The sequence below is a fragment of the Solanum stenotomum genome, chromosome 6, assembly GCF_019186545.1.
Source record: "Solanum stenotomum isolate F172 chromosome 6, ASM1918654v1, whole genome shotgun sequence".
NCBI lineage: Eukaryota > Viridiplantae > Streptophyta > Magnoliopsida > Solanales > Solanaceae > Solanum > Solanum stenotomum.
Window position 1 is genome coordinate 50,696,310 of NC_064287.1, and position 133,776 is coordinate 50,830,085.

The 133,776-nt window shown below is 35.3% G+C and overlaps 6 protein-coding genes, 1 long non-coding RNA gene and 6 pseudogenes across 7 annotated transcripts; 6 read left to right on the top strand and 7 right to left on the bottom strand.

Moving 5' to 3' along the window:
- Nucleotides 1-8,324: 8,324 nt before the first annotated feature.
- On the top strand, nucleotides 8,325-11,262 carry LOC125868859 (putative late blight resistance protein homolog R1B-14; annotated as a pseudogene).
- Nucleotides 11,263-30,415: 19,153 nt separating this feature from the next.
- LOC125868860 (uncharacterized) lies at nucleotides 30,416-32,244 on the bottom strand. Its single transcript, XM_049549431.1, has 2 exons — nucleotides 30,954-32,244; nucleotides 30,416-30,870 (listed from the first exon to the last, which is right to left on the bottom strand). The coding sequence occupies exons 1-2, from the start codon at nucleotides 32,242-32,244 to the stop codon at nucleotides 30,416-30,418; spliced, it is 1,746 nt and encodes a 581-aa protein (XP_049405388.1).
- A 2,103-nt stretch (nucleotides 32,245-34,347) lies between these two features.
- On the top strand, nucleotides 34,348-38,728 carry LOC125869431 (late blight resistance protein R1-A). The gene is made up of 4 exons (XM_049550016.1): nucleotides 34,348-36,995; nucleotides 37,091-38,222; nucleotides 38,359-38,434; nucleotides 38,519-38,728. The coding sequence occupies exons 1-4, from the start codon at nucleotides 34,348-34,350 to the stop codon at nucleotides 38,626-38,628; spliced, it is 3,966 nt and encodes a 1,321-aa protein (XP_049405973.1). The 3' UTR covers nucleotides 38,629-38,728.
- LOC125869434 (uncharacterized) lies at nucleotides 37,718-79,627 on the bottom strand. Its single transcript, XR_007446816.1, has 2 exons — nucleotides 79,565-79,627; nucleotides 37,718-37,841 (listed from the first exon to the last, which is right to left on the bottom strand). It is a non-coding gene; the product is annotated as an uncharacterized LOC125869434 (long non-coding RNA).
- On the bottom strand, nucleotides 39,256-43,149 carry LOC125869425 (sphinganine C4-monooxygenase 1-like). The gene is made up of 2 exons (XM_049550012.1): nucleotides 42,476-43,149; nucleotides 39,256-40,119 (listed from the first exon to the last, which is right to left on the bottom strand). The coding sequence occupies exons 1-2, from the start codon at nucleotides 42,602-42,604 to the stop codon at nucleotides 39,565-39,567; spliced, it is 684 nt and encodes a 227-aa protein (XP_049405969.1). The 5' UTR covers nucleotides 42,605-43,149; the 3' UTR covers nucleotides 39,256-39,564.
- On the top strand, nucleotides 52,142-56,065 carry LOC125869400 (putative late blight resistance protein homolog R1A-10). The gene is made up of 2 exons (XM_049549983.1): nucleotides 52,142-54,826; nucleotides 54,922-56,065. The coding sequence occupies exons 1-2, from the start codon at nucleotides 52,227-52,229 to the stop codon at nucleotides 56,063-56,065; spliced, it is 3,744 nt and encodes a 1,247-aa protein (XP_049405940.1). The 5' UTR covers nucleotides 52,142-52,226.
- On the bottom strand, nucleotides 56,573-61,507 carry LOC125869427 (AAA-ATPase ASD, mitochondrial-like; annotated as a pseudogene).
- LOC125869398 (putative late blight resistance protein homolog R1A-4) lies at nucleotides 76,013-100,598 on the top strand. The gene is given in 7 exon segments (XM_049549980.1): nucleotides 76,013-76,591; nucleotides 76,594-78,748; nucleotides 78,835-79,945; nucleotides 80,033-80,120; nucleotides 80,205-80,320; nucleotides 100,018-100,062; nucleotides 100,147-100,598. Coding segments are annotated over 6 exon segments (3,885 nt in total). The 5' UTR covers nucleotides 76,013-76,209; the 3' UTR covers nucleotides 100,051-100,062; nucleotides 100,147-100,598.
- Nucleotides 90,258-94,218, top strand: LOC125869399 (putative late blight resistance protein homolog R1B-8). Its single transcript, XM_049549982.1, has 2 exons — nucleotides 90,258-92,923; nucleotides 93,015-94,218. The coding sequence occupies exons 1-2, from the start codon at nucleotides 90,258-90,260 to the stop codon at nucleotides 94,216-94,218; spliced, it is 3,870 nt and encodes a 1,289-aa protein (XP_049405939.1).
- Nucleotides 100,599-101,184: 586 nt separating the features above from the next.
- Nucleotides 101,185-103,465, bottom strand: LOC125869432 (AAA-ATPase ASD, mitochondrial-like; annotated as a pseudogene).
- Nucleotides 103,466-115,831: 12,366 nt separating this feature from the next.
- On the top strand, nucleotides 115,832-130,599 carry LOC125868861 (putative late blight resistance protein homolog R1C-3; annotated as a pseudogene).
- On the bottom strand, nucleotides 123,798-124,807 carry LOC125867118 (sphinganine C4-monooxygenase 1-like; annotated as a pseudogene).
- Nucleotides 130,600-131,798: 1,199 nt separating the features above from the next.
- Nucleotides 131,799-133,776, bottom strand: part of LOC125868862 (sphinganine C4-monooxygenase 1-like) — a 5,553-nt pseudogene continuing 3,575 nt past the window's right edge.

The following is a 133,776-nucleotide window of genomic DNA, read 5'->3' on the forward strand; positions in this document are numbered from 1 at the left end:
TTACTTATTAAATTAGATATTTTAATTAGGAATTAATCTAAGGAAGTGCAAAAGTCATTAACATTTTTATTAAAATGATACAATTTAACATTTAAATTAAATAGTGAAATGCTTTTCTAACATTTTAATTTATAGTAGGGGTAAAATCGTAATTCAATTTTTAACATTTTTTATTCCCACTTATAGTAATACTAGTCCTGGGAATGTGCGTTGCACATTTGTCCTCTAATTGACATTAAAAAAATTAATTTATATAAGTAAATATATCATAGTGGAGCGTACATAAATTAATCGTTAAGTTCAAAGCTAAGTCCTTTTGTATGTAAGTTTAACATAAGAATATATCTCTTCATTAAATATAGCATGAAAATCTTGTGTCAGGTTTAATATTTTTAATGTTTCATGAAAATAAAACCTTCTATTATATGAGAGATTAATATATTTTAATTACTAAACGTAAGTTATAATAATAAAAAAAGTTGATCTATAATTAATACTTTTCCACATAAAAAAATTAAAAACCTAGATATTAAACTCATTATTGACCAATAAAAAGCTTTTTGTAACCCATAAAGCAAGTCATCTATGATAGAAACTTCTATTTTGTATATTTATGGTTTGCAAGTTTTCAACAAGATTGTTGAATTTTCTTATAGATGAATATTATCATTCTTTACTACGAAAAGAAAAGAGAATATTATTACTCAATTCATTGAAGTATTGTGTTGACAAATTTGTCCGGTCACATTTGTATCTTTTAAACAAACCTTTTGCAATTTATGGGCAAATAATACCCGAAATTTTTTAAAAAAAATCACTTAAAAGAAGTTCAAAATATTAAAAGACACATGACGTCAAAATATACAAGCAAAAGAAGAAGAATGACATATTTGATTTCATATGTACTATCCCAAAGGCTCACGATGAAAACTAAATTTAAAGTCTACAATTATATTATACCGAATTGATGAAAATCGAAAACAAATGAATTATAAAAGATAAAAATCTTGTAATGGAAAAAAGAAAGCAAGTTTGAGGAGTTGAGGATATATATTGCAAAGCAAGTTCCCACATTCTGATGAATAAATAATAAATAGTAACTTTCTTATTCTTGGCGTCAAACATATTAACATAAAAAACTGAATTCAATCTACTTTTCTTTTTTCCGCTGCTTTTGTTTCTTCTCTTGATTAGCAGCTTCCAACTTTTTTTTGTTATCCCTTATTTGCACTTTCCAACTCTCTTTTCTTCTCATGTTGAATTGTGTGATTTCCTTCATCCAATCTCATGTGATTAGCATCCATCTTAATAAGTTAGTTTTTAAATAGTATTGGCCAAACAAATAAACAACCCCTCAAACTGCTCTCATTTTTCATTTTGGCACTCCAACTTAGCCTTGTTCCATTTTAACCCTTAAACTCCATTTTTCTTGTACCAGTTAAACACTAATACTAATTTTTATGATTTTTTATTTATTTATGTTCTTCAATTTCAATTTCTTATTTTAAAAAATAAACGTGTGTCTGTTAATTTTCATAAAAAAATTAAACATTCGCGAACGAACATAAATTTTTTCAAACAATAATTTTATTTTTTGAGATTTCTCTGTATTTTTGCATGAAAGTAAATTGACGAAAGTTTTTTGATTTTCTTTCTTAAACATTTAATTAAATTAAATAACACTACTTATTTATTTTTTCTTATCATCTAGGCAATCTAAATTTAACGCAAATACTCACTTTTTATTTTTAATATAAATCAATATGAATAAAAAAACTCATCTTCAATACGAGTAAAAAAGACTCTTGTTCATTGCTAATAACACTACTAAAAAATGTTAAAACTCGACTGACTTTGTTAGATTGTCGGTGATTTTTAAGAAAGAAAACCAACACAATTTCGTCGGTTATTTTTCACACAAAAATACATAAAACTCTTAAAAAGAAATTATTATTTTTTAAAAAGAATTATTTTTTGTTAATTTTTATTTTTTTAAACTAAAATTAATTGATGCATGTCGATGTAAAATAAGAAGTTGCAATTGAAGAATATATATAAAAATAGTATTTCGTGTTAAAATGGTACAGAAAAAATGGAGTTTAAGGGTTAAAATAGAACAAGGCCAAGTTGGAGTGCCAAAATGAAAAATGAGGGCACGTTTGAGGGGTTGTATATGTGTTTGGCCAATAGTATTAGATAATGACCTTTTAAATTCAACTTTAATTTCGATATTGATTCCTATGTAATAGTGGGAATTGACCCTTCATATTCAATCTTTAATTTTGTATAGTAGTGCCTATTCAAAACGCAAACATTTATTTAGTAAGTCTTGGTAACGTTTTAATTCCCAAAGAATTATGATTATTTAATTTATATAATCCAATGAATTTGGTCTACATTAAATTACTTTTTCCAACTTTCCATCTTCTTCACATTCTGGACATAATGATTAATTGATGATGTGGAGAATTAATGTTATTTTTGAATGGAAAAAGTTTTTAAACTAATGATTACTATTTACTATTTAAGTAACTAGATATTTAATTAAATTGTATTTTATTTTAAAGGCAAAATGGTAACCCAACTTTGAGGTTAGGAGCTTTCCATATATATATATATATATATATATAAAAGATGTTATTATATATGGAAGAGCTAATAACAACCCCATATATATCATTTAAGATAAGATGTTTTAAACCATCTGGTATTCGATATACAAATTTACACTTAAAAGACCAAATTGGGAGGAAAGTCGAACGAAAAGCCTTAGAACAAACTAATTAAAGTATACTCTTTGCTGAACCAAGTCTTTCAACAAATTAATTTATTAAGCCATCCCTTTGTTGGTACCAGCTTGCATAAAGTAATTGTCTTTGTTTATTAGTAATACATATATACTTTCTCCGTCCACTTTTATTTGTCATGTTGCGTATTTTAAAAGTTAATTTGATTAATTTTCAAAGTTAAATTAGATTACATCAATTCAATATTTTAAATAAAATATATAGATATTCAAAAAATATACAAAAAGTGCAATAAATTGCAATTTTTTGCATATCAATATGATGAAAAAATACATCTTAAAATATTAGTCAAAGTTTTTATAGCTTAACTATAAAAAAAAAGAAATTATGACAATTAAAAGTGGATAATATAATGACACTTTGTGTTTCGGTAAAGCAATTAGCAAGTGCAGTTTCCTGGAAAATGCACTATCATCAATGTGTTAAGTATCTTGACTTACAATGGTCTTTGAAAATGTAAAATACCTTGACTTACATCGGTCTTTGAAAACAATAGTATATATTACTCTCTACTCCCTCCGTCCACAATTAATTGTCATAGTTTCCTTTTTTAGAGTCAAATAATAAGAACTTTGATCAACATTTTACGATGTATATTTTCATCATATTGATATGCAAAAGATTGCAACTTATAGTACTTTTCGTATAGTTTTTGAATATCTAATTTTTTTAAAAAAAATATCGAATTAACGTAATCTAATTTAACTTTAAAAATTAGTCAAATTGACTTTCGAAAAGCGCAACATGACAAATAAAAGTGGACAGAGTGAGTATATTTTAGTTTGTTTGTCTTACTTTTTTTTTGGTCTTTTTCAAAAAAAATGTATCTTTCATTCTTTTTGTAACTCTTTTATTTTAACTTTTCACCTAACATATTTAAGACCACAAGATTAAAGAATATTTTAGGTACATTCTACATAATTTTAGTTAAGGACTACAAGATTCAAAAGTTTCTCATTACTTTCTTAAACTACGTACCAAATCAAAATTAGAAAAAATAAAGGAAAAAATACACAAATTGGACTCATTAGGCAAAGTATTTACGTAATTTAGACTCAACTCAATATATTTATCCTGATTGAATTCACATCCCAAACTATTTACCTGACTGCCCCATTGCTCTATTCACTGAACCACTGTTGATACCATCGGAGTATATATATACTTTGATGGTATCTATATACTCTGAAAGTATCAAGCAGTAATTGAACAGTTTTTTACTGAAACACCGTCTCTTTCTTGTTGATGCCATCACAGTAATATATATATATATACTCTAATGGTAGCAAGTAGTAAGTGTAACTGAGTAGTGTTTTTACTGCAGCACTGCTTCTTACTCTTTGATATCATCAAAGTATATAGTATATTTATACTCTGATGATATCAAGCAGTAAACATGAATTAATAGTTAATTGAAGTTGGAAATTTGGGAGTTCTTGATCTTCTTCAAGTGTTTTTGGTGTTCTTGAGGAGCAAGAAACAAAAAGAGTACATTTGATCCAAAATCTCAATTGAAAAGTGTTAAAAGTTGTTTGGCATGATTGTGAGTCTTTTCTCAAACAACAATGCATAAATAAGCCAAACTTTTAATGAATGTCATAAATGAGTCTTTTCTCAAAATTTAGTGACATATTTGAGTCTTTTTCCAGAAATAAATAAAAATTTAAATAGACAAAACACGTTTTAGACTTCTTGACAAATACTTTTAAATATTCTTTGGCACTGTATCTTAGTATGCCAGCAATGACTTTGTATTTTGTTTGGCTGCCTCTCACTTTATTTGTCTGTCTTCCTAAAATACTTTTGAATATTCTATGAACTTTATCATAGTATGCCAACAATGACTTTGTATTGTATAAAGAAACTATACCATACTCTGAGATGAGAAAGTGAAGAAAGAAACTACAGTACTCTGTATTGCTCTTCTTTCCCAGTCCACAACAGTGTGATTCTTGTGTCACAAGGATGTTTTTCAACAATGAATTGTCTGGTCTGAAAGATCGCTTCCTTAGATCACTGCGAGCCAAAAAATACTCGGATCGAATAAATTTCTTTCTTTGGGAATTAAAATTCCTTGATTGTTTTCTCCATTTACAGAACTTTGCTTTTGCAAGTGAATGTGGTATGCTACATGTCTCACAAAAAATGCTAAAAAATTTCAAGAGGATGTGTGCTACATTAAGAAGCATCCTGTTGATACCCAATTTCGGACATCCACGATAGGAATTAATTTTTGAGCTTCATTAATTTCAAACAATTTGGAATAATTAATTTTATAAAGAATTCAAATATATTTCAAGTCACTTTTAGGTAATTTTAGTCATTTTATGATTTCTAAATATTATATATGTTTTTATATAATTATTATATTTTATAAGTATTCGAAAATCGCGTCAATAAAGATTTTACTTTTACATAAATATCCTACTAATTAGTTTAGCTATATAATAAATTACTTTTTTTAGTCAATTAGTTTATAACTAAGTTAATTATTTTATTTCGTTGAAATAAAGAAACTCGTTAATTAGTTATATTTATTCATTTTCACTTAAGCTCTAGCCAAATTAACTAATTATCTCAATTTGATCATAGTTGCAATTAATGTGGCTATGTGCTTAAATAAAAAACTGACCGACAATCAGCCCAACTCCACTTATTTTCCAGCCCAAACAATTCCTAAATAACACAATATTCACCCCACTAATAATCCCGTACCCATTCCAAACCCCCAGTCAATACATATACGTACAACGTACAATTTCAACATGACCCCACCTCCCCCAACTTCGTCTTCTCTACTGCGAAACCCAGAAAACGCGTACCAGACGCAAACCAGCAAAAAGCACTGCTGTTGCCGTGTTTGCGTCTTTCCTAGCACGAGATCGAGCCTCGTGGCATAGAGAGGACGATCGAATCATCTCAGTCGTCTATCTCCCTTTCCCCTTTCGGAATGAATCGAAACCACAAGAAAATGGTGTTTGTCCGAAATGGTGCAAGTTTTTGGATTTTGAAATTTGAATGGACCCTTGAATCCAAAAGAGGACCCGTTTCTCCCCCAAAAATAATCATACCCTAATTCCTCTTATTTAAACGACCTCTTTATTCATTGTTAGGGGCGGGAGGTTTTTGAGCAAAAAACACCTAGATCAACCCAAGAAAAAAATAGCTAATATACACTTCGAGAAAGGATAATTAGTTTCAATATTTTGGGTTTGACATTCTGCCTTGTTTTCTTGATCGCTGTCTGCATTCGAGTTCACATAGTGGTGAAAGCTCGCTGCCCTCCTTGCTCGTCCCGTCCTAGTCCGCTGCCCGGAAGAAGGTATTGTCTTCTTCATAATGTTCTTTCCATCTTGAAATAACTGTTAATGTTTGAAATGCCTTTAGTTTGTGATTAGTCGGCTGTTAGTCACTGTTTGATTCGTAATACCTCGGCATGAGGTATATGTTCTTAGTCATTTCATCGGGTTAGTTGCAATATGGAGTTAAAGTTTTTTGTAGATTTGTGCTCAATATCGTGGTCTCTCTGCTTCTCGAGTTTGAATTAGCTGCGATTTTCTGCTTTATGTGTTTTGTTTGGCTATAATGATTTTTTTTTCTCGTATCTTGCCGGCTTGAAACTCCAGAAGCCTTTTTTTTTTTTTTTTACATTGTTTTCTTTAAAGCAAATAAGGCAAAAGCTTGACAACTAATTGATATAGAAGCTCTGTGTTGTGCTATTGTCTATTTAGCTCTGGGTTCTTTTGTGCTAGGCATTGATGCCATATATTTGCTCTAAATATACGATACCTTTTCCACCTTAACATATCCATGTTTACCTTATCTCGCTGTTCCATTTCCTTTTGTCAAAACCTGTTCGTTTTAAATTTCGGTTGATATTTCTTTAGAAAATTTTGAACAACATGTTGTCATTTTTGTCTTCTTGTTGCCTACAATCCCTCTAATTAGCTTTTTTTTTTTAGGACGTTAGGAGTTCATTCAAAAAAAATTAACTAAAAAAAAAGAAAAGGAAAATTATATAGGAAGTGCACTATAATGACCAGAATGCTTAGTTTGTTTTGATTTGGTCTAAATTTATTTTTTCTTACTATGCCATCTCTCAATTTGCCAATTTTACAAGATTTGTTACTGCCCCAATATTAATTTCATATGGCTTTGTTTGTTCGTATTGTGTGCACATTCTTGACATTTCATTTAATAGCATGTTAATTTGAGGGTATGTCATGGAAATAGGGAATGGGCTGAGGTCGAAATAGAATTTGCTCATAATTTGCATGTCATATTTGCCCATGGTGTCTGGTTTATACTTTTAGTTTTGGTTTCTTGCTTGAATGACACATGTGGTATAGTTTGGTCTTTTTTAAAATAAAATAAAATAAAATAAAATAAAATAAATAAATAAATAATAAAATTAGTAGTATCTGTGTGTGAATCAAAACAATTTTTGTCCATTCTTTCATTGTAGGTAGTAACGAGTAATTGGCCAAGTCTTTCGTTTTTATTAGATTAGTCCTTAAATATTTTATTATGATTTCGTCATGCCGAATTATCAGTCAACTTAATGTTGTTCATTTTATTTTATTTCGTCATCCTGTGCTAATATGATTTTATTTGTTTTTGTATGTAAAATCTGTCCAAGTCCCCACGGACTGTATCTTCGCATTTCCAAGGGGGCCATGGAGGCCCCAAAATTCTTGTACCTAGTCAGACCCCTCGAAAATTTGGTGAACAGGGTTCGAAGCAGATATACAAGATCGTATACACTAGTATACATCTAGTGTATACGAAAGAGGGAAAATGGGCCTAAATTTTAAAAAATTGTATTATGTTATTTTGGGCCTATGCCCTTGTCATTAAATTTTGCTACTACTTTGTTAGTTTTTAGGGCAGGTGAAAAATTGGGCCCAAGGCCCAAAAGAAAGGATGATTACTTTGTGTTAGTCTAGGACAGGTGCAACTCAAAGGGGCCTTGTCCAAAACGAAAATGGGCCCAAATATTGGTTCAGACGGACAGAAACCAGATTTGGGTCCAACCCTCTTTCCTACTTTACTTTATTGCGTTTGTTTTGCATGTTAGTATTTGTCGTTAATCTTAGGGTCGAAAATTTTAAATCCCCAAAAGACACCAATTTTGAATTAATCACCTAACTAAATTAGCCGTTTCTCACTCGACTTTAAAATAAATAAATAAGTAAGTTTACAAAATACTTCATTTAAATAATATTGCGACATTTTTTTGTTTCTCCCTCAAAATGGTCCTAACTACAAAATTTGTTCAATCAAGTTAAGTTAAACTACTTTAGCCAAATAAATTAGTTGTCGGATAATCGCATTAGCGGATATTCTAGGTGTTTTAAAAACCTTCATAGAATATTAATAGGAACCCCGAACCCTCTTTAAGTATTTTCAATTGATTTTCTGTTTTAATCTATTAAAAATCGGTTTTCTTAATTTCCTTTTAAAAATTTAGTGGCGACTCTTAAAACCAATCCAAAATATATTTTCCTAATAAAACACATCCGACCAAATGCTGGCTCAGGTAATGCATTTGCATACTGGAAGGAGGTAATTTGGAAAACTAAGCAAGAATTCAGAGCTAAATACTCCTTTCCAAAAACACCACTTAAATCCAACAAGGTGGATGATGATGATATCAATATTCATAGCCCCAAATTTGTGATGGAATTCATCGATGCTGTTGTGGGGAATCTCAATGTTCTAGTCAAGATCAATGACCCAAGGAACAAATAGAACAAGTGTCGAAGGAGTTGAAGTTACTGAGATTTTTCGTCTGCTTTGTTTCAAACAAATGTATAGAGCCTCAATACGGACATACTACTTTTTATACCCGTGCTTTAATTGAGGCTAGCCACATCGCAATGGTTGTGTGGTTGCATTTGCCAGTATATGGAAACGGAAATCAAGACTTGGCTCCAAGTGAAGTCAGTCGTTTGCTTTCTGATTTCATCAGCCGCAACAGTATTTATATTGATGTCCTGAAAGCTTTGAAGTCCACCATACCACAAGCTCAATATAAGCATGCAGCTGAGAGTGGCATTGTGGAGACTCCAACAGACAATCTGATGGTTGATTTGAGTGATCAAATGGTCAACCTTCAGGAGATGCTCTGCCTTTTAAGAGACAATCTCATTCATCTGCCAATACTAGATCTGGAATTTCATCTTCAAGATATGAATTCTGTTATTCTTGATGCCAGACTTCTTATTTACTCATTATATGATATTAAGGGGGAGAAGGAAGACACAGTATTGGATGATATGAACCGAGCACTTGGTTTTGATCTTCCAAGAAACATTGAGCCTATCAAGGTGATGGTCTACCTCGTCATGCAGAAGGCATTTCAATGTAACTTGCCAAGGGTTCATGGACTAGGCTATGTCGATTTTCTATTGAAAAATCTGAATGATTTCCAAGGCCGTTATTCAGATTCACTCGCTTTCCTCAAGAATCAACTTCAAGTTATTCAAACGGAATTTGAGAGCTTGCAACCTTTCCTCAAGGTTGTCATAGAAGAGCCGCACAATAAGCTCAAGACATGAATGAAGATTGTGCTACACAGATAATTAGGAAAGCATATGAGGTGGAATATGTAGTTGATGCTTGTATAAAAAAAGACGTTCTGCAGTGGTGCCTCGAGCGTTGGCTCCTGTGTATCATAGAGGAGATTTCTTGTATCAAAGCAAAGATTCAGGAAAAGAACACAGTTGAAGATACAATGAAGACTGTCATTGCTTGTACGTCATCACAATTGACAAGGATTCCAAGGATGAATGAAGAGATTGTTGGGTTTGAGGATGTCATAGAAAATTTAAGAAAAAAACTACTGAATGGAACCAAAGGGCAAGATGTCATTTCAATTCACGGCATGCCAGGTCTAGGTAAGACGACTTTGGCCAACAGACTCTATTCTGACAGGTCAGTTGTCTCTCAATTTGATATTTGCGCACAATGTTGTGTGTCTCAAGTATATTCTTATAAGGACTTGTGGAACAATAGTGCTTGGGATAATTTAAGAGGTTGTTTTCCCGATGCCAATAACAGAAGCAGAATCATTCTAACAACAAGACATCATGAAGTTGCCAAATATGCTAGTGTTCATAGTGATCCCCTTCATCTCCGTATGTTTGACGAAGATGAAAGTTGGAAGTTGCTTGAAAAGAAAGTGTTTGATGAACAAAGCTGCTCCCCTCTCCTAAGAGATGTTGGGCAGAGAATAGCAAAAATGTGTAGACAACTCCCTCTTTCAATTGTTTTGGTGGCTGGTATTCTGTCAGAGATGGAAAAGGAAGTAGAATGTTGGGAAAAAGTAGCCAACAATTTGGGTACCCACATTCACAATGACTCAAGAGCCATTGTAGACCAAAGTTATCATGTTTTACCCTGTCATCTTAAGTCTTGCTTCCTTTATTTTGGAGCATTTTTAGAGGATAGAGTGATTGATATTTCAAGGTTAATAAGGTTATGGATATCAGAATCATTTATAAAAAGTTGTCAGGCAGGAGTTTGGAGGATATAGCAGAAGGTTACTTGGAGAATCTAATTGGAAGAAATCTAGTAATGGTTACTCAGAGGGCCAATTCAGATGGTAAGGTCAAAGCATGTCGCCTTCATGATGTATTACTCGACTTCTGCAAGGAAAGAGCAGCTGAGGAGAATTTTCTACTATGGATAAAATGGTAATATGATAAGTAATGGTACTTTTAATCAATCAAGTATTTCAAGTTATATTTGAAAATTAATGATATGATTATGCTAATTGATATATTCACAGCGTTCAGAGTACCAAAGCTGTTTACTCTCACAAGCAGCATGCTCACTTAGCCTTCACTGAAATGGATAATCTTGTAGAATGGAGTGCATCTTGCTCACTTGTTGGCTCTGTACTTTTTAAGAGTTCTGACCCATTTTATTAAATTTCAAGTTTCTAAAAGTATTGGATTTGGAACACCAGGTTGTTCTTGATTTTATTCCGACTGAGCTCCCTTACTTGAGGTATTTCTCTGAGCATATCCAATCTTTGGAACCTTGAAACTCTTATATTAAAGCGTAGATCAGCTGACAGACATAACATGGTATTACTACCTAGTACAGTTTGGGATATGGTTAATTTGAGATATCTGCATATTCCCTTCTTTAGCACAGAAAATGAAGAAGCATTACTCGAGAACTCTGCAAAACTTTATGATTTGGAAACCCTTTCCACTCCATATTTCTCTCGTGTTGAGGATGTGGAATTGATGCTGAGAAAACACCTTATCTTCGAAAACTGATACTTGTCATCGAGTGCTTAGAATACCCTCCTCAGTACCATGTGTTGAATTTTCCAATACAGCTTGAAATACTAAAACTTTATCGATCAACAGCCTTTAAAACCATCCCATTTTGCATCTCTGCACCAAATCTNAAACTCACCCTCTTAACAATTCAGATATGAAACTCAAAAAATTAAATAATTTAGGTGTATTTTTGACCCTTAACTCTTTCGTTAATAAAGGGGAAAATAAGCCCTATTATTGTTCGTCAAGAATAGGCAAATGCAATTTTTCGTTTCCCGCCATTCCAAGACCAAATTAGTCATATTTTGGAAAGTTGAACTTTGTATAGATGGATCAGACTCGATTAGGGTTGTTGGATGGGACGGGGAAGTGGATCGGGTAGGGTTAAGATAGAGGAAATGGAGGGTGGGGGTGGGGGGGGGGGAGGGGTCACAACCCGATTTAGGGTTCGGAGATGGCACCAGTGCCTTTTCTATACTCAAACCTTCCAGTCTTTCCCCTCTACCTTTGGGAGTGGAGTCATGAGGTGGAGGTGAATTTTTTTTGGAGTATAATTAATTTGTACATACAATTTTTTTTTTATGTATATATAGTAATAATTGTTATTTGCCCTCTAAAAAGGTTTACATCTCCATAATTTCATTAGGTCATTCTTTTATCGATGAATGAATTGAATAAATTGGTGGACGGCCTCAATTTATATATTTAAGTATTTTATTTTTAAAAAACATCTTAAATTAAATAAGTTTTAAAAATATTCGTAACAACCAACGGCAGGTCAATTTTTAAGTTTCTGCATTGTTTTTAATTTTAATTTTGTAGAAAATCGACGGACAATGTTGATTAGTTGATCCATTTTTTGCCCAAAAATTAAAAAAAAATGCAGAATCGTGCAATTTATGCATCTCACTTGTCAAATGTAATTAATTGCAATTCAATATTTCGTTATAAACCAACACTAATTGTTGCAAAAATCAACTTTAACTGAGCTATAATATCTGTAACAAACTGATTAAATACATACTAAATATCCATCAAACAATCTAAAAGGTCTATCAAAGTTCATTCATTTACAAAACATTCAATTACCAAATAGTATTAAAATTATCAAGTCAATAATATTCCTAATTAAGGTATCTAGGCAACAGTTAAATAAACGATGGACAATATCGGGTTTTTATTTTTTTTTAAAAAAAACTGATGACGTTGTTCGTCACTATCTAATATTTATATTTTCTCCCAAAAAAAATCGTTTGCAAAATTTATGGACCTATTTCAAAAAATTTGTCCCACGCAAAAAATCGAGAGATGTCCCTCAATTTATTATAAAAATAATTTTTTTAAAAAAATAGAAAGGAATAATGGATGGACTTTTGACCCAATCTTGCAGTACTTTTCCTTTCATAATTGTTCTTGGATTTTTATTTTTTTTGGAGCGTGGGAGCACCACATATCACAATTGAACTATTCAAACAATTATTGCCAGCTGCTACAATTATTTCAATGCCCATGAGTCATATCATCGATAGGGCTGAGCTAAAACCTATGGATTCGACGTAATTCAATAATTTTTAATTTTAATTATGTGTGTATATCAAAAATTTATTTAGTTTGTATAAATACAGTAATATATTTGAAATTCAAAAAATTAAATTAACTTTTTTAAAATTTATAAATTCAAAAGTTATCTTTGCACTTTACCTGTCTGCCTTCCTCGAATACTTTTGAATATGCATAATGCTTAACATGTCTTTTAACTTGGTCTTATTTTATATTTATGTCGTTCAATTTGTGTGGACACAAGTAGACATGTAAATTTGTATAACGTTAAACAAGTAAACACACGAGTTCACGTGACATAATACACATAGAGCAATATACTGGATGCAAATTATCATGTAAGATGTCATGTAGGGCATGTATGTTTATTTGTTTAATTTTATACAAATTTAAGTGTCTATTTATGTATAACCAAAATTAGAGAACATAAATGTAAATCGAGATCAAGTTAAAGGATATATTGTATAATACCTTTTGAATATTCTTTGGCACGTTATCTTAGTGTACCAGCAATGACTTTGTTTTTTTGTTTGTATGGCCCAACTCTTTCAAAATATCTTACGCGTAGGGGGAGAGAACTATTTATTATCTTCTATACTCCCTCTTTATGAAACTTTTTCTATATCTAGTTCTCTCTGGTTTTTATTTTTTTCATGTTTGTTAATTAATAGAGATTCACAATAGGATTAGTAAGGTAAAATCTAGCCCCCTTTGCTTGTATTTATCCCTATTGAGGATATTTATGTTAATAAAAGACAAATTGTCTAGTGGTATACATTAAAAAAAAAATACTCATGTAAATATTACTATTTATTTTAGATTATAAGTTTCAAAAAAATTTCTTTTATTCTTAAATTTTATGTCTAGTCAAACACTCTCACATAATTTGAAATTTGAGTAATATATATTCTACTCACGGATCTTCATCGTTGACAAATAATTGTTGGTCATAAAATAATGAGATAATACATATCCAACAAGTCTGTTGTTAAGTCAGCCAAGAATATAGAAGAAACACAAGTCGAAGATAATCAAAATACTAATTTCAAACTCGTCATCATCAAGGTACACTACAGAGAAATGCTTTATTCTGCATGATTTTGATGAATCAGAAATAACGACTTTAAACTTTATGAACTGTTTTCACTGTTATCTTAAACCGTGCGTGGCCTCGTGCAGAAAATGGTGTTGAAATTCGATACAACGCATTGTCTTCAAGTTGGGGTAACTCGAAGACTTGGGAATATAAGACTTGGGAATTAAGAATTAGAGTTAATTACAGAGTTAGTTATCTTAAGTTGTTGTTGGCTCATTGAGTCGAGTAAAGTTTGGGCTAAATACAAGTCATGTTTTTTTTACATCCTTATGAGTGGGGTGTTTTCCACGTAACAGTGAAGTCTTCTTTATTTTTTGCACTTACTGTCTGTTTAAGAAACACGTTAGGCGACTTGTTTCACTTGTAGGTACCTTTGAATTGCTATGTAAGCTTTGCACCGCTCAAACCACCCATCACATTCAAAATAATGTTGCATATAAGAGTAGAAATAACTCACAAGTTTATCTGTATACCTCCTAATATGACCACTGTTTTCTTGCAATGGTTGGACCCAACTGATCAGTCCAAACATCTTGCAATAAATTGGGACAGAGAGAATAATATTATATATATATAAAATTTGGGTGTGGTCCATGACCATATATATTTTGAAAGAAACTGCTTTCTACGGTCAATGTTGAAATACTATTCTTGTCCTGATTAGGAGTTATTAATTCATATATAGATAAGTCCCTTTGAGAACTAGAAAGGTTAAATTAAAGATTAAGATCCAATAATGCATATGAACATTTGTATTAAGATGTCATTGTGCTTTATGTATGGAAGAGCTAATAATGACCCCATATATATCATCTAAGATAAGATGTTTTAAACCATCTGGTATTCGGTATACAAATTTATTCTTAAAAGATCAAATTGGGAGGCGGGTCACAAACGTTAAATCAAAAATTAAGGTTAAGTGATTCGGAAATAGAGTATAGTGATGACTAACAAGAGGAACAGTATACTAATTGGGAGGAAAATGGAACGAAAAGTTAGGCTTGAACAAATTAAAGTATATTTGTTCGTTGAACCAAGTCTTTCAACAAATTATTTTATCAAGCCACCCCTTTTTTGGTACCAGCTTGCATAAAGTAATTATCTTTGTTTATATTAATAATATTAATACACGTAATACGACACTTCGTGTTTAGGTAAAGCAATTAGTAAGTACAGTTTCCTGGAAAATGCAGACTTACATCGGTTTTTGAAAACAATAATATATACTTTGTATGCTTTAATTTGTTTGCCTTATTTATTTATTTTTGGTCTGTTTAAAAAAAAATGTATCTTTCGTTTTTTTTTTTTGTAACTGTTTAATTTTAACTTTCCACCTAACATATTTAAGACCGCAAAATTAAAGAATATTTTATGTACATTCTACATAATTTTAGTTAAGGACTACAAGATTCAAAAGTTTCTCAAAACTTTCTTAAACTACGTACAAAATTAAAATCAGAAAAAATAAAGGAAAAAATACACAAATTGGACTCACTAGGCAAGGTATTTACGTAAATTAGACTCAACTCAATATCTTTATCCTGATTGGACCCAAACTATTTACCTGACTGCCCCATTGTTCTATTCGCTGAACCATTGTTGATACCATCAGAGTATATATATATATACTTTGATGGTATTTATGTACTCTAAAAGTATGAAGCAGTAATTGACCAATNTATATATATATATATATATATATATATATATATATATATCATCAAAGTATATATACTTTGATGATATTAAGCAGTAAACACGAATTAGTAGTTAATTGAAGTTGAAAATTTGGGAGTTTTGGATGTTCTTCAAGTATTCTTGAGGAGAGACACAAAAAAAGTATATTTGATCCAAAATTTCAATTGAAAAGTGTTAAAAGTTGTGTGGGGTCTTGTTTAGGTAAAAATGGTTTTGCGAAACTTGATTAAAAAATAATGACATGGATGAACCTTTTCTCAAATGGCAATGCATAGATGAGCCAAACTTTTAACGAATGTCATAGATGAGCCTTTTCTCAAAGTTTGATGACATATTTGAGTCTTTTCCCTATAATAAATAAAATTTTAAATAGACAAAACACCTTTTAGACTTCTTGACAAATACTTTTAAATATTCTTTGGCACTTTATCTTAGTATGCCAGTGTTGGAATGTATGCATCTATTGACTACGATAGGACCAGGTACCTTCAGACAATTTATGATACTCAAAAGTAAATACAGGAAATAAAGAAGCACACAATACTTTACATGGAAACCTCCTTGCTCAAGGGAGTAAAACCACGACCTGTCTCACAGTATTTTTCAAACTGTTTTACTAATCTTCTCAAGCAAAAGTAAAATACAGTTTACACCACAACTATGAGATTAACCTCCTAATCTCAACACTAAGTAATACCACATATTACTTAACCGAGCCAAAGCAATGCCTCCATTGCCCACTACACTAATCCTCAACGATTAATATAGACTTTTACAGTAAGACACAAAGTTACCTCTAACTATGTTCTTACAGTGATTCAGACAAGCTTTGAAACGTTTCTAACACAAGCGAAACGAATCCTACAATATAAGCACAAATACAACAGGTTCAGGAAGCAATCTTCAGTCGATGAGGTCCCTAGTTGTTTTGATGCTTGAATTTTCTCTCTTTGAAAGAATGAAATGAAATATTGTTTGTCATGTTGAATATATCAGCCATGAAGAATTATTAAACTTTGGACAAATAACCTCGTCCATTCTGATTGGTTCAGTACGCTGACGACCTCACCAACCTCTGACAAGACAACTTTCCAGTTGTATAGCACATTGCCTTGGACACGAACACTCTGCAGAGGACCGAGTCCCTTAATTTGTGAGGATCATCAAAACATCCGGAAACAATTAGACTTATCATTTCCCCCCTTTTTGATGATGACAAACAAACTACCTCACACGAGTTATCATTCATTCAAAGTATTAGTTCCCCCTAATTCATTAAAAAAGAACCAGTTCCCCCTGTCAAAAGAATCAGTTCCCCCTAATTCATTAAAAAAAAATCAGTTCCCTCTGTCAAAAGAATCAGTTCCCCCTGTCATGTTGCCTCTAGTTTCACATATCAGGTTCACAGAGCATTCCCCCTTTTGACATCATTGAAAAGGAATCGCAGTAAACATATACGAGCTGCATTCAAAAACATTAGGAACTCAGGGTCATGGGCCACGCAGTACATGCACAAGTAAGCAGAAAATAGAGAAGATAAAACATAACAACCAGGGCAAAAAAGATAATATCATTAGATCAATTGTGCTGGCTACATAAGTTAACGAAAACAGTACACTTTGCCACTTAGAGAAAGATAGAGAAAAATAGATAGGACATGGAAAGACTTAAGAACAAGGACATGAGACTCATTTAGGACGGAGGGGAATGAGGAGTGAAGGATTTCAACAGCAAAGTCATGCGCTCATTGGCATCGACATTAGCCTGAATGATTTGCTTGTTAAAGGCCTGAACTTCCTCATTGAGTAAGGCATTTGACTTCAGCAACTGTGAATTTTCAGCTCTTAACTTCTCTACTTCCTCCTTATCCACAAAAACTAGTACCAGGTCCATTTGAGATGGTCTGCTGCAGCTGAGCCTTAAGGCGTGTAATCTCAACCTCCTTTGCACTCAAGGTTACAGTAAAATCATTCAACTCCCGCTTGAGAGATTTTTGTTGCTCTAGAAGATCAGACACATGGGACTTGCCCTTAACCTTCCCCTCAATACATTCACACTCCAAGAGGGTTGCTTGACAGTACCAAGTACTCCTCTTCCAAGAGGTACTTCAAAGTGGTTGAACACATAGTTCAACATCCATATGGTATGCCATGTTTGGCATTTTTCCAAGTTGTCACTCTGTGCATGTGTTCAAGCATGATTGCTGGAAGATTGATGGCCTCAAGTTCATCCAATTTCTCCATGAGGAACAAATCTGCAGTAGATACGATGGTTCTCTTCTTACTCCGTGGCACCAATACCTTGTTGATGAACTCAAACATCAACTGATACTTTTCTTTTAGGTATTTCTTAGGCATGCTAGCATGTTTTATATCCCCGCACTTGGTAGCCTGTTGGGTAAACCCATTAGAAGGTTTGCAGCCCTCAATGGACCGGATCCCTGTCACAAGCACACTCAGAATGATACCCAAGTTCTCTTCATTCAAAAGGAATTTTACCCCCATATTGTTGTCTTAATGCCTCCATCACTCAGAACCTCCATCTTGTAATAGAATTCACGTACCTCTTGTTCGTTCAAATAAGGTGCAGGAGCTTCGAACATATGTTCCTAACTTTGCAAAGATATATAATCGAAAAGAGTAGTAAATACCAAGTATCCTATCCCACATGGTACACAGAGTTGTATTACCCAAAAGTCACTCATCTTTGTTGAATCTATGCAGAAGTGACATGAAATAGGTAAGTCAAGTTGGTTCAGATATACACTGTCTCAAGGAGCTGAATGCGTACATAGCGAGATCACTAATGAATAAAGACAAGTGTGCAATAATCAGAGATACTTGTGTTATTTTTTTTTACGGACTAAAATGGAAAATACATAGGACAAAGAGAATAATTTATATATATAGTAAAACCTCACTAAATTAATATAGGTGGAACCAGTGTTTTAAAAGGTGAGCGTGAGGCAAGGCGAGGCGAGGCGTAAGCCTCGAGACGTGGGGGGTAAGTCCTACATATCTTTAAATTTTTAATTATAATATAGTATAATAATATAATAACACAAAATTATAAAAGTAAATCAATAGTTTGCAATAATTAAGGGAAAAAAGACAAATATACCTCGAACTATCGTAAATGGTATACAGATACCCTCCGTCATACTTTTGGGACATTGATGCCCCTGCCGTCCAAAAATTAGAACATATTTACCCTTAAATCTAACGGAAGATTAAATGGAGACACATGGTACAATCCTACGAAGGGACCCGTTTGACCAATTAATTAAACTCAAAATTTAAATAAACACCCATATCCACCATCAACCCGGTTAACCCACTCTTAACCCATTAGTTACACTTAAACAAACCCATCCAAAAACCTAAAAAAATCCCCTGAAACTAGAACGAGCATAACTCTTTACTCGAAGGTCGGATTTTAGCAAATTAGGTGGCGTTGGAAAGAGGATTCAATTATCTATCATATCATAGGTCATGGGACACATAATTCCTTTTGTGCTAAAAGTTATAACCATCTGAAGTTGACCCATCAATAACTTTTAGCTAACTGGCTGTTGACCCTTACATACGGTCAGACCTAAGGACCGTCGATCGACTGACGGTCCGTGCTGGTTAACCGTCAATCAAAACTGAAGCTGGGCTTTAGGGGCATCGATCCACGTACATGAACCACGGTCTGTGACCTGACCTACGGACCATAGGTCCGGCCGTGGGTCAACACTTAGCTAAATTTCTGGCTGAGTTCTGGGGGATTTTCTGACACGAACCACGGACCTACAGGAAAGACCGTGGGTCCTCCTACGGTCCGTGGATGGTGCTCGTGAATGCTCCCTGCAATACCAAAAATTTGCAATTTGGTCTATTTTCGGATATGAGGTGTTACATTATTTCCCCCTTAGGACCATTCGTCTTCGAATAAAGACTAAATTAGCTGAAATGGAGGGAAAAGGGCTGCAATCCCTACTACTAAACACTGAGAACTGAATTTCTGACTGAACTGAGTTCCAAGAACATGCAAATACACTGAAAATGCAAGTACAAACTGAAGGAACATGATTCTAAGACTGAATCTGCACATGAAAGACTGAAAAACTGAAGAGGAAGTATGACCTCAAGCTGGAATAGAATCGGAAGGAAGGAGGTGAAGATACTTGGACTTCATGGCTACTTCTGATTCCCAAGTAGCTCCCTCTACGGACTGACTCCTCCACAAAACCTTGACTGAAGCGACTTCTTTATTTCTCAATCTTCTAACCTGACGATCGAGAATCTCAACTGGTACATCCACATACGAGAGACTATCTTTCACAACCACAATTTCTAATAGCACTATGGATGCTGGATCACCCACACACTTCTTCAAAAGTGAAATGTGAAAAACTGGATGCACTGCTGCCAAATCTGCTAGCAACTCTAACTCATAAGCCACTCTACCAATCATTTTTAAGATCCGGTAAGGGCCTACATATCTGGGATTGAGCTTCCCTTTTTAGCCAAATCTTATTACCCCTTTCATAGGTGACACTTTCAGGAAAACCCAATCATCAACTTGGAGCTATAGTTCCCTTCTTCTCACATCTGCATAAGATTTCTGGCGACTCTGGGCAGTCTTAAGTCTATCTCTAATGAGTTGCACTTTCTTCATAACATCAAAGGCTGAATCTGGTCCTATCAAGGTTGCTTCACTTACTTCAAACCAACCAATTGGAGATCTACATCTACGCCCATACAATGCCTCATAATGGGTTATCTGAATGCTGGAATGGTAACTATTGTTGTAGGCGAACTCAATGAGAGGAAGGTGATCATCCCAACTACCCTTGAAATCGATCACACAAGCTCTCAACATGTCCTCTAAGGTTTGAATGGTACGCTCTACTTGACCATCCGTCTGGGGATGAAATGTTGTGCTAAGATTAACCTGAGTACCAAGACCTTTCTGAAATGGCTTCTAGAAATGAGAGGTAAACTGAGGACCTCTATCTGAGATGATAGACAAATGAACCCCATGCAACCTCACAATCTCATTAATGTAAAGCTTGGCATAATCCTCCGTTGAATCTGTAGTCTTGACCGCCAAAAATCGAGAAGACTTAGTAACCCTATCAACAATCACCCAAATAGAGTTATGTTGTCTGCGAGTACGAGGTAAACCTATGATGACATTCATGTTGATCACTTCCCACTTCCAAGTAGGAATGTCAATCTCTTGAGTCATACCTCTTGGTTTCTGATGTTCCTTGACTTGCTGGCAAGTGGGGCACTTAGCCACAAAATCTGCTATATCTTTTTTCATACTATTCCACCAATAGACTTTCCGCAGATCGCGGTACATCTTAGTGGCGCTTGGATGAATGGAATATCTGGAATTGTGGGATTCTGCGAGAATATGTTGTTTTAATTCACCCACATCAGGAACACACAATCTACCTTGATAGCGAAATACACCATCTCCCCATTGGGAGAAAACCTCCACTCTCTGATTGTGGACTGCACCCTTAAGCTCAAGCAAGATTGGATCACTATCTTGCTTTTCCTTAACCCCTACTACAGAAGAAGATTCTACCCCATTTTAAACCATTACACCACCATCTGATATGTTCATAAGACGAACTCCTAGGCGAGCAAGTCTGTGAACATCCTTTGCTAGCTTTCTTCTTTCTTCCTCAACATGTGCTACACTACCCATGGATAATCTGCTAAAGGCATCTGCTACTACATTTGCCTTACCAGAATGGTAATGCACACTTATGTTATAATCTTTGAGAAACTCTGGCCATCTTCTCTGGCGAAGATTCAACTATTTCTGGGCGAACACATATTGGAGGCTCTTATGGTCTGTGAACACATCTACATGAACACCATACAAGTAGTGTCTCCAAATCTTGAGTGCAAACACCACTGCTGTAAGCTCGAGGTCATGAGTCGGATAATTCTTCTCATGTACCTTAAGCTGTCTAGAATCATAAGCTATAACCTTACCTCGCTGCATCAACACATAACTTAGGCCGACTCTGGATACATCATAATAGATCACATAACCATCTGAACCCTCTGGTAGAGTCAAGACAAGAGGTGTAGTCAACCTAGTTTTCAATTCTGCGAAGTTTTTCTCACAATCATCTGACCACTGAAACTTAACCTTTTTCTGAGTCAACCTAGTCAATGTGAGGCTATGGATGAAAATCCTTCCACGAACCTTCTGTAATAACCTGCTAGACCCAAGAAACTTCTGATATCTATAGTAGAGGTAGGTCTGGGCCATTGTTTCACTGCTTCTATCTTCTGGGAATCTACTCGAATTCCTTCACTATACACAATATGCCCAAGAAAGGCAACTGATTGTAACCAAAACTCTCACTTGTTAAATTTTGCAAATAAATGGCGATCTTTGAGAGTTTGCAGAACAACTCTCAAATGACTCGCATGTTCTTCCTCATTCCTAGAGTAAATGAGGATGTCATCAATAAAGACGATAACGAACAAGTCCAAGTACTACTTGAACACTCAGTTCATCAAATCCATGAAAGTTGCAGGAGCATTGGTTAGTCCAAATGACATGACTACAAATTCGTAATGACCATACCGAGTTCTGAAGGATGTCTTCGGAATGTCGCTATCTCTGACTTTTAGTTGATGATAACCTGATATGAGGTCTATCTTTGAGAAATGACTAGCACCCTGAAGTTGGTCGAACAAGCCATCAATCCTGGGGATGTGATACTTATTCTTGATTGTGACTTTGTTCAACTGCCTATAGTCAATGCACATTCTGAGAGAACCATCTTTCTTCTTTACGAAAACACTGGTGTACCCCATGGCGAAATACTAGGTCTGATGAAACCCTTATCTAGAAGGTCTTTCAATTGCTCTTTCAATTCCTTAAGCTCAACTGGATACATTCTGTAAGGAGGAATAGAAATAGGCTGGGTATCTGGAAGGAGATCTATTCCGAAGTCGATTTTCCTTTCGGGAGGAACTCCGGAAAGATCATCTGAAAACATGTCTGGAAACTCATTGACTATAGGGACTGACTCAAGAGTTGGGGATTCAGAACTAGAATCCTTTATCCGAACTAGATGATAGAGATAACCCTTAGAGATCATCTTTCTGTCCTTAAGGTAAGAAATGAATCGACCTATAGGAGCTAAGCTACTACCCTTCCATTCTAGGATTGGTTCATCTGGAAACTGAAAACGAACAATCCTAGTTCTACAATCAACTGAGGTATAACAAGAATGTAACCAATCCTTGCCTAGAATGACATCGAATTCTACCATTTCTAACTCTATAAGATCTGCTGAGGTGACTTTCTGAGAAATTTTGGCAGGGCAATTTCTGTATGCCCGTCTAGCTATAACTGGGTCACCGACTGGAGTAGAGACTAAGAAGGGTTTTGAGAGAGTTTCTGGACTGACATCTAAGATTACTGCTATAAATGGAGTCATAAAAGATAAAGTAGCCCCTGAATTTTTCCACTGAGTGTACTATATGTGAGCCATACTACAATTATCAGTCACTTGCATCACTCCAAAGATTTTCTTAACCTTATCAATGAAGTTTTGTGGGTCTTCACCAACTCATGACCCAAAAACTTAGGCGGATTCATCCTTAAAAAAATCTCGAACTCTAGCTGCCACTGATCCACCATTTCTATTAGTAGGAACTGAAACCTGCTGATTGTTCTTGTTGTTCATACTCTGAGCCAATAGTTGGATCGCATTCTGAAACTCTTCATTCTTAACCTCATGGTCTGGGACTAGAGGAATTGCGTTAGCATTCCTGGCATTCGCATTCCTGGCGTTAGCTCTACGAGGAGGCATGATCATTGAAATGTAGAACGTCGAGTTAGAATGGAATTTAGATCATACCTTAGATACGATAATAGTAACAAGAAAATAAAGATTTCGTAAAACACTTTGTAGCCTTCCCCTCATTAGATGTGGTGCGCACTACACATCCATGAAAATGACTCTACCTAATGCGGCTTTTCAGACATCCTAGGACACTTAAACCTAATGCTCTGATACCAAGTTTATCACCCCCGAGACATGGACACGGGACCTAAGACCACAAGTGATCCCAAGCTAATTCTGCTGGCATGATCATGAGCATACTAAAGATAATAAACTAATGTGAAAAATAAATCATAAATAAAAATGAAAAGATGGGAAATACCCATATACTATAACTAAGATATATGAAAACTGATGAGTTTAATACAAAGAAAATATTAACTCAATACTAAGTTGAATCTAACTATGTCTGAAAATAGCCTCTAACTGACTAGAAATGTTGGGACAGGCCCCAACTAAGTCTAGCAAAATTGAAACTAAAGGACTAAAAATACTGAAAAGAAACTCGTAACTATTGTCCTCAAAGAATGAGGACTCACCACTGATTCTGGTGAACTGGAGATCAGGAACCGATCTAAGCGTGATCTGGATGTTGAGAACCTGAACCTACATCACGAGAAGATGTAGCGCAGAGTATGCGTCAGTACTTGAAAGGTACTGAGCATGCAGGATAGAGTAAAGCTGAAATAACATATAACTGAACAAAGTAATAAAGCAATGAGATAATATAAACATGATATAGATACTGAAAATACTGAATACTGAGCTAACTGGTGCAATGACCAAATTTATAACATGCTGAGACTGAATACTGACTGTACTGAAATATGGTCAATGCAATAGAGTCTGACTGAACTGTGAAGCTACTAATAACCGACATAAAACCACATGAGCTAAATGTGGAGTCTGATGTATACGCCCCATCGAGAGGACCCAATATACCCTGCCAGATGTATAGAGGCATGCTGGCGTGATCACTAAACTGATGTTGCCCACATAGGGGATTTACACCTACGTGGCTCGTAGTTCTGGGACTATATGGGTACGTTGAACCCTAGTCCAACTCGATATTATGCTACTCCCAATGAATTAAGTGGTTAACTAGTTATGACTGAATTTCTGTAAAATACTGGGTAGCTCAAAACTGAACATGCAAACTGAGAATGCAACAATTAATCTGATAATGATGCATTAATAAACTGAGGCATGCATAACTGAATAACTGAGATATCTGACATAGCATGTGTAATTCAAAAACTAAAAAAGTACATAGCTAGGGTTCTAAAATTCATGCAAGAAACGATGTAATAACATGATAATCTGATTTGGAACATGTTAATAACTAATTCATGATGATTTGCTGTAATTCTAGAAACCCTAGGTCTATTCATGATACGGGAATCAAGAAACTGATTGAATTCTAGAGACCCAATGGGTGAAAGGAGCACACTAGTGAAATCCCACATACCTGGTGACGAATTCCACAGAGAAATCTTTCGATTTCGGGGCTGGCCCTGAAGGAAACTTGCTACGTTCTTGAACTAGGGTTCTTGACCTCTTTTCTCCTCTTAGCGTTCTAATTCTTCTAAGTTTGATTAATGATTTGACTTAGGTAAGTTTTAGTTATGTTTCTAGGCTTAAACAGACTAAAACGTCATGATTTAGGGTCTAAACGACGTATCTTAGGGGTTAAACAAAATAGGAAAAGACCATAACTTTTTACTCGGAGGTCGGATTTTAGCAAACTCGGTGGAGTTGGAAAGAGGATTCAATTATCTATCATATCATAGGTCATGGGACATATAATTCCTTTTGTGCTAAAAGTTATGACCATCTGAAAGTGATCCATCAACAATTTTCAGCTAACTGGTTATTGACCCTTACATACGGTCAGACCTATGGACCGTCGATCAACTGATGAATCGTGCTGGTTAACCGTCAATCAAGACTGAAGCTGGACTTTAGGGGCATCGATCCACGGACACGAACCACGGTTCGTGACTTGACCTACGGACTGTAGGTCCGGCTGTGGGTCAACACTTGGCCGAATTTCTGGCTGAGTTTTGGGGGAATTTGCTGACACGAACCACGGACCTACAGGATGGACCGTGGTCCTCTTACGATCCATGGATGGTGCTCGTGAATGCCCCCTGCAATTCCAAAAATCTACAATCTGGTCTATTTTCGGATATGAGGTGTTACATCCCCTAACAATCACAGTTCCCCTTAGTTCCCCAACAATCACAGTTCCTCCTTAGTTCAGTGCCTCTATTCCACAGCCAACTTTTGACATCATTGAAAAGGTGAAGCAGTAAACATATTCAAGTTAAATGGAAGACAATAAAGAATTCAAGGCCTTGGTCCACACAGAACATGTGTATGTAAGCATAAAGAGAAAATTAAACCACACATGAACAAGGCAGAAACATAAATAACATTAGACCATAAATACTGACCACTGTAGTCAGTCAAAACAACAAAAAGCCACAAGAGATTTTTAATTAGGATTGAAGAACAAACAAGGAAACTAGGGAAATAAGACACTTTTAGGACGAAAGGGTAAGGGGAGTGAGGGTGCGCATAAACAGAGACAGACGCTTATTTGTATCCTCATGAACCTTGATAAGCTGCATGTTGAATGCCTTTCATTTTTGTCCCTCAACACTTGGAGCACCTGCTTATGACCCTCACTGGTACCAGATCCCCTTGAGACAACCTTCTACAGTTCAGAGTTGAGTCTAGCAATTTCAACCTCCTTGTCATTCAGAATCTTGGTAAGAACAGTCATTTCCCGTTTAAGAGCAACCTGCTGCTCTAGAACATTTGCCACTTGAAATTTGCCCCTAGCTTTTCCTTCAACACACTCACATTCCAGCATAATGGCAGGGAAATTGATCTCTACAAGTTCATCAAGCTTCTTCATGAGAAAAAGATCAGCAACAGATGCCACTGTTCTCTTTCAGTTTTGGGCATTAACACCTTGTTGATAAACTAAAAAAGCAACTGATATTCCCCTTTGAGAAACCTTTTCGATACCCTGCATTCTTGACATCTCCACGTTTTGTGGCAAGTTTTATGAAGTCACTGGATGATTGACAACCTTAAATGGAGACAACATAAAAAATTTGACATTTCAGATTTGGTTAGAATGTCAGGGTCAGAGACTCTGTCATTCAAAACCTTCTAGTTCTCCATTGCCATTATCCGCTCCTCTCTTGTCATTTCCTTTTCTTCACTTTGTTTTTGCACCCTAGGACTTGGTCCTTTTATGAGTTTTAATTTTCAGCCACCGTTTTTCTAACTTTCTCCCTTTTCACAGGAGATTTCTTTGTAGCCTTCTGGAGTAGAAAAGGAGAAGTTGAATGAACTAGGGTTTTCAACTTGTTGGGAGATAGGGATCCTTGAAGAAGAATTAGAGTTAGACATTTTGAGAAAGAGAGAAAAGCTTTGGAAAGGGGATTAGTGAAATTCAACAAGAATTGTTTGAAGAGATTTTGTAATTTGATTCACTAAGAGAAGTAGTATATAAAACCAAAAAGACATCGGGTCCCCAACAGTAGCGACCTTTGGTTTAAAAGCAAAAAATGTCTGAAACTGATGCGATGAATGGGCGAGAGACGCGTGGCAGTGATGTTGACAGACAGACAGTGTAGCATAAGTGATACTAACCTCATGAGGACCAGGTCCCCTTTTCAGTTTGCGTCCCTGCCTGTATGGTTAGATCTTCCCTTCAGCTAAACACACCATGAGTGTATACCTGTATTAAGGTACTAGAAGTGAATTCTTAAGTGACAAGTATTAAACAAGTATAAATACCTGCCCTCCTTAACATAATCAAAATAGAAGTTTTTTGTACAAACTTGTCGAGGAATCAGGTAATCTTGTGCATCCCCAGCCTCATCCTGTTCTTAATGAAGGATTCTTTACTCAGTGCCTTTGTAAAGATGTCAGCCAGCTGATCTTCAGTTTTACAGAACTTCATCACCACATTCTCATTTTCAACATTGTCCCTTAAAAAATGCTGCCTCACATCTATATGCTTTGCCCTCTTATGATGGACATGATTCTTAGCCATATTCATAGCACTGATGTTATCACAAATGAGAGGAATGGTGTCTGAGAGTACACCAAAGTCTTCCAACTGCTGCTTGATCCACAATAGTTGTGCACAACATGATGCAGCAACCACGTACTTTGCCTCTATAGTAGACAATGCCCCAAAATTCTGCTTCTTTGTTCCCCATGAAATCAAAGCTGATCCCAGGAAGTGTGCCATGCCTGATGTGCTTTTTCGATCAACCAAAAAACCTGCATAATCAACATTAGCATAACCTATAAGATCGAAAGAGTCACTAGTAGGGTAGAAGAGGACCAGGTCCTGAGTTCCCTTCAAGTATCTCAGGATACGTTTGGCTTATTTCAGGTGAGACTCCTTTGGTGCTACTTGAAATCTTGCACACATCCCTACACAGAACACTATGTCTGGCTTGCTTGTAGTGAGGTACACGAGTGACCCAATAATTCCTCTATACATGGTCTGATTGACCTCCACGCCATTTTCATCTCTATCAAGTTTCACACTTGTGCTCATAGGAGTATTCAGCACCTTTGCCTCAAGAAGATTAAATTTCTTAAGCATCTCTTTGATATACTTCTCTTGGCATATTTAAAATGCCTTGAGAGGTTTGTTTGATCTGCAAGCCTAGGAAGAAAGTGAGCTCACCCATCATGCTCATTTTGAACTCACTACTCATCAAAACAGCAAACTCTTTGCAAAATAAGTTTGAAGCGGCTCCAAATATGATATCATCCACATATACCTCTCTTGAAGAAACTTTGACAGGTGTTCATACCAAGCTCTGGGAGCCTGTTTTAACCCATACAAAGCCTTATCCAATTTCAGCACATGATTGGGCATGTCTGCATCTTCATAGCCTGGAGGCTGCTTGACATATACTTCTTCCTTCAGATTCCCATTCAAGAAAGCACTCTTGACATCCATTTGAAACAGTTTGAATTCCATGTGAGCGGCAAATGCTATTAAGATTCTGATGGCTTCCATTCTGGCTACATGAGCAAATGTCTTATCATAATCAATTCCTTCTTCTTGGTTGTAACCCTGTACCACCAGTATTGACTTATTTCTAGTAATGATCCTATGCTCATCAAGTTTATTTCTGAAGACCCATCTGGTCCCTATAATGATTCTGTCAAGTGGTCTGGGGACCAGGTGCCACACCTTGCTTCTCTCAAACTGATGAGGCTCCTCCTGCATTGAAGTTACCCAATATACATCCTTCAAAGCTTCCTTGATGTTCTTGGGTTCAATGGATGATATGAATGCTGAATGTGTAACTAGATTTCTTGATTTAGACCTAGTTTGAATTCTTGAGTCAAGTGGAGAGGTGAGATTGTCTAGTGGATGTGAAGATTGATGTTTCCATCCAGACTTTCTGGTAATCTCTTCTTCTCTGTCAGCATCAGAATTACCTTCATCTTCTTCAAGATTTTGAGACACTGTTTCCTGTGATGAACCTGAGGGACCAGGTCCTCCTTAGTATTCTGCATCTTTCTCTTTTGTACCCTGATCATCCTGCTTGTTCATTAGCTCCTCAAACTCGTAGTCCTCATTGTTCTCATTTCTTGTACCCAATTCATCAAACTTGACGTGCATGCTTTCTTCAACACAAAAAGTTCGTTTGTTGAACACCGTGTACGCCTTGCTTGTAGATGAGTACCCAACAAATACTCCCTTATCACTTCTGGTATCAAACTTGCCTAAATCATCCTTTCCATTTTTTAGCACAAAACATTTACACCCAAATGGCTTGAGATGAGCAATTGAAGGTTTTATGTCATTTAACAACTCATAAGGTGTTTTCTTGATGATTGATCTGATAAGACACTTGTTTGTCACATAGCAAGCTGTATTAACTGCTTTAGCCTAAAAATTCATTGCAAGTTCTGAATCAATCAGCATAGTTCTAGCAATCTCCACCAGAGTTCTGCTCTTTCTTTCAACAACTACATTTTGTTGAGGAGTTCTTGGTGCTAAGAAGTTGTGATTGATTCCATTTTCTACACAAAACCCTTCAAGTATAGAGTTTTCAAACTCCGTACCATGATCAGATATGATAGGCTACGCTCCTTCAAGCCTTTGAAACCTTTGAAAATAGAATCTTTGTTTTCAGGCGGGTTTTCTTCTCCACCAACAACCAAGACGCATGAAAGCGGTTTCCAGTGCTGCTGGGTAGAAAGACATGATGGCATGAAACTCGATTACTGGCTATCTTGTAATTTATCTTCAGTTGGATGGCTTTGGCAAAAGTGATCAGAATTCCAGCAGTCTCATCCTTTTTCCGCAGAAACATAATCCAGGTGTACCTGGAGAAATCATCAACAATCACAAGAATATATCTTTTACCTCCTCTGCTTTGAATTCTAACAGGTCCACACAGATCCGTGTGGAGAAGTTCCAAAGGTCTGGTAGTGTTCACACCCTTTTTTGCCTTGAAAGAAGATCTTGCTTGTTTACCTTTGGCACAGGCGTCACAGACTTTGTCATTGGAGAACTTCAGCTTTGGTAGTCCGCAGACCAGGTCCCCTGCAACAAGCTTGTTAAGTAAAGAGGTACTTACATGACCCAGTCGTCTATGCCAAAGATTTGCATCATCAGTTTGAGCACTCAGACATGACAACCTGACTCCTTCAATAAAATCAAGATCAACAACATACATATTCTTGACTCTTTTTGCAGACATCACAATTTTCTTAGTTGCACAGTTTGTAACCACACACCTTTCAGACATGAACTTGACTTCATTTCCCTTATCACAGATTTGTGAAATGCTCAAAAGATTGTATTTTAAACCCTCAACATAGTATACATTATTTATCGAATTATCAGTCGATATCTCTATTCTGCCAATACCAAGGATAGAGCCCTTCTTTCCACCACCAAACGACACACCACCACCTTGGTGTGTTTTCAAAGAGAGGAAGTTTGAAGTGTCTCCAGTCATGTGCCTTGAGCATTCACTGTCCATGTACCAGCACTGACTCCTTCTTCTCTTCTACATAGAAATCACTTGTTAGATTTAGGAACCCACTTCAAACGGAGTTCCCAGTAACTATCAAGAGGCTTGATAAGAAACCTTTTTGTCCAGAGAGGCAAGGTGTTCTTACTGAAACGATAAAGGGGACCAGGTCCTTTGTGTCCCTTTTTAACATCACTTTCAGATCTAACAAATTTCACATGCCTTTTTTTAGCTTTTCTCAGACTCTCATATTTCTCTTTCAAATGACCATTTCGACCACAGTAAGTGCACAAAAGGTTGTCAGATATAGACACATATTTGCTATGAGAATTATAAGGGGGTTCTATAGGTCTGCGTCCCAACCCTTTCTTTCCATTGAAACTCTGATTAGACAGATTAGAGAGTATCTTAGATGAGTCAGTCCATTTTAGAGAGTGGCTTAACTCCTCCTTGACCTTACTCAGATCCTTTCTCAATTGAGAATTAGTTTCAAGAGAAGTAACTATCTTAGACTCAGAAATTTTAGCTTTTCTTCCAGTTTTTCCTCAAAATTGCTAAGCTTTCTTTTCCCACCTATTGAGGTACCAGGGTCCTCCTCAGGTGTTATGATACTAGTTTCTAGAGTACCTATCTTTACACTCATTTTAGAGACTTGAGACATGAGAGCAGAGTTCTCATCCTCACACAAACTTAATTTTTCATTCAACATTAAGTTTTCAGTGGTTCGTTCATTAACAAAGTCAATAAGCAATGCAACAAGTTTCCTTAAAATTTTAATGGGAAGAGTATCTAGATCATCTTTAAGATCAAAAAGAGTTACCTTATTTAGATCCTCTTCATCATTAGACTTTGCCATTAACGAGAAGATAGAGTTGAAGACATTTTCATCATCTTTAATAGCCATCATTGAAACATCCTCATGAGTTTCTGCATCTTCTTCTGATTCACTTGAGTCATTTCCCCAAACAGCAAAGTCTTTTCTCACCAACTGATCAGCATGTGCCTTCCTTCGAGCGTGGTCGGGGGCCAGGTCCCTCTTACGAGGTCTGGTGTCATAAGTTTCCTGCTTCTGACTGGGGCAGTTCCTCATGAAGTGACCAGGCTTGCCATACTTATGGCAAATATCATTTGCAGTAATAGTTCTGCTGGAAGGGGTTTTCTTTTGGAAGCCTCCATGCTTCTTTAAGATCTTCTGAAATCTTCTACTGACATATGCCATCTCATCCTCCTCTTCAGTCACCTCATTTTGAGATACTTTCAAAGCAATGTACTTCTCCTTCTTTCCTTCCTTCACAGTCGTCCCTTGTTTCTTGTTCATCTCGTAGGTCTGAAGATTCCCAATCAGTTCATCCATGGGAAGCGTCATTAGATCTTTGGCTTCTGTTATGGAATCTACCTTGCTTTCCCAAGATTTCGGAAGCACCTTGAGGATCTTGTGAATTTGCTTACGGACAGGAATAGGCTCACCCAAACCTCTCAGCTCGTTGGTGATAGAGGTGAATCTTGAGTTCATCTCAAAGATGGTTTCCCCTTCCTTCATAATGAATTTTTCATACTGAGTGGTAAGCATATCAACCTTAGACACCTTTACTCGATGAGTTCCTTCATGGGCTGTTTGAAGACAATCCCATATCTCCTTGGCAGTCTCACAAGCAGAAATCCTGTTGTACTCATATGCTCCAATTTCACACACTAGAATCTTCTTTGCTTTGTAGTTTTTTTCTATCTTTTTCATATCTGCCTCGTTGTAGTCCTTTTTGGTTTTGACAACGGTGGTGGTAAGCTCCCCATCCTTCATTTCCTTTGTAGGAATATATGGTCCATCAAGGATGATGTCCCATAACTCAATGTCCTCAGCGTTGATGTAGTCGTGCATTTGATTTTTTCACCAGCCATAGTATTGTCCATTAAAATGCGGTGGCCTGGTAGAAGATTGTCCTTCCTCCATATTGGGTGGAGCGGCCATTTTGTCAGGATCTTTCCTTTTCTTAGTGTTAACCGGAGAGAAAAGACTTGCTCTGATACCATTTGTTGGAATGTATGCTTTTACCAGTATCAATGGGACGAGGTCCGCAGCACAGTTGAAACTAAAATAGTAAAGAACAGATGCTGAAAAGTAAAGATTGACAAGAGAGTTTACGTGGAAACCTCCTTGCTCAAGGGAGTAAAACCACGACCTGGCCTGCCAGGACTTTTAGAACTACTTTTCACTAATCTTCTCCAAGCAAAAGTAAAAGCCAGTTACAAACCGAGATTAGCCTGCTAATCCCAACTCTAAGTAACACCTCCTATCACTTAGACGAGCTAGAGTAGATACCACACTACCCACTATACTAATCCTATCCTGATTAATATAGACTTTTAGAGTAAGAACCTAAGTTACCCTTAACTTAGTTCTTACAATGATTCAAACAAGTTGAAACGTTTCTTATCACAACGAAACGAATCCTACAATGTAAGCACTATTACAAGCAAACAAAATACAGCTGGTACAGAAAGCAAATCGCAACGCTTCTATCAAGTCCCTTGATGTTTTGAAGCTTGAAAAATCTCTCTTTGAATGAATGAGTAATATTGTTGTTTGTTGTTGAATATATATCATGAAGAAATATTATCCAATGTACAAGCAACCTCCTTGCTTCTGATTGGTGAAGTACTCTGCAGCTTCACCAACTTCCTGACACGGACAACTTTTATAGTTGTACAACACTTTGACAACCGGACGAGTATACATACTCTGCAGATGACAAGTCCCTACACTTGTGAGGAGATCATTAAAACATCTAGGAACATACGTACTTATCAAATACGATTTACCCGCCTAAAATGAAATAATTAATAACCTTCCTAGTATTATAATAAAAACATCACTCTATCATGAATAAAAGTAAAATTACTTTCAAATAGCTAAATAAAATATAATAATTTTGAGACATATGACAAAACCATGAAGACTAATGACCGTGAAAAAGTAAAATTTTGTGACGTATTTTTTAAAAGAAATGTTACGTAATATATAATTACTTTCACAGTGTTACCAAATAGGAAATTAAATATGCGATACTAAAACTTGTTATTTGAGTTATTCTCAATCTTCTTATCTCTATAGATTAAAAATTATTAAGTATCATTCAGTTATTCAAGATTTATGAGGGTCAACAATGTTAACTAAATATTTTAACACATAATTTGTGTAAGATATGTTAGGCGAGCCTCGAGCGTTGGGTGCTGGGCGTGCTTAGGGCGTACAGTCAGGCGCTTAGGGCGTAAGTCTTACAGAACTAAGCCCCACACTTGAGTCTCGGGGCGTTTTGGTAGAGCTCCGCCCTAGGGCGAGCCCCAAGGTGAGTCCCAACAGAGTTTTTTAAATCACTGGGTGGGACCATGAAATATTATTATATTATAGAAGTATTATTTAATCGATAAATTAATATTGCATTTATTGATTTAAAGAGTATTTTGAGATTCAATGAAGGTTAATTTTGATTACATCAAAATAATTATATTTTACTAATTTATGTATCATATTTATTGAGTTGACATAAAAAAAATTACTATACATAAAGTATAATGAATACATCAAATCATTGTATTTTACTAAATTATGTATCATTTTTTTTTAAGGCAAAGTTCCAACAATAAACCTTATCATATTTATTGAATTCATATAAAAAAAAAATCATTATACAAAAAGTACAATATATGTGTATGATTCATTGTAATATTTTTTTTGGTTAAATGATTCATTGTAAAATAAATTCAAGAATCCAAAGCATAGCAACTGAAACTATACAAAGGGAAATTAGCATAGCAACTGAAACTATAGGCAATGACTTTGTTTTTTGTTTGTCTGCCTCACACTTTATTTGACTGCCTTCCTTGAATACTTTGAATATTCTAAGTACGCCAGCAATAAAGTGAAGAAAGAATTAAACTATAATACTCTGTATTGTTCTTCTTCCATAATAGTGTCACAAGGATGAATTTCAACAATGAATTGTCTGATCTGAAAAATCGCTTCCTATTTAGGACGCTGCGAGTCCAGAAATACTCGGATGTTGCAAGGGATCGAATAGATTTCTTTATATGGGAGTTAAAATTCCTTAATTGTTTTCTCCATTTGCAGAGCTTCACTTTTGCAAGGGAATGTGGTATGCTAGATATCTCACAGAAAATGCTAGAAATTTGCAAGAGGTTGTGTGCATCACGTCCACATAATGCATTTGCATACTGGAAGGAGGTAATTTGCAAGAGGCTGTGCGCTATTAGCATCCGGCCAGATGATGGATTTGCATACTGGAAGAAAGTAATTTGGAAGACTAAGCAAGAATTCAGAGCTAAATACTCCTTTCCGAAAACACTACTTGCAGCCAACAAGGTAGATGATGATGATGATGATACTAATCCCAAATTTGTGATGGAATTCATCGATTCTGTTGTGGGGAATCTCAATGTTCTAGTCAAGATCAATGATCCATCTTCATTGCTTTTTGTTCCAGGACCCAAGGAACAAATAGAACAAGTGTTAAAGGAATTGAAGTTATTGAGATTTTTTGTTTGCTTTGTTTCTAACAAATGTATAGAGCCTCAATACCAACATACTACATTTTATACTCACGCTTTAATTGAGGCTAGCCACATCGCAATGGTTGTGTGGTTGAATTTGCCAATCTATGGAAACAGAAATCAAGACTTGGCTTCAAATGAAGTCAGTTGTTTGCTTTCTGATTTCATGGACATGAAGATTAAGTCCATTCAGCCAGGCATCAGCCGCAACAATATTTATATTGATGTCTTGAGGGCGTTGAAGTCAACCATACCACATGCTCAAGATAAGCATGCCGCTGAGAGTGGCATTGTGGAGATTTCAACGCACAATCTGATGGTTGGTTTGAGTGATCAAATGGCAAACCTTCAGGAGATGCTCTGCCTTCTAAGAGACAATCTCATTCATCTGCCAATACTAGATCTGGAATTTCATCTTCAAGATATGGATTCTGTTATTCTTGATGCCGGACTTCTTATTTACTCATTATATGATATCAAGGGGGAGATGGAAGACACATCATTGGAGGTTATCAACCGGGCACTTGGTTTTGATCTTCCGAGAAACATTGAGCCTATTAAGGCGATGGTCTACCTTGTCATGCAAAAGGCATTTCATTGTAACTTGCCAAGGGTTCATGGACTAGGCTATGTCGATTTTCTGTTGAAAAACCTGAAGGATTTCCAAGGCCGTTATTCAGATTCACTCGCTTTCCTCAAGAATCAACTTCAAGTTATTCAAACAGAATTTGAGAGCTTGCAACCTTTCTTGAAGGTTGTCGTAGAAGAGCCACACAATAAGCTCAAGACACTGAATGAAGATTGTGCTACACAGATAATTAGGAAAGCATATGAGGTGGAATATGTAGTTGATGCTTGTATAAACAAAGAGGTTCCTCAGTGGTGCATCAAGCGTTGGCTCCTGGATATCATAGAGGAGATTACTTGTATCAAAGCAAAGATTCAGGTAAAGAATACAATTGAGGATACAATGAAGAGTGTCATTGCTCGTACATCATCACAATTGGCAAGGACTCCAAGGATGAATGAAGAGATTGTTGGGTTTGAGGATGTCATAGAAAATTTAAGAAAAAAACTACTGAATGGAACCAAAGGGCAAGATGTCATTTCAATTCACGGCATGCTAGGTTTAGGTAAGACGACTTTAGCCAACAGACTCTATTCTGACAGGCCAGTTGTTTCTCAATTTGATATTTGTGCACAATGTTGTGTGTCTCAAGTATATTCTTATAAGGACTTGTTATTGGCCTTGCTACGTGATGCTATCGGTGATGATTCTGCGCATAGAGAACTTTGTGCCAGTGAATTAGCTGATATGCTTCGCAAAACTTTATTGCCCCGAAGGTACCTTATCCTTGTTGATGACGTGTGGGAAAATAGTGTTTGGGATAATTTAAGAGGTTGTTTTCCAGATGCCAATAACAGAAGCAGAATCATTCTAACAACAAGGCATCATGAAGTTGCCAAATATGCTAGTGTTCATAGTGATCCCCTTCATCTTCGTATGTTTGACGAAAATGAAAGTTGGAAGCTGCTTGAAAAGAAAGTGTTTGGTGAAGAAAGCTGCTCCCCTCTCCTAAGAGATGTTGGGCAGAGAATAGCAAAAATGTGTGGACAACTCCCTCTTTCAATAGTTTTGGTGGCTGGTATTCTGTCAGAGATGGAAAAGGAAGTCGAATGTTGGGAACAAGTGGCCAACAATTTGGGCACCCGCATTCACAATGACTCAAGAGCCATTGTAGACCAAAGTTATCATGCTTTACCCTGTCATCTTAAGTCTTGCTTCCTTTATTTTGCAGCATTTTTGGAGGAGGAAGTAATTTATATTTCAAGGTTAATAAGGTTATGGATATCAGTAGCATTTATAAAAAGTTGTGAAGGCAGGAGGTTGGAGGATATAGCAGAAGGTTACTTGGAGAATCTTATTGGAAGAAATCTAGTAATGGTTACTCAGAGGGCCGATTCAGATGGTAAGGTCAAAACATGTCGCCTTCATGATGTATTACTTGATTTCTGCAAGAAAAGAGCAGCTGAGGAGAATTTTCTACTATGGATAAATAGGTAATATGATAAGTAATGGTAATTTCAATCAATCAAGTATTTGAAGTTATATTTGAAAATTAATGATATGATTTTGCTAATTGATATATTCACAGGGATCAGATTACCAAACCTTCTTCCTGTGTTTACTCTCACAAGCAGCATGCTCACTTGGCCTTCACTGAAATGCATAATCTTGTAGAATGGAGTGCGTCTTGCTCATTTGTTGGCTCGGTAGTACTTTCCAAGAAAGATGAGCCATACTTTTCCATTGACTTATACTCATTTTATGATTTTTCCATTTCACGCATTTTACCAAATTTCAAGTTTCTAAAAGTGTTAGATTTGCAACACCAAGTTTTTATTGATTTTATTCCAACTGAGCTTGTTTACTTGAAGTATTTTTCTGCACACATTGAACAGAATTCAATTCCTTCAAGCATATCCAATCTTTGGAACCTTGAAACTCTTAAATTAAAACGTTCAAGACATGTGAGACGTTGCACGCTACTACTACCTAGTACAGTTTGGGATATGGTTAAATTGAGACATCTGTATATTCCTGACTTCAGCACAGAAAATGAAGAACCATTACTCGAGAAATCTGCAAAACTTTATGATTTGGAAACCCTTTCCACTCCATATTTCTCTCGTGTTGAGGATGCAGAATTGATGCTGAGAAAAACACCTAATCTTCGAAAACTGATATGTGAAGTTGAATGTTTAGAATACCCCCCTCAGTACCATGTGTTGAATTTTCCAATACGGCTTGAAATACTAAAGCTTTATCGATCAAAAGCCTTTAAAACCATCCCCTTTTGCATCTCTGCACCAAATCTCAAATACCTGAAACTCTCTGGTTTTTACCTGGATTCTCAGTACTTATCAGAAACTGCTGATCATCTGAAGAACCTTGAGGTACTCAAACTGTCCTACGTTGAATTTGGTGATCATAGGGAATGGAAAGTGAGCAATGGCAAGTTCCCTCAACTCAAAATCTTGAAACTAGAATATTTGTCCTTGATGAAATGGATCGTTGCCGACGATGCCTTTCCTAACCTTGAACAATTGGTTTTGCGTGGATGTCAAGATCTTTTGGAGATCCCTTCTTGTTTCATGGACATCCTTTCTCTGCAGTACATCAAGGTAGAAAACTGCAATGAGTCGGTTGTCAAGTCAGCCATGAATATACAAGAAACACAAGTTGAAAATAATCAAAATACTAATTTCAAGCTCGTTCTCATCGAGGTACACTACTGGAAAAAGCTTTATTCTGCATGATTTTGATGAATCAGAAATGGCCTAAATTTTATGAACTGTTTTCTCTGTTATCTTACCTGGTGCCCTCGTTTTACATTTGGTTTTTCTCTTGGTTTTCTTGCAGAAAAAGACGTTGAAATTAAATTTATCTCATGATGAAGATATACCCAAGGCATTTAAAAGATTATTTCTTTGTCCAGGTACTACTTCTTTTTTCTTTCTTTCCGTTTTTTTTAGTACACCAAATAGATAGATTCATCTTTTTTGTCTTTTCGATATGAAAGGGATAGAATCAGTTTCAACTGATAGGAAAGAGAAGAAACTTACTGTGACTGGAGATGTGGATGCTGATGAAGTTCAATTAGTTGTGGAGAAACTGAGAAATGTGCTATAGTCATTTTGCTTACTGTAATACCATTTCATGACACACACACAAACATTAACTGTAGTAAAGTTTTGATGGATCAGTAAATCTGAGTTCAACCCATTGTAATCCATTCAAATTCAACTCAAAATGAGTATGCAGAGTTTGTAGCTGGAGAAATTGGATTATCACAAGTAATTTCTTTATGAGTTATTCCGTTTAATAAAGATTCTGTAAAATGTCCAACGGCTGTTGCATTCATTGTAAACTAAATACATCTCGCAATGTAACTATTTGAACAAATTTTTCATTCAAGTCCTTGAGGTTTGATGTAAGTCATTAGATTTTACGGATGCTGAAGTGAATGGTTTCCGCCTGTTCTATTTTCTTATGAGTTCACCAAAATGTTGTGATGCCACTCTGCTACATGTTAGAGAAATGAGAATGTTAGCACCCAAGAGTATGGCCTAGCGGTCAATCAATGAAGCAGGTGAAAACAACAAAAGTGAAAAATATTAAGAGATTTCTTCCCATCTATCTAAGTACCGCTAAACAGAGATACCTGATACCTCTTTGGTTGGAAGAAGCAGGTACTCAGTAAAATGGTCGAGGTGAGCTCGACACCATCAATAACAGCGCACTCAAAAGAACTGTGAGAAAGTCACAATACATGTCCATATGCTTTGGAACTAATGAATTCAAGGCACACAATGTATTTCAGTAATCTTTTGTCTCTGCCTGCAGTTGAATATACCAGATATCAGATCTGAGACAATGTTTAAAAAGGAAACTATTATTCGACCCTATTCCTTTCTCAAACCTCGAAACCAACACCAGTTATACAACAATATATGCAGAACCCTTTAACTATATACTCTATACAAATTAAATGAGTAACTACGCATTTAAATAAGGCAAAAATTGCAGTGGTACATACTCTATGACAAACATGTACTAACAGTATTGTCAATGTTCCTTGCAATCTTTAACAGGCTTAGCTTCAAAACCTCCTTTCGGTCTCCTCTCAAGTTCATATGGCATGTAAGTACCAAGTATCCTATCCCACGTCACAAAGAAAGGCTGTGAATAGTTATACTTGGTCCCATAAAGCGGGTGATGGATATCATGGTAAGCGGAGTTGTTTTTAAAGAAGATATGGAAGAGATTTCCGGGCAACCATAGTCCACAGTGATCATCAACCGTCTTGATCGTAGCAAATGAGAAAAAGAAGATGGAGGTACGTGGTGACATGCCAGAGACAAGGAAAGCTAGAGCCCCACCGATTGTGTCAAGAATCAGACCCTCCAAAGGGTGGTTGTACAAAGTTCCAAATGCATACAGAACAATTAGCCGGTGATGTTGAGCATGGATATGTTTGTACAAGAACTTGTTTTGGTGCATGTACCAATGCATAAAATACTGCCAAGTATCTAACATCAACGTGGCAACAAATAATTGTCTGCCAAGAACAAAGATTGAAGCGTGTCGATCCCCACTAGATTCACCATCATCTCCTGTGACCTGCTCCATATTAGTAGATAATCAGACAACAAGAATTAGTAAAAATACAAACATAAAAATTGACATGATGTGGAACAAGAATAATTGGAACAAGATACTAAAAGTACACAAAACAAGTATGGGCAGTACAACTCCTCATGGTATGTACTTAAGTTACTTATCAGAATTCAGAACATACGAAATGTGTACAACTTTTAACTCATTGATCAGAGATTAGTTGTATTCGGTATGAGCTAGCCCTCTCCTAATTAAACATATCTATTTTCCTCTTGGGATCAGAAAAGCTTACATTTCTGCTATCATAAATGATAAGGCAAGTGCTAATTTGTGGGTCCCAGAATCACAAGCCAACTTACCAAAGTGAAAGGGAACCAAAGCAGTGCATTAGTTGAGTCAAGACTCAAGAGACCCAACTAATGACCACCCATAAAGAGAAGTGCCAACAAATAAAATAAGTTTGAAGTAGAATTTTTAAGGGGGTAGATATGAGTTAGGCTTAACTTTGCAAATTAGGCTACAGCCTACACACATATCAACGCAAGCCAAAGGAAAGACAAGACCGCATTGTTTTCTTTTTATATCTCTTCTTTGCAGGTTAGAGAATCGAATCTATCCCTCAACATATCCAAGCTCACATATTTCAGTTGAAAAGATCATCTCACAACTTACTTTTGTCTTTCTATAAGACCAAACATATGTGAAGTAGCACAGTAGAAAGCTATATTGGGAGGTCACAATAAGAAGAAGGTAGACAAGGAAATGCAAAAGAAGAGCAATGATTCCCCATTTTCTTTAGTAAAGGTAGAAGCTTATTCTTAGGATAGTGTCAACATCCTTGTTGACAGTCCCCAGCATCAGCATCGACAGCCAAGATCAAAACAATGCTGATTGAGCCGCTTTGGCAACCTATTTTCCCAGAAGAACTTCAAAGTCAACCTTTCTTTATAAAATCAAATGACTCAAAACTGACGTTCAACAGTTCGCATCTGATTTTTACAGAACTCCTATTTTCCTATCAATCAGAGAAAATCAAACCTGCAAGCTTCAGCATTTCATATAAACTTCCTTATCAAAAATATTTCATATGAAGTTATAAGATGAAATTTTTGTTCAGATAACGATCGACTATCACTTTTTAGGTTCAAGAGATTTTGAGACACTTCATAACGTAAATTATAATATATAGATATAAAACACGCTGCATAGTAGCCTTGAGGCTTGTCAAGGCAGGAAAAAAAAGAAATTTGCACACTTTGTGATTGACCTACACAAGAAGTCATACTTCTTGCTCTTGTACTTCAATTGAATTTGTTTCTTCTGTGCATGAAGGATTCATCTAAATGATCGGTAAAACAAGTAAGCTATGGATGAACATCCAAATAAAGCATTGTATCATAGTTGATCTGACAAATGACTCCTTTACCAAAAATGTATATAAATAAATATTAAGAACGTTAAGGACTAAGATAGAACAATTTAGCCATCCATCTATCGGGAAATTCTAGGATCACACACACAAGCATAAAAAAGCTCCTCCCTCGAGTCAATGAAAATAATTCAAAATGTTTGAAATCAGCCTAACAACAAATGATGTTCACATTTGAAATCCAACAACATTTGCCTAGCAGTGCCAATTCGGACAAAAGAACTATTATTACACCGCCATCGCATCCAAATATTCCCCTATCCATGACTCACTCCGTGTTGTAATACACGGCATGTCAACATCCAATTTTGAGTTGCACATACCGTTGACAAAATCACACACTCATAAATCAAATAATTTCTAAACCTTAAGCCGTCACCAGACATAAGCATTTCATTCCAATCAAAACAAGAACAAACAAGCATATGCATAATAAGTTATCAATATCAACAAGCCTCAATAGTTAACCAAATAAATCCCATGTATCATTACGGCTCACCAAACAAGCATATGGCATGATTAGTTATCAATATTAACTAAGCCTCAATAGTTAACCACATAAATCCTCTGTATCATTATGATGCATAAAAAGAAGACCAAACAAGCATATGCATAATAAGTTATCAATATCAACTAAGCCTCAATAGTTAACCATATAAATCCTCTGTATCATTATGATTCATTAAAACTAGACCAAACAAACATAGGCATAATAAGTTATCATATCAACATATCCTCAATAGTTAACCATATAAATATCATTATGAGCATAAAAAGAAGATCAAACAAGCATATGCATAATAATATATCAATACCATCTAAGCCTTAATAGTAAACTATATATATCCAATTCATCAGGATGCATAATAACCTCCAAAACAAATAAAAATCAAAACTTTGCAGCATCTAGAGATGATCAAAGTAACTAACCGCGAAAAGTACGGTTGCAACAGCAGCCTGAACAATCTGTTGGAGAAGAACACCTTTAACAACCTCTTTTTTTGACACCAAATTCTTCTCATCCTCATCTTTCTTAGAATGCAACCTATAATTATCCATATTCCAAGCATTAAATACAATCCTGAATATACCCAATACACAACTATAGGTAAAAATGTTCCCAAAACTTCATCTGTCACATATCCTCCCTTCCCCTGATGATCAATATTCACACTATCCACAATCTCAAAAATACAAAATATTACCAAGATCCTTCCTTCATACCTTCTTGAAATTACCCTTAATTGAAAAAACCCAGAAAACAAACAAAATTTGTTCCTTTTTAAATCATTTTTTGAAAATTACCCTTAAAAGGAAAAGAAAATCACTATCTTTTTCAAACTAGCCTTAAAAGGAAAACAAATAAATACCCAATAAAAGAAAAACTGAGATTTCTTTGAAACTCTGTAAAAGATTCAAACTTTGTACAAAATTGAAATTAGGGTTTGTAGGGAAAGAGAAGAGTGGAGATATATGGTTTGATTGAAATTCTCTTCCAAATAGAATTGGAAGGAATTTCAAACAGCAAAAAAAATTCAGAAAAAATTTAACAAAAATAATGAATTTTTCAGAGAGATATTATTGTTTTGCAAAACTGGACTCCTATAATAGATTTACCTGTTGTATCTATCAGAAGTTTTCTTAGCTCGGTATTGTCCTTCACCGATGTCAGCTCAAGATCATAGGCATCATACTTCAAGAAATTAGCCATAGCAGCAATCACGCTTCCACGCCTTGCCAATCTTTGCATAGTAGTCTTTTGACTTGCTAAATGTTTCGAGATCATCTATAATCTCTTGCTTCTTGTTTGGATCCATAGCTAGAGTATCAAATGTTGATGGATGCTCAAATACTACTCCACTCCACATCCTCCCTCCCCAGTATCTTTAACCACCTCCATCTCCCTTATTGTTTGTGTACAGCTTTCTCTGTCGCTCTTTCACAGATATCGCCTTTCCTTCATCTAGCACATACTTCAAGTATGAATTTGTGATAAGGTCGCGATTCTTTTTGTGAAATTTTAGCTTGAAATATCTCTTCTCATCCTCCCTATAAAAAGATATTGTCTGTCTACTGGCTGGTTTTTGGCTCGATATCCACCAACCTTCTCGCCTTTATATTCATCGGTTATCTCCTCATGATCATCCATGGTTAGGACACGAGATTGACCATCCTTCACCGCGTTGGCTTTGAGATGCTTAGCTTGAGTGCTCGAGTTCTTGCTAAGGTACCTTTCAATCGCTACGTAAGCTTTGCTCCTCTCAAACCACCCTTCAGTTTCAAGTTCATAAAAGATAATGTGCATATAAGGATAGAAATAGCTCACAAGTTTATCGATATACCTCCTAATATGACCACGGAGTTCGTGAGGAAAGTAGTTCTGGTACATGGTCTAGATGAACATGATTGCTGCAATGGTTGGACCCAACTGAGTCCAAACATCTTGCATCATCTTGAAGTTAATTAATAGGAGTATTCAAGTTTATGTGAATGTTTGTTATGGCCTTCTATATATAGAGAGAGAAATGACCAGAGAGGGCGTGTAAAATGCCTTTAAGACAAGACAAAAAGACATTTTGTCATTCTTTTTTCTACGGACTAAAAAGGCAATTATATCACATAAATTGGGACACGAACCTCTAGACCTGATTTGAGATTCAACTCTCAGGTCTGAGGTTGAGTTGGATTGGGTCGAAGTCAGATCCTGATCTGGGTCTCGGGTCAGGATTTGAGGTCGGATCCTAGGTCGAGTGTTGGGGTGGGGTTTCGGGTCGGGTGACAAAGTCGGGTTTCGGGTTGAGGTCGGATCGGGTCCCAAGTCAGCTGTCGCGTGTCAGGGTTGGATCCGGGTTAGAAATCGGGTCTCGGGTCGAGTGTTGGGGTCGGGTTCCGGATCGAGAGTCGGAGTTGGGTCTCGATGTGGAAGTCAGGTCCTTGGTCGAGTCTTGAGTCAGGTGTTGGGGTCGAGTCCCAATTCAAATGTCGTGTCTTGAGTCGAGAGTCGAGGTCAAGTCCTAGATCGGGTCTCAGGGTTGGATCCTGAATCAATTATCGGGTGTGTACAATGCCTTTAAGACAAGATAAAAAAGACATATTTTGTCTTTTTTTTTCGACACACTAAAAAGGAAAATACATCACATAAATTGGAACGACGTTTCTATTGCAAATGTTGAAATACTGTTCTTGTCCTCATTAGTAGACTTTTAAGTTTTAATTTATATGTAATTAGGTCCCTTGAGAACTAGGAAGGTTAAGTTAAGATTAAGATCCAATAATGCACGTGAACATTTGTCTTTATTCAAGGGGACCATATATATATAAGATGTCATTGTACTTGCGTATGGAAGAGTGAATTATGACCATATATATATCATTTAAAATAAGATGTTTTAAATCATCTAATATTCAATATACAAATTCACTCATAAAAACCAAACGGGGAGGCGAATCACAAATGTTAAATAAAAAATTAAGGTTAAGTAATTCAGAAAAAGAGGAAAATCGAACGAAAAGTTAGCCTTGAACAAATTAAAGTATATTTGTTTGTTGAACCAAGTCTTTCAACAAATTATATTTTATTAAGCAACCCCTTTGTTGGTACCAGCTTGCATTAAGTAATTGTCTTTGTTTATATTTTAATATAATAGATGACACTTTGTGTTTAGGTAAAGCAATTAGTAAGTACAGTTTCCTGGAAAATGCACTCTCATCAATGGTCATATGCAGATGCAGTTCAAACACCTTTCGTCTAAAAATTATATTATGTATATAAATTATTATGCGAAGTATATAAATTAAAAATTATCTTTCATACATATATATTTAATCTTGAACACCTTTAACGAAATTTCTGATTTTGCAACCGATTGTCACTATTATTAACAATTTCGTGGAAGTTGCTTAGGTAAAACACTGTCATGACTCATGAAGTAGAAATATCTTGACTTATACAATAATATTGGTCTTTCTGAACTATATGTACGTAATCAAAGACTCAATGAAAAGGAATATCAGACATCATGGCATGCGCCATGCATACTATTTGATAGGTAAGGTAACCGTCATGAAAATGTAAAAGTATAATAGATAAGCATGTCATTTATATTGGCCTCAGTTAGCATTTACGATCTTTAATTTTAGGTGTGTACAAGTAGTCACTTAAACTTGTATGAAGTTTAACGAGTAAGCACACACATCCTACGTGACAATTCGGGTGAAATACACTCAAACTGATTTGTATATGTCATGTAGAATGTGTGTCACTTATTCAATTATATACAAGTTTAAGAGTTTACTTGTGCACACCAAAATTGGAGGACATAAATGTCAACTGAGGTCAAATTAATAGGCACATTTATATTGGGTAATAATTCAAGTAGGAAACTCACACAACTCTTAATAATTCAGATATAAAACTAAAAAAATTGAGATAGTTTAAATTAGGGGTGTGCATTCGGTTTTTCGGTTTGGTTTTACACTATTCGGTTTGGATTTTCGGTTTTTGGTTTTGTAAAAATGTAACCCAATCCGATCCAAAATAAATTTGGTTTGGTTTGGTTTTCCTCTATTCGGTTCGGTTTTTTTCGGTTTGGTTATTCGGTTATGTCAATAATTAATAATATATATAACCAAAGTAATAATATTTAATCCCTTAAATATACTTTCTAATATAAATCATAAGTAAAACTTAAAACACACTACTTATAAGTATTCCTATTATAGATGTAATTCAAACATAAAATATAAACGTAATCATCATGAAAGGCAATAACCAAAAAAGGACAAAAGTGGTTAACTCCAACTTAATTCTAAGCCTAAACATTATATATATATATATATAATTTGGTTTTTTTCGGTTTTTCGGTTTTTATTTTTAAAATCCAAAACCAAACCAAAAAACCAAACAAAGTAATTTATTAATCCAAAACCAATCCGAAAAACCAAAAAACCAATCCAAATAAAAATTCGGTTTGATTTGGTTTGGTTATTCGGTTTAATCCGAGTGCACACCCCTAGTTTAAATATATTTTTGACCCTTTAACTCTTTCGTTAATATAGGGGAAAATAAGCCCTATTATTGTTCGTTAATAGACAAATGTATTTTTTGGCTTTTGGCCATTCCCAGACCTAAATTAGTCATTTTGAAAAGTTGAACTTTGTATAGATGGATCAGACTCCTTTAGGGTTGTTTTTTTTGAGCACCACACATATCACAATTGAACTTCCCAAACAATTATTGTCAGCAGTCAACTTTCCACACATACACATTCAACTCACGGAGCTAAATAATTGTTGGTTGTAATTGATGCAGTAAAATAATGGGATAATACATAAACGTGTGTGGAGGGGCGGATCTACATCACTACGTAGAGTGTGCTGGGTGCTCGAGCACCCATTGACCCCAACAAATTTTTTGTATATTTATATTGAAAATCTGCAAAAATGAATATATATACATATTAGCATCCAATGAATTTTGAACAAAAGCACTGATGGGTGCTTTGCTTCAGGGAAGGATCTTGAAGTCATGCGTTCTTGCCAGCAGTCCAAATATTTTTCCCCATAAATTATACATTTTTCTTACAATTAGATCTCAACCTTTTACGACATTCATAAATGTTCTTCCATAGTCTTTTTTAGTTGGATATGACCACACTACATATTTTGGGTTGAAAGTTAGATCTCATTCTCTAAAATTAATTAATGAAACCTTTGTAATCTTTAGAAACATATCCCTCGTTCACATCATGTATTTTCTTGTACATAAAATAAAGACAGCCTAAAATAAATTATTATTTATAATATCATACATCGTGTATTTTCTTGTACATAAAATAAATTATTATTTATAATATCATATTATAATGCATTTCAAATTGATTCATGAGAAAATTTATTTGAATGTTTTAAAAAAGAGATTTGTAATTTTTCATGAATCAATTATTTGAATTGCGTTATATTAGCCCAAATTAAAATGGGATGAAATAAACAGATCAAATGAGTCCATATAATAAAATAAGCAGATTATTAACTTATCGAAACATAAATGAATTAGACGGATCATGAATATTTGGACTAATTTTGCCCACCCCTATCAAAGAGTGATTTGCCTGACTCGTGAGTTAGCAGTAGGTGTTCAACATCTGATATAACATTTAAAATTTTATTTGCAAATTATGTATCAATATGTATAGATACAAAATAAAAATAATCTTTAGCGACAATTAATTAACGATAACATCTTAATTAATGCCAAATCTGTATTTTTAACGGCATTTAACATGTGGAGTGTCACGTGACAGAATTTCAAAACAAAAGAGAGAGGGCAATAATACACACAACACCATAAATTAGTCGAGAGGTGTTTCGCTAACTATTGAGTGATAGCTCAAGGAGGAAACTCACACTCTCAATAATTCAGATATGAAATTCAAAAAATTAAATAATTTAGATGTATTTTTGATCCTTTAACTCATTCGTTAATAAAGGGGAAAATAAGCCCTATTATTGTTTGTCCAGAATAGACAAATGCAATTTTTGGTTTCCGGCCATTCCAAGACCAAATTAGTCATTTTGGAAAGTTGAGCTTTGTATTGATGGATCAAACTCGGTTAGGTTTGTTGGATGGGACGGGTATATATGGTTTGTTATTTATCCTTGTTTTCTTTGTATGTTTGCATCTCTTTAATTTCATTAAGTCAATCTTTTCTCTTAAATCCGGTGAATGAATTAAATAAATTGGTGGACAGCCTCAATTTATATATTAAAGTATTTTATTTTTAAAAAACATTTTAAATTAAATGAGTTTTAAAAGTATTCGTAATAACCAACAACAGGTCAATTTTTAAATTTCTGCATTGTTTTTAATTTTAATTTTGTTGAAAATCGACGGACAATGTTGATTAATTCTATCAATTTTTCGCCCAAAAATTAAAAAAAATGCAGAAACGTGCAATTTCTGCATCTCACTTGTCAAATGTAATTAATTGCAATTCAATATTTACTTGTAAACCAACACTAACACTCTGTTTGGATCATTGTTATCCATTGTTTCATAATGTATTGTATTGTATTGTACTATATTGTACTGTATTGTATGGTAGATACAATGTTTGGCTAGACGGTATTGTTTGTTGTTGTTTAATAACATTTTTATTGTTTGGTTTGACTGTATCGTATTGTATTGTAATTTATAAATTTACTAAAATATCCTTAATTATTCTAGGGTAGGAGGTTTGACTAGAATTAAATAATATAAGGTAAATGGTAAAATAGTATTATGAAATATTATATAAAGATATAATTGGAAAAAGAAATTAAGTAACAATGGAAACACACCAAATTGGTTGTTCCATAAAATGGGGGTTTTCATTGTTGCATAACAACGGAATTTAACAATACAATACAATACATTTTAAGTAACAATCAAAACAAACATTATAGATATATTAATGATACAATACAATACAATGGATAACAATGATCCAAATAGAAGGTAAATGTTGCGAAAATCAATTTTAACTGAGCTATAATATCAGTAACAAACTGACTAAATACATACTAAAATATCCATCAAACAATCTAAAAGGTCTACTAAAGTTCATTCATTTACAAAACATTCAGTTACCAAATAGTATTAAAATTATCAAGTCAATAATATTCCTAATTAAGGTATCTAGGCAACATTTAAATAAACCGATGGACAATGTCGGGTTTTTAAGACTTTGTTCGTCGCTTTCTAATATTTATATTTTCTCCCAAAAAAATCGTTTGCAAAATTTATGGACCATCTCAAAAAATTTATCCCACGCAAAAAATCGAGAGATGTTCCTCAGTTCATTATAAAAATATTTTTTAAAAAAATTAAAAAGGAATAAATGGATGGACACGTTAAGTGTGGCCTCAATTTATAAGAGCGATTATATCCATCAATTTTGACCCAATTTTTTCAGGGTTATATCATTAGTTATTGTTGAGTCCGGCCAAAAGGGCAACTTTTTTCTTTCAAAAAACTAAAACGGCACATCAAAATTTTTTTTTTAACCAAAACAAAGTTGCCATCGTCCGTTAAAAAAATAAAAAATTGCTGCTATGCAGCAATTTTCTCAAAAAAAAATAATAATCTTTTTTTCTTCAAAATCGTTAAGAATTAAAAAAAAAAGTTTCTTTTAAAACCGCTATACTTTCAGCGATTTTGATAAAATTTTAAAAAAATCAGAATATTTTTTTTTGATGTGTTTAATCTTGCCCCTTTTGATGGTGATGGACTGATGGTGGTGATGGGGTTGAGTTTTGGACATTTGAAGACATTTAATTTGAATAACAAAAGAGAGAGCATTAAGAATATGAATTATTTAACTTCTTAAATGGAAGAAGTAAAAAAGAGGAAGATAAGTGATGAAAGAAGGTGGAAAAAGGAAGGAGTAGTGACATGGATGAAGTAAAAATGCAGCGATGTAAGGAAAAAAAAAAATCTATTTAAAATCACTGCTACAGCTGTGATTTTTAATTAAAAAAAAAAAAAGGAAAAAGTTTTTGGATAAAATCGCTGCCCTGACAGCGATTTTTAGTCATTGTGTCAGAGGGAAATCGATTCGTCAGGAGCGATTTTGCCCTTTTGATTTTAAAAAAATTAGATGTGCCCTTTTGAAAATTTTGACATTATTTTGCTCTTTTAACTCCGAACTCAATTATTGTTCTTATCTTGCAGTACTTATCCTTTCATAATTGTTCTTGGATTTTATTTTTTGGAGCATTACATATCACAATTGAACTATTTAAACAATTATTGCCAGCTGTTACAATTATTTCAATGCCCATAAGTCATATCATCGATAGGGGCTGAGCTAAAATCTACTAATTCTACGTAATTCAATAATTTTAATTTTAATGATGTGTATATATCAAAAATTTATTTAGTTTGTATTAATAATATATTCGAAATTCAATAAATTAAATCAACTTTTTAAAAATTCATAAATTCTATAGTTATCTTTGCACTTTACCTGTCTGCCTTCCTCGAATACTTTTGAATATGCATAATTCTTAACATGTCTTTTAGCTTGGTCTTATTTTATATTTATATCCTTCAATTTTGTGTGTACATAAGTAGGCACGTTAATTTGTATAACGTTAAACAAGTATAGGAGTCCCACATGACATAATACATGCAGGGCAGGGTGTACAAAATCGAATCAAACCGCAAATCGAATCAAATCGAGAAAAAAAACCCGACTAGTGGTTGGTTTGACTTGGTTTGGTATTGAAAAAAAAAACCCGACTATATTTGGGTTGATTTTGTTTTAACTAAAAATCAACCCGAGACCGAAACAAACCAACATTATATATATAGTTTTAAAATTTTATTTTATAAATAAAAATATTTACTTTGATATAATTTTTAATATTTCTTATACTTTTTCATAGTTTTTATCTTTTAATATATTATTTCAAGTTTGAAATTTAGAATTCTGAATGGTTCAATAAAGATTATAATCCGCAGATGTTGGTAATTATAATAAAACTTAAATCAAAATCAAATTAATATTAATGCAAAAAGAAAATCAATTCAACACTAAGAATGACAATAATATTGAATATTTGTTCTTTGATTTTACATTTTACACAATTCAAATACATAATTATTATTATTTTTTTGTTGGATATTTAATGTCATTACTCATATCATAATTTGTGTTATTTTCTTAAGAAACACCTTAGATAGTTGTATTTTGATAGGACTAAAGAAATATTTGAAGTACAAGTAATTAAATTATATGTTTGTATGAATACTTTACCGAAAAAACTCGAAAAAACCTAAAAATCCGAAAAATCCAAAAAAACTCGAGGTTGAAAACCCCGAGTTTTATTGGTTTGATTTGATTTATAGATTAAAATCTGACACAAATGATTTGGTTTGATATTTGAAAAACCCGAACCAACCCGGCCATATACACCCCTAATGTAGGGTAATATATTGGATGCAAATTATCATGTAAGATGTCATGTAGGACATGTATGTTTATTTGTTTAACTTTATACAAATTTAAGTATCTATTTATATACATCCAAACTTGAAGAACATAAATATAAATCGAGTTCAAGTTAAAGGATATATGGTATAATACCTTTTGAATAATTCTTTGGCACTTTATCTTAGTGCGCCAGCAATGATTTTGTTTTTTTTGTTTGCATGGCCCAACTCCTTCAAAATATCTTTCGCGTAGTGGAGAGACCTATTTCTTATCTTCTACTTCCTCTTTATGATTTTTTTTTCTTTTAAAGCTAAAAGTTATACTCACATACATACATATTACTCCCTCTGTCCACTTTTATTTGTCATGTTGTGCTTTTCGAAAGTCAATTTGACTAATTTTTAAAGTTAAATTAGATTACGTTAATTCGATATTTTTTAAAAAAAAATTAGATATTCAAAAACTATACGAAAAGTACTATAACTTGCAATTTTTTGCATATCAATATGATGAAAATATACATCGTAAAATGTTGGTCAAAGTTCTTATTGTTTGACTCTAAAAAAGGAAATCATGACAATTAATTGTGGACGGAGGGAGTACTAAATATTTATTCTCTAGATTATAAGTTTCAAAAAAGTTTAATTCCCAGTCCACAACAGTGTTCTTCATTCCCAGTCCACAACAGTTCTAATTCTTGTGTAACAATGATGTATTTCAACAATGAATTGTCTGATCTGAAAGATCATCTCCTTAGAAAGCTGCAATATTACGCTACCTCGTATGCTGTAAGGGATCGCATAAATTTCATTCTATGGGAGTTAAAATTCCTTGATTGTTTTCTCTATTTGAAAAGCTTCCCTTTTGCAAGTGAATGCGGTATGCTAAATGTGTCACAGAAAATGTTAGAAATTTGGAAAAGTCGGTGGAACAAGTTAATTTATATATGTATGTATGATCAAGAAGGTAGTCCTTGGGATGCAATTGTCTACTGGAAGGAGTTAATTTGGCATACTAAGCAAGAATTCAGAGCCCAATACTCCTTTCCGAAATCACCACTTGCAGCCAACGAGGTGATTGATGATGATGATAATACTCATAGCCCCGAATTTGTGATGGAAGTCATCGATGTTTTTGTGGGGAACATCAATGTTCTAGTGAAGATCAATGATCCATGGTCGTGCTTTTTTGTTCCAGGACTCAAGGAACAAATAGAACGAGTGTTAAAGGAGTTGAAGTTATTGAGATTTTTTGTCTGCTTTGTTTCAAACAAATGTATAGAGCCTCAATACCGATGTACTACTTTTTATACTCATGCTTTAATTGAGGCTAGCCACATCGCAATGGTTGTGTGGTTGTATTTGCCAATCTATGGCAGCGGAAATCAAGACTTGGCTCCAAGTGAAGTCAGTCGTTTGCTTTCTGATTTCATGGAAATGAAAATTAAGTCCATTGAGCCAGGCATCAGCCGCAACAGTATTTATATTGATGTCCTGCAAGCTTTGAAGTCCACCATACCACAAGCTCAAAAGAAGCATGTGGAGATTCCAACACACAATCTGACGGTTGGTTTGAGTGATCAAATGGCTAACCTTCAGGAGATGCTCTGCCTTTTAAGAGACAATCTCATTCATCTGCCAATACTAGATCTGGAATTTCATCTTCAAGATATGGATTCTGTTATTGTTGATGCCGGACTTCTTATTCACTCATTATATGATATTAGGGGGGAGAAGGAAGACACAGTATTGGATGATATCAACCGAGCACTTGGTTTTGATCTTCCAAGAAACATTGAGCCGATCAAGGCGATGGTCTACCTTGTCATGCAACAGGCATTTCATTGTAACTTGCCAAGGATTCATGGACTAGGCTATGTCGATTTTCTATTGAAAAATCTGAATGATTTCCAATGCCGTTATTCAGATTCACTGGCTTTCCTCAAGAATCAACTTCAAGTAATTCAAACGGAATTTGAGAGCTTGCAACCTTTCCTGAAGGTTGTCGCAGAAGAGCCGCACAATAAGCACAAGACACTGAATGAAGATTGTGCTACACAGATAATTAGGAAAGCATATGAGGTGGAATATGTAGTTGATGCTTGTATTAAGAAAGAAGCTCCTCATTGGTGCCTCGAGCGTTGGCTCCTGGATATCATAGAGGAGATTACTTGTATCAAAGCAAAGATTCAGGAAAAGAACACAGTTGAGGATACAATGAAGAGTGTCATTGCTCGTACATCATCACAATTGGCAAGGACTCCAAGGATGAATGAAGAGATTGTTGGGTTTGAGGATGTCATAGAAAATTTAAGAAAAAAACTACTGAATGGACCGAAAGGGCAAGATGTCATTTCAATTCACGGCATGCCAGGTTTAGGTAAGACGACTTTAGCCAACAGACTCTATTCTGACAGGTCAGTTGTTTCTCAATTTGATATTTGTGCACAATGTTGTGTGTCTCAAGTATATTCTTACAAGGACTTGCTATTGGCCTTGCTACGTGATGCTATTGGTGAGGAATCTGAGCGTAGAGAACTGCCTGACAATGAATTAGCTGATATGCTTCGCAAAACTTTATTGCCCCGAAGGTACCTTATCCTTGTTGATGACGTGTGGGAAAATAGTGTTTGGGATGATTTAAGAGGTTGTTTTCCAGATGCCAATAGCAGAAGCAGAATCATTCTAACAACAAGACATCATGAAGTTGCCAAATATGCTAGTGTTCATAGTGATCCCCTTCATCTTCGTATGTTTGACGAAGATGAAAGTTGGAAGTTGCTTGAAAAGAAAGTGTTTGGTGAAGAAAGCTGTTCCCCTCTCCTAAAAAAAGTTGGGCTAAAAATAGCAAAAATGTGTGGACAACTCCCTCTTTCAATTGTTTTGGTGGCTGGTATTCTGTTGGAGATGGAAAAGGAAGTAGAATGTTGGGAACAAGTGGCCAACAATTTGGGTACCCACATTCACAATGACTCAAGAGCCATTGTAGACCAAAGTTATCATGTTTTACCCTGTCATCTTAAGTCTTGCTTCCTTTATTTTGGAGCATTTTTGGAGGATGAAGTGATTTATAGTTCAAGGTTAATAAGGTTATGGATATCAGAAGCATTTATAAAAAGTTGTGAAGGCAGGAGGTTGGAGGATATAGCAGAAGGTTACTTGGAGAATCTTATTGGAAGAAATCTAGTAATGGTTACTCAGAGGGCCGATTCAGATGGTAAGATCAAAGCATGTCGCCTTCATGATGTATTACTCGATTTCTGCAAGAAAAGAGCAGCTGAGGAGAATTTTCTACTATGGATAAATAGGTAATATGATAAGTAATGGTAATTTCAATCAATCAAGTATTTGGAGTTATATTTGTAAATTAATGATATGATTTTGCTAATTGATATATTCACAGGGATCAGATTACCAAACCTTCTTCCTGTGTTTACTCTCACAAGCAGCATGCTCACTTGGCCTTCACTGAAATGGATAATCTTGTAGAATGGAGTGCGTCTTGCTCATTTGTTGGCTCGGTAGTACTTTCCAATAAATATGTGCCATACTTTTCCTTTGACTTACCCTTATCACATGCTTTTGACATTTCACACATTTTACCAAATTTCAAGTTTCTAAAAGTGTTAGATTTGGAACACCGGGTTTTTATTGATTTTATTCCAACTGAGCTTGTTTACTTGAAGTATTTTTCTGCACACATTGTCCAGAATTCAATTCCTTCAAGCATATCCAATCTTTGGAACCTTGAAACTCTTATATTAAAACGTTCAAGACATGTGAGACGTTGCACGCTACTACTACCTAGTACAGTTTGGGATATGGTTAAATTGAGATATCTGTATATTCCTAACTTCAGCCCTAAAAATAAAAAAGCATTACTCGAGAACTCCCCAGAACTTTTTGATTTGGAAAGCCTTTCCTGTCCATATTTCACTCATGTTGAGGATGCGGAAGTGATGTTGAGAAAAACACCTAATCTTCGAAAACTAATATGTGAAGTCGAGTGCTTAGAATACCCCCATCAGTACCATGTGCTTAATTTTCCAATAAGGCTTGAAATACTAAAGCTTCATCAATCAAAAATCTTTAAACCCATCTCCTTTTGCATCTCTGCACCAAATCTCAAATACCTAGAACTCTCTGGCTTTTACATGGATTCTCAGTACTTATCAGAAACTGCTGATCATCTCAAGCACCTTGAGGTACTCAAACTGTACTACTTTGCATTTGGTGATCATATGGAATGGAAAGTGAGCAATGGCATGTTCCCTCAACTCAAAATCTTGAAACTAAAATGTGTTTCCTTGAAGAAATGGATTGTAGCTGATGATGCCTTTCCTAACCTTGAACAATTGGTTTTGCGTGGATGTCAAGATCTTAAGGAGATCCCTTCTTGTTTGATGGACATCCTTTCTCTCAAGTACATCGAGGTAGAAAACTGCAATGAGTCGGTTGTCAAGTCAGCCATGAATATACAAGAAACACAAGTTGAAGATTATCAAAATACTAATTTCAAGCTCGTTCTCATCAAGGTACACTACTGAAAAAAGCTTTATTCTGCATGATTTTGATGAATCAGAAATGGCCTGAATTTTATGAACTGTTTTCTCCTGTTATCTTTACCTGGTGGCCTCGTTTTACATTTGGTTTTTTCTCTTGGTTTTCTTGCAGAAAAAGACGGGATTAAATTATCTCAGACGAGGATTTATCCAAGGCATTTAATTGATTATTTCTTCGTCCAAGTACTACTTTTTTTTTTCTTTCTTTCCTTTTTTTTGAATACACCAAATAGATAGATTCATCTTTTTTGTCTTTTCGATATGAAAGGGATAGAATCAGTTTCATCTGATGAGAAAGAGAAGAAACTTACTGTGACCGGAGATGTGGATGCTGATGAAGGTCAATTAGTTGTGGAGAAACTGAGAAAGCGTGGCATGCCAGGGTTTAAGTTACTTATAAGAATTCAGAACATACGAAAGGTGTACAACTTTTAACTCATTGATCAGAGATTAATTGTATTCGGTATGAGCTAGCCCTCTCCTAATTAAACTTATCTATTTTCCTCTTGGGATCAGAAAAGCTTACATTTCTGCTATCATAAATGATAAGGCAAGTGCTAATTTGTGGGTCCCAGAATCACAAGCCAACTTACCAAAGTGAAAGGGAACCAAAGCAGTGCATTAGTTGAGTCAAGATTCAAGAGACCCAACTAATGACCACCCATAAAGAGAAGTGCCAACAAATAAAATAAGTTTGAAGTAGAATTTTTAAGGGGGTAGATATGAGTTAGGCTTAACTTTGCAAATTAGGCTACAGCCTACACACATATCAACACAAGCCAAAGGAAAGACAAGACCACATTGTTTTCTTTTTATATCTCTTCTTTGCAGGTTAGAACAACGAATCTATCCCTCAACGTATCCAAGCTCACATATTGCAGTTGAAAAGATCATCTCACAACTTACTTTAGTCTTTCCATAATTCCAAACATATGTGAAGTAGCACGCTAGAAAGCTTTATTGGGAGGTCACAGTTAGGCCTCCTATTCTCAACTATTAAGCTACCGTCAACTAACTTTGCAAGACAGATGGACACCAAGAAGAAGGTAGACAACGAAATGCAAAATAAGAGCAATGATTCCCCATTTTCTTTAGTAAAGGCAGATTAAGCAAATAAAAGCTTATTCTTAGGATAGTCTTGACATCCTTGTAGACAGTTTCTATATGAGGCATCTAGTAGTCTCATCCCCAGCATCAGTATCGACAGCCAAGATCAAAACAATGCCGATTGAGCCGCTTTGGCAACCTACTTTCCTAGAAAAACTTCAAAGTCAACCTTTCTTTATAAAATCAAATGACTCAAAACTGAGGTTCAACAGTTTGCATCTGATAGTTACAGAACTCCTATTTTCCTTTCATTCAAAGAAAATCATGCCTTCAAGCTTCAGCATTTCATATAAACTTCTTTATCAAAAATATTTCCTATAAAGTTAAAAGATGAAATATCTTTTCAGTGACGATCAACTATCACTTTTTAGGTTCAAGAGATTTCGAGACACTTCCTAACATAAATTCTAATATATAGATATAAAACACTCTGCAGAAGTAGCCTTGAGGCTTGTCAAGGCAGGAAAAAAAGAAATTTGCACACTTTGTGATTGACCTACACAAGAAGTCATACTTCTTGCTCTTGTACTTCAATTGAATTTGTTTATTCTGTGCATGGAGGATTCATCTAAATGATCGGTAAAACAAGTAAGCTATGGATTAACATCCAAATAAAGCATTGTATCATAGTTCCTCTGACAAATGACTCGTTTACCAAAAATGTATATAAATAACTATTAAGAACGTTAAGGACTAAGATAGAACAATTTAACCATCCATCTATCGGGAAATTCTAGGATCACACACACAAGCATAAAAAAGCTCCTTCCTCAAGTCAATGAAAATAATTCAAAATGTTTGAAATCAGCCTAACAACAAATGATGTTCACATTTGAAATCCAACAACATTTGCCTAGCAGTGCCAATTCAGACAAAATAACTATTATTACACCGCCATCGCATCCAAATATTCCCCTATCCATGACTCACTCCGTGTTGTAATACACGCATGTCAACATCCAATTTTGAGTTGCACATACCATTGACAAAATCACACACTCATAAATCATATAATTTCTAAACCTTAAGCCGTCACCAGACATAAGCATTTCATTCCAATCAAAACAAAAACAAACAAGCATATGCATAATAAGTTATCAATATCAACAAGCCTCAATAGTTAACCAAATAAATCCCATGTATCATTATGGTTCACCAAACAAGCATATGGTATGATAAGTTATCAATATTAACTAAGCCTCAATAGTTAATGATAAAGAGCTTATGCCTTTGGTGTTTTGATGATCTCCTCACAAGTGCAGGGACCTGGTCCTCTGCAGAGTATGCTCGTCCAGTGAGGTGCGGTACAGCTGTAAAAGCTGTCTGCGTCAGAAGCTGCAGAGTACTTCACCAATCAGAAGCAAGGAGGTTGCTTGTACGTTTGGTAATAACTTTTCATGGTTTATATCAAACATGATACAACAATATTACTCATTCATTCAAAGAGAGAAATACTTTCAAACTTCAAGAACAGCAAGGGATCTGATCGAGTGCTTCAAGAGCTTCCTGCATTAGCTGTTGTTTTGTTTGCTTGTAATAGTTCTTATATTGTAAGATCAGTTTTCTTGTAAAAGAAATGTTTTCAAGCTCGTTTGAATCATTGTAAGAACTAGGTTAAGGGTAACTTAGACTCTTACTCTAAAGGTTTATATTAATCAGATAGGATTAGTATAGTGAGCGGTACTGTGTCCGTTCTGGCTCATCTAAGTAATAGGAGGTATTGCTTAGAGTTGGGATTAGTAGGTTAATCCCGGTTTGTAAACTTGCTTTTGCTTTTTGCTTGGAGAAGATTAGTGAAAGAAGTTTTGAAAAGTCCTGGCAGGCCAGGTCGTGGTTTTACTGCCTTGAGCAAGGAGGTTTCCACGTAAAGTTTTTGTGCAATCTTTACTTTCAACACTTTGTTTATTTTCTGTTAGTGTAACTGTGCTGAGGACCTGGTCCCATATAAAACGTGGACGCATACATTCCAACAGTTAACCATATAAATCCTCTGTATCATTATGATGCATAAAAAGAAGACCAAACAAGCGTATGCATAATAAGTTATCAATACCAACTAAGCCTCAATAGTTAACCATATAAATCCTCTGTATCATTATGATTCATTAAAACTAGACCAAACAAACATATGCATAATAAGTTATCAAATCAACTAAGCCTCAATAGCTAACCATATAAATATCATTATGAGCATAAAGAGAAGACCAAACAAGCATATGAATAATAATACATCAATACCATCTAAGCCTCAATAGTAAACTATACAAATCCAATGCACCATGATGCATAATAACCTCCAAAACAAATAAAAATCAAAACTTTGAAGCAAATAGAGATTATCAAAGTAACTAACCGCGAAGAGAACGGTAGCAACAGCAGCCTGAACAATCTGTTGGAGAAGAACACCTTTAACAACCTCATCCTCATCTTTCTTAGAATGCAACCTATAATTATCCATATTCCCAAGCATTAAATACAATCCTGAATATACCTAATACACAACTATTGGTAAAAATGTTCCCAAAACTTCATCTGACACATATCCTCCCTTCCCCTAATGATCAATACAAAATCTCCACAAAAAGATTACCAAGATCCTTCCTTTATACCTTCTTGAAATTACCCTTAATTGAAAAAAAACCCAAAAAAGAAACAAAATTTGTTCCTTTTCAAATCTTTTTTTTGAAAATTACCCTTAAAAAGGAAAAGAAAATCACTATCTTTTTCAAAGTAGCCTTAAAAGGAAAACAAATAAAATACCCAATAAAAGAAAAACTGAGATTTCTTTGAAACTCTGTAGAAGATTCAAACTTTGTATAAAATTGAAATTAGGGTTTGTAGGGAAAGAGAAGAGTGGAGATATATGGTTTGATTGAAATTCTCTTCCAAATAGAATTGGAAGGCATTTCAAACAGCAAAAAAAATTCAGAAAAAATTTAACGAAAATAATGAATTTTTAAGAGAGGATATTATTGTTTTGCAAAACTGAACTCCTATAATAGATTTACCTGTTGTATCTATCAACAATTTTCTTAGCTCGGTATTGTCCTTAACCAATGTCATAGACATCATACTTCAAGAAATTAGCCATAGCAGCAATCATGCTAGATTTACCGGTTCCTGGAGGACCATAAAGAAGATAACCACGCTTTCACGCCTTACCAATCTTTGCATAATAGTCTTTTGACTTGCTAAATGTTTCAAGATCATCTATAATCTCTTGCTTCTTGTTTGGATCCATAGCTAGAGTATCAAATGTTGATGGATGCTCAAATACTACTCCACTCCACAACCTCCCTCCCCTGTATCTATAACCACCTCCATCTCCCTTATTGTTTGTGTACAGCTTTCTCTGTCGCTCTTTCACAGATATCGCCTTTCCTTCATCCAACACATACTTCAAGTATGAATTTTTGATAAGGTCGCGATTCTTTTTGTGAAATTTTAGCTTGAAATACCTCTTCTCATCCTCCCTATAAAAAGATATTGTCTGTCTGTTGGCTGGTTTTTGGCTCGATATCCACCAAACCTTCTCGCCTTTATATTCATCGGGCTATCTCCTCATGATCATCCATGGTTAGAACAAGAGATTGACCATCCTTCGCCGCGTTGGCTTTGAGACGCTTGGCTTGAGTGCTCGAGTTCTTGCTAAGGTACTTTTCAATCGCTACGTAAGCTTTGTTTCCGGTGACTTAATTTGCTCAACAAAGAGAGAAGCTAAGAAGAAGTTGAGTGAAGAAGCAGGCTGTTGATTTGCCTTTGGATCAGAACATAAGCCCAACTATATTATTGGATTGATTTATTCATTATGGGCTTCAACAACAAAAACAATAGAGGTCCAGTTCTAGTAGAACAATTTCCTTGTAAATACATATACATGTACAGATATTTTAGAGTACCATACTTTAGAAATAGTAGATGTCCTATTTTATGCTATACAGCTGTATGTACTAGGCAGGTACTTAGTTGATTTTATTACCTTTCAATCCCTAGGAAGTTTGAATATATTTGCTTGTACAGTAGCTTTGTAATGACAGGTTGAAGAAATACAAAATCCAGAAAATTTCTCACTATCCTTTCTAGTATATTTCTATATATTCCTTCAAGCTTTGCTCCGCTCAAACCACCCTTCAGTTTCAAGTTCATAAAAGATAATGTGCATATAAGGATAGAAATAGCTCACAAGTTTATTGGTATACCTCCTAATATGACCATGAAGTTCGTGAGGGAAGTAGTTCTGGTACATGGTCCAGGTGAACATGATTGCTGCAATGGTTGGACCCAACTGAGTCCAAACATCTTGCATCATCTTGAAGTTAATAGGAGTGTATATTCAAGTTTATGTGAATGTTTGTTATGGCCTTCTATATATATATTACCCTTATATATAAGTGAACAACCAAAAGGACTAACACTGCATGAAATAATTGTACTATAAGTTACGAAAATTGTACATTAACTTGGGCCCATTTTACTTTTTTGCAGTGCTTTATATAATTGGACTAAAAGCAATATAAGATGTACGTCAACAATGCCTCTTGAATAATGTACTGATACATACACGTGTTCATTAGATGTAAATCCTGCTGTCCTATAAGCTAAATATATTAGTTCTTCCACATTGTTTTGGTTCTTCTTTCTTCAATCCTCTATATTAGTTCTTCCACATTGTTTTGTTTCTTCTTTCTTCAATCCTCTTTCATACCTGATTGTTTTCTTCTTCCAACAATGGTTATTTCTTATTTGCTCCTTCTTTTCTATGTTGTTGCTACGTTTGTACGGGAAGCCTTGCATGCAGGTAACTTTTTTCACTTACATTCCATTGAAATTTTGAGATTTTAACCTAATTTTTGAAATTGGAGTTTGAAAATTCTAATAGCGAAAGGCTTGAACTCACAAATGAATAGTGACAGCTGAGACAGAAACTGACATAGTCTCTGGTATTATATCTTGACGATTTTTAGTTTTTTTCCTATCTAGCTTCCTCTTTGATCCGTCTTTGTTTCTCTATTTGATTCAGTAAAACACTCTATTACCTATAATGTTGTTTGTCCTGCTGCTACTTCTTACCATATTTGTTTCTCTTTGGTGCAGTTTGTTTGTTACATCTCTGTTGTATTGTTCAATTCAGGTGAGTTTTTTTTTCTTCTTTTGTTATTTTTTGCTCCCAGTTCTTATTAATGCAGAGTATTATTTTTTTTTCTAATGTACATATAATGACGGGTAAAAAAATAAATTATGCTTTTATTTACTGGAATAAAAAAGATAGCCAAACTGCTCCTTGGATAAGGATGACAGCAGCTTCGTTTAGTTTGGATTTCATTAATTAAAGGCTATTGTGGAACTTTTTGAGCATTTGGCTCTTTTGGTAACTGATTTTGGTCAAAATATTCTCCTAGAAATGTCATATTCTTTACTCAAATACCATGTTACTTTATTTGTTAGTCTGCTACTCCAAGAAAGGGTTAACTTTTTAAAATCCTTCTCGTGTTTCAGGAGATATTTTGATCACAGGCCAACTATCCGCCCAAATGCGAAGAAGCTTAATAATTTGCTCCTTCATCGAAATAACATGACATGAGAAGAGTTTGCCTCACAAATTTGAACGTCTCAAATAGGTTTCATAGCGAGCCAATGGAGGTAAAGCCAGGCAGGGGAGAGTTCCATTGTCACGCCCCGAGACTACCCCGAGATGTGGACACGGGACCTAGGACCACAAGTGATCCCAAGCTAACCTTGTTGGCATGATCATGAGCATACTAAAGATAATAAACTGATGCGGAAGCTAAATCATAAATAAAATGAAAAGGATGGGGAATACCCATATACTATAACTGAGATAAATGAAAACTGATGAGTTTAATACAAAGAAGATATTAACTCAATACTAAGCTGAATCTAACTATGTCTGAAAATAGCCTCTAACTAACTAGAAATGTTGAGACAGGCCTCAGCTAAGTCTAGCAAAATTGAAACTAAAGGACAAACAGAATACTGAAAAGAAACTCATGACTATTGTCCTCAAGGAATGAGGACTTACTACTAATTCTGTTGAACTAGAGATCGGGAACCGATCTAAGCGTGATCTGGATGCTGAGAACCTAAACCTACATCACGAAAAGATATAGCGCACGTATGCGTCAGTACTTGAAATGTACTGAGCATGCAGGATAGAGTAAAGCTAATATAACATATAAATGAACAAAACAATAAAGCAATGAAATAATCTGAACATGATATAGATACTGAATACTGAGCTAATTGAATGCAATGACCAATTTATAACATGCTGAAACTGAATACTGAATATACTGATACATGATCAATGCAATAGAATTTGACTGAACTGTGGGAGCTACTAATAACCGACATAAAACCACATGAGCTAAATGTGGAGTCCGATGTATACGCCTCATCGAGAGGACCCAATACACCCGGCCAAAGGTGTAAAGGCATGCTAGCGTGATCACTAAAATGATGCCCATAGAGAAATCTACGTGGCTAGCAGTTCTGGGATTATTTGGGTATGCTGAACCTTAGTCTAACTCGGTATTATGCTACTCCCAATGGATTAAGTAATTAACACATTATGACTGAATTTCTGTAAGTTACTGGATAGCTCAAATTGAACATGCAAACTGAGTATGCAACAATTAAACTAATATTGATGCATTAATAACTGAGGCATGTATAATTGAATAACTGAAATATCTGACTAACATGTATAATTCAAGAACTAAAGAAATACTGTAATGACCCTCTTGGTCATTTCTGTGTCTTGCCTTCTGTGTGTCGTTTAGAGCGTTCCTGTAGCGACCCCAAGTCATTCATGACTTGCTGGGACTGACAGTTTGGTCACCTGGTCGTTCGTTTGGTCTTGGTGCTAGCTTTTGAGTTTTGGAGCTTTTGAAGCTTGAACGATCATTTTCGATCAAAAGTTCAAGAAGATGACATCGGAATCCAATTCTGACGATTCCATCAGCTCCGAAAGGGTCATTTTAGGCTAGTAGCATGGTCGACATGACTCCCGAGGTTTTCAGTGTGAGTCAGTGCAATTAGGCGTTTTAACTTTAAGTTTAAGCTTAAGTTTGACTTTGGTCAACATTTTGAGTAAACGCACTCGGATGAGAATTCTGTCAGTGCGGTTAGCTACGGAATGTTGAGTTTGGTCTAGATTGACCCTTCTTTTGTGTCCCGAGGTTTCTGATTTCTTTTCGAGCCCTTTTGTGGGTTTTGACTTAAAATGGCCTTTGGAAGTGGGACCCACTTTTTATCGAAATGACCTCTGATGGAAATTTCGACTGCGCCATTGAGTCTGGAATATCAAATTTGGTATGGTTGCATATCTCGTTTGCGCGCACAGGGTTCCGAACGAGATCGGAGCACCCCGTCGGAGTTAAACTTTTGGAAATTTATTGCAGAAAATCTGCAATAAATGCAGAAAATCAGCAACACATTCCCAAACTCAAACTCTCTCATCTTTTGTCCGATTTGGGCGATTCAAAAGGCAAAGTTGTGAGATTTTTCGAGGGCAACGCGTTGGTGAGCTCAGATAGTGGTTTGGAGTTCCCGTTTGAGGTAAATTCGCGATAAAACCTGACTGCTGTACCTTTTTCGAGTCTTTGTTTTTGGCATTTTTGTTTTGGTCATATCTCACTCATTTTAGCTCGGTTTTGGGTGATTCGAAGTCCCACATGTTGAGAATTGTCGTGAATTCGTTGTAGAGTGTTTAAAGAGTGTTGGGCACTTTTTGATTTTCGTTTATTTCGATTTTTGGACTGCTGCATTAGGGTTTCTATTAGTTGTTTAAAGTGTAGTTTCTTGCTTGTTGGTTCTTGCTATGTTTTGAGCCTCGGATTGTGTTCCATTTTAGAACATAAGTTTGGAGTGCTGTTTAGGGTCTCTTGACTGAGTCAAATTTGGACAGTTCGATGCGGGTCCCACGATTCCCGTTTTGACTCCAAAATTGACCCGTCTCCGTTTGTTATGATTTTGGTGTCTAAATGACCATAGTAACGTTGTGACTCTATTTTTGATAGCGGGGCAGCGTTTTGAGACTGTTCGGAAAGGAAAAGCTCCGGTAAAGTGATTTGGAGAGCGCGAGATCGGCCTTAAGGTAGGCTACGACTTTCCTTCTTTTAGATTGAGATTAATTTGTAAAAACATGTCGATTGGTGTGAATTGGGGGTGAGTACCAGTCTACTACCTTACTTTGATTAGATACCTCATGTTAGAATCAATTGGCCATATTTCGGGTATAGTATCATGTTATCCGATTCAGTAGAGTTGCATGTCTATGTGCTAAATGCTATTGTATGCTTGTATGCTTTGTATTGTATGTCTTNTGATTTCTTAGAGTGGACGGCGTTCCACGATGGTTGTTGTTGGATTGAATCCTATTGGAGATACCATCACCCCCGGGGTCGTTCTTTCTAGCTGGGCTGGGAACGTATCGCTGGCTGGGTAGACTCGGTGATATCGGCGATCGCCCCCGGGCCTCTCTTTCTAGCTGGGCTGGGAGTGTGCTGCTGGCTGGGTGTCCCCGGGTCGCTCTTTCTAGCTGGGCTGGGAGCTGACTGCATGGTAGGACGACTCGCGATATCTACCTCACTCACGGGTCCCTCTTTCTAGCTGGGCTGGGAGTGGACTGTTTAGTTGGGTGCCCCCTATGGTCACTCTTTCTAGCTGGGCTGGGAGTGCACTGCTGGCTGGGTGGAGTCTGATGGATTATCTTAGTTACTTTGGGCTGGGAGCCCGGTTTCCTTCTTTCTCAGTAGACTTAACTTTTCTGTGCACCTGTCGGGCTTATGGGGGTTCGTTCAGGTTTTATTTGAGCTTGTGCACGAGTGTACCTTCTGGGCTTATGGGGGTCCAGTTAGGTTTAGTCTAGTTGTACTTAGTTTGTTTCTGGTATGCTCGTGTGCTTTCTTTTCTTATCCGCTTTGACCTCTCTGTGTCTAGATTCTATCCTTTCTTATTGTTTTTACCCTTTTTGCTCAGCCGGCCTATGATGCCTACTGAGTACCTGTTGTGTTGGTACTCATGCTACGCTCTGCATCTATTTCGTGATGCAGGTCCCAGTACCAGTTACCAGCGGTGATTAGTTCCAGCCTTCTTTTGCAGTTGTGATTCGGAGACGAGGGCGAGCACTTGGCGTTTTGGGGTTTGTTCTGTCTCCTTCTTTTATTTTAGCTAGTCTTGTTGCCTTTGAGACACGCTATGTTGTGGTCCACTTTTAGGACTTGTACTCTTTATTAGATAGCTCTATACTAGTGACTTCCAGGTTCTGGGAGGGATTTCTGTATATATTTATTTTGGGTTGCTTTCGCCTTGTTATCCTTGTTTAGATTATTGTTTTCGCTAGTTTCTGCCCTTTTGCTCATTGCTTGATGTTCTGGGTTTCGGGTTGGCTTACCTACTGGTAGGGTATAGTAGGTGCCATCATGACTCGAGAAATCGGGTCGTGACAAATACATAGCTAGGGTTCTAGAATTCATGCAATAAACTGACTATTAACATACTAATCTGATTTGGATCATTCTAACAGCTAAGAACCCAATAATTCTAACATTTAAGAAACCCTAGGTCTAGTCATAATAAGGGAATCAAGAAATTGACTGAAAACTAAGGACCTAATGGGTGAAAGGAACCCACTAGTGAAACCCACATACCTAGTGCCGAATTCCACAGAGAAATCTTTAGATTTCGGGGATGGAACTGATGGAACCTTGTTGCGTTCTTGAACTAGGGTTCTTGACCTTTTTCTCCTCTCTTACTTCTAATTTTTTCTATGTTTTGATTAATGATTTGACTTAGGTAAGTACTAGTTATGTTTCTAGGCTTAAACTGACTAAAACCTCATAATTTAGGGTCTAAACGATGTATCTTAGGGGTCCAACGAAATAGGAAAAGACCAAAAGACCCCTGACTTAACTATTGTCGGAGTGACAGACGGATTGGACCTACGGGCCATAGACCATAGATTGGAGTCATAGTTCTGGTCTGCCTCTATTCTACACGGAAAAAGCGTATTCAACACAGACAGGTTCACGGAAAACATCCGTCCTCGGCAAGCGGGAACAAAAAGAGAAAGAAGAAGATGGGCTTCACTAAAACGAGCATAACTTTTTACTCGGAGGTCAGATTTTAGCAAACTCAGTGGCGTTGGAAAGAGGATTCAATTATCTATCATATCATAGGTCATAGGACACCTAATTAGTTTTGTGTTAAGATTTATGACCATCTGAAGTTGACCCACTCAACAATTTTCATCCAACTGTCTACTGAGCCTCACCTACGGTCAGACCTACGGACCGTGGATCGAATGACGGTCCGTGCTAGTCGGCCTTCATTTACGTCAGAGGCTGGGTAAAGGAGGTCTCGATCCACGGACACAGACCACGAACCGTGGTCTAATCTATAAACCGTAAGTCTGTTCGTGAGTCGAGACTTGGTAGATTTTCTGAGCTTGGCTGGGGAGGGGTTGCAGTGGTGAACCACAGACCACCAGCACGAGCCGTGGTCTGACCTACGGTCCGTGGATGGCAACCGTGGGTTGCACCTGCAACTTCTCAAAATTTTCATTTTTGGTCTGTTTCGGATACGGGGTGTTACATCCATGAAAACCCAACAACATGCATTTGTGCACATTCTGAAATGGATATCGGTGCTGCTACTATTAGTGCTAGGAGATATATAGGTGAAGTAATTGATGGTAAGGTAGGTGAAGAAGAACAAGATGGTATGATGCAGAATATACGGAGAATGCACTTGAAATTCAATGAAGAGGGCTTCAGAAAGACATGATGCAAATTCTGGAAGATTTATAAAACAGAACAGTCAGAAATAGAAGATGATTTTCTTAGATTAAAGAGAAGTTGCAGCATATGGAGCATGTCCTCAATCTGAGTACTAGCTTCAATGATATAAGCCTACGGTCCAGGTAGAAGAGAAAACTTTATAAGCCGCTTACTCAGAACTTGTGCTTTTCTATTCATACCGCTTCAATGATGCATTTGTCTATTTCAATTTGTATAATTATAACATTTTTTTGGCACTTACGGGGACGGGGATGCATATATCTATATTTTCTTCGTCAATTTTATAACACCTAATGACATTGAGAACAACTCGAAGGTTGTGTCAACAAAAGTTTCAACGTCAGTAATGCACTTATATTCTGTCAATTATTTTTGTTACCTTTCAGCTTAAATACGTTCTATATTGGAGTTGACAGAAAGTAGTAATCTTATTGTCTTTTATCTAATACTAATCAGCAGCAAACAATTTATTCTAATTTTGATGATTTAACGGAAAATAAGAAACAGTTGGATTTGGATTAGAGGCGACGAGATTTATGAAAATCATGATGAGGAAGATGAAGAGCAGATCATTAGATGACATTTTTGAATTTCTGAAAGTCTTTTTCCTGCTACAAAGAATGTGTAAGGAATTTTTTATTTAAAGAAACTGTCCTTTATAGTACTTTGTTTATGTAATCTGTTTGTGTGATAAATGTATGCAGATATGCTTGGGAGTGCACATTTAAAGAGTGTGTAAATGATTAAGAAGAGACAATATCAGTGCTAGTTTGGTTGTTCTATTGGCAACAGTAACCACATATTATTTACACACATTCTAAGCATGGGCTATCCATAGACATCAAACATCCTTCAAAGAATCATATCTGATGGCGCATATGTTGGCCAATGTTCTCACGCTGGTAAGTATTTACTTTCAATGATTTTGTTTGCCTTTCTGTCATACATTCTTTTAGCTAGCATGCTATTACAAGTTAACAACTATTTATAGAATCATTATAAGTTAGCTACTATGTTAAAATATAATAACCAAGTAGCATAAAAAGTTTCTACCGAAAATTGAGCTTAGAGTATTCGGGGAAAAAAGGCCACATTCAGGGATAACAAAACTATTAAGAACTAATTGCATAAAGTCATTAGTGTATTTGTATAGCTCAAGACAATAGTAAAATTAATACATAAAATAATTTTAGAAAAATATTTCAGATTTACCATCTACCTATTTGTCTTTATTTAGGTAAGGAACAACGAGTGTGTTTCAACAGGCTCTACCAACTTAGTATACTCTGTTTTTTTAAACCCGAAAGCTTTATATTAATTGTTTTTTTATGATTTAGTGTTATTCTTCTTAGTAAATAGAAATGGTATTACCATAAAAACTTTGAAGTTTCAAACATTTCTTTTCATGCTTAGAGATGGATGGAGACCAAAATATTTTTTTTAAATCATTTTTATGTCAAGATTTTTCTTCAGTAAGACACAGTTACTCCTTGATTGAATAATTTACTTTTGGATACAATATTATGTGAAAATGTAGTGGAAACAAAAAATTTGCACGAAATTTGACTAAATTAGATTCTTTGAGGTAGAACTGTGATGCCTCTTTCACCATAAGATGGAGTGAATGGTGGTATAATAGAGCCAACTAAGCAGATTGGAAAGGATAATAATATGAAGAAAAGCAGGTAAAATAAAGGAGATTTTAAGTCTGTAAAAGTTTTAGCAGCCATTCTACTATCTCAATGAGTAGAATGGGTACAAGAGATCTGTTGGCTCTGGTAACATAGTGTTGAGTGAGATTCTTTACTCAGAGAATATATTTCATGTCTAACTTAAAGCATCTATAATTTTGGAGTATGTAAAAATGTGTAGAAGGTGTATACTGTAGTTTTTAGTGGAGAAAAAGACATAGCATTGAAACTTTTCAAAAAGGAAAACATAAGAAAAAGCTCGAACACTTTAAAGATTTCAATAGTTAATAGAATATGCATATACTACTGCTGATTTTGGTATTTTTTCTTTGCAGGTTTGGCTTTAGAGCCTCTACTTTCTTACTGTCTTGCTGTTGCTTATGTTTTCTTAAATCTTGTGTTTTTGTTCTCCTTGAGCTGAGGGTCTTTCAAAAACAACCTCTCTACTTGGCAAGATAGCAGTAAGATTTGCGTACATTTTACTCTCTTCAAACTCCACTTGTGGACCATACTGAATATGTTGTTGTTGTATTAGGTAACTGAGTTGTATGTGGTCATGAAAATGCAACAAAAAGCACCCAGATGATGAAGGCGTGTCTTACAAAATAAATCATTTAGTGATGATAAATTTGGATAGGGCCAATATATACACATCAAAAGTGCACCACTTGCAAAGGTAACTTGAGTTCAAATTTATTTACTGAGTTATGTTTAATATTTGCGATATTCTATCTTGAATTGATTGAGTCAGGAGTAATTGTGCTAATAATCAACAAATAATTAACTTATTATTATTATTATTATTATCAATTATAGCAAACTTATTGGATCAGTGATTAAGTTCAGGCTTTTATTAATAAGAAGTTGAAGTTCTTTGGGAATGGTGATTCTGGCATAAACTGATTAACTGGTTATTATGGAGGTAGGAAAGAGGAGGGGAAGGAGATATAATCATAAAATTCAAATTTTATGGGTAAATAGTGGCTACAGAAGTTCTTATGACTCCATATATTTGCAAGGAATTCATAACCTAGGCATATGTTTTGTTTGATTGAACTTAACTTATAAAGAGAGCCTTTTGAGCAGCTCCTTTTGTATTTCGAAAGCCTATAGTCTGAGATTCGATTTTCTCATAATTGTAGCGAAGTATCTTGGTTAACTATATTCCACCAAGTTGATGCCCTTATGATGCAAGAGAAAGACTGAAACGCATATTCTAAATATAGATCGACTTATCTTTTAATCTACTTGCAATTAATGTTCTTTTCTTGGTTATTATAAACCTATTTACTGGTTTATGTCGGACATGAATCATCATTCAATGTGTCTGCTAAAATGTACAGTATTAAAATTTTTGATTGATATACTCTTTTATTGTCCTTAAATTTTCTAAAGTTCTTTATGAACATTGGCTCCATCCACCAAGTAACCGTGGATATTTCGAGGGTGTAAGTTAAATGAAATTGATCGTTGAGTTAAAATGCGGGTTCAGTAAAATTCTCCTCTCACAATTTTCATCTTTCTCCATCTGAAGTATTGCATTTGATCTATCTTTGACAGAAGAGACAAAGTACGAAGCATGTCTAATAATTGTTCTAGGATGGTCAGTCGTAAAATTACTTTTGGTGGTATAGCGAATCATGACAGCTAAAGGGAGTAGTGTAAATCATTGTAGAACTTAATTTGTTTGTTCTCTATTGTGTAATTTTTATATTGCAAGAACAAATTTTAAAGAACATACAAGCTTACTGGAAAAAGAAGTGGGAAGTGAGTCGAGAAGCTTTGAAGGACAATAGAAAATTTATGTGAAAAGGACTGAAGGAGAGCAGATTAACCATTTGCCATATATGACTTCTGCTTGCTTCAATATGCCATATATGAGTTATGACGTCAGCTTGCTTCAATCATACCGAAAATTTTAGCTTTACATTTTTCATGTACTACTTAATTTTTTTTCTACTCTTTATTGATATTTTTCATTGCTGAATGACTATAAAATGTTGGGCCCGTGCTAGCACGGGCCATGCCCATCTAGTAGAGATAGAAATGACCAGAGAGGGCGTGTAAAATGCCTTTAAGACAAGACAAAAAGTCTTTCTGGCATTCTTTTTTCAACAGACTAAAAAGGCAATTATATCACATAAATTGGGACACGGACCTCTAGACCTGATCTGAGATTCAACTCCCAGGTCTGAGGTCGGGTCGGATTGGGTCGAAGTTAGATCCTGATCTGGGTGTCGGGTCCCGGGTCAGGATTTGAGGTCAGATCCTAGGTCGAGTGTCGAGGTCGGATCAGGTTCAAAGTCAAGTGTCGCGTGTTGGGGTCGGATCCGGGTTAGAAATCGGGTCTCGAGTTGAGAGTTGAGGTCAGATCAAGTCTAGAATCAGGTGTCGAGTGTTGGGGTCGGGTCCCAGATCAAGAGTCGGAGCCAGGTTTCAATTTGGAAGTCGGGTCTGAGGTCGAGTCTCGAGTCAGGTGTTGTGGTTGGGTCCCAATTCAAATGTCGTGTCTCGAGTCGAGAGTCGGGGTCAGGTCCTAGATCGGGTCTCGGGGTTGGATCCTAAATCGATTATTGGGCATGTACAATGCCTTTAAGACAAGATAGAAAGACATATTTTGTCATTCTTTTTTCGACACAATAAAAAGAAAAGTACATCACATAAATTGGAACAATGTTTCTATTGCCAATGTTGAAATACGTTCTTGTCCTGATTAGTAGACTTTTAAGTTTTAATTCATTTATAATTAGGTCCCTTGAGAACTTGGAAGGTTAAGTTAAGATTAAGATCCAATAATGCATGTGAACATTTGTCTTTTTTAAAGGGGGCCATATATATATATACATATATATATAAGATGTCATTGTACTTGCGTATGGAAGAGTGAATTATGACCATATATATCATTTAAAATAAGATGTTTTAAATCATCTAATATTTGATATATAAATTCACACATAAAGACCAATCAGGGGGTGAATCACAAACGTTATATAAAAAATTAAGGTAAAGTAATTCAGAGAAAGAGGAAAATCGAACGAAAAGTTAGGCTTGAACAAATTAAAGTATATTTGTTTGTTGAACCAAGTCTTTCAACAAATTATATTTTATTAAGCCACCCCTTTGTTGGTACCAACTTGCATTAAGTAATTATTGTCTTTGTTTATATTGATATAAATTATAATACATATAAGACGACACTTTGCGTTTAGGTAAAGCAATTAGTAAGTAAAGTTTCCTGGAAAATGCAGTCTCATCAATGTGTCAAGTATCTTGACTTACAATGGTCATATATAGTTGCAGTTCAAACATCATTCGTCGAAAAATTATATTATGTATATAAATTATTATGCAAAATATATTGATTAAAAATTATTTTTCATACATATATATTAAATCTTGAACACCCTTAGCGAAATTTCTGATTTTGCAACTGACTGTCACTATTATTAACAATTTCCTGGAAGTTGCTTAGGTAAAACACTGTCATGACTCATGAAGTAGAAATATCTTGACTTATATAATATTGGTCTTTCTGAACTATATGTACGTAATCAAAGACTCAATGAAAAGAAATATCAGACATCATGGCATGCGCCATGCATACTATTCCCTCCGTCCCATTTTATGTGACACTTTTTGGATTTCAAGATTCAAACGAATCTATCTTTGATCGTAAGTTTTTCATAGATCCTTTAAACATTTTGAATTATCAATTATAGTGACTTATAGTTCTTTTTACGTATTTTACAAATATATAAATTTCATTTCAAGAAATTTGAAAATTTCATGCGCAAAATCCCGGTCAAACTTAAATTGTTTGACTCTCGAAAAATGAAAAGTGCCACATAAATTGAGACAGAAGGAGTATTTGATAGGTAAGGTAACTGTCATGAAAATGTAAAAGTATAATAGATAAGCGTGTCATTTATCTTGGCCTCAGTTAGCATTTACGATCTTTAATTTTGATACGATGTGCACAAGTAGTCCCTTAAATTATTCATTTTGAAAAGTTGAACTTTGTATAGATGGATCAGACTCGATTAGGGTTGTTGGATGGGACGGGAAGTGGATCGGGNGGGGGGGGGGGGGGGGTCACAACCCGATTTAGGGTTCGGAGATGGCACCGGTGCCTTTTCTATACTCAAACCTTCCAGTCTTGCCCCCTACCTTTAGGAGTGGAGTCATGAGGTGGAGGTGAATCTTTTTTGGCGTATAATTACTTTATACATACAAAATTAAAATTATTTTTATGTATATATAGTAATTGTTATTTGCCCTCTTCAAAGGTTTACATCTCCATAATTTCATTATGTCATTCTTTTATCTTAAATCCGATGAATGAATTGAATAAATTGGTGGACGGCCTCGATTTATATATTTAAGTATTTTATTTTTAAAAAAATCTTAAATTAAATAAGTTTTAAAAATATTCGTAATAACCAACGGCAGGTCAATTTTTAAGTTTCTGCATTGTTTTTAATTTTAATTTTGTAGAAAATCGACGGACAATGTTGATTAATTGATCGATTTTTTGCCCAAAAATTTAAAAAAAAATGCAGAAACGTGCAATTTATGCATCTCACTTGTCAAATGTAATTAATTGCAATTCAATATTTAGTTGTAAACCAACACTAATTGTTGCAAAAATCAACTTTAACTGAGCTATAATATCTGTAACAAACTGGCTAAATATCCATCAAACAATCTAAAAGGTCTACCAAAGTTCATTCATTTACAAAACATTCAATTACCAAATAGTATAAAATTATCAAGTCAATAATATTCCTAATTAAGGTATCTAGGCACAGTTAAATAAACCGATGGACAATATCGGGTTTTTAATTTTTTTTTTTTTTTAAATTGACATTGTTCATCGCTTTCTAATATTTATATTCTCCCAAAAAAAATCGTTTGCAAAATTTATGGACCTATCTCAAAAAATTTATCCCACGCAAAAAATCGAGAGATGTCCCTTAGTTTATTATAAAAATAATTGTTTTAAAAAAAATAGAAAGGAATAATGGATGGACTTTTGACCCAATCCTGCCGTACTTATCCTTTCATAATTGTTCTTGGATTTTTAATTTTTTTGGAGCACCACATATCTCAATTGAACTATTTAAACAATTATTGCCAGCTGTTACAATTATTTCAATGCCCATAAGTCATATCATCGATAGGGGCTGAGCTAAAACCTACGGATTCTACGTAATTCAATAATTTTAATTTTAATTATGTGTATATATCAAAAATTTATTTAGTTTGTATTAATAATATATTTGAAATTCAATAAATTAAATTAACTTTTTAAAAATTCATAAATTCTAAAGTTATCTTTGCATTTTACCTGTTTGCCTTCCTCGAATACTTTTGAATATACATAATTCTTAACATGTCTTTTAACTTAGTCTTATTTTATATTTATATCCTTCAATTTTGTGTGTACACAAGTAGGCACGTAAATTTGTATAACGTTAAACAAGTATATGAGTCCCACGTGACATAATACATCCAAGGTTGGGGTGTACAAAATCGAACCGAAAATCGAATCAAACCGCAAATCGAGTCAAATCGAGAAAAAAAACCCGACTAGTGGTTGGTTTGACTTGGTTTGGTATTGAAAAAAAAACCCCGACTATATTTGGGTTGGTTTGGTTTTAACTAAAAATCAATCCGAGACCGAACCAACCCGACATTATATATATAATTTTAAAATTTTATTTCATACATAAAAATATTTACTTTGATATAATTTTTAAATATTTCTTATACTTTTTCATAGTTTTTATCTTTTAATATATTATTTCAAGTTTGAAACTTAGAATTCTGAATGGTTCAATAAAGATTATAGTTCGCAGATGTTGGTAATTATAATAAAACTTAAATCAAAATCAAATTAATATTAATGCAAAAGAAAATCAATTCAAGAATTCAAGATTATAGTTCGCAGATGTTGATTTGGTTTGATTTATAGATTAAAAGCTGACAAAAATGATTTGGTTTGATATTTTAAAAATCCGAACCAACCTGGCTATGTACACCCCTAATGCAGGGCAATATGTTGGATGCAAATTATCATGTAAGATGTCATGTAGGACATGTATGCTTATTTGTTCAATTTTATACAAATTTAAGTGTCTATTTATATGCACCCAAACTTGGAGATCATAGATATATAAATCGAGTTCAAGTTAAAGGATATATGGTATAATACCTTTTGAATAATTCTTTGGCACTTTATCTTAGTGCGCCAGCAATGATTTTGTTTTTTTTTTTGTTTGTATGGCCCAACTCCTTCAAAATATCTTACGCGTAGTGGAGAGACCTATTTCTTATCTTCTACTTCCTCTTTATGATTTTTTTTTTTTTTTTAGCTAAAAGTTATACTCATATACATATTACTTAACTATTTATTCTAGATTATAAGTTTCAAAAAAGTTTAATTCCCAGTCCACAACAGTGTTCTTCATTTCCAGTCCACAACAGTTCTAATTCTTGTGTAACAAGGATGTATTTCAACAATGAATTGTCCGATCTGAAATATAGCCTCCTTAGCAGGCTGCAATATTCAACTTACTCGGATGTTGGAAGGGATCGAATAAATTTCTTTCTATGGGAGTTAAAATTTCTTGATTGTTTTCTCTATTTGAAAAGGTTACCGTTTGCAAGTGAATGCGGTATGCTAAATGTCTTACAGAAAATGATAGAAATTTGGAAAAGTCGGTTTGAGATGGCAATTTATATATGTATGTATGTTGAAAGAATTAGTCCTTTGGATGGATTTGTCTACTGGAAGGAGTTAATTTGGAAAACTAAGCAAGAATTCAGAGCCCAATACTCCTTTCCGAAATCACCACTTGCAACCAACAAGGTGATTGATGATGATGATAATACTCGTGGTTTTTTGTTCCAGGACACATGAAGGAACAAATAGAACAAGTGTTAAAGGAGTTGAAGTTATTGAGATTTTTTGTCTGCTTTGTTTCAAACAAATGTAGCATACAGCCTCAATACCGATGTACTACTTTTTATATTCATGCTTTAATTGAGGCTAGCCACATCGCAATGGTTGTGTGGTTGCATTTGCCAGTCTATGGCAACGGAAATCAAGACTTGGCTCCAAGTGAAGTCAGTCGTTTGCTTTCTGATTTCATGGAAATGAAGATTAAGTTCATTGAGCCAGGCATCAGCCGCAACAGTATTTATATTGATGTCCTGCAAACTTTGAAGTCAACCATACCACAAGCTCAAAAGAAGCATGCAGCTGAGAGTGGCATTGTGGAGATTCCAACAAACAGTCTGACGGTTGGTTTGAGTGATCAAATGGCTAACCTTCAGGAGATGCTCTGCCTTCTAAGAGACAATCTCATTCATCTGCCAATACTAGATCTGGAATTTCATCTTCAAGATATGGATTCTGTTATTCTTGATGCCGGACTTCTTATTTACTCATTATATGATATCAAGGGGGAGAAGGAAGACACAACATTGAATGATATGAACCGAGCACTTGGTTTGGATCTTCCAAGAAACATTGAGCCTATCAAGGCGATGGTCTACCTTGTCATGCAAAAGGCATTTCATTGTAACTTGCCAAGGATTCATGGACTAGGTTATGTCGATTTTCTATTGAAAAACCTGAAGGATTTCCAAGGCCGTTATTCAGATTCACTTGCTTTCCTCAAAAATCAACTTCAAGTAATTCAAACGGAATTTGAGAGCTTGCAACCTTTCCTGAAGGCTGTTGTAGAAGAGCCACACAACAAGCTCAAGACACTGAATGAAGATTGTGCTACACAGATAATTAGGAAAGCATATGAGGTGGAATATGTAGTTGATGCTTGTATTAACAAAGTAGCTCCTCAGTGGTGCATCGAGCGTTGGCTCCTGGATATCATAGAGGAGATTACTTGTATCAAAGCAAAGATTCAGGAAAAGAACACGGTTGAGGATACAATGAAGGCTGTCATTGCTCATACATCATCACAATTGGCAAGGACTCCAAGGATGAATGAAGAGATTGTTGGGTTTGAGGATGTCATAGAAAATTTAAGAAAAAAACTACTGAATGGAACCAAAGGGCAAGATGTCATTTCAATTCACGGCATGCCAGGTTTAGGTAAGACGACTTTAGCCAACAGACTCTATTCTGACAGGTCAGTTGTTTCTCAATTTGATATTTGTGCACAATGTTGTGTGTCTCAAGTATATTCTTATAAGGACTTGTTATTGGCATTGCTACGTGATGCTATTGGTGAGGGTTCTGTGCGTAGAGAACTTCATGCCAATGAATTAGCTGATATACTTCGCAAAACTTTATTGCCCCGAAGGTACCTTATCCTTGTTGATGACGTGTGGGAAAATAGTGTTTGGGATGATTTAAGAGGTTGTTTTCCAGATGTCAATAACAGAAGCAGAATCATTCTAACAACGAGACATCATGAAGTTGCCAAATATGCTAGTGTTCATAGTGATCCCCTTCATCTTCGTATGTTTGACGAAGATGAAAGTTGGAAGTTGCTTGAAAAGAAAGTGTTTGGTGAAGAAAGCTGCTCCCCTCTCCTAAGAGATGTTGGGCAGAGAATAGCAAAAATGTGTGGACAACTCCCTCTTTCAATTGTTTTGGTGGCTGGTATTCTGTCAGAGATGGAAAAGGAAGTCGAATGTTGGGAACAAGTGGCCAACAATTTGGGCACCCGCATTCACAATAACTCAAGAGCCATTGTAGACCAAAGTTATCATGTTTTACCCTGTCATCTTAAGTCCTGCTTCCTTTATTTTGGAGCATTTTTAGAGGATAGAGTGATTGGCATTTCAGAGTTAACAAGGTTATGGATATCAGAATCATTTATAAAAAGTAGTGAAGGCAGGAGCTTGGAGGATATAGCAGAAGGTTACTTGGAGAATCTTATTGGAAGAAATCTAGTAATGGTTACTCATAGGGCCATTTCAGATGGTAAGGTCACAGCATGTCGCCTTCATGATGTATTACTTGACTTCTGCAAGGAAAGAGCAGCTGAGGAGAATTTTCTACTATGGATAAAACGGTAATATATATGACAAGTAATGCTACTTTCAATCAATCAAGTATTTCAAATTAATGATATGATTTTGCTAATTGATATTTTCACAGGGATCAGAGTACCAAAGCTGTTTACTCTCACAAGCAGCATGCTCACTTAACCTTCACTGAAATGGATACTCTTGTAGAATGGAGTGCGTCTTGCTCACTTGTTGGCTCTGTACTTTTTAAGAGTTATGACCCATACTTTCCCCGTCGTCCCTTATCCTCTCATGCTTTTGCAGTTTCACACATTTTATTAAATTTTAAGTTTCTAAAAGTATTGGATTTGGAGCACCGGGTTGTTATTGATTTTATTCCAACTGAGCTTCCTTACTTGAGGTATTTATCTGCACACATTGATCAGAATTCAATTCCTTCAAGCATATCCAATCTTTGGAACCTTGAAACTCTTATACCAAGACGTGTGAGACGTTGCACGCTACTACTACCTAGTACAGTTTGGGATATGGTTAAATTGAGACATCTGTATATTCCTGACTTCAGCACAGAAAATGAAGAACCATTACTCGAGAACTCTGCAAAACTTTATGATTTGGAAACCCTTTCCACTCCATATTTCTCTTGTGTTGAGGATGCAGAATTGATGCTGAGAAAAACACCTAATCTTCGAAAACTGGAATGTGAAGTTGAATGTTTAGAATACCCCCCTCAGTACCATGTGTTGAATTTTCCAATACGGCTTGAAATACTAAAGCTTTATCGATCAACAGCCTTTAAAACCATCCCCTTTTGCATCTCTGCACCAAATCTCAAATACTTGGAACTCTCTCGGTTTTACCTGGATTCTCAGTACTTATCAGAAGCTGCTGATCATCTCAAGCACCTTGAGGTACTCATACTGAGAAGCGTTGAATTTGGTCATCATAGGAAATGGAAAGTGAGCAATGGCAAGTTCCCTCAACTCAAAATCTTGAAACTAGAATATGTGTCCTTGATGAAATGGATTGTAGCTGATGATGCCTTTCCTAACCTTGAACAATTGGTTTTGCTTGGATGTCAAGATCTTATGGAGATCCCTTCTTGTTTTATGGACATCCTTTCCCTGAAGTACATTAAGGTAGACAAGCGCAACAAGTCTGTTGTCCAGTCAGCCAGGAAAATAAAAGAAACACAAGTTGAAGTTAATCAAAATATTAATTTCAAGCTCCACTTCTTCAAGGTACACTACAGAGAAAAACTTAATGAACTATTTTCACTGTTATCTTTAACCGTGCTTGGCCTTGTTTAACATCCGATTTTTCTCTAGTTTTCAGTGCAGAAAGTTGTGTTCACATACGATATATCTCATGAAGAAGTGATACATAAGGGATTTAAAAGTTTAGCCTCTTCTCCAGGTGCTGATTAGTTTTTCTTTCTATCCTTTTTTTTTAGTACACCAAGTGAATTGATTCATCTTTTTTGCCTTTTTGATATGAAAGGGATGCAATCAATTGAAATTGATACAAATGAGAAGAAAGTTATTGTGTTCGGAAATTGGGATGCTGATCAAGTTCAATTATTTGTGGAGAAACTGATAAACCATGGTGTTAAAGATGTAAGTGTATTTCACTTCATTCTTCAAAATGATAGATTACACCTAGAGAATATACACAAGAGGCACAAAAGGTCAAGAACATATCTAATCAAATCATGCCTTTTACCTACAATACCTACAATATTTGACTATTAGCCTACACACTTACCTACAATATATGACTATTATCTTACACAATTTAATAGTTGAAATACTCTTTGACAATATCTTAACACTCCCCCTCAAGCTGGAGCATATATGTCATATGCTCCAAGCTTGCGGCAAATATATTCAATCTGTGTTCCTCTAAGGGACTTGGTGAGAATATCTGTCAATTGGTCATTTGAACCAACAAAGCTGGTGACAATGCATCCGGACTCAATCTTCTGCCTAATGAAATGACAATCCACCTCTATATGTTTCGTTATTTCATGGAAAACTGGATTTGAGGCAATATGGAGGGCAGTCTTATTGTCACATATAAGCTTCATATGTTTGAATTCAACACATTTCAACTCTTGAAGAAGTTGTTTCAACCAAATAAGCTCGCTTGTAGCAAGAGCCATAACTCGATATTCTGCTTCTGCACTAGATCTGTCAACGACATCTTGCTTTTTACTTTTCCAAGAGCTTAAATTGCCACAATCATAACACAGTACCCGGAAGTAGAGTGTCAATTAGTTGGAAAACCTGCCCAATCTGTATCAGAATATCCAATGATGTCAACGTGACCTTTGTCTTTATATAACAATCATTGTCCTGGAGCTCTTTTGATGTATCTGAGGATGCGAATCACTGCGTCCCAATGATCTTTACATGGAGATTGGAGAAACTGACTAACCACACTTACTGAAAATGAAATATCCATGCATGTAATTGTGAGATGATTCAATTTACCAACCAGTTTTCGATATCTACCAGGATCTTCTAATGGATCCCCCTGTCCCGAAACGAGTTTGATGTTTGGATCCATAGGAGTGTCAATAGTTTTGCAATTTAACATGCATGTCTCCTCCAATTTGTCCAAAGCGTATTTTCTTTATGAGATAGAAATACTTGTCTTGGATTGTGCTACCTCAATTCCCAAAATATACTTTAACTCCCCCAAATCTTTGGTTTGAAAGTGACTGAACAAATGTCGTTTTAGCTGAGATATTCCTTCCAAATCTTTTCCATTTATAATAATGTCGTCAACATAAATGACCAGATACATGTTCTTTTCTGGACCATTATGTCAATAGAAAACAGAGTGATATGCTTTACTTTGAGACATCCCAAATTGTTGGACAACAGAGCTAATTCTACCGGGCCAAGCTCTCAGAGATTGCTTGAGGCCATATAGAGAACGTTTGAGACGACATACCAAGTTTGACTCCCCGTGAGCAANGTTGTGATCTTTTAGCTATTATTATGAGCTTTTGAAATAGTTGTATGTATGAAGTCCAGTTTGTTAATTCTTTATCTGTTACTTTTATATTTTGGATGTAATTGCTTTTTAATCTTGTAAAATTTTGAAAGTGTATCTTCATGTATTCTTTGATTAGCCTTTTAAATTTCACGTTCCGTTTCTCATTAAAATAAAATAGGCAATCTTGTCAATAAGCCTGCATGATTTTTTTTATCCATTCATGGCTATAAAAGGTTATCAATGATATTTAGATCTTAAAAAAGACTCACACACAGTGACACAGAGTAAAGAGACTATATTATCTTAATTAATTTCACATACTTCTTGCTTGATGCCAAATGCTCAATCCCTTTTTATGTATTTTATTTAATACATGAAATGTAATTGGTAAAATTACTATTGTTGATTTAAGCATTTTCTATTTGATAACACATTTTTAAATTATATAACAATAGTAAGGAATAAACGTGCAACGCACGTTGCCAGAAACTAGTATCTATATAAAAAGAAAAAAAAAACAGTTGCAATTATTTATTGGCCGTAAACTAAAATCTGTATTATTTGTTATGTCTGCTTTACTTCTGTATTTTTAACTGCTTTGATATGCATTACTTGAGCTGAGGATCTTTTGGAAACTGGTTACTTAAGTTAGGACGTAAGGTTTTTATCCATTTTCGACTGTGCTTTTTGTTGAATGGTAAATGGACACTTTTAAGGCAGTTCTCACACAAAGTAAATTATCATATCATCATATATTATTATAACGGGGAACCTCCAAGGTAAAAAGTTGAATTACCATACTACCCCTACGCTAAATTAAAATTTGATTAAATATAAATATTTTAATTACACAATGGTAGAATTTGAAGTACTTAAGCCCTTTAATAATTAAATTATCATTTTCTTGATAAATGAGTACATTAATATTGCTTTCTTCATAAATGAGTACATTGATATTGCTTTTAATGATAATCATAAATCTCATAATGGAAGAATTTGAAAAGTTATGATAAGAAAAGTTATTCATCACTTTAATATAGAAATCAATTTCAGAATTAAAAATTGAATTTAAAGGGTCATTTCCTAAAGCTATTTAAGAACCAACTTACAAAGATGGAAGCTCACAATAGGAAATCGAATTAAGGAAATTGCACAATTCAACATGAGAAGATAAGAGAGTTAGAAGTTGCAAGTGAGGATAACCAAAAAAAATGCTGAAAATTTGTAATTAAGAAGAAAAAAATAGCAGCGGAAAAAAAGAGAGTAAATTTAATACATGTGTAGTATTAAATAGTGAACAGTCTTATGTTGATATGTTGTCTCAAACAATAACAAAGTTTTCTTTTCATAGCATGAGGACTTTCTTTACAATATCCTCAACTTTTCGTTCTTGCTTTCTTTCTCCATTATAGAACTTTTCTTCCATATTAAGCATTTAGAATTGTATGGGTGTTGGACTTGAAGTATAGATATCAATTTAAGGTATATGTAGAAATTTTCTTATTGTGCATTTATATGAGAACCATTAATCATTTTTGTTATTCATTTTTGCACATACTAATTTATCATACGTTTGGACCTAATAACATAAAAATGCAACTCATTATTTTAGTTACCAAACTAAATTTTGCAGGTTCATCAAATGTTTAATCATTTGACATACAATAAAGAAGTTATTTGAAAACATTGATTGTTCATCTATTTTAAATTATATTTTTTGTTTGAATAACTTGTGATACTGATTAAAATGTAATTTTGACAGTAATTTATACATTTCACAGGAGTCGCGTGCAAATCACGTGTCCAGGACTAGTATTATTATAAGTGGGAACATCACAAATGAAAGTTGAAATACCAAAATGCCCTTATAAAATTAAATGACTCTATCACCATTTTTAAGATAAAAAATAATAATCAGATTTTCCCACTTTTAGTTATCTTTTTTCACTATTTCTTTTCATTTTATTTAATAAGAAGTCCAAAAGTCCATGTATGTGGGTAGTATCTTATAAACAGAAGTTCAAAGATCACAATTGATCTTACAATCGTTTCTAAGCCAAAATGGTGAGTCTTATTTTAAGTTTGAACTTCTTTTTCATTTCCTCTATTAATGTTTTGTTCAATTCTTTGAGCTTTGTTCTTAAAATTTCTCTATTAAGAACTTGTCTTTTTTTTTCAAAAGAAACTTTTCATAAGAGTTTTAGGTATTTACAAATGTATATTCAGTTTTGATATGAAATTGTTGAAAAATATGGGTACTACAAACAGAGGTTAGAGGCAATATGAAGGAATTGCTTTTCCAATTGTATGAAGGGATTGTTGTACACAAGTGCAAATAAGATTAGATTTGTTGTGCACATGAAATACTTTTTTTTTATATCAAATAGAAGATCACATGAGGCAAAAAATACTTCATAGTTTGTATTGAATTATTTATGAATATTTTATTTCTCCAAATAAATTATTTTTTTGTGTAAAAAAATGTGATGAACATAGCTTTTGATATCGTTTAACAGTGATGATTTAATTTTGACGTCGAGCAGGGTTGTTGTATACGGATATTGTGAAGTTCATGATTATTATGATCACATTCTTTCTTCCATTTTGAATCTCCAGGTAATTGTTATTTTAATTTTAAGATTGCCTTTCTTTCGCTCTTTTTTTTTCCATTTCTATTTCATTTTTGTTTTATTTTGGTGGAAACTTTTGAGTTCTTATACATGAAACTTGTTTTTTTCATATTTGCCTTTCTCCATTTATCAGGTACGTTTCTTTTAAATTTCTCAACTCTTTAAATATAAGTAGTATGAATACTCTTTACAATAATAAATAAATATTATTTACAAAACAATAACATGCACTCTTTATTTATCGATATGCAATTCATTCCCTTTTGGATCAAGTTACCATGAATTTTTAATTTTAATTTTAGGATTAGATTTTTCCCAATTCAAGATTCTCTTAATATACTTTCTAATTAATTAGTAATTATATTTGGATATTTAATACTACCGAATAGTAACTATGTAGGAATAAAAGACTAGAGAATTTACATAATCTCAAAAGTATCCAATTATGAATAGATGTTGTAATCATTAATATGATGCAGTTAGAGAACATTTTTACGATGATAAATACTACTACTAGATATCCTACATAAAAATGGCCCTACAAATTCCCACGTTGTATAAGTAAGATAAGTTACCATTATTGTCATCGGGTTCTTTATGATAGTAATTTTTTCCCAATTTGACAATATTCATGAGTTATGCATTTTTTTTTTTCACATGGGCGGTTTTAAAAGTAAGAAATTTGACTTATAAAGTTGAATTGCATACTAAAAAATCACCCAAAAATTGAAAGATTTTTAAAATTTTAGTTAAACACTGATCTTATTACAGTTTTTATGCTAAAATATCAATATTCATTCTAACAAAGATTTAAAAAGTTGAACTTAAAAGAAATACAAATATGAGAACCATTCATATTAACTTAATTAATTAAAGAAAGTTATAGTATATCTTTGGAATTAAATCTTACTATTATATAAGAATTCACAACGAATTTGCATTGAGAAACCTTTACATTTGTAAAGTTAGCTCTTGAATACTATATACATATACAATATAAGTAACATTTGTAATATGCAAAAAGAGATATAAATTATTTTATTTTATTTAAAATACTACTTTAAATGTATTTATTAAATTACTTTGTTGGACTACACTAAATATTTATTCAAATACTTTAACATAATAAAATCATCCCACTTTATGGTACTATATCGATATATCGTTGTTGTTGTTGTTGTATAAATTAAAACAATTTGAAATATCTATTCAAGGTCCTCCAATTTAATAAGCTTTATAATCTAACATTGTCGTTCTCTGTTGTTTTACAACTTTGCGATCGAACATCATGTTTGTGGATATAAAAAGTATAACAAACTTTTATTTTGTTTTATAACACTAATATGTTATCAATCGATGTAACTTTTTTTTAAAACTGTGTACTTATTGACATAGGGTGGACGCGCAAAGCGCGTGTCCAGAAACAAGTATTATTATAAGTGGGAAGATCTTAACTTCAAAGTTGAATTACGATTTTACCCTTTCACTAAATTTAAATATTATTAAAAACTAAAATATCCTTTTACATTAAAGAATAAAAATGTCCTTTGAATTACCAAACATCTTAATATGACACACATATTTAGATTTTAGTCAGAAACTTTACATATCCCAACATTAACCTATCTAATTCTCATAGATATTATGTATACCATTAATTTTTAAATCACTTTTATAATTCCTGACTTATAATTATACATACCAAAAAATTGTTTTCAAAATCACTTTATATTAATGCATACACTAATTTATATGTATAATTGTTGATGGATGATTATTGGTGGATGTAATTATATTGCTCATCACAGTCATTATATGTTAATGCATACACTTAGTTATTCTAATGTATCATTGTTGATGGATGTAATTGCTCATCACATATGCAACAAAAAAAAGGTAAATCTATTTATGCTTTTATTAGTTATTGAGGAAGATCCTCCATTCTTTTACATTGAAACTATTTCTCTCATTATTTTTTGTTATTTAAAAGTTTTAGAATTGATTAGCTATTTTATTGTTTTTAGTCTACTCTATTTCATCTTATTTTCGAATATTTGTGGGAAGAGCATAATGTACATCTGAAGCTATATAATTTATTGTGATGTTATAATAGTCTTACAGTATTAATAAAATTCAAGTTTTTTCGCCTAATTATTCAATGTAATGGATATTGATAATTTTTTATATATACTCTTCAAACATTATGTGACATCTTCACAACTAATAACTCATATGAAATCTACGTATCAAAATGATACAATTTCTCAAAACTATTTGATATGATTGTCAGATTGTCCATTTGATGTTAAGCTTTAATTTGGTGTTACACTCCTTCTCTTTTGATTACTTAATTTTATAAGTACCCATTTTAAGAAATTTCTTTAGAAGATAAAGAAAAAAAGGGGCGTACAATAATCTATTTCATAAACTAATACTATCTGTTAGAATTTCTTAGTCTAATACATTCTAATTTACCTTCAAAGATTAGTCAAATCTGCTATAGGAAAGTAAGACATGACAAACATATATTTTGGGACGGAAGAAGTATCTCTATCACAACTAATTACTACGCACTTACTTTTTCCCCTTCTACTTTTAGGCAATTCATCACATACATATTGTAATTGTATTTAAATCGTCTATAAAAATTTATACTAAGTAGCAAAAAATTCACGTATATTTTTTATTCTAAAATTTAATTTTTTTAACATAGAAATCTTGTAGTAATTACAAGGGGCAAACATGCGACGCGTGTTTCTAAAAACTGGTAATGTACATATAAGAGTAGAAATAACTCACAAGTTTATCTGTATACCTCCTAATATGACCACTGTTTTCTTGAGGAGAACAGTTCAGCTGATTGCTGCAATGGTTGGACCCAACAGATCAGTCCAAACATCTTGCATCATCTTGAAATTAATACGAGTGTTCAAGTGTATGTGAATATTTGTTAACGCCTCGTATATATACATTTGTCATTTTTTTTTACATACTAAAAAAGGAAACTACATCACATAAATTGGGACAGACAGAACAATATTTTATATATATATAATTTGGGTGTGGTCCATGACCATATATATTTTGAAAGAAACCGCTTTGTAAATTCCAAGTTGGAACGACGTTTCTATGGCCAATGTTGAAATACTATTCTAGTCCTGATTAGGAGACTTTTTGTTTTTTTCATATATAGATAAGTCCCTTTGAGAACTAGAAAGGTTAAATTAAAGATTAAGATCCAATAATGCATATAAACATTTGTCTGTATATATAATATATATATTAATATGATGGCATCAACGAGAAAGAGATAGTGTTTCTGTAAAAAATTGTTCAATTACTGCTTGATACTTTTAGAGTATATAGATACCATCAAAGTATATTTATACTCCGATGGTATCAATAGTGGTTCAGTGAATAAAACAATGGGCAGTCAGGTAAATAGTTTGGGATGTGAGTCCAATCAGGATAACTATATTGATTGAGTTGAGTCTAATTTACGTAAATACTTTGCCTAATGAGTCCAATTTGTATATTTTTTCTAATTTTGATTTGGTACGTAGTTTAAGAAAGTAACGAGAAACTTTTGAATCTTGTAGTCCTTAACTAAATAATGTAGAATGTACCTAAAATATTCTTTAATCTTGTGGTCGTAAATATGTTAGGCGGACAGTTAAAATTATAGAGTAACAAAAAAAATTGAAAGATACATTCTTTTTGAAAAAAACCAAAAAGAAAAGTAAGACAAACAAACTAAAACGTACAGAGTAATATATACTATTGTTTTTAAAGACCGATGTAAGTCAAGGTATTTTACATTTTCAAAGACCATTGTAAGTCAAGAAACTTAACACATTGATGAGAGTGCATTTTCCAGGAAACTGTACTTACTAATTGCTTTACCTAAACACAAAGTCTCATCTTATACTACCTTCGTCCACTTTAATTGTCATAATTTCCTTTTTTAGAGTTAAACTATAAAAACTTTGACTAATATTTTAGGATGTATTTTTTCATCATATTGATATGCAAAAAATTACAATTTATTGTACTTTTCATATATTTTTTGAATATCTATATATTTTGTTTAAAATATTGAATTGATGCAATCTAATTTAACTTTGAAAATTAGTCAAATTAACTTTTAAAAAGCGCAGACAAATAAAAGTGGACGGAGAAAGTATATATGTATTACTAATAAACAAAGACAATTACTTTATGCAAGCTGGTACCAACGAAGGGACGGCTTAATAAATTAATTTGTTGAAAGACTTGGTTCAACAAAGAGTATACTTTAATTAGTTTGTTCTAAGGCTTTTCATTCGACTTTCCTCCCAATTTGGTCTTTTAATTGTAAATTTGTATACTGAATACCAGCTGATTTAAAACATCTTATCTTAGATGATATGTACCCCATATCTTATCTTAGCATGAACACTCCATGGGAACTCTGCGGTTAGAATTTGACTAATTTTCAAAGTTAAATTATATTATATCAATTTGATATTTTAAACAAAATATATAGATATTAAAAAAAAACAAAAAGTACAATAAATTGTAATTTTTTGCATATCAATATGATGAAAAAATACATCCTAAAATATTAGTCAAAGTTTTTATAGTTTAACTCTAAAAAAAGGAAATTATGACAATTAAAAGTGGACGAAGGTAGTATAATGACACTTTGTGTTTAGGTAAAGCAATTAGTAATTACAGTTTACTGGAAAATGCACTCTCATCAATGTGTTAAGTTTTTTGACTTACAATGGTCTTTGAAAATGTAAAATACCTTGACTTACATCGGTCTTTAAAAACAATAGTATATATTACTCTATATGTTTTAGTTTGTTTGTCTTACTTTTCTTTTTGGTCTTTTTCAAAAAGAATGTATCTTTCATTTTTTTTGTTACTCTATAATTTTAACTTTCCGCCTAACATATTTAAGACCACAAGATTAAAGAATATTTTAGGTACATTCTACATTATTTAGTTAAGGACTACAAGATTCAAAAGTTTCTCGTTACTTTCTTAAACTACGTACCAAATCAAAATTAGAAAAAATAAAGGAAAAAATACACAAATTGTTCTATTCACTGAACCACTATTGATACCATCGGAGTATAAATATACTTTGATGGTATCTATATACTCTAAAAGTATCAAGCAATAATTGAACAATTTTTTTACAGAAACACTATCTCTTTCTCGTTGATGCCATCATATATATATATATATATACTCTAATTGTAGAGAGGAGTAACTGTGTAGTGTTTTTACTGAAGCACTGCTTCAATTAACTATTAAACACAAATTAATAGTTAATTGACGTTGGAAATTTGGGAGTTCTTGATGTTCTTCTTCTTGGTGTTCTTGAGGAGCAAGACACAAAAAGAGTACATTTGATCCAAAATTTCGATTGAAAAGTGTTAAAAGTTGTTTGGGGTCTTGTTTAGGTAAAGATGGTTTTGCAAAACTTGATTAAAAAATAATGGCATGGTCCGCATGGATGAGCCTTTTCTCAAATGACAATACATAGATAAGCCAATTTTTTAACGAATGAGCTTTTTCTTAAATTTTGATGACATATTTGAATTTTTTCCATAAAATAAATAAAAATTTAAATAGACAAAACACCTTTTAGACTTCTTGACAAATACTTTAAAATATTCTTTGGCACTTTATCTTAGTATGCCAGCAATGACTTTATATTTTGTTTGGCTGCCTCTCACTTTATTTGTCTGCCTTCCTTAAATACTTTTGAATATTCTATGAACTTTATCATAGTATTCCAGCAATGACTTTGTATTGTATAAAGAAACTATACAATGCTCTGAGGTGAGAAAGTGAAGAAAGAAACTACAGTACTCTGTATTGCTCTTCTTTCCCAGTCCACAACAGTTTTAATTCTTGTGTCACAAGGATGTATTTCAACAATGAATTGTCTGATCTGAAAGATAGCCTCCTTAGCACGCTGCTAGTCAAAAAATACTCGAATGCGGTATGGGATCGAATAAATTTCCTTCTATGGGAGTTAAAATTCCTTGATTGTTTTCTCCATTTGAAAAGCTTCCCTTTTGCAAGTGAATGCGGTATGCTAAATGTCTCACAGAAAATGATAGAATTTTGGAGAAGTGAGTACACTAGAATACTTGGCATTTGTCCAGATCCAAGAAAAAAATACAGGAACAAGAATGTGCGTATGTGGAGCCTGTATCTTGAAAAAGTTAGGGAGGTAATTTGGAAGGCTAAGCAAGAATTCAGAGCCGAATACTCCTTTCCGAAAACATCACTTGCAGCCAACAAGGTGGATGATGTTAGCCCCAAATTTGTGATGGAAGTCATGGATGTTTTTGTGGAGAACCTCAATGTTCTAATGAAGATCAATGATCCATGTTTGTGGCTTTTTGTTCCAGGACACATGAAGGAACAAATAGAACAAGTGTTAAAGGAGTTGAAGTTATTGAGATTTTTTGTCTGCTTTGTTTCAAGCAAATGTATAGAGCCTCAATATAGACGTACTACTTTTTATACTCATGCTTTAATTGAGGCTAGCCACAACGCAATGGTTGTGTGGTTGCATTTGCCAGTCTATGGCAACAAAAATCAAGATTTGGCTCCAACTGAAGTCAGTCGTTTGCTTTCTGATTTCATGGAAATGAAGATTAAGTCCATTCAGCCAGGCAACAGTATTTATATTGATGTCCTGCAAGCTTTGAAGTCAACCATACCACAAGCTCAACAGAAGCATGCAGCTGAGAGTGGCATTGTGGAGATTCCAATACACAGTCTGACGGTTGGTTTGAGTGATCAAATGGCTAACCTTCAGGAGATGATCTGCCTTCTAAGAGACAATCTCATTCATCTGCCAATACTAGATCTGGAATTTCATCTTCAAGATATGGATTCTGTTATTCTTGATGCTGGACTTCTTATTTACTCATTCTATGATATCAAGGGGGAGAAGGAAGACACAATGTTGGAGGATATCAACCGGGCACTTGGTTTTGATCTTCCCAGAAACATTGAGCCTATCAAGGCGATGGTCTACCTTGTCATGCAAAAGGCATTTCAATGTAACTTGCCAAGGGTTCATGGACTAGGCTATGTCGATTTTCTATTGAAAAACCTGAAGGATTTCCAAGGTCGTTATTCAGATTCACTCGCTTTCCTCAAGAATCAACTTCAAGTAATTCAAACGGAATTTGAGAGCTTGCAACCTTTCCTGAAGGTTGTTGCAGAAGAGCCGCACAATAAGCTCAAGACACTGAATGAAGATTGTGCTACACAGATAATTAGGAAGGCATATGAGGTGGAATATGTAGTTGATGCTTGTATAAACAAAGACGTTCCTCAGTGGTGCCTCGAGCGTTGGCTCCAGGATATCATAGAGGAGATTACTTGTATCAAAGCAAAGATTCAGGAAAAGAACACGGTTGAGGATACAATGAAGACTGTCATTGCTCGTACATCATCACAATTGGCAAGGACTCTAAGGATGAATGAAGAAATTGTTGGGTTTGAGGATGTCATAGAAAAATTAAGAAATCGACTACTGAATAGAACCAAAGGGCAAGATGTCATTTCAATTCACGGCATGCCAGGTCTAGGTAAGACGACTTTGGCCAACAGACTCTATTCTGACATGTCAGTTGTCTCTCAATTTGATATTTGTGCACGATGTTGTGTGTCTCAAGTATATTCGTATAAGGACTTGTTATTGTCCTTGATACGTGATGCTATTGGTGAGAATTCTGATCAGCATAGAGAATTGATATGTGATGCTATTGGTGAGAATTCTGATCAGCATAGAGAACTTTGTGCCAATGAATTAGCTGATAAGCTTCGCAAAACCTTATTGCGCAGAAGGTACCTTATCCTTGTTGATGACGTGTGGGAAAATAGTGTTTGGGATGATTTAAGAGGTTGGTTTCCAGATGCCAATAACAGAAGCAGAATCATTCTAACGACAAGACATCATGAAGTTGCCAAATATGCTAGTGTTCATGGTGACCCCCTTCATCTTCGTATGCTTGACAAAGATGAAAGCTGGAAGTTGCTTGAAAAGAAAGTCTTTGGTGAACAAAGCTGCAGTTCCCCTCTCCTAAAAAATGTTGGGCTAAGAATAGCAAAAATGTGTGGACAGCTCCCTCTTTCAATTGTTTTGGTGGCTGGTATTCTGTCAGAGATGGAAAAGGAAGTAGAATGTTGGGAACAAGTGGCCAACAATTTGGGTTCCCACATTCACAATGACTCAAGAGCCATTGTAGACCAAAGTTATCATGTTTTACCCTGTCATCTTAAGTCTTGCTTCCTTTATTTTGGAGCATTTTTAGAGGATAGAGTGATTGGCATTTCAAAGTTAACAAGGTTATGGATATCAGAATCATTTATAAAAAGTAGTGAAGGCAGGAGCTTGGAGGATATAGCAGAAGGTTACTTGGAGAATCTTATTGGAAGAAATCTAGTAATGGTTACTCAGAGGGCCATTTCAGATGGTAAGGTCAAAGCATGTCGCCTTCATGATGTATTACTCGATTTCTGCAAGAAAAGAGCAGCTGAGGAGAATTTTCTACTATGGATAAATAGGTAATATGATAAGTAATGGTACTTTCAATCAAGTATTTCAAGTTATATTTGAAAATTAATGATATGATTTTGCTAATTGATATATTCACAGGGATCAGAGTACCAAAGCTGTTTACTCTCACAAGCAGCATGCTCACTTAGCCTTCACTGAAATGGATAATCTTGTAGAATGGAGTGCATCTTGCTCACTTGTTGGCTCTGTACTTTTTAAGAGTTATGACCCATACTTTCGTCCCTTATCCTCTCATGCTTTTGCAATTTCACACATTTTATTAAATTTCAAGTTTCTAAAAGTATTGGATTTGGAGCACCAGGTTATTATTGATTTTATTCCAACTGAGCTCTTTTACTTGAGGTATTTATCTGCACACATTGATCAGAATTCAATTCCTTCAAGCATATCCAATCTTTGGAACCTTGAAACTCTTATATTAAAGAGTAGATCAGCTTCGAAACATAACAGGGTATTACTACCTAGTACAGTTTGGGATATGGTTAAATTGAGACATCTGCATATTCCTTACTTCAGCACAGAAGATGAAGAAGCATTACTCGAGAACTCTGCAAAACTTTATGATTTGGAAACCCTTTCCAGTCCATATTTTTCTCGTGTTGAGGATGCAGAATTGATGTTGAGAAGAACACCTAATCTTCGAAAACTGATATGTGAAGTCCAGTGCTTAGAATCCCCCCATCAGTACCATGTGTTGAATTTTCCAATAAGGCTTGAAATACTAAAGCTTTATAATAGATCAAAAGCCTTTAAAACCATCCCCTTTTGCATCTCTGCACCAAATCTCAAATACCTGAAACTCTCTCGCTTTTACCTGGATTCTCAGTACTTATCAGAAACTGCTGATCATCTCAAACACCTTGAGGTACTCAAACTGTCTTGCGTTGAATTTGGTGATCATGGGGAATGGGAAGTGAGCAATGGCATGTTCCCTCAACTCAAAATTTTGAAACTAGAATATGTGTCCTTGATGAAATGGATTGTAGCTGATGATGTCTTTCCTAACCTTGAACAATTGGTTTTGCGTGGATGTCGACATCTTATGGAGATCCCTTCTTGTTTTATGGACATCCTTTCCCTGAAGTACATTAAGGTAGACGAGTACAGTGAGTCTGTTGTCCAGTCAGCCAGGAAAATACAAGAAACACAAGTCGAAGAGTATCAAAATAATAATTTCAAGCTCGTCATCATCAAGGTACACTACAGAGAAAAACTTAATGAACTGTTTTCACTGTTATCTTTAATCGTGCTTGGCCTCGTTTTACATCCGATTTTTCTCTAGTTTTTAGTGCAGAAAGTTGTGCTCAGATACAAAAAATCTCATGAAGAAGTGATACATAAGGGATTTAAAGTATTAGCCAATCATCCAGGTGCTGATTAGTTTTTCTTTCTATCCTTTTTTTAGTACACCAAATGAATTGATTCATCTTTTTTGCCTTTTTGATATGAAAGGTACAAAATCAGTTGAATTTGATAGGAATGAGAAGAAAGTTATTGTGTTCGGAGATCTGGATGCTGATCAAGTTCGATTATTTGCTCAGAAACTGATAAACCATGGTGTTAAACGTGTAAGTCTATTTCACTTCATTCTTCAAAATGATAGATTACACCTAGAATATATACACAAAGAGGCACAAAAGTTCAAGAACATATCTAATTAAATCATGCCTTTTACCTACAATACCTACAATATTTGACTATTATCCTACACACTTAACTACAATATATGACTATTATCTCACACACAATCTAATAGTTGAAATACTCTTTGGCAATATCTTAACACTCCCCCTCAAGCTGGAGCATACATGTCATATGCTCCAAACTTGCTGCAAATGTATTCAATCCGAGTTCCTCTAATGGACTTGGTGAGAATATCTGTCAATTGGTCATTTGAACCAATAAAGCTGGCGACAATGCATCCGGACTCAATCTTGGATTGTGCTACCTCAATTCCCAGGATCTTCCAATGGCACCCCTTGTCTCGAAACGAGTTTGATGTTCGGATCCATAGGAGTGTCAATAGGTTTGCAATTTAACATGCATGTCTCCTCCAATTTGTCCAAAGCGTATTTTCTTTATGAGATAGAAATACTTGTCTTGGATTGTACTACCTCAATTCCCAAAATATACTTTAACTTCCCTAAATCTTTGGTTTGAAAATGACTGAACAAATGCCGTTTTAGCTGAGACATTCCTTCCAAATCTTTTCCAGTTATAATAATGTTGTCAACATAAACGACCAAATACATGTTCTTTTCTGGACCATTATGTCGATAGAAAACAGAGTGATATGCTTTACTTTGAGACATCCCAAATTGTTGGACAACAGAGATAATTCTACCAAACCAAGCTCTCAGAGATTGCTTGAGGCCATATAGAGAACGTTTGAGACGACATACTAAGTTTGACTCCCCTTGAGCAACAAATCCAGGAGGTTGCTCCATATAAACTTCCTCAGCAAGTTCACCATGCAAAAATGCATTTTTAATATCTAGTTGATGAAGCGGCCAATGATACATTACTGTCAAGGAAATAAGTAGTCGGACAGATGCAATTTTGGTAATGGGAGAGAATGTTTCACCATAGTCGGCAACAAGGCGAGCTTTTAGTCGATCAACTGTTCCATCTGAACCCATTTTTACTGTATAAATTCATCGACTTCCAACAATAGATTTCCCCTTCGGTAACTGGACTAATTCCCAAGTGTTATTGGTCTGTAAAACATTCATCTATTCGATCATAGCTTCTCTCTACCCTGGATGTTCCAATGCTTCACTAACAATCTTTGGTATAGGTACAATAGATAGGGTAGATACAAAGGTATAATATAATAGGGACAACCGATGATAACATAAACAATTATATCTCTCTGGTTGTTGATTTCGAATAGAACATATACCTTTGCGTATGGAAATTGGTGGGGTTGTTGCATTTGATGAAGGCATGACTGGACCAGGTGACGAAGGAGCAAAAGAGGAGTCATCATGAGCTACCACTGAATCTAGACTAAGAGTAGTACTATCATTGTTATCACTAAGAGGACGAGCACGTCGCGTGTATACTTAAAGAGGAGGATGAATGGTTTGAGGGTTGTTCAGAAGACTGACTTGTGGTAGAAGAAGTATAGGTACTACAGAATTTGACGAATTAATTTTCTTCTTGTAGTGCTTGGTGTAAAATAGAGAGATGTTCCACAAAATGTTACATCTGCAGTGATAAAATATTTATTTGTTTTTGGATCATAGCACGTGTAACCTTTTTGGTGATGAGAGTATTCTAGAAATACACACTTGATTGATTTTGGTTGGAGTTTTTCATTTCTAGTACTTTGATCATGGACAAAGCAAGTACATCCAAACACTCTCAAAGTAGACTATAGGGATTTTGACCTGGAAAGAGAATTGAGTGAGGACTTTCATGTTGCAACATAGTGAAGGGCATTCGATTTATCAAATAACAAGCAGTGAGAACGACATCCCCCTAAAAGCGAAGAGGAACATAATGATGTATAAGCAAAGTACGAGCAGTTTCAAGGAGACACTTATTTTTACGATCGGCGACTCCATTTTGTTGAGGAGTATATGCACAAGAAGTCTGGTGAGTGATTCCCTGAGACGACATGAAACTGACAAAAGGAGATGATAAGTACTTCTTGGCATCATCACTGTGTAACCTTTATTGAAATACAAAATTGATTTCTTATCTCAGCACAATTTTTTTGAAAAATAGAGAATACTTCAAAAGGGTTTTTCATTAAAAACACCCATGTGCAACAGGAAAAATCATCAATAAAGGTAACAAAATATTGAAATCCTAAACTTGAAACAACACGACTAGGGCCCATACATCTGAGTGAACAATGTCAAACATATGTGTGGCCTATAATTGACTCTTTTGGGAAATAAAGTGTGACTATGTTTCCAAGTTGACAAGACTCACATTCAAAAGAAGACAAAGTGGAAAGAAAATGAATTAATTTTTGAAGCTTTGCAAGACACGGGTGACCAAGACGGTTGTGGAGAAGATCAGTTGAAGTAGTGGAAGTGAAGGCAACTGGTGGTGGTGATTTTGACATGTGATACAGAGTCCATGTGACTCATATCCTATTCCAATCGTCTTCCCCGTTCTCAGGTCCTGTACAACAACACAGTCAACCAAAAAAGTGACACCGCAATTAAGGTGTTTGGTTAATTTGCTAATAGAAATCAAATTAAATAGTCATTCAGGAGAAAAATAAAATCGAGTTTAAGGAAATAGAGGGAAGAAGTTGCACGTCCCATATTCCTTTTACTGCAGTTCTTGATCCATTAGCAAGAGTAATTGCAGAGAGGGTTGCAGAATGAATAAGATTTGAGAAAAGATTCTGATTACAAGAGATATGGTCAGATGCACCGGAATCCAATATCCATGGGCATATGGGTGAAGACCTGGTTAGACAAGTAAAGGAATTACCAATTTGTGAGGTTCTAGATATATGCAATTGTCGTGTAGTTGCTTGATACTGCAAGTAATCACTATAATCTGCTCCAGACAAAGTAACAGAATTGGATAGTTGACCACATGTGTCTTTGTGGGTTTGAACTATGTGAGCCGCACTCTGATTGTTAGTACGTGGTGGTCGACCATGCAATTTCAAACAAGATTGCCGAGTATGGCCTGGCTTGTTGTAGTAGTTGCAATAGGGTCTATTGTTTCTATTGTTCCCCCTTTGATGGACATTTTGTTCTTATAGATTTTCATTATTTACAGCTAATACAGATGTCTCAAGGTTATTGGTATGAGTTGTTTCTGAACCAATACGCAATAATCGAGCTGAAATATCGATTAAGGAAGGAATTGAGGAACTTGCCAAGATTTGATCCCTTACAGAACTCAGATCAGATTGAAGTCCTTTCAATTCTAAAACCATAAAGAACTTATCTCTTTGTTGCTCCTGTGTGGTGACACTTTCAAAAAGTGGCATGAGAGAATCAAATTGATCTTTCAAGGTGTCTATCTGTCCTAAATAACTCGTCATAGCTTGATTAGTCTGCTAAAGTTGGACTAAGTTTGAGACTACCTTGTATATACGATGGATATCATTCGTATACAAAGTCTTAGCTGTAGTCCAAACTTTATACCAAGTTTTACAAGATTGAAAAAGATTGAGTAATTTAGGATCCAAAGAGTTCCATAAAAGATTGCATAATTGAGCATCAATTCGACTCCACTTAGTCCTTTCACTAGCATTAATATCACTAGTATTTTTAACCAAATTGCAACATCTCGGTCTTAGAAAAAGCTAATTTTAGAAAGGCATAATACATAATTATGTCATTTAACTGGCTTCAAATCACATTTATGCCCTTCAACTTTGGGTGTGCACAAGTAGACACTTAAACTTGTATAAAGTTGAACAAATATACACACATGTCCTACGTGGCATCCTACATGTCATTTTTTGTCCTACGTGGTGTCCTACGTGTATTGTGCCATGTAGGACTTGTGTGTTTACTTGTTCTACTTTATTCAAGTTTAAGTGTCTATTTGTGCATATCCAAAGTTGGAGGACATAAACGTAAAATGAGGCCAAGTTAAAGGGCACATTTATGTATTATGCCTTTTAGAAATGACTAAATTAGAAAGAGCTAAATTGAGAATTGGTACAAGTTACTCTTAAATGATGAGTTTTGGGTCAACTTCAAAGGATCATAACTTTTAGTACAGGATGATTTAGGTGGTCCATGAGGTATCAAATCGAAGGTCGTTGAGTCCTCTTTCCAACGCCGCTGAGTTTGCTAAATTCTGAGTTCAAATGAAGGAGATATGCATGTTTGAGTGCAGTCTGTCTTGTTAAGAAAATTCATCCATTTAAGGAGGGTATTTTGGTGTTTTCCTTACCCCCACTAGCCTAGCACGTTAAATTCACTCTTTTAGGGATCTAAATTGATTGGAATCAATATTAGTCATTCCAAAAGAGCGTAGGGTTTTTAGAGAGAAGTTCAAGAGGAGAAAAAGAAGAGCGTTTAAGATTCTTGAAAGCTTTGAGGATTTTCGCCAAGAACTTAGTTCTTACAAGGTGTGTAAGCTTTCATAGTGTTGGGTTTATTCGCCCTATGTAAGCTTTCATAGTGTTGGGTTTATTCACTCTCATGCCAATCATGTAAACTTTTACCCATGAATTCATTCTTGAAGTTGATTATTGAGTTCTTGAGTTTAATTGATAATGGAGGTCCTTGAGTCCTTTAGGTGAGGGTTTTTGCTAATGAGTTGAGTCTCTTGATAGAGTTTTGGGTGGGTTTCATTGAAAATGTTTTGGGCTTGTGAAATTTCATGAAATTTGACCATGGAATTGCATTGTATATAAATTGAATCGAGTTTGGGAGAGGAAGAAAAGATCGGGCAAAAATATGCGCCTAGGTCCGCATCGCGGAGACATTTTAGAATTTCAGCTTTAAGATAGTCACCCCCCTCTCCGTCTCATGGAGAGGATACAGAGTCGTCTATCTCAACAATTATTTCGTGACCAGAAATTTAATTCATCCTTAGCGTCGCGTCAGTGTTCTCCAATTTGTGTCTTCGGTCGTTTCTTATGATCTATTATCTAAACCTTCCTAAATCATTGAGAGATCCTACATTCTAACCATAGCTCTTAGATCTTCATTTCAAATCAAAGTAAAGATTTACAGTAAAGTTCGAGAAAATATTTTTGAGTTATCTTGAGAAGTCTTTTACAATCTTCAAAAACTCTTTTTAAGACTTGAGTGAATGAGTAAGAGAATGAGGAGAGTTGAGTTTCATGTTTCAAATTGAGTATAAGGGAACTAAGTATTCCCAAGTACGCAACACTTTTACATTTAAAACGAGAAGAAACCATGATTTCTAAATGAGTTCATGAGGAGTTTTTGAGTATTTTCTCTTTTAAGAGAACCTTTTGAGCAATTATCTCAAATTGAGGAGGAGTTATGTTTTTAAAAAGTTTTATTCTGCATGATTTTGATGAATCAGAAATAGCCTAAATTTTATGAACTGTTTTCTCTGTTATCTTTACCTGGTGGCCTCGTTTTACATTTGGGTTTTTCTCTTGGTTTTCTTGCAGAAAAAGACATACCCAAGGCATTTAAAAGATTAGTTTTTCTTCCAGGTACTACTTTTTTTTTTCTTTCTTTCCTTTTTTTGAGTACAACGAATAGATAGATTCATCTTTTTTGTCTTTTCGATATGAAAGGGAATATGAATCAACTTCAACTGATATGAAAGAGAAGAAACTTACTGTGACCAGAGATGTGGTGCTGATGAAGTTCAATTACTTGTGGAGAAACTGAGAAAGCGTGGCATGCTCTAACAAAATGCTGTGCTCTGGTGAACTCAGCCATGATGGATTTCCAAATAATGACAGGGTTGTAGTCCCAACTTGTCAGCACAAATGTGCTATAGTCATGTTGTTTACTGTAATACCATTTCATGACACACACACAAACATTAACTGTGTAGTAAAGTTTTGATGGATCAGTAAATCTGAGTTCAACCCATTGTAATCCATTCAAATTCAACTCAAAAAATGCCCATTGAGTTATTCTTTAACAGGGTATCCAGAATTTGTAGCTGGAGCAATTTGGAATATCACATGGAATTTCTTTATGAGTTATTTCGTTTAATAAAAGATTCTGTAAAACGTCCAACGGCTGTTGCATTCATTGTAAACTAAATACATCTCAGAATGTAACTATTGAACAAATTTTTCATCTAAGTCCTTGAGGTTTTATGTAAGTCATTAGATTTTACGGATCCTGAAGTGAATGGTTTCAGCCTTTTCTATTTTCTTATGAGTTCACCAAAATGTTGTGATGCCACTCTGCTACATGTTAGAGAAATGACAATGTTAGCACCCAAGAGTATGGCCTAGCGGTCAATCAATGAAGCAGGTGAAAACAACAAAAGCGAAAAATACTAAGAGATTTATTCCCATCTATCTAAGTACCGCTAAACAGAGATACCTGATACCTCTTTGTTTGGAAGAAGCAGGTACTCAGTAAAATGGTCGAGGTGAGCTCGACACCATCAATAATAGTCCACAGAAAAGAACAATGAGAAAGTCACAATACATGTCCATATGCTTGGAACTAAAGAATTCAAGGCACACAATGTATTTCAGTAATATTTTATCTCTGCCTGCAGTTGAATATACCAGATATCAGATCTGAGACAATGTCTAAGCATTTGAAGAAGACAAAAATTGCAGTGGTACATACTCTATGACAAACATGTACTAACAGTATTGTCAATGTTCCTTGCAATCTTTAACAGGCTTAGCTTCAAAACCTCCTTCCGGTCTCCTCTCAAGTTCATATGGCATGTAAGTACCAAGTATCCTGTCCCACGTCACAAAGAAAGGCTTGAATAGTTATACTTGGTCCCATAAAGCTGGTGATGGATATCATGGTAAGCGGAGTTGTTTTTAAAGAAGATATGAAAGAGATTTCCGGGCAACCATAGTCCACAGTTATCATCAACCGTCTTGATCGTAGCAAATGAGAAAAAGAAGATGGAGGTACGTGGTGACATGCCAGATACAAGGAAAGCTAGAGCCCCGCCGATTGTGTCAAGAATCAGACCCTCCAAAGGGTGGTTGTACAAAGCTCCAAATGCATACGGAACAATTAGCCGGTGATATTGAGCATGGATATGTTTGTACAAGAACTTGTTTTGGTGCATGTACTGATGCATAAAATATTGCCAAGTATCTAACATCAACATGGCAACAAATAACTGTCTGCCAAGAACAAAGATTGAAGTGTGTCGATCCCCACCAGATTCACCATCATCTCCTGTGACCTGCTCCATATTAGTAGATAATCAGACAACAAGAATTAGTAAAAATACAAACATAAAAATTGACATGATGTGGAACAAGAATATGACAATCAGGTTCATGATTGGAACAAGATACTAAAAGTTACTTATCAGAATTCAGAACATACGAAAGCTGTACAACTTTTAACTCATTAATCAGATATTAGTTGTATCCGGTATGAACTAGCCCTCTCCTAATTAAACTTGTCTTTTTCGTCTACACCGTCAGCATTCTTAGCTTCTTCAGTAGCCTTTGCTCTCTCTTCTTCCTCAGCCTTCAGTTTTGCTTCCTCTTTTGCAGTTTCAAGAGCTTTAATCAATCTCTCCAAACAAGTGTCTGCATTTTCCTTTGAAGACTTAGGCCTAAAATTCTCAGCAATATCAGCAGGAGTCATAGTAGTTTCCTCCAATAAACGACGAATCTCAGGAAAGTGAACATGAGATTCATGACGTCAAGATAGTTATGTGCAAGAACTTTGAATGACTCAAAGCAACAGTACGATAGGACAATATGTTTATCCATCCTCCCCCTCCTAATTAGAGCAGGATCAAGCTTCTCCACGTAGTTGGTAGTGAAGACGATAAGCCTTTCACCGCCAATAGCTGACCATAGACCATCAATGAAGTTCAAAAGTCCAGATAAAGTTACCTCACTTTGCTTTTCTTTCGTCTCTCCTCCTTTTTCATCTTCTCCTTGACGGCATCTTCCTCATTTTTTCCTTTGTCTTCCTCTTCTTTCTTCTTCTTATTCGTCTCTCGTTGACCTGTAAGGTAAAGAGAGCAATCTATGTCTTCAATCACAATAATAGATTTACCTGTTGTATCTATCAGGAGTTTTGTTAGCTCGGTATTGTCCTTAACCGATGTCAGCTCAAGATCATAGACATCATACTTCACGAAATTAGCCATAGCAGCAATCATGCTAGATTTACCGGTTCCTGGAGGACCATAAAGAAGATAACCACGCTTCCACGCCTTGCCAATCTTGCATAATACGCTTTTGACTTGCTAAATGTTTCGAGATCATCTATAATCTCTTGCTTCTTGTTTGGATCCATAGCTAGAGTATCAAATGTTGACGGATGCTCAAATACTACTCCACTCCACATCCTCCCTCCCCTGTATCTATAACCACCTCCATCTCCTTTATTGTTTGTGTACAGCTTTCTTTGTCGCTCTTTCACAGATATCGCCTTTCCTTCATCCAACACATACTTCAAGTATGAATTTGTGATAAGGTCGCGATTCTTTTTGTGAAATTTTAGCTTGAAATACCTCTTCTCATCCTCCCTATAAAAAGATATTGTCTGTCTGCTAGCTGGTTTTTGGCTCGAAATCCACCAAACCTTCTCACCTTTATATTCATCGGTTATCTCCTCATGATCATCCATGGTTAGAACAAGAGATTGACCATCCTTCACCACGTTGGCTTTGAGACGCTTATCTTGTGTGCTCGAGTTCTTGCTAAGGTACCTTTCAATCACTACGTAAGCTTTACTCCACTCAAACCACCCTTCAGTTTCAAGTTCATAAAACATAATGTGCATATAAGGATAGAAATAGGTAACGAGTTTATCGGTATACCTCCTAATATGACCACGAAGTTCGTGAGGAAAGTAGTTCTGGTACATGGTCCAGATGAACATGATTGCTGCAATGGTTGGACCCAACTGAGTCCAAACATCTTGCATCATCTTGAAGTTAATTGGAGTATTCAAGTTTATGTGAATGTTTGTTATGGCCTTCTATATATAGAGAGAGAGATAGAAATGACCAGAGAGGGCGTGTAAAATGCCTTTAAGACAAGACAAAAAGACATTTTTTCATTCTTTTTTCGACAGACTAAAAAGTCAACTATATCACATAAATTGGGACACGAACCTCTAGACCTAATTTGAGATTCAACTCCCAAGTCTGAGGTCGGGTCGGATTGGGTCAAAGTCAGATCCCGATTTGGGTGTTGGGTCCCGGGTCAGGATTTGAGGTCAGATCCTAGGTCAAGTGTCGGGGTGGGGTTCCGGGTCGGGTGACAAAGTCGGGTTTCGGGTTGAGAGTAGAGGTCGGATCAGGTCCCAAGTCAGTTGTCGCGTGTCAGGGTTGGATCCGGGTTAGAAATCGGGTCTTGGGTCGGGTTCCGGATCGAGAGTCGGAGTTGGGTTTCGATTTGGAAGTCGGGTCCCAATTCAAATGTCGTGTCTTGAGTCGAGAGTGGAGGTCAAGTCCTAGATCGTGTAACACCCCGTATCCGAAACGGACCAAAAAAATGCAGATTTTAGAGAAGTTGCAGGTGCAACTTACGGTCACCATCCACGGACCGTAGGTCAGACCACGGCCCGTCCTGGTGGTCCGTGGTTCGCCACTGCAACCCCTCCCCAGCCAGCTCAGAAAAAAATTGGCTAAGTCTCGACCCACGGACAGACCCACGGTCCGTAGATCAGACCACGGTCCGTGGTCTGTGTCCGTGGATCAAGACCTCCTTACCCAGCCTCTGACACGAACTACGGTTGACCAGCACGGACCGTCATTCGATCCACGGTCCGTAGGTCTGACCGTAGATCGAAGGTTAGCAGCCAGTTAGCTGAAAATTCTGATGGGTCAACTTCAGATGGTCATAACTTTTAGCACAAAATGAATTATGTGTCCCATGACCTATGGTTAGATAGATAATTGAATTATCTTTCCAACGCCACCGAGTTTGCTAAATTCCGACCTCCGAGTAAAAAGTTATGCTCGTTTTAGTGAAGGCCTGTCGAGCAGGCTTGACTTACGGACGCAATCTACGGACCGTAGATTGACCTACGGCCCGTAGGTCCAATCCGTAGGTCACTCCGACAGCAGTTAATTCAGGGGTCTTTTGGTCTTTTCCTATTTCGTTTAACCCCTAAGATACGTCGTTTAGACCCTAAATCATGAGGTTTTAATTAGTTTAAGCCTAGAAACATAACTAGAACTTACCTAAGTCAAATTCATTAATCAAAACTTAGAAAATTAGAAGCAAGAGAGGAGAAAAAGGTCAAGAACCCTAGTTCAAGAACGCAGCGAGGTTTCTTCAGTTCCAGCCCCGAAATCGAAAGATTTCTCCGTGGAATTCGTCACCAGGTATGTGGGATTTCACTAGTGGGTTCCTTTCGCCCATTAGGTCCCTAGAATTCAGTCAGATTCTTGATTCCATGATTATGAACAGACCTAGGGTTTCTAGAATTTCAACAGATCATCATGAATTAGTTATTTAAATGTTCCAAATCAGATTATCATGTTATTGCTCAGTTTATCGCATGAATTTCAGAACCCTAGCTATGTATTTCTTTAGTTCTTGAATTACACATGCTAGGTCAGATATTTCAGTATTCAGTTTTACATGCCTCAGTTTATGAATGCATCATTATCAGATTAATTGTTGCATTCTCAGTTTGCATGTTCAGTTTCGAGCTATCCAGTATTTACAGAAATTCAGTCATAACCAGTTAACCACTTAATTCATTGGGAGTAGCATAATACCGAGTTGGACTAGGGTTTCAGCGTACCCATATAGTCCCAGAACTACGAGCCACGTAGGTGTAAGTCCCCTCTGTGGGCAACATCAGTTTAGTGATCACGCCAGCATGCCTCTATACCTCTGGCAGGGTATATTGGGTCCTCTCGATGGGGCGTATACATCGGACTCCACATTTAGCTCATGTGGTTTTATGTCGGTTATTAGTAGCTCCCACAGTTCAGTCAGACTCTATTGCATTGACCATATTTCAGTATAGTCAGTATTCAGTCTCAGCATGTTATAAATTGGTCATTGCATCAGTTAGATCAGTATTCAGTATTTTCAGTATCTATATCATGTTCAGATTATTTCATTGCTCAGTATGCTTTGTTCAGTTATATGTTATTTCAGCTTTACTTTATCCTGCATGCTCAGTACCTTTCAAGAACTGACGCATACGTGCGCTACATCTTCTCGTGATGTAGGTTTAGGTTCTCAGTATCCAGATCACGCTTAGATCGGTTCCCGATCTCCAGTTCAGCAGAATCAGTGGTGAGTCCTCATTCTCCGAGGACAATAGTCATGAGTTTCTTTTCAGTATTTTTAGTCTTTAGTTTCAGTTTTGCTAGACTTAGCTGGGGCCTGTCCCAGCATTTCTAGTCAGTTAGAGGCTTATTTCAGACATAGTTAGATTCAGCTTAGTGTTTTGAGTTTGATATTTCTTTTGAATTAAACTCTCAGATTTGATATATTCAGCTATAGTATATGGGTATTCCCCATCTTTTCAGATTTATTTATGAATTAGCTTCCGCATCAGTTTATTATCTTTAGTATGCTCATGATCATGCCAGCAGGGTTAGCTTGGGATCACTTGTGGTCCTAGGTCCCGTGTCCGCGTCTCGGGGGTAGCTCGGGGCGTGACAGATCGGGTCTCGGGATTGGATCCTGAATCGATTATCGGGCGTGTATAATGCCTTTAAGATAAGATAAAAAAGACATATTTTGTCATTTTTTTCGACACACTAAAAAGGAAAGTACATCATATAAATTGGAACGACGTTTCTATTGCCAATGTTGAAATACTGTTCCTGTCCTGATTAGTGGACTTCTAAGTTTTAATTTATATATAATTAGGTTCCTTGAGAACTAGGAAGGTCAAGTTAAGATTAAGATCCAATAATGCATGTGAACATTTGTCTTTATTGCAACTGATTGTCACTATTATTAACAATTTCCTGGAAGTTGTTTAGGTAAAACACTGTCATGACTCATGAAGTAGAAATATCTTGACTTATACAATATTGGTCTTTCTAAACTATATGTACGTAATCAAAGACTCAATGAAAAGAACTATCAGACATCATGGCATGCGACATGCATACTACTCCCTCCGTCCCATTTTATATGACACTTTTCGGATTTCAAGATTCAAGCGAATTTATCTTTGACCGTAAGTTTTTCATAGATCCCTTAAACATTTTGAATTATCAATTATAGTGACTTATAGTTCTTTTTACGTAGTTTACAAATATATAAATTTCATTTCAAGATATTTGAAAATTTCATGCGCAAAATCTCGGTCAAACTTAAACTATTTGACCCTCGAAAAACGAAAAGTGCCACATAAATTGAGACAGAGGGAGTATTTGATAGGTAAGGTAACTGTCATGAAAATGTAAAAGGAGAAAATAGCCAAATACCCCCTTAATCTATTACCAGATTACCAACTACACATTTATACTTCACGAGAAACCTATTACCTCCATGAGAGGCAACAAAAATAATTTAAAACTTTAATTTATAAGTATTTCTTTTATTTCATTTTTTTTTTTTGAATTTTTGTGTTTACTTTAATTCTTATTTATTTTTCCATTTTTACCTTCTTCCTCTTCTTTCTTTTCCTCTTTAACAGGGCAATATCAGTTCACCTCCACCATTAGGCCCGCATCATCCATTTATCACTAAGCCAACTCTCATCTTCAAATCACATACTTGTTACCGTAGCTTCACTTCTTACCGATTTGAAAATTTGACGATAACTCAAAATTAAAATCGAAAGTCAAGAGAATTGAACCTTAGTGAAAAAATGGAGAAGAATTTATTGGTAACAAACCCAATAACTTAGAAGAATTTAATTACAAAATCATTGGGTAACAAACTAATTAATGGAGAAAACCCATTTATTGAAATGATTGCAAGAATCCATCAAACTTCTTAGGTTAACATTGTGAAATCGAAATCAACACTAGCCAACACTGGAATCGTCATTTCGGCTAACTAGTGTTGCTTACTAGTAATTTTTCAAAGCATTGTTTTAAGTTCATTGAGATTTTGTTGATATCAAATCTCCTCTAAAGGTCTAAGCATATGTAGTAGTCATGGAATGTATCCTATCTAAAAAGACATTTTTTTTTAAATCTGAAGAGCATTGTTGAAGACAAAGAAAAAGAGGAATGGAAAATGAAAAAGAAAAGTTGAAAAAGGAAAAAAGCATAATAGAGAAAAAAAAACATTTTTTTTATATAAAAAAACGTAATATTATGTTGCAGGGCGTGTGCAGATCATTACTTAGTGTGAATATGAGTGTTCGATTTTAAGGTGATGTATATTTCATTTTGAAAATGTCCAAGGGGTAATAAGACCCTCATAAAGTATAGGTGTGTAGTTGGTAATCTGGTTATAGGTTGAGGGGTGATTTGACTATTTTCTCAATGTAAAAGTATAATAGATAAGCGTGTCATTTATTTTGGCCTCAATTAGCATTTACGATCTTTAATTTCGGATGTGCACAAATAGTATTAGTCATTTTGAAAAGTTGAACTTTGTATTAGATGGATCAGACTCGTTTATGGTTGGTTTTTTGAGCACCACACATATCACAATTGAACTTTCCAAACAATTATTGTCAGTAGTCAAATTTCCACACATATAGCTTCTACTCACGGAGCTAAATAAGTATTGGTTGTAATTGACGCAATAAAATAATGGGATAATACATAAACGTGCGTAGCATAATATAAATCAGTCGTTATGTAGGACGAATGTATCTCATGAAATTTTGTCATGTATGTATGTCGTGTGTCTACTAATTCAACTTTATACTAGTATAAGTGTCTACTTACACACACCTTAAGTTGAGGACATTTAACGGTGGAATAGTAAGTTAACTATGAGGTGAGGAAGTGAAGAAAGAAACCATAATACTGTGTATTGTATGTCAATTGCTCTTCTTTCCCAGTCCACAACAATTTTAATTCTTGTGTCAACATTTAACCTTATATTAATTTATTTAGATTTGCCATAGTGAAATTATTTTTTCATGGTGCCACATGACAGAATTTCAAAACAAAAGAGAGAGGGCAATACACACAACATCATAAATTAGTCGAGAGGTGTTTCGCTAACTATTGAGTGATAGTTCAAGAAGGAAACTCACACTCTCAATTATTCAGATATGAAACTCAAAAAATTGAATACTTTAGGTGTATTTTTTATCCTTTAACTCTTTCATTAATAAAGGGGAAAATAAGCCCTATTATTGTTCGTCAAGAATAGACAAATGCAATTTTTGGTTTCCGGCCATTCCAAGACCAAATTAGTCATTTTGGAAAGTTGAACTTTGTATAGATGGATCAGACTCGGTTAGGGTTGTTGGATGGGGTGGGGAAGTGGGATCTGGTCGGGTCAAGATAGAGGAAATTGGGGGTTGGGGGGGCGGGGGGATAGGGTGTCACAACCCGATATATTTTTATGTATATAGAGTTTGTTATTTACCCTTGATTTCTTTGTATGTTTACATCTCTATAATTTCATTAAGTCAATCTTTTCTCTTAAACCCGATGAATGAATTAAATAAATTGGCGGACAACCTCGATTTATATATTTAAGTATTTTATTTTTAAAAAACATTTTAAATTAAATAAGTTTTAAAAATATTCGTAATAACCAACGGCAGGTCAATTTTTAAGTTTCTGCATTGTTTTTAATTTTAATTTTGTAGAAAATCGACGGACAGTGTTGATTAGTTCGATCAATTTTTCACCCAAAAAAAAAATATGCAGAAACGTGCAATTTTTGCATCTCACTTGTCAAATGTAATTAATTGCAATTCAATATTTACTTGTAAACCAACTGTAACATCCGACAATTTGAAGTGGCTTTGAAGAAGCTTGAAATTTGGAAATAGTCAATTTTTTTGAAAAATTTAGAATCTGGAAATTTGCCAAGTATGGGAGAAAATGAGTTTTTGGCCAACTTTGAATAGTCGTAACTCCTAGATCAGGATGAGTTAGGAGTAGTTCCAGTAATGGTTGCGAAGCCCTTGGAACGATCTTTCCAACGCCACTGATTTCACTCAATTCCGAGTTTGTATGAGGGAGTTATTCCCTTTAGAAGTTGGGCAATTGGAAGGGAAATCTGTCCGGAAATTTAAGGGCATTTTGGTCTTTTCCCAAATTCTTTCTCTTGAGGTTACATGGTGTGTTAGGCTGATTTTTGGATCATTTATTTTGTCCCATTTTAAAGAGAAAGAGTTAGGGTTCTTGAGAGGAGAAAAAGAGAAGAAGAGGAGAAAGGAGATCAACAAGATCATTGTGGATTTTCGTCGGGGGTGATCCCTATCTAAGGTATGTGAGTTCTTTGTGTGGGTTGATCCTTTCCCCCACTCACCAAGCTCATTTTATGAATTGTGAAAAAATTGGAATTGTTGTTGAAGTTGTTAGTTGTTGTTGAAGTTGTTGGTTGTTGTTGAAGTTGTTAGTTGTTATTGATGTTGTTGGTTGTGTAGTTGAAACCTATTGTATGTTGAGGGAAGTATGATTCTAAGAGTTATGACCATTTGAAGTTGATTCATCCTTATTTCGCAGCAAATTCTGGGCTGTCGATCCCCATCTACGGGCCTGACCTACGGACCGTAGATCGATTGACGGTCCGTACTGGTCAACCGTCGATCAAGACAGAAGTTGGGCTTTGGGGCACCGATCTACGGGCACGACCTACGGTCCGTAACCTGACCTACGAACCGTAAGTCAGGACCGTAGGTCAACACTTGGTCGTTTTTCTTAGATGAATTTTGGGGAAAATCTCTGACGCGATCTACGGACCTGCAGTACGGACCGTAAGTCCATCTACGGTCCGTCGATGGCGTCCGTAAGTCACACCTGTGTCACCAGAAATCTGAAGTCTCAGCCAAGTTTCTCCATTCCTTTTCCCACTTTCTCAAGCAAGTTCCAAAGTATTATACCTATGTTTTATGGTTGTTTCCGACACTCCATAGTACGTCTAAGTGTTCAAGAATCCCTCCATAATATATGATCGAACACCTTGAATTCATAATTCCGATTCAAGGAAAGATAGTTCCAAGTCAAGTGAAGTTAGCAGTCAAGTTTCAAGTCGAGTAAGAGTCCCAGTTTCAAGTTAAGTCAAGAGTTTAAAGTTGAGTTCATTTCTCAAAGTTATTAGGGAACTATGTATTCCCAAAGAAGTTTTAAAGAAAAGTCTTTACATCTGAACAAGGTTGGAAACTGAGATTTCCAAAGAGCCTTCGGGCTAGTTTTTGAGTAATTATCTCATATCAGCAGGAAGAAATATGTTTTAAAAACATAAGAGCCAGTACATTTTTGGGAGTAGTATCGAGCACCGAATTGGGGGAGCGTTCAAAGAACCCACAGCCCCCATAGAACCATGTTAGCCACCATGGGTAGAAAAGGATCATACTTTTTAGATGAATCCTTTTCAGATTAGACTAGTGGATCCATTAGGCAGTTCAGGTCTTATACCTTTGGCCGGGTATAAGATGCTCTGGCAGCGTGAGGTCGATCGCTGTATCATCACTATAGCTCTTATGTGATGGTTGTCGGTTAGAGAAACTCCCACAGCAGTTATTGTATTTTCATACACAGAGATTATTGTATTTTTATATACATCAGTTCATTGTATTTCTATATACATTTCAGGCTTATTGTATCTTTGTATACACACAGAGTTTATAGCATGTTTTAAACAGTCTTTCTTTATATCGCACTTGTTTTAAATTGCCTTATATTGAAAGAAGTCAGTCAGGTTGAGTTGAGTTGAGCCAGGTAAGCTATTCAGTTTCTTCCAGATTTCCTTCTAGCCTTTGTTGCTTAGTTTTCCAGCTTGCATACTCGTACATTCCATGTACTGATGCCAGTTGGCCTGCATCGTTTGATGATGCAGATTCAGGTACCCCGAATCAGCATCCTGCACGTCGTTGATCCAGCTGAGCACTCCAGAGTCAGTGGTGAGCCTCCTTGCATTCCGGAGGACTCAATTATTTTGTGTTCTTTCTTTTATTAAGATGTTGCGGGGTCTGTCCCAACATCCATCTCAGTATTTTAGAGGCTTCATAGACAGACAGTCAGTCAGTTAGTTTTGAGTCTCTCATCTATATATATATGTAAATATTCTATTTTGAGATTCGAGTTGCCTTTATGGCCATATTTTATAAGCTGAGTTGTTTGTAATATTGCATTGCATTGAGTTATTCTGTTGAGGTTTCCGCTGAGTTAAGAAAGCCAGGCCAAGGGTTCGCTTGGGGCCAGAAATGGTCTCCGGGTGCCGGTCCCGCCCAGGGTGTAGGCTCGGGGCGTGACACCAACACTAAATGTTGCAAAAATCAATTTTAACTGAGCTATAATATCAGTAACAAACTGACTAAATACATACTAAATATCCACCAAACAATCTAAAAGGTCTACCAAAGTTCATTTATTTACAAAACATTCAATTACCAAATAGTATTAAAATTATCAAGTCAGTAATATTCCTAATTAAGGTATCTTGGCAACAGTTAAATAAACCGATGGACAATAACGGGTTTTTAATTTATTTTTTAAAAAAAACCGACGTTGTTCGTCACTTTCTAATATTTATATTTTCTCCCAAATAAAATCGTTTGCAAAATTTATGGACCTATCTCAAAAAATTTATCCCACGCAAAAAATCGAGAGATGCCCCTCAGTTTATTATAAAAATAATTTTTAAAAAAAAATAGAAAGGAATAATGGATGAACCCCAATTGTCACGCCCCGAGCCTACACCCTGGACGTGGCTGGCACTCGAAGACCATTGCTGGCCCCCAAGCGAACCCTTGGCCTGGCTTTCTTAACTCAGCGGAAACTTAACTCAACAAAATAACTCAATGCAAATTCAAGGTTCTAAAACAACCCAACTAATAAAATCTGGCCAAAAAGGCAACTCGAGTCTCAAAATAGAATATTATATATATATATATACATAGATGAGAGACTCAATTCTAACTGACTGATTGTCTATCTGTCTATGAAGCCTCTAAAATACTGAGATGGATGTTGGGACAGACCCCGCAACATCCTAGTAAAGCAAAACTAGGAACGCAAAATAACTGAGTCCTCCGGAAAGCAAGGAGGCTCACCACTGACTCTGGAGTGCTCAACTAGATCAACGGCGTGCCGGATGCTGATCCTATGTACCTGCGTCTGCATCATAATAAGATGCAGGCCAATTGGCGTCAGTACATGGAATGTACAAGTATGCGAGCTGGAAAGCTAAACCACAATTGAGCTTGAAAAGAGTGCAAGAGAACACTTACCTTGGCTCTATTCGACTCATGAATAACTGAACTCAATATATAAAGCAATAAGACACATGCAATATATAAAGCTTGTAAAACAGTGTAAACAACTTAGCTCGTTAATGATAAAACAATAACAAACTCAACTTTACTTATATAAAAGTAATATAACTTTAGTGGGAGATTCTTTAACCGACAACCACCACTATGAGCCCTAGTGATGATACAACGTTTTACCTCACATTGCCCAAGGACCATGCTATACCTTGCCGTGATATAGGACCTTACTTTAACTTAGTGGATCCACTAGCTTAATCTTACGTGGTCATCTAAAAAGAATGACCTGTCAAGTCCCATGTTGGCGCATGGTTCTTATGGAGAGTTGAGTTAATATGAACTTGTGTTCCCAATTCGGTGCTCAATACTACTCCCAAAAATACTTTGGCTCATAAGTGTCTTTAAACACATCTTTCTTTAGTTGAGGTAATTACTCAAAACTTAGCCCAAAGGCTCTTTTGGAAAACATGGTTCCCCTCTTACTCAAATGTAAAAACATTTATAAACTTCTTTGGGAATTATACTTAGTTCCCTAATAGATTTTGAGAAATGAACTCAACTTTAAACTCGTGACTTAGCTTGAAACTCAATACTCTTTACTTGACTTGAAACTCGAACCTTAAAACGAAGTTAAAACGTTCAATAAAGATTCTTGAACAACTTTGAAAACTTGCTTTGACTTACTTCTTTAACTTCTAGACTTGACCCTTAACTTCACTTTGACTTGATCCTAGCTCGCCTTGAATTGGATTATGGATTCAAGGTATATGATCACACGTTTATGGATGACTCCTTGATGTTTAGAAGTACTTTGGAGTGTTGGAAACAACTAGGAAACATAGGTACAATACCAAGGAACATGCATGAGAAAGTGTGAAATGAATGGGGAAACTTGGCGTCCTTGGCGCTCTGCAAGGCGCGGGGCGCCAGACCACAAAGCTCAGAAGGACTGCTGGGGCGCACTGCTAGGCGCGGCGCCCCAAGGGAGAAAGCTCAGAAGCTCTTTTGGGGCGCACTGGCAGGCGCGACGCGCCACCCCTTTCCCCAGAAAACTCGACGTTTCTTCTTCATTTTTCCAACTATAAACCTCCTTAACTTCATTGGTTCCAGCCCCAAACACTTAGAATCATAAACCCCTCAACATACAATAGATTTCAACCCAAAAACACAACCAGAAACAAGTCCCAAATCAACAAGAACTTCAACACAATCACAACCAACAACTTCAACAAATACAACCAACAACTTCAACAAACATAATCAATCTTTTCTCGAAATTGAACGAGTTTGGCGTGTGGGGGAAAGAATCAAACCAACACTATGAACTCACATACCTAGTAGGGATCACCCCCGACGATATCCACGGCGATCTTTGACGAAACCTTGCTTGATCTTCTCTTTCTCCTCTTCTTCTCCTCTTCACTCACAAACCCTCACTCTCACTCTTTAAAATGGGACAAACTGATCTAAAAATCAGTCTAACACAAAAATATAACAAAAAGAATTGGTTAGGGAAAAGACCAAAGTACCCTTAAAATTTTCGGACTAATTTCCCTGTCAACTGCCCAACTTCCAAAGGGGATTACTCCCTCATACGAACTCGGAATTGGGAAAACTCACCAGCGTTGGAAAGAACATTCCACGAAATTTGCAAACATAACTGTAACTACACCTAAATCATCTTGATCTATGAGTTATGACTGTTCAAAGTTGGCCAAAAACTCATTTTTTCCCATACTTAACCAAATTTTCCAGATTTTTAATTCCTTCCAAAAAAAATGACTATTTCCCATTCTAAGACTCTTCATAGTTATTTCAAATTGTCGGATGTTACACCAATCTTGCAGTACTTATCCTTTCATAATTGTTCTTGGATTTTTTTTTGTGGAGGACCACATATCACAATTGAACTATTTAAACAATTGTTGCCAGCTGTTACAATTATTTCAATGCCCATAAGTCCTATCATCGATAGGGGCTGAGCTAAAACCTACGAATCCGACGTAATTCAATAATTTTAATTTTAATTATGTGTATATATCAAAAAATTATTTTGTTTGTATAAATAATATATTTGGAATTCATTAAATTAAATTAACTTTTTAAAAATTCATAAATTCTAAAGTTATCTTTGCATTTTACCTCTTCCTCAAATGCTTTTGAATATGCATAATTCTTAACATGTCTTTTAACTTGGTCTTATTTTATATTTATGTCCTTCAATTTTGTGTGTACACAAGTAGGCACGTAATTTGTATAACGTTAAACAAGTAAACACATGAATCCCACGTGACATAATACATGCAGGGCAATATATTGATGTAAATTATCATGTAAGATGTCATGTAGGAACATGTATGCTTATTTGTTCAATTTTATACAAGTTTATGTGTCTATTTATGTGTACCCAAAATTAGAGAAAATAAATGTAAATCGAGTTCAAGTTAAAGGATATATTGTATAACACCTTTTGAATAATTCTTTGGCAATTTATCTGAGTGCAGCAGCAATGACTTAGTTTTTTGTTTGTATGGCCCAACTCTTTCAAAATATCTTACTCGTAGTGGAGAGAGCTATATCTTATCTTCCATACTCCCTCTTTATGAAACTTTTTTCTATAGGATTGGTAAGATAATACCTAGCCCGCTTTGCTTGTACTTATCCCTATTGAGGATTTTTATGTTAATAAAATGTCTAGTGGTATACATTCAAAAAAATAAAAAAATAATCATGTAAATATTACTATTTATTTTAGATTATAAGTTTCAAAAACTTTTCTTTTATTTTTAAATATTTTGTCTAGTCTAACACTCTCACATAATTTGAAATTTGAGTAATATATATCTATTCACGGATCTTCATCGTTGACAAATAATTGTTGGTCGTAAAATAATGGTCTTGTAATGTGAGATAATATAAATCAGCTTATCTCATGCGACTTATTATGTGGGCAGTTTGTGTCCACTAATTTAATAGTAAGTTAGTTGTGAGATGAGGAAGTGAAGAAATAAACAATAATACTGTGTGTCTTATCTCAATTGTTCTTCATTCCCAGTCCACAACAGTTTAATTCTTGTGTCACAAGGATGTATTTCAACAATGAATTGTCTAATCTGAAAGATCGTCTCCTTAGCACGCTGCAAGATCAAAATTACTCGGATGTTGCAAGGGGTCGAATAAATTTCTTTCTATGGGACTTAAAATTCCTCGATTGTTTTCTCCATTTGAAAAGGTTACCTTTTGCAAGTGAATGCGGTATGCTAAAAGTCTCACAGAAAATGACAGATATTTGGAAGATTCAGTGTAAACCCTATGATTGTCAACCTAGCAAGACTCTGTATGTTTATGATTCGTTTGCCTACTGGAAGGAGGTAATTTGGAAGACTAAGCAAGAATTCAGAGCTGAATACTCTTTTCCAAATACATCACTTGCAGCCAACAAGGTGGATGATGTTAGCCCCAAATTTGTGATGGAAGTCATCGATGTTTTTGTGGAGAACCTCAATGTTCTAGTGAAGATCAATGATCCAATTTCGTGGCTTTTTGTTCCAGAACACAAGGAACAAATAGAACAAGTGTTAAAGGAGTTGAAGTTATTAAGATTTTTTGTCTGCTTTGTTTCAAACAAATGTATAGAGCCTCAATACCGACAAACAACTTTTTATATTCATGCTTTAATTGAGGCTAGCCACATTGCAATGGTTGTTTGGTTGCATTTGCCAGTCATCTATGGCAATGGAAATCCAGACTTGTCTCCAAGTGAAGTCAGTCGTTTGCGTTCTGATTTCATGGAAATGATGATTAAGTCCATTCAGCCAGACATCAGCCGCAACAATATTTATATTGATGTCCTGCAAGCTTTGAAGTCGACCATACCACAAGCTCAAAAGAAGCATGCAGCTGAGAGTGGCATTGTGGAGATTCCGACAGTCTGATGGTTGGTTTGAGTGATCAAATGGCTAACCTTCAGGAGATGCTCTGCCTTCTAAGAGACAATCTTATTCATCTGCCAATACTAGATCTGGAATTTCATCTTCAAGATATGGATTCTGTTATTGTTGATGCTGGATTTCTTATTTACTCATTATATGATATCAAGGGGGAGAAGGAAGACACAACGTTGGAGGATACTAACCGGGAGCTTGGTTTTGATCTTCCCAGAAACATTGAGCCTATCAAGGTGATGGTCTACCTCTTCATGCAAAAGGCATTTCAATGTTACTTGCCAAGGATTCAATGTTCCAATGACCGTAGAGAACTTCCTGACAATGAATTAAGACATCATGATGTTGCTAAATATGCTAGTGTTCATAGTGATCCCCTTCATCTTCGTATGTTTGACGAAAGTGAAAGTTGGAAGTTGCTTGAAAAGAAAGTGTTTGGTGAACAAAGCTTCTCCCCTCTCCTAAAAGATGTTGGGCTAAGAATAGCAAAAATGTGTGGACAACTCCCTCTTTCAATTGATTTGGTGGCTGGTATTCTGTCAAAGATGGAAAAGGAAGTAGAATGTTGGGAACAAGTGGCCAACAATTTGGGTACCCACATTCACAAGGACTCAAGAGCCATTGTAGACAACAGTTATCATGTTTTACCCTGTCATCTTAAGGCTTGCTTCCTTTATTTTGGAGCATTTTTAGAGGATAGAGTGATTGATATTTCAAGGTTAATAAGGTTATGGATATCAGAATCATTTATAAAAAGTAGTGAAGGCAGGAGGTTGGAGGAAAGAGCAGCTGAGGAGAATTTTCTACTATGGATAAATAGGTAATATGATAAGTAATGGTACTTTCAATCAATCAAGTATTTCAAGTTATATTTGAAAATTAATGATATGATTTTGCTAATTGATATATTCACAGAGATCAGATTACCAAAGCTGTTTACTTTCACAAGCAGCATGCTCACTTGGCGTTCACTGAAATGGATAATCTTTTAGAATGGAGTACGTCTGGCTCACTTGTTGGCTCTGTACTTTTTAAGAACTAGTTCTCTAACACGTACGTTGCACGTGTATTACATGCTAAGTAATTTTTTTTTAAAAATATTAGATTAAATGTGCAATGAGTTATATGAATTTTGAAAGGGAAGATTACCTTTTCTCTGATTTAAACTTCTAAGTCATTTCATCTTTGAATTTAACATAAATAATTAGTAAAATTGTATATATATATATATAATATCAAATGTAACATGACAAGCTGTTAAAATCAATGTGTTTCATGCATTACAACACCACATTAGACAAATAACTTCAAATTTTGGATTAAACCTCTAAAGTATATAATCTCATACATAACACTTTTTTTCTATAGTAATCCATGCAATTACATATTAAAGTGTAACACAAATTAAAGATTAACAACATAAAGACACAATAATTTTAACTAATTAATCAACATCACCTGGGAGGTAAACTATCACGAAATGGTTCTTTGACAAGAACTGCTTCACTTATTGCTGCCTCAAATCTGCAATCGGCTAGAAGAATCTCTAGCTTTCAATTATATGATATAATTTGAATAGCAATACAGTTACCTAAATTACTGTGCAAATCAATGGGAACTGCATCCTATACTTTTTCCAAAATTGTTATGTGTATTATATAAAACTTAATAGAGTACATGAAAAGTTTTCTAATGGATGAAAATTAAAAGAATTAACAAATTTAAAATTAATGGGATAAGTGCATATAATTATATAGTAAAAGATAAACTACACTAAGGGCTAGACAAATTCATTAACTCCACATTAATGTTTCACAATTTATTGATTTATTATTAAAAGGTAATTGTATTATTTGATTGATGATATGAAAATATTCTGAAAAAGTAGTGTGTAGATAGGGGTACAAAATATCCCATAAGAAGGTGACTTAAATGTATATATTCATGAAATAGTGGCAAAACGAACCAACAAAATATTTTGTAATAATTTAAATTTAATTATTCATATAATTTTGCCTTTTTATAGATCTTTTCTGATGCGCATTCCTTGAACTTTTTTATTCATATATTTATTATTCCTAGTTAATAATTAGTCTACATTTAATTACTCAATGCAACTCTTCCAATTCTTCTATTTATTTAGCAACGAAGAGGCTTATTGCATAAATTCAAAAGGGTGATTTTGATTTGATTCAATGCATGTTAAAGTAGAATACCAAGACATTAAATTGGTATAAAAAATTGAAAAATAAGTTAAGGAAGTTGAAACGAAACCAAAATATTGAATAGAGGACAATTTTAGGAAGATGAAAAAGCTAGCAATTCCAAGACATTGAATATAGGCTGCTGTAATTGTGTGATAATTAAAATATTACTCCTATTTAATTAGAGTAGATATTTTATTTATTACATTAGGGTGCAGTAATTATGTAACAATTTAAATATTGCTACTAATTAGATTAGATATTTTTATTAATTAAATATTTTTATTTAGTAAAAGGGTAAAAGAGTAATTCAACTTTGAAAATTGAGCCTCCCACTTATAATAATATATGATTATGACCCAAACTTCACCCGTCGTCTCTTATCCTCTCATGCTTTTGAAATTTCACACATTTTACCACATTTCAAGTTTCTAAAAGTAATGGATTTGGAACACCAGGTTGTTATTGATTTTATTCCAACTGAGCTCCCTTACTTGAGGTATTTCTCTGCGCTCATTGATCAGAATTCAATTCCTTCAAGCATATCCAATCTTTGGAACCTTGAAACTCTTATATTAAAATGTAGATCAGCTGCCAGACATGACAAGGTATTATACCTAGTACAGTTTGGGATATGGTTAAATTGAGATATCTGTATATATTCCTAACTTCAGCCCTGAAAATAAAAAAGCATTACTCGAGAACTCTCCAAAACTTGATGATTTGGAAACCCTTTCCAATCCATATTTCACTTGTGTTGAGGATGCAGAATTGATGCTGAGAAAAACACCTAATCTTCGAAAACTGGCATGTGAAGTCGAGTGCTTAGAATACCCCCATCAGTACCATGCGTTGAATTTTCCAATACGGCTTGAAATACTAAAGCTTTATCGATCAAATGCCTTTAAAACCATCCCCTTTTGCATCTCTGCACCAAATCTCAAATACCTGAAACTCTCTGACTTTTACCTGGATTCTCAGTACTTCTCAGAAACTGCTGATCATCTGAAGAACCTTGAGGTACTCATACTGTACTACGTTGAATTTGGTGATCATAGGGAATGGAAAGTGAGCAATGGCAAGTTCCCTCAACTCAAAATCTTGATGAAATGGATTGTAGCTGATGATGCCTTTCCTAACCTTGAACAATTGGTTTTGTGTGGATGTCGAGATCTTATGGAGATCCCTTCTTGTTTCATGGACATCCTTTCTCTGCAATACATCGAGGTAGGAAACTGCAATGAGTCGGTTGTCAAGTCAGCCATGAATATACAAGAAACTCAAGTCGAAGATAATCAAAACACTAATTTCAAGCTCGTTCTCATTGAGGTACATTACTGAAAAAAGCTTTATTCTGCATGATTTTGATGAATCAGAAATGGCCTAAATTTTATGAACTGTTTTCTCTGTTTTCTTACCTGGTGCCCTCGTTTTACATTTGGGTTTTTCTCTTGGTTTTCTTGCAGAAAAAGAAGTTGAAATTAAATTTATCTCATGATAAAGATGTCACGCCCCGAGCCTACACCCTGGGCGGGACCGGCACCCGGAGACCATTTCTGGCCCCAAGAGAACCCTTGGCCTGGCTTCTTAACTCAGCGGAAACCTAACTCAACAGAATAACTCAATGCAAATGCAAGGTTACAAAACAACTTAACTTATAAAATCTGGCTACAACGGCAAATCGAATCTCAAAACAGAATATTTACATATATACATAGATGAAAGACTCAAAACTAACTGACTAACTATCTATGAAGCCTCTAAAATACTGAGATGGATGTTGGGACAGACCCCGCAACACCTTAATAAAACAAAACTAAGAACACAAAATAAATGAGTCCTCCGGAATGCAAGGAGGCGCACCACTGACTCTGGAGTGCTCAGCTGGATCAACGACGTGCAGGATGCTGATCCGAGGTACCTGTATCTGCATCTTCATAAGATGCAGGCCAACTGGCATCAATACATTGAATGTACGAGTATGAGATATGGAAAGCTAAACTGCAACTTAAGCTTGAAAAGAGTACAAGAGAACACTTACCTTGTCTCTGTACAACTCATGAATAACTGAACTCGATATATAAAGCAATAAAACACATGCAATATATAAAGCTTGTAAAACAGTATAAACAACTTAGTTCGTTAATGATAAAACAATAATAACTCAACTTTTCTTGTATAAAAGAAATGTAACTTTTGTGGGAGATTCTTTAACCGACAACCACCACTATGAGCCCTAGTGGTGGTACAACGTTTTACCTCACGTTGCCCAAGGACCATCCTATACCTAGCCGTGATATAGGAAGCTATCTTTACTAAGTGGATCCACTAGCTTAACTTTCGTGATCATCTAAAAAGTATGACCCGAGAAAATCCCATGTTGGCCGCATGGTTATTATGGAGAGTTGAGTTAATATGAACTCATGTCCCCAACTCGGTGCTCAAGACTACTCCCAAAAATATACTTTAGCTCATAAGTGTTTTAAACACATCTTTCTTTAGTTTGAGATAATTGCTCAAAATCTTGCCCAAAGGCTCACTTGGAATCGATGTTCCTTTCTTACTCAAATGTAAAAACATTTAGAAACATCTTCAGGAAATACATAGTTCCCTAATATTTTTTGAGAAATGGACTCGACTTTATGCTCTTGACTTAACTTGAAACTTGAGACTCTTCACTTGGCTTGAACTCTATACTCTTTACTCGACTTGAACTTGAACCTTAAGCGAAGGTAAAACGTTTAATAACGACTCTTGAAAAGCTTTAGAGACTTGCTTGGACTTACTTCTTAACTTTGCTTGACTTGGCTCTAACTTCACTTTAACTTGATACTAACTCGCCTTGAATTAGATTATGGATTCAAGGTGTATGATCACACGTTTTTGGATGAGTTCTTGACGTTTAGAAGTACCTTGGAGTGTTGGAAACAACTAGGAAACATAGGTACAATACCTAGGAACATGCATGAGAAAGTATGAAAAGAATGGGAGAACTTGGCATCCTTGGCGCTCTGCAAGGTGCGGAGCGCCAGCCCTTGAAGCTCAGAAGGGACCTGCTGGCGCTCTGCTAGACGCGGCGCCCCAAGGGAGAAAGCTCAGAAGCTCTTTTGGGGGGCGCTGGCAGGCGTGACGCACCACCCCTTTCCCCAGAAAACTCGACTTTTCTCCCTCCTTTTTCTAACTCTAAACCACCCTAACTTCAAGGGTTTCAACTCCAAACACTAAGGATCATAAAATCCCTCAACATACAAGAGATTCAACTCAAAAACACAATCAAATCATGTACTAAACCAACAAGAACTTCCAACAACACAACCAACAACTTCAACAACACAAACCAACAATTTCAACAACCCAACCAAGATTTTCTCGGAAATAAAACGAGTTGGGCGTGTGGGGGAAAGGATTAACCCAACACTATGAACTCACATACCTAGTGGGGATCACCCCCGACGATATCCACGACGGAAACTTGCTTGATCTCCTCTTTCTCCTCTTTTTCTCTTCTTCACTCAAAACCCTCACTCTCACTCTTTTAAGAATGGGACCAAATAATCCAAAAATTCAGCCTAACACAACAATATAACCCCAAAAGAAATAGCTAGGGAAAAGACCAAAATGCCCTTAAAATTTCTGGACGGATTCCCTGCCAACTACCCAACTTTCAAAGGGAATAACTCGCTCATACGAACTCGGAATCGAGCAAAATCGGTGGTGTTGGAAAGATCATTCCACAAGATTCGCCATCATAACTGGAACTACTCCCAACTCATCCTGAGCTAGGAGTTATGACTGTTCAAAGTTGGCCAAAACTCACTGATTTCCCACACTTAACCAAATTTCCAGATTTTGAATATTTTTTCCAAAAATGACTATTTCCAATTTCAAGCTTCTTCATAGTTATTTCAAATTGCTGGATGTTATAGAAGATCTATACAAGGCATTTAAAAGATTATTTCTTCGTCCAGGTACTAATTTTTTTTCTTTCCTTTCTTTTGAGTACACCAAATAGATAGATTCATCTTTTTGTCTTTTCGATGTGAAGGGGGTAAAATCAATTTCCACTGATAGGAAAGAGAAGAAACTTACTGTGACCGGAGATGTGGAGAAACTGAGAAAGCGTGGCATGCCAGGGTTGTAGTCCCAACTTGTCAACACAAATGTGTTAATAGTCATTTTGCTTACTGTAATACCATTTCATGACACACACACACACAAACATTAACTGTAGTAAAGTTTTGATGGATCAGCTGATTTGTTAGTTCAATCCATTGTAATCCATTCAAATTCAACTCAAAAAATGCCCATTGAGTTATTCTTTGACAGGGTATCCAGAGTTTGTAGCTAGAGCAATTTGGAATATCACATGTAATTTCTTTATGAGTTATTTTGTTTAATAAAAGATTCTGTAAAACGTCCAACGGCTGTTGCATTCATTGTAAACTAAATACATCTCACAATGTAACTATTGAACAAATTTTTCATCCAAGTCCTTGCGGTTTGATGTAAGTCATTAGATTTTACGGATCCTGAAGTGAATGGTTTCAGCCTTTTCTATTTTCTTATGAGTTCACCAATATGTTGTGATGCCACTCTGCTACATGTAAGAGAAATGACAATGTTAGCACCCGAGAGTATGGCCTAGCGGTCAATCAATGAAGCAGGTGAAAACAACAAAAGCGAAAAATACTAAGAGATTTCTTCCCATCTATCTAAGTACCGCTAAGCAGAGATACCTGATACCTCTTTGGTTGGAAGAAGCAGGTACTCAGTCAAATGGTCGAGGTGAGCTCGACACCATCAATAACAGCCCAAAAAAAGAACAATGAGAAAGTTACAAATCACAATACATGTCCATATGCTTTGGAACTAAAGAATTCAAAGCACACAATGTATTTCAGTAATCTTTATCTCTGCCTGCAGTTGAATATATCAGATATCAGATCTGAGACAAAGTCTAAAAGGAAACTATTATTCGACCCTATTCCTTTCTCAAACCTCGAAACCAACACCAGTTATACAACAATATATGCAGAACCCTTTAATTATATACTCTATACAAATTAAATGAGTAACTAGGCATTTGAATAAGGCAAAAATTGCAGTGGTACATACTCTATGACAAACATGTACTAACAGTATTGTCAATGTTCCTTGCAATCTTTAACAGGCTTAGCTTCAAAACCTCCTTCCGGTCTCCTCTCAAGTTCATATGGCATTTAAGTACCAAGTATCCTATCCCACGTCACAAAGAAAGGCTGTGAATAGTTATACTTGGTCCCATAAAGCTGGTGATGGATATCATGGTAAGCGGAGTTGTTTTTAAAGAAGACATGGAAGAGATTTCCGGGCAACCATAGTCCGCAATGATCATCAACCGTCTTGATCGTAGCAAATGAGAAAAAGAAGATGGAGGTACGTGGTGACATGCCAGAGACAAGGAAAGCTAGAGCCCCGCCGAATGTGTCGAGAATCAGACCCTCCAAAGGGTGGTTGTACAAAGCTCCAAATGGATACGGAACAATTAGCCAGTGATGTTGAGAATGGATATGTTTGTACAAGAACTTGTTTTGGTGCATGTACCGATGCATAAAATATTGCCAAGTATCTAACATCAACATGGCAACAAATAACTGTCTGCCAAGAACAAAGATTGAAGCGTGTCGATCCCCACCAGATTGCTTAGAATACCCCCATCAGTACCATGCGTTGAATTTTCCAATACGGCTTGAAATACTAAAGCTTTATCGATCAAAAGCCTTTAAAACCATCCCCTTTTGCATCTCTGCACCAAATCTCAAATACCTGAAACTCTCTGGCTTTTACCTGAATTCTCAGTACTTATTAGAAACTGCTGATCATCTGAAGAACCTTGAGGTACTCAAACTGTACTACGTTGAATTTGGTGATCATAGGGAATGGAAAGTGAGCAATGGCATGTTCCCTCAACTCAAAATCTTGAAACTAGAATGTGTCTTTGAGGAAATGGATTGTAGCTGATGATGCATTTCCTAACCTTGAACAATTGGTTTTGCGCGGATGTAAAGATCTTATGGAGATCCCGTCTTGTTTCATGAACATCCTTTCTCTGAAGTACATTGAGGTAGACAACTGCAACGAATCTGTTGTCAAGTCAGCCAAGGATATAGAAGAAACACAAGTCGAAGATAATCAAAATACTAATTTCAAGCTTGTCATCATCAAGGTACACTACTGAGAAAAGCTTTATTCTGCATGATTCTGATGAATAAGAAATAACGGCTATAAACTTTATGATCTGTTTTCACTGTTATCTTTAACCCTCGTTGCGTCAATTGGGTTTTCTTGCAGAAAATGGTGTTGAAATTCGATACATCTCCTGATGAAGAGATAGTTAAAAGATTATCCTCTCTTCCAGGTACAGATTATATTTTCTTTCTTTCCTTTTTTTTAGTACATCATAAAATTGATTCATCTTTTTTGTCTTTTTGATATGAAAGGGATAAAATCAATTTCAATTAATAGGATAGAAAAGATACTTACTGTGGGTGGAGATGTGGATGCTGATGAAGTTCGATTGGTTGTGGGCAAACTAAGCAAGCGTGACATGCTGTAATGAAATGCTGAGCTCTGGTAAACTCAGCCATGATGGATTTCCAGAAAATGACAAGGTTATAGTCCCATTGTAATTTGTTCAAATTCAACTCAAAATGCCCATTTATCACCTCTAACTGATGACTACATCTGCAAAGTTAATGGTTTTGTTGATGCTTTTCAAAGCAAGGTTCAGGAACTAGTTACTTAAGCTAGGACCTAAGGTTTTTATCCATTTTCAACTGTGATTTTTGTTGAATGGTAAATGGATACTTTTAAGGCAGTTCTCACACAAAGTAAATATCTATATAAAAAGAAAAAAAACAGTTTTAATTATTTGTTAGCCGTAAACTAAAATCTGTATTATTTGTTATGTCTGCTTTACTTCTGTATTTTGAACTGCTTTGATATGCGTTACTTGAGCTGAGGATCTTTTGGAAATAGTGTATCTACCTGTAGGTAAGGGTAATAAGATTTTGCATACACTCTACCTTCCTCAGACCCCTATATGTGAGATCACACTAGGTATGGTGTTGGTTGTGATCTTAAACTAAAATGTGTATTCCTGGAGCTAAAAATTTTGACACCAAAAAGAGAAAGATCATATCTTTGTCGGATTGTTTGTTTATGTATGTTTTGTAGCTTTAAATATTATGGAGTCTAGACAACTATAACTATACTTTTTGAGCTATTAACTCATTGAGTTATTCTTTAACAGGGTATGCAGAGTTTGTAGCTGAAGCAATTTGGAACATCACATGTAATTTCTTTTTGAGTTGTTTCTTCTAATAAAACTCTGTTTCAAATCATTCACTCAGTCCTTAAAGTTTGTGGCTCCTGAATTGAATGGTTCACCCTTTTGTATTTTCTTATGAGTTATGCTACCGTTTTGCTTCTTATGAGTCCACCAAAATGTTGTAATGCCAGTCTGTGATACGTCGCTGCTGTTGGGTTTTAAAGGTGTGAATAAGAAATGAAGGGTCGTGACTCTCTTGAAGGGTTGTGACTTTGCCGAAAGGTTGTGACCTTTATGAAAGGTTGTGTCTTTTCTAAAGGATTATGACTGTTTGAAGTTGTGCTTTTTTCAAAGGATTGTGACGTTTTTGAAATGTTGTTTTTTTTTCAAAGAGTCGTGACCTTTACCCTTTGTTGGCTATAAATAGAGAGACTTCCTCTCATTTTTCTGCATTGAATTCTTCCCTTCTTCTGCAGACATTTTCTTACAAAACAAAATAGATCGATCCTGTCTTTGTGTGAGATTTGTTGCTGCCATTTTGAGTTTGTTGAAATTATCGAAATTTGAGGTACCGCTACTTCTTTAATGGTTAATCTGTTTTATCTTGGGAGGAATTAATGTACAACTTCGGGTACTTGAGGGGATTATATTTCTTAAGGACACAAAGTGAGTTCCGTGGACTCGGATAGTTCTTTTCTTTTTCTTTTCATCTTTTATTATTTCTGGTTTGCTAATCTTAATTTAGGAGATAACAAGCTTAAGAAATTTAATATTGTTGGTATTTTCTGTGGTAAGGAAATTATTACTTTTATTTTTTGTGTTCTTTTTGTTGAGAAAAAGAAGAAAAAGAGAATTATTTTATCATATGATAAAGAGATTTGAGATTAAGTAGTACTACTTTAATAGTTCGAGTATATTTTCTGTAGTAAGTTTTCCTTGAATGGGTAAAATTATCTTTGTTTTCTTCCCAAATGCATTCAAGCATTGCACCCTTCAATTTTCTTTTCAATAAGAAAAGTTATTTTGTGCATAAAGGCTAATATGTGCACTTTAATTATTTTCCCTATATTTTTGGGTTTATATAACTATGAGAAGAAGTAAATGAACAAATGTTGTCTCCTAAAAATATTTGAACATGAGTTTGGTTTCTTGTTGAAATTCAATGTCTTCTAAGGAAAATTGGAATATGATGGAAACTGGAAAGAAAGAAAAAATTAGCAAGAAAAATGACTTGCATGGAATCATTGCTGATAGATAGAATATGATTCAATGGGAGTAAACATCAGGTTCTATTTTTATTTTATTTTAAATAAAAATCACAATAGAAATAAGTACAAACAAGGGAGGCTAGGTCTTACCTTGTCAATCCTATGAGGTAACGAACCTCTACTAATTAACAAGCATGAAGAAAAATCAGGTTCTATCTTTATTTCCCTTGATTATTATTTTTTCTATCCTTTATAAGTAATGAGATTTATTTCATAAATGTTAGGATAGATGGTCATATTATGTGATGATCTCAGAATATATCTTTATTATTATTAATATGTATTTTGTTTAGAGGAGTAAAAAAACTTTTGTAGTTTTCTATTCCATGTGAAATTTGATTGTGTCCAACTTTTGGAAACTAAAATCTTCTGATATTTTTTACTCCATTGGTTTGAAGAATATAAGAACTTCACCGAACAAATCAGATTGTGTATTGGATTGAAGAATATAGAAACTTCACCAATACTGTGACATCTTGCAATTTGAAATAACTATGAAGAAGCTTGAAATTGGAAATAGTCATTTTTGGGAAGAATTCAAAATCTGGAAATTTAGTCAAGTATGGAGAAAAAAGTGAGTTTTTGGTCAACTTCAAACAGTAATAAATCCTAGCTCAAGAAGATTTAGGTGTATTTGCAGTTATTTTTGCAAAGTCCTTGGAATGATCTTTCCAACGCCGCCGAGTTTGCTCGATTCCGAGTTCATATGAGTGAGTTATGCCCTTTGGAAGTTGGGCAGTTGGCATAGGAAAGTTCACCCGTATTTGTAAGGGTATTTTGGTCTTTTCCCTAAGCATTTCTTTTGGTTATATTAAGGGTCCAAGCTGATTTTAAATCAGTATTTCCTTTTAAAAAGTGAGTCTTAGGGTTGTGAGTGAAGAGAGAAAGAAGAGGAGAAAGAGAAGGAAGCTAAGTTCGTCAAGATCGTCGTGGATTTCGTCGGGGGTGATCCTTATTAAGGTATGTGAGATCATAGTGTTGGGTTGGTTCATTCCCCCACACGCCAAACTCGTTTTAATTTCCGAGAAAAGATTTGGTTGTGGTTGTTGAAGTATTGTGGTTGTGTTGAAGTTCTTGTTGATTTGGGACATGTTTCCGGATGGAATTCCGAGTTGAATCTATTGTATATTAAGGGTTTTAATGATCCCAAGTGTTTGGGGAAAGAACCTTTGAAGTTAAGAGAGTTTAGAGCTGGAAAAATGAAGGAGAAAAGTCGGGAAACTTGCATGAAACAAGTCCGTGTCGCGGACTTGTTCCCCCTGTGAACAAAAATCTGCTCCGCGTCGCGGACAGGACGCGGACTCCACTGTTTCAAAATTTAATTTCGTAACTTTTCTTAAGTTTAGCTGTCCTAAATCATTCCTAAACATCATGAGGTCTCTCCAAACACAAATCATAATCCTTGAATCCATAATTCAATTCAAGAAAGTTAGGATCAAAGTCAAGTGAAGTTAGAGGATAGAGTGATTGACATTTCAAGGTTAATAAGGTTATGGATATCAGAATCATTTATAAAAAGTAGTGAAGGCAGGAGCTTGGAGGATATAGCAGAAGGTTACTTGGAGAATCTTATTGGAAGAAATCTAGTAATGGTTACTCATAGGGCCATTTCAGATGGTAAGGTCACAGCATGTCGCCTTCATGATGTATTACTTGACTTCTGCAAGGAAAGAGCAGCTGAGGAGAATTTTCTACTATGGATAAAACGGTAATATATATGACAAGTAATGCTACTTTCAATCAATCAAGTATTTCAAATTAATGATATGATTTTGCTAATTGATATTTTCACAGGGATCAGAGTACCAAAGCTGTTTACTCTCACAAGCAGCATGCTCACTTAACCTTCACTGAAATGGATACTCTTGTAGAATGGAGTGCGTCTTGCTCACTTGTTGGCTCTGTACTTTTTAAGAGTTATGACCCATACTTTCCCCGTCGTCCCTTATCCTCTCATGCTTTTGCAGTTTCACACATTTTATTAAATTTTAAGTTTCTAAAAGTATTGGATTTGGAGCACCGGGTTGTTATTGATTTTATTCCAACTGAGCTTCCTTACTTGAGGTATTTATCTGCACACATTGATCAGAATTCAATTCCTTCAAGCATATCCAATCTTTGGAACCTTGAAACTCTTATACTAAAACGTGTGAGACGTTGCACGCTACTACTACCTAGTACAGTTTGGGATATGGTTAAATTGAGACATCTGCATATTCCTAACTTCAGCACAGAAAATGAAGAAGCATTACTTGAGAACTCTGCAAAACTTTATGATTTGGAAACCCTTTCCACTCCATATTTCTCTTGTGTTGAGGATGCAGAATTGATGCTGAGAAAAACACCTAATCTTCGAAAACTGGTATGTGAAGTTGAATGTTTAGAATACCCCCCTCAGTACCATGTGTTGAATTTTCCAATACGGCTTGAAATACTAAAGCTTTATCAATCAAAAGCCTTTAAAGCCATCCCCTTTTGCATCTCTACACCAAATTTCAAATACTTGAAACTCTCTGGCTTTTACCTGGATTCTTAGTACTTATCAGAAACTGCTGATCATCTCAAGCACCTTGAGGTACTCATACAGTACAACGTTGAATTTGGTGATCATAGGGAATGGAAAGTGAGCAATGGAAAGTTCCCTCAACTCAAAATCTTGAAACTAGAATATTTGTCCTTGATGAAATGGATTGTAGACGACAATGCCTTTCCTAACCTTGAACAATTGGTTTTGCGTGGATGTCGAGATCTTATGGAGATCCCTTCTTGTTTCATGGACATCCTTTCTCTGCAGTACATCAAGGTAGAAAACTGCAATGAGTCAGTTGTCAAGTCAGCCATGAATATACAAGAAACACAAGTCGAAGATTATCAAAATACTAATTTCAAGCTCATTCTCATCAAGGTACACTACTGAAAAAAGCTTTATTCTGTATGATTTTGATGAATCAGAAATGGCCTAAATTTTATGAACTGTTTTCTCTGTTATCTTTACCTGGTGGCCTCGTTTTACATTTGGGTTTTTCTCTTGCAGAAAAAGATTAGTTTTTCTTTCAGGTACTACTTTTTTTTTTCTTCCCTTTTTTTTTAGTACACCAAATAGATAGATTCATCTTTTTTGTCTTTTCGATATGAAAGGGATAGAATCAATTTCAACTGATATAAAAGAGAAGAAACTTACTGTGACCGGAGATGTGGATGCTGATGAAGTTCAATTAGTTGTGGAGAAACTGAGAAAGTGTGGCATGCCAAGGTTGTAGTCCCAACTTGTCAACACAAATGTGGTATAGTCATTTTGCTTACTGTAATACCATTTCATGACACACACACAAACATAAACTGGGTAGTAAAGTTTTGATGGATCAGTAAATCTGAGTTCAACCCATTGTAATCCGTTCAAATTCAACTCAAAAAATGCCCATTGAGTTATTCTTTAACAGGGTATCCAGAGTTTGTAGCTGGAGCAATTTGGAATATCACATGTAATTTCTTTATGAGTTATTTCGTTTAATAAAGATTCTGTAAAACGTCCAACGGCTGTTGCATTCATTGTAAACTAAATACATCTAAGAATGTAACTATTGAACAAATGTTTCATTTAAGTCTTTGAGGTTTGATGTAAGTCATTAGATTTTACGGATCCTGAAGTGAATGGTTTCAGCCTTTTCTATTTTCTTATGAGTTCACCAAAATGTTGTGATGCCACTCTGCTACATGTTAGAGAAATGAGAATATTAGCACCCGAGAGTATGGCCTAGTGGTCAATCAATGAAGCAGGTGAAAACAACAAAAGCGAAAAATACTAAGAGATCTCTTCCCATCTATCTAAGTACCGCTAAACAGAGATACCTGATGCCTCTTTGGTTGGAAGAAGCAGGTACTCAGTAAAATGGTCAAGGTGAGCTCGACACCATCAATAACAGCCCAAAAAAAGGACAATATGAGAAAGTAACAAATCATAATACATGTCCATATGCTTTGGAACTAAAGAATTCAAGGCACACAATGTATTTCAGTAATCTTTTATCTCTGCCTGCAGTTGAATATACCAGATATCAGATCTGAGACAATGTTTAAAAAGGAAACTATTATTTGACCCTATTCCTTTCTCAAACCTCGAAACCAACACCAGTTATACAACAATATATGCAGAACCCTTTAACTATATACTCAATGACAAACATGTAAACAGTATTGTCAATGTTCCTTGCAATCTTTAACAGGCTTAGCTTCAAAACCTCCTTCCGGTCTCCTCTCGAGTTCATATGGCATGTACGTACCAAGTATCCTGTCCCACATCACAAAGAAAGGCTGTGAATAGTTATACTTGGTCCCATAATGCTGGTGATGGATATCATGGTAAGCGGAGTTGTTTTTAAAGAAGATATGGAAGAGATTTCCGGGCAACCATAGTCCGCAATGATCATCAACCGTCTTGATCGTAGCAAATGAGAAAAAGAAGATGGAGGTACGGGTGACATGCCAAAGACAAGGAAAGCTAGAGCCCCGCCGATTGTGTCAAGAATCAGACCCTCCAAAGGGTGGTTGTACAAAGCTCCAAATGCATACGGAACAATTAGCCGGTGATGTAGAGCATGGATATGTTTGTATGAGAACTTGTTTTGGTGCATGTTGTCACGCCCCGAGCCTATACCCTGGGCGGGACCGGCACTCGGAGACCATTGTTGGCCCCAAGCGAACCCTTGGCCTGGCTTTCTTAACTCAGCAGAAACCTAACTCAACAGAATAACTCAAAGCAATGCAATATTTCAAAACAACTTAATTTATAAAATATGGCCCTAAGGCAACCCGAATCTCAAAATAGGATATTTACATATATACAAAGATAAGAGACTCAAAACTAGCTGACTGACTGTCTGTCTATGAAGCCTCTAAAAATACTGAGATGGATGTTGGGACAGACCCCACAACATCCTAATAAGACAAAAGTAAGAACACAAAATAATTGAGTCCTCCGGAAAGCAAGGAGGCTCACCACTGACTCTGGAGTGCTCAGCTGGATCAACGACGAGCAGGCTGCTGATCTGGGATACCTGGATCTGCATCATGAAACGATGCAGGCCAACTGGCATCAGTACATGGAATGTACGAGTATGCAAGTTGGAAAACTAAGCAACCACGGCTAGAAGGAAATCTGGGAGAAACTGAATAGCTTACCTGGCTCAACTCAACTCAACCTGACTGACTTCTTTCAATATAAGACAATTTAAAACAAGTGCGATATAAAGAAAGACTGTCTAAAACATAATATAAACTCTGTGTGTATACAAAGATACAATAAGCCTGAAATGTATATAGAAATACAATGAACTGATGTATATAAAAATACAATAATCTCTGAATATGAAATACAATAACTGCTGCGGGAGTTTCTCTAACCGACAACCATCACATAAGAGCTATAGTGATGATACAGCGATCGACCTCACGCTGCCAGAGCATCTTATACCCGGCCAAAGGTATAAGACCTGAACTGCCTAATGGATCCACTAGTCTAATCTTGTCACGACCCGATTTCTCAAGTCATGATGGCACCTACTATAACCCACCAGCAGGTAAGCCAACCCGTAACCCGGAACAACAAGTAATGGGTCTGAGGGTAGAAATTAAACAAGAGTAGGCAAATAACAATATAAACAGGCGGACGCAAACCAAAAACTTATATACAAATAAAGATCCCTCCCAGAACCTGGAAGTCACTAGTACAGAGCTACTACAAAATGAGTACAAGTCTTAAAACCGGACAACAGAGCCTGGACTGTCTCGAAAGGAAAAATACAAGTCTATATATACAGATGGAGACTGAAATAGTACAGAACGCCGTGTGCTCACCCCCGTCTCCAGATAAGTCTACTCCAAGCTCGATCAACGCTGGCTACTAGTGCTCGGACCTGCATCACAAAATAGATGCAGAGCGTAGCATGAGTACCAAAACAACAGGTACCCAGTAGGCATCATCGGCCGACTGAGCAAGATAAGCAAAAGTAAACTGAAATGCAAATAAAGGGTCACATCAAGTGCAAAGAGTAGTAAATGGGGGGTATGTACACGAGCGTACAGGCAACAAAGACAAGCAATCTAACTAACTCCGCCGGGCTCCCATAAACCCGACGGGTACGCTCGTGCACAATAAAAGAAACCACCTGCACGGACC

What these genes read in the sequence shown, in the direction of transcription:
- LOC125868860 (XM_049549431.1), bottom strand. Translation starts at nt 32,244, where the DNA reads ATGCACGACTACATCAACGCTGAGGACATTGAGTTATGGGACATCATC. An exon ending in AACACCTGAGGAGGACCCTG is followed by an intron (nt 30,871 to 30,953) that starts GTACCTCAATAG and finishes AGTCTAAGATAG; the next exon opens with TTACTTCTCTTGAAACTAAT.
- LOC125869431 (XM_049550016.1), top strand. Translation starts at nt 34,348, where the DNA reads ATGAATTTCAACAATGAATTGTCTGATCTGAAAAATCGCTTCCTATTT. An exon ending in TTTCTACTATGGATAAATAG is followed by an intron (nt 36,996 to 37,090) that starts GTAATATGATAA and finishes ATATATTCACAG; the next exon opens with GGATCAGATTACCAAACCTT. An exon ending in TCAAGCTCGTTCTCATCGAG is followed by an intron (nt 38,223 to 38,358) that starts GTACACTACTGG and finishes GTTTTCTTGCAG; the next exon opens with AAAAAGACGTTGAAATTAAA.
- LOC125869425 (XM_049550012.1), bottom strand. Translation starts at nt 42,604, where the DNA reads ATGGATAATTATAGGTTGCATTCTAAGAAAGATGAGGATGAGAAGAAT. An exon ending in TTGCAACCGTACTTTTCGCG is followed by an intron (nt 40,120 to 42,475) that starts GTTAGTTACTTT and finishes AATATGGAGCAG; the next exon opens with GTCACAGGAGATGATGGTGA.
- LOC125869400 (XM_049549983.1), top strand. Translation starts at nt 52,227, where the DNA reads ATGATGTATTTCAACAATGAATTGTCTGATCTGAAAGATCATCTCCTT. An exon ending in TTTCTACTATGGATAAATAG is followed by an intron (nt 54,827 to 54,921) that starts GTAATATGATAA and finishes ATATATTCACAG; the next exon opens with GGATCAGATTACCAAACCTT.
- LOC125869399 (XM_049549982.1), top strand. Translation starts at nt 90,258, where the DNA reads ATGTATTTCAACAATGAATTGTCTGATCTGAAAGATAGCCTCCTTAGC. An exon ending in TTTCTACTATGGATAAATAG is followed by an intron (nt 92,924 to 93,014) that starts GTAATATGATAA and finishes ATATATTCACAG; the next exon opens with GGATCAGAGTACCAAAGCTG.